The sequence below is a fragment of the Pleurodeles waltl genome, chromosome 9 (genome assembly GCF_031143425.1).
Source record: "Pleurodeles waltl isolate 20211129_DDA chromosome 9, aPleWal1.hap1.20221129, whole genome shotgun sequence".
NCBI classification, from domain to species: Eukaryota; Metazoa; Chordata; class Amphibia; order Caudata; family Salamandridae; genus Pleurodeles; species Pleurodeles waltl.
The window spans coordinates 361542642-361686820 of record NC_090448.1 but is presented as its reverse complement, the minus strand read 5'-3'; positions in this window follow the sequence as shown (position 1 = coordinate 361686820).

Sequence of the window (144179 nt, the reverse complement as noted above, 5' to 3'; positions counted from 1 at the left end):
TTGGCAGGTTGTAATGTGGTGGGCGGTACATCGACTTCCGCCTGTCTGGAGGCGGTTACCGCCGCAGTGTTTGTTGCTACCGCCGTGGCGGTCAGGGTGTTAAAGTGGCTGTCTGTGTTGGGGGTTTCCGCCGTGGTCGTGATTCAGATTTTTTTACCGCCAGCCTGTTGGCAGTATCACTGCCGCTTTAACACCAACCGCCAGGGTTGTAATGAGGGACATAGTGTCTTTCTGTAGATTAATAATAGTTATACCTTCCATGCCTACTCGTCACTGTTTAATTGTATTAATTGACACCTCCTGAAGTAGCACCAGGTGAACCTACAAATGTAAACGGATGATATCCAATTCCACTTTCAGCTAGAAAAAGGCTGGTGAATCACATTTACTTCTACACATACATGGACCATATATGTTCCTGAAGATAGGGAGTTTATTTTGTTTGAAGCACCAAGATAGAAATATTGATAGTGTGAGGACCAAAACCCCTTTCAATGCATTGAAATATAAAACTTGAACGCTTAGTAACATTGGAATCATATTTGAATGACCCCCTTCATTTCCCAAATCACTTCAAAGACATACAACTACAGCTGCCCCTACTCCAGAGAATACTTCTACTCCTCTAAACTAGGCACCAGATAGAGTTGCCATAAGAGTGGAACACCACAAACTACTCATGTTTGCTCTGCTAGGCCCCACATGGTGTACAATAACATACGAGTCACATAAATCAGTTGATTTCTAGAAAATCACTGAATGTATTAATATCGTATGATAAATGTTTATGCCTGAGGAGATCTATGCAAAAAGTGGCTAGTGTGTATAATTTATCTTGTGAAGCTCAACATTTTCCTGGATATTAGGAGTGTACACTGACTCCATGAAGCATGTTTCTGGTTAGAAATATTACACGCTAACACCATACCAACAGCTGTACTTTGTCTACAGATGACATTGTGTAAGCAAAGGCAAAACACCAAATACCTGTCATGTTTCCTTGGTCTTTGTGTTGGTGCTGAGTTTCCTTGAGTTACTGGAAGGGTTCATTTGTATTTTCATTGAAACTTTTTATCATGTGGCCTGCTCCTTCTTGCACCTGCGACCAATTGTGGTAATTGTATCATGCTTTAGGATCCCCTGAAGGTACTGCACCTATAGAGATAATTTAATCAATACTGCTTCCGAAAATACAACACATTACCACACTTCTCTGAATCAAGATAAAAGGGCATTATATGGAGAATTATAAATGGGTAACTGATGACATCAGGCTAGACAACAAGAGCAAAGCTCAAGTTGTCTGTGATGTCACTCAGACCCAAGGTGAAAATTCACTTCTTACCCATCTACAATGTTAGGTTATGAATGGCTCCCAAAATCATCTTGCCTTGCTTTTATGTGCTACACAGGGGCAGAGGAGTATTCGATGAGCTGTACATAGCATGGCCTATCTTCGGTTTTCTAAATGTACCCTCTCCACCCAGAAGCTGTGCTCCGTGGTTTCTAGCACTGCTCTAAGAAGGCTCTTAGATAGCTCAGTCAGGGCAGCCTGGAATTCTTTCATGATGTAGCAACAGTGGGTAACAGCTTTTGTTTAAAACTGTTGCTACGTCATAGCAACGAGTTACTGGATCTGATTCCAGTTTTGTGATGATAGTTACTCTCTACTAGAGCCATACATAACAAAGATTTCAGTAGCAATATATTATAACCCAATGAGAGGAAAGTGCAAAATCCTCCGTTGAAGAATTATCTTGTTGAGAGTCTGCGACCAGAATTAACTCAAGATAAATATGGTAAAGTTAAGTATGATGCAGAACTTCGAAATGCAGGATTTACAGCTTACTCCACAGATCAAAGGATTCCTCCTTACCATGCAACTCCACATTTTCCAAATACGTTACTCTCCTATAAATAGGTTTTACTAACTGCTTACAAAACAGAACAGAACTTCTCTCTTGTACAATGGTAACTCATGTCAAAAGCTCTCCTATATTGAAGAAATGTGGATTCTGTTTGCACAAAGTATATTACATTTATAGCCTTGTGTATATTGATAGATTTTTAAAGGCTTGTACGTGCAACATGACATACCACTGCAATTGAATTAACTGGAATAATGTTTTTTCACACATATATTCAAGCAATATAAATTTCTGTGCCACTGAAAGCAATTCAATATAGTTTGAAGATCTAAAAGTAAGCGTAAAATAAGTTTGACTTAGGCTTATTTTTAAGTGTAATCAACTCAACTGATTTTGAAGTAATCTAGTCTGAAAACTATTCCGCTACATGGATTAATGCGAAGGAAAATAAGTTTGGTATCATTTCACATTTGCTACAGCACAAATTACAGTAAAGGTTCTGACTTTTTTTTTAGACTTTAGAATTTCAAACAATGGGATAGCACAAGTTATGAAAAAATGTTGACCAAGGCCCCTACCACAAGCGGAGTCTTGCTCTCTGACCAAAACAATGGCCACATTTTAGGGGAAACAATTTATCCAGAAGTATTCATATTCTCCTAACACAAGAGTGGTGTCTCACTGAGACTACACAGCTCACTTTTTTCTATATGCATCTGTGGGCCTCTGCACAATTTGTGACACTGCAAATTAATTCATGATGATGGTCTACACAACTATTGTCATTTTTTAGTCCCATAGACCACATGCTTCAAAGTCACTCATATGTCCTGCCTATTCGGAGATCAAATGCATACAACGGGGCCTTTCAACTAGTTGTGTGCCTTCAAATTCATACAAGCACGACATGTTTTTGTTTTTGCAATGTTTTTCTGAAACCAACCTAAAGTGTATAAAACACTAAGGGGTGCTTAAGTAGGAAGAGACGAGAATAGTATTTATTTATATTAATTTAAAAATGTGGTTTTCCCTCGATGATTTTTCAACATTTTGTCACAGTAAGGCATGAATTATTCCTTACCCCAGATCGTCTTTTTTGAATGTTCAAAGTCTCTGAATTTTAACTTGTTGAAATACCAAATTGTTTAAGTGATTTATTTTACATTTTAGAGAATAACCCAGTACTAATTCCTAGCACAAGTGCCACATTAGGTATTTTAGCTTTTGTAATCCACAAAAAGTTAATCCTAAATCATTGACTTTCAGAAATCCAAGAATTCAAATTTCTGTGCCAGTGGATGCACTTTTGGAAACCCATTCGAAGACAGGTTTAAAATAAAGTCAAATTTGATCAACTAAACCAAAATAGGGAGTCTTGTACTTTAACCCATTTATATGGTGTAAGCATAAAATAGTAGTGTGTTTTTTCAAGTATGTAGCATGAATATGTAAACCCAGGTTTTTAACCTGTCTGTTGTTTAGGATTTCAAACTGAGGGCTGAGATAGCCAGTACAGGCTACTCAACATACATGTCTAACATGAGAGGTGGAAGTGTCATCATTATCCAAATGAAACAATGGTCACACACCCAGGTATAGAAACAACCTTTTTAGGTTTATAGTTGATTTACAGTGGCTTCATTTCATTGGATTTGCAAATTTAAATATTGCTTGATTTCCTGATGATGCTCTGCTTAATATTATCTTATCTCAACTCAATAGATATTCTGACCACATTGTAAAATAATTCTAAACTTCATAATATTTAAGTCTACCATTTGAAAAATATTGAAAATGTTTAGCTGATGCTCCCTTCTATAAAACCAAAACAAAAGAAATAAGCTCTTTATAGAGCCAGATACTTCAAATGATCATCAATTTACATTTTTTGGTGGAGCGTAAGCTTACGGCCTCTTGTATATTCTTTAGTATATACTTGTATACTTCTTTGTGGGCTCTCCGCTTTTTCATTGGTTTGTTTCAGTGTCCTTAAAAAATCCTTGCTTGCTAGTGGTCAATCCTTCCTGTTTGTCCCACCTTTTCCTCAGTTGCACACTTCCGTGGAGCCTGGCCCCAGTATGTATAGCCTTCCACTTGTGTCATTGTAGCATCTGGTTATGTACTACTTTTTTCTCAGGCAAAGAGCATCAGTTTCTCTAAAAAGGGGTGTAAATTATTTTTTTCTCTGATTACATGTGCTGTGGATCATGTGCTGTGGTTTCAAAGATCGAGGTAAAATGTTAGAGGCTGTTTTCTGGGGTGCCTGGTTCCACCACCTGGTGCAGTGTTTCCTTTATTCTTTGTTGTGTGTCTCTGCATCTGGTGTGTTCATGGGAGTGTTTGTTTTCTTCTCTCACAAGATCAGTGAGACTGAGAGAGTTTTGCCAAGCGTCTGCTGCCCGCACATGTGTAAAAGCAGGCGAGCTGCACTCAAAAAGTCCCCAGTATAAACCATCAGAGCAAATAACAACAAACGGGAAGAAGCCGGGAGTTTATCTGAAACATTGGGGCCAGCTGGGTCTCTCCCTCTTTCTCTCCTACTCCCTCCCCAGTTTCTTCCACTGATCTTCTCTGCTTGTTAACTATGTTTTTTCTTCTAGCTGATAGAACAATACTCTTTTTTAGAATTTACACGTCACTTAGAAGTTTAGAAGTGTTTTCGATCCCATGTATTGTTACATTCTGTACTTTTTACTGCGGTTTATGCTGTGGTGCCCCTGGTGTGAGAGATGTACATTGTCTATACCAGATCTTCGCCCTCTTGGCTTTCTTAGTATGCACTGTCATAAAAATGTCACTGTACACTCGACCAATATAATCTCAGTCACAGGTAAGGATCGGGACCCTGTAAATCAAAATGATCACATTGTGGTGATGGTGGGCGAGGGAGGAGGGGTGCTGCTAGACTGGCTGCCACTGAGAAGTGCCCACACAGTCAGGCAATCGGAAGCACTGAACAAATGCCCGGTGGTATATAATCAACATGGTTGTGGCTTGAGCTAGGGTGGACCTCATTTTTTCCAAAGGTCAGCATATGTAAGTAAGAAAGCCTCCTGGTTTACTTGTGAAGAATTAGGCATAGACATAAAGGAAACGATCACCTTATGTTAAAGGCGACTCAGTTCCAGTCCTTGAAGAGTTGGGTTTAGCAGCCCTGTACACTGGAAAACATTTTCTACCATTATACATTTGTGTTGCCGTGTCCCTCAAACACCCGTCATGGTTTAGGAATAATTTAGCCACTTGAAGCATTTCCCACCATGCTAGACCCTAGACCCACTACTAAACAAAAAACAACAAAAAACAGTGATATTACTTCAACAACAGACTGTGTGGGGACTAATAGTTCAACTGTACTGGCACTACCAACGAGGCGGCTGTAAAAACATGGGGATTAAAAACATATAACAAAGCAGAAACAGCTGTCCGTTCTGTGGTTGTAGCATGAATTCCGCTTGCCTAAGTAAATGTTTTAATGGTGTTCTGCTAGTGAAATGTATTTGCTAGCAGGATAGTCCAGTGATTTTAACTTTCGCAGCTGAAATGTGCAAGTCACGAGTGTGAATCCAAGCAAGGCAGACTCCGCCTTCCGTCTTTCCAAGGTCGGTTATTTGAGTGCCTAAATCGTTAACAATTACATCTGCCATTTTTAGAAATGGCAGAAGTGTGATATGAAGCACTATAAAAAGAAACATTATTATCTTTATAGTTGTTTTCTCATGCTGAATTAGTGAAGGGGTCATTTTGAGAGATTTTGTTACAAATTAATAATATGTCCTCCCAACTCATTAACCTAATTATTAATGGTATTTTAAATCAACGATTCCAGCTATCTGTAGAACTCACAGTATGCCTAGACCCCCACCCTACTGTGCGCCCATCCTTCCTTAGGCTGAAATCAGACCTGCCTCACACAGAGCACCACATTTCATGTTTCCAGTCCCTGCAACTATTTGTACATGCATTAGTGGGCTAATTGCACTTTAAACACTAATGCATCTGTCTGAGAGTCACGTTCTTGACTGCAGGCCTTCCTTGAATGAATGTCTGAGCATTGCAGAACAGATTGGAAGTGGGCCTTCCTCGCCTGCCAAATGTAAACTCAAATCACCCTCCTTTGTTTTAATCTGTTTTACCTTAAATATTGACTTTTAACAGGAATCCCTCAAAGCTCTATTGCAGGGACTAATGAGGAGGTGTTTTAAATTCTCATGGGGTTTGTTATGTAATATTATCAGTATTTTTATAATGCCTTCTACGATTAGAACAGAGCAGGCTAGCTGTTTAAGCCTCCCCATCTTGTTACCCGTGCCATCGGGAATGATGACGTTGGCAGAGATACTGCGAATGTTTTATGTTTTCTATGGAAATTTGCTAAAAGCAGCCCAGATTTCCACTGAAAACTGAAGGGTAGAATGAGAGACTTAAGGAGCTCCTTGTAAAGTTTTCAAAAATCATATGAGGCCATTACTTGGCCATGACTCCTCCACTCCTCAGTACCTATAACTTTTAAGCATAGACGTTGTGCTCTTTTGATAACATGTCAGCAAGTCTCAAGGTTGAGGCTTTGTAAGTTATCTGTTATTCCTACAATGTCTTTTTTAAGTTGAGCGTGCAAGCGCCTTGACTTGTTGTAAGTATTGTGGGCTTTTCATAACACCTTTCTCATGCCCATCACTTTCATTCATTCCTGGGCTTGTCTTTCAAAAATCACTTGATGTCATTGGAAAATGCTTTAGGTTTGTGCTGCCTTGAGGATGATCTTGTCATGTCTTGTAGACAGCCCCTGTCACATGGATTATTGCACGGTTGCAGATATATTTCAGCATGGGCTAAATATTTTTTTCTTTTGTCTCTCCCTTTCGTGCTGCATGGTGGCCATGGCACTCACAGTGTGAACAGACATAAGAGCATGATCTCGATCAGCGGTATTGGAGCGCTGGTCACATTGTTCACATTTACCTAGTCAGAGTCATTTCTTGTGGCTTTCCCCTTAAAACACTTGAAATTGGTAAATGTTTTTTGTAAAACAGAAATCCTCAAAGCAAAAGCGGCTCTCCTGGCAAAGCAGAAGAGAAAATACTACAATATTCACTGCACTCGGAAAACTCGCCTCATAATGCTTTGCAGGACATTGCTTTTACAAAACATGTTTGCTCATAACTCAGCCTGTGGTGGTCCTAGGACGATGGGACCACCACCAAAACATGCAGCACGATACACGCTTTCTGTCTAGGTCATCTCTGGGGCCTCACACTAGGTTAGTGAGTATCTCAAAATAATAATCCCTCCCACCAGTCAGTGACTTTTAAAGCTCTTATGGCTGGAACATTTGTTTTATACTTGTGAAAGCTTGTGTTTAAAGGGCTTTGTTTGTACTATCATAGCTATAATCCTGCTACTCTTGAAAATGCGTAATATACTACTACTCCTTTGAGGGGCTAAATATATGGTTATAGTACATTACTTTCTGCCTTTTTCTTTTTGTGTGGTTATGCTCTGTAGGGGTAGAATATATAGGGGGTCATTACAACATTGGCGGTAAAAGCCGCTTACCGCCGTGCAGAAGACCGCCAACACACCGCCGCGGCCGCGGTAAACCGCCACGGTCATTATGACCCACAACTCGGAAACCGCCAAAATACAGACACCCACAGAAGTCCGCCACACCAAAGGCCAGCGATAAACTGGCGATAACCAAACCGACACCGTCAAGCCAACAGAAAATCACCCACACTATCACGACACATGAATCCACGCGGCGGTCTTTCAACCGCAGTATCCCATTGGCGGTACACACCGCCGCGCTCAAAATACACACACTCCTACAAAACACAGCCACATTAGACAAATCCAAATACACACACCTGATACACATACAAACACCACTCCCACACACCCAATACAATATAAAAGACACACCCACATCACCCACAAACCCCCACCACAAAAAAATCGGGACGACGCACAGAGAGAGAGACCATATAGAAGAATCGAGCACCCAGACGCACATATTACCATTACCCACACAAATACCACGCACTTCACACAACACACCAATACACATCACCACACTTATTACCACACATTCCACCCCACACATCACCAACACCACCCCATGGCACCGCAAAGACACCCCAGGTTTTCGGAGGAGGAACTCAGGGTCATGGTGGAGGAAATCATCCGAGTAGAGCCACAGCTATTCGGAGCACAGGTGCAACAGACGTTCATTGCAAAGAAGATGGAGCTATGGAGCAGAATAGTCGACAGGGTCAACGCAGTGGGACTGCACCCAAGAAATCGGTGCGTTCCGTGGTATCCGGAAACCGGATTGCAGTGCAGAAGACTAGCGGCGGACCCCCACCTCCTCCCCCAGAATTTACGACATGGGAGGAGCAGGTCTTGGCGATCCTGCATTCTGAGGGCCTCGGCGGAGTATCTGGAGGAATGGACTCTGGTAAGTCACATCTTCACTACTTCATCCCCCCCACCCCACCTGCATGCCAACACATACCCCAACCCTCAGCCTCACCCCCATCACTCCTACTCCTTGCAAATGTCCCACCATCACAACCCACCCATCCCAAAACCAAGCCCTGCATGCGACCACAAAGCATGGACACCCATCACCAAAGCATGCCCACTGCACATACCCATACCCCCCCCAAATCACCGACACAAAAGCCCCCACACAGGAATGCAAGCACTGGGGGACACGGGCACCCACCCATTGCACACCATTCCACACACAGATGCAATAATCATGCTTTTATACCCCTGCAGGACCCCTACGCAACGTCACCGCACAGCAGGGTCCACAAATGTCCACCCCCCCCCAGAAGAGGCCCACAGTGATGACTGCAGCTCTGTCGACCTGGATCTAGACGACCAGCCCGGCCCATCGGGGACCTCAAGACAGTTGGTTCCCCTCACACAGGCACAGGCCACTGCAGACCTACCCCCCTCTGGAAACACCAGCACAGCACCCACCCAGCGGGCCCACACCTCTGTCTCCAGGACACGTAAAGCAGCAGTGTGTTCACCACTACAGGGCACCCAGGTTAACCCACCACCCCAACAACAACAGGGACCTGGGGGCAGTGGCAGTGGGCACACGGTCCAGGGGACAGAGGCCCAGGGAAACAGGGGAACTGGGAGGGCTGCTGTGCGACAGGGTGGGGACAGGCCCAGGGAACCCACTCTCCACGAGGCCCTCTCCTCCATCATGGGAGCATACCACCACTCCCAGGAGACGATGGCTACGGTACTGGTCAAGTTTCAGGAGACCCAGCGCATGCAGGAGGAACAGTATTTGGGCTTCAGGGAGGAACTCAGAACCATCAGGTCCGCCCTGGGCACCATCGTAGGGGTGCTGAATCTGGTAGTGACAACCTTGAGGGACACTGTGGCACCACAAAGGGCCCCTGACACTAGCATGGACCAAGAACTGCACACCACCTCCGCCGGCGCTAGTGGACAGGAGGCACCGACACAGGACCAACAGGCCACCAGCACCCCTCCCCCTGCAGAAGGAGAACCCCCCGCAAGCGGTCCCAGAGATCCAGACCGCCGCCAAGAAAGGATACCACCCTGATAGTCATCCCACTGTCCCACTTTTTCACCCTGACCATCCTTAAACTGCCCCAGCTCCACTTCCCAGACCCATTTGGACAATGCACCTGTGAGACTAATAGACTGGACTCTGCCATGGACATTCCTCCACCATCACCCCTCACCAATTTACAACCCCCCTCCAATAATTTGCACCTTAATAAACACCGTTATTGCACAAAACAATCAGGAGTCTGTCTGTGAATGTGAATATAGTTATCTGTAATTACAGTGCCAAAATGCTTATTTACATTGTGATGCCAACATACCAATGTCACACAGCTGTAGTCCATGGGGAAACAAAGCAGATGTCACACTGTGGGACCCAGATCTCTGAAATCGTAAGGAAAAGTGACAACTCAGTTACCATACACTGGGTGAAAAGGACAGACAGTACAGAGGTAGTAGTGTTTAAGTACATGTAGTAGGCCGGTTTGTATTCTTACCTCTGTTCATTGGAAATATTGCACTATCACTGTGTTCCTGTTCTCTATGTCGTCTTCTTCGTCTTCCTCCTCTTCACTCTCCACAGGCTCCACAGCTGCTACAACACCACCATCTGGACCATCCTCATGCAGAAAAGGCACCTGGCGACGCAAAGCCAGGTTATGAAGCATAAAGCAGGCCACGATGATCTGGCACACTTTCTTTGGTGAGTAAAATAGGGATCCACCTGTCATATGGAGGCACCTGAACCTGGCCTTCAGGAGGCCGAAGGTCCGCTCAATCACCCTCCTAGTTCGCCCATGGGCCTCATTGTAGCGTTCCTCTGTCCTAGTCCTGGGATTCCTCACTGGGGTCAGTAGCCATGACAGGTTGGGGTAACCAGAGTCACCAATTAGCCACACACGGTGCCTCTGGAGCTGACCCATCACATAAGGGATGCTGCTATTCCGCAGGAGGTAGGCGTCATGCACTGAGCCAGGGAACATGGCATTCACATGGCAGATGTACTGGTCTGCCAAACATACCATCTGGACATTCATGGAATGATAATTCTTCCGGTTTCTGTACACCTGTTCACTCCTGTGGGGGGACCAGAGCCACATGGGTCCCATCAATGGCACCTATGATGTTGGGGATATGTCCAAGGGCATAGAAGTCACCTTTCACTGTAGCCAAATCCTCCACCTCAGGGAAAACGATGTAGCGCCGCATGTGTTTCAGCAGGGCAGACAACACTCTGGACAACACGTTGGAAAACATAGGCTGGGACATCCCTGATGCTATGGCCACTGTTGTTTGAAATGACCCACTTGTTAGGAAATGGAGTACTGACCGCACCTGCACTTGAGGGGGGATTCCTGTGGGATGGCGGATAGGTGACATCATGTCTGGCTCCAGCTGGGCACACAGTTCCAGAATAGTGGCACGGTCAAGCCTGTATGTCAGGATGAGATGTCTCTCCTCCATTGTCGACAGGTCCACCAGCGGTCTGTACACCGGAGGATGCCGCCATCTCCTCACATGTCCCAGCGGACGGTACCTATGAAGGACAACAGCGAGCACAGAGTCAAACATCCCAGAGGTACGTAACCCCAGCTTTAAAAAACACGGATCTTAACCCATCGAATGGCTTGTATGAGTGTGGATGCAAGGCCTAGGTATGTGTGACGCAGTACAAAAATTAAGGCATGTGGGCCCCTGAAATGGCTGCTGCCTGACCTGTAAAGTGTGACATTGGGATGTGAGGTAACTGCGCTGGCATTGCACACCGTGGCGGTAGGCGGTCGAAGACCGCAGCGCAATGCTGCATTGGTTAACATTGGACCCTATGGGTCTCAGGAGCCAATGACGATGTGCGCCGGCGGTCGCGGTACGCACTGCCGCGGACGTGACTGCCATTTTCTCTCTGTTAATTCACTCGATACCTGATCTTCGACAGGAAAGGACCTACACTGCAAGTGCTGCTGTGACCTCGGTCTGGAAGGGACAATGGCTCATGCGACTGGGGAAAGGGCCCCTGCCTTCACATCGGAGGAGTTGGAGAAGCTTGTGGATGGGGTACTCCCCCAGTACGCACTACTCTACGGTCCTCCAGACAAATAGGTAAATACATTGGGAGCATGCTGTATGGGCTATGCCTGTGTTGAGTGGGGTGGATGAAAGATGGGGGGGGGGAGAGATTGAGGCATGCTTGAAACGACGGTGAGTGCATGTGCCACATGGCAAGGGTAGGGATGGGGGGCCACTCACATTGATGGTGCAGAAGGTAATTACTTTTCTTCTCCCCCTGTACATTTCATATAGGTCAGCGCCCACCAGAAGATGGATATATGGCGTGCCATCGCCAAGGACGTCCGGACCCTGGGGGTCCACCACAGACGGGGCACCCACTGCCGGAAGAGATGGGAGGACATTCGCCGCTGGAGCAGGAAGACGGCGGAGGCTCAGCTGGGGATGGCCTCCCAACGTGGGAGGGGTGCCCGTCGGACTTTGACCCCCCTGATGTTCCGGATCCTGGCGATGGCCTACCCCGAGTTGGATCGGCGCGTGAGGGCATCACAGCAGACACAAGGGGGTGAGTACACTCAAATTCTGCTAACTTTGCGCGCTGTGGAGGTGTCTGGGTGGGGGAGGAGGGCTGTGGGTATCCCTAGGCCAGGGCGAGTTCCATAGGCTAGGCCCCTCCGTAAGGCACGGCCCTGTGCCCCCGCTCCCCACCTCTGTAGGGTGCCAAGTACAGCTATTTATGGCCCTGTGTCATCTATGTGTGCAGATGTCGTCCATAGCCTTGTAGGCCATGTCCCAGGGATTGCAAAGTTGACCCCAAGTGCGCGGCGTAGTGCAGGGGGCTTCTGTGTCTGTGCTGTCCGCCAACGGTAGCGGGAATGCATGCACTCAACATGTCTTTCTTCTGTTCCCCCCCCCCCTTTTTGTGGTATTCCTGTTCATGTGTGCATTAGCATCATCAGGCGGAGGAGCAGTGGCACCGGAGCATGAGGGAGCTGCATCCCACATGGCCATGAAGGGCCACACTACCGACTCTGAATTCGCCAGTGGGACGGAGGGCGAGGGGAGCTCCACGGCGGGGACACGAGCGGACGTTAGTCCTCTGATGGGAGCTCCCTTGTGGTGGCGGCAACATCTCTGCCCCCGCAACAACAGGTACAGCTGCCACCCCCGCACCAGTACCGCCCTCCCAGCAGCCCCTCTGTGTTTGCCCCGTGCCCGCTCACCCGGGAAGGTGGGCATCTCCTTTGCCCCAGGCACCTCAGGCCCTGCCCCAGTCACCCCTGCTGCCCTCAGTGAGGAGGTCATTGACCTCCTCAGGTCGCTCACAGTTGGGCAGTCTACCATTTTAAATGCCATCCAGGGTGTAGAAAGGGAAATGCACCAAAGTAATGCATACCTGGAGGGCATTCATTCTGGTCAGGCTGCCCTTCATCGAACCCTGCAATCTCTGGCGTCAGCACTGATGGCAGCCATTGTCCCTGTGTCTAGCCTCCCCCCTCCAACTTCCTCCACCCAGACCCAATCCCCTGTACCTCTGCCTATCCCAAGCACACCATCAGACCAGCCTGCACACACCTCAACACCCAAGGGCAGCTCACACAGACATAAGCACCACACATCCCACAGGCAGTCACACAAGCAACATCCACATACAGACATACCAACATCCACTGCCTCCACTGTGTCCCCCTCCTCCACGTCTCCCTCCTCCCTGCCAGTCATGTCTCCACTCACACCTGCATGCACAGCATCTTCAGCCACTAGGTCCCTCGGCAGCACACACACCAGAACACCCCGCACACGTGCACTCACCACCCCCACTGCCATTTACACATCCCCTGTGTCCTCTCCCAGTGTGTCTGTGCCGCCCCCTCCCAAGATACACAAACGCAGGCAGCCACCCACCCAACAGCCATCCACCTCACGACAGCCTACAGCCCAGGCACCTGCACCCAAAGCCACCCCACTTATACCTCCTACAACCACAACCTCTTCCTCCACTCCCATACCCACTACACCTACCCATCCCACTGCTCCCCAAAAATGTTTCCTCTCCAAACCTAACCTCTTTCCCTCAACTCCCCCACCCCGCCCATGTCAAAGGCCCAGAGCTACCACCTCAGCCACTACATCACCGGGCCCGGTGGTGCGTGTCGTACATGGTCACTGGAGTGCACCGCCCACCAGGGCAGCCAGTCTGGTACGGAGCCACAGCACAGCCAGCCCCCCAACCTCCTCAGAAACATCCAAAAACTGACAGTGCACGGCGGCAGAGGGTCAAGACACCAGGGACAAAAACCCCTACCAGAGCTCCCGGCGGGAGTGTTGAGGCAGCTGGGACACCGGCCAAGGTGGGGAAGGGCCACAGGAGAGCAGGAAAGGCTGGGAAGGGCAGCACGCCCGACAACACCGCCATCAGCCCAGCTGGCCAGGAGGGCCCCGCAAGCCCCATCCCAGCTGGCCAGGAGGCCACCAAGAGCCCCAGCACAGCTGCCCAGGAGGGCCCCGGCACCCACAGGACAGGTGGGCAGGAGGGCCCCGCCAGGCCCAGGCCAGATGGCGCTTGAGCACCACGGCATGGGCAGCAATGCTGAACAGGGGACCGCCATCTGAAGCACCGCTGAACAGGGCACGGCTATCTCAAGCACCGCTGAACAGGGGACCGCCATCTGAAGCACCGCTGAACAGGGCACGGCTATCCCAAGCACCGCTGAACAGGGGACCGCCATCTGAAGCACCGCTGAACAGGGCACGGCAATCCCAAGCACCGCTGAACAGGGGACCGCCATCTGAAGCACCGCTGAACAGGGCACGGCTATCTCAAGCACCGCTGAACAGGGGACCGCCATCTGAAGCACCGCTGAACAGGGCACGGCTATCTCAAGCACCGCTGAACAGGGGACCGCCATCTGAAGCACCGCTGAACAGGGCACGGCTATCCCAAGCACCGCTGAACAGGGGACCGCCATCTGAAGCACCGCTGAACAGGGCACGGCTATCTCAAGCACCGCTGAACAGGGGACCGCCATCTCACGCAGCGCTGGCCCATGAGCGGCAGGGGCAGTGCCGCATCTGTGTCGGACAGGGCTGCACGATGCACTATGGGCACCAGGCCCCCTTCAGAACCAGTGGAGACATGCATCCACTACCTCATTCCTGCACAGGAAGAAGCACTCTGGCCAACAGGCACCCTCCAGAACCAGTGGAGACTGTTATCCACTTGAGAGACTGTGGCTTTGCACTCCCCAGGATGGAACAGTGGGAAACCCACCCACTGTAGAGACTTATGAGACTGTGGCTTTGCACTCCCCAGGATGGAACAGTGGGAAACCCACCCACTGTAGAGACTTGTGAGACTGTGGCTTTGCACTCCCCAGGATGGAACAGTGGGAAACCCACCCACTGTAGAGACTTGAGAGACTGTGGCTTTGCACTCCCCAGGATGGAACAGTGGGCATGGAGCCCCCTCGTGGATCTGGCGTTGTGCACTCATCCGGCTGAGGTGCCCCCCTTCCCTTCCCCCTGAGGTGCCTGTAGTTTTGCTATCTGATGCCCCTGCAGTGTTCTCTCCGTTTTGGTCAGGTATCCGGTGTGGGCTTTGCCCATGTTTTTTGGGCCCAGTGGTCCACGGACAATGCCTGGTACAATGCCTGGACTTGTAAATTTGGTGTATATAATAGTTTTTAGTGTGTATATATTTTTGATTGCTGTATTTCAATATATTTCAATGGTTACAGTCCTTTCCTTTTGTCTTTGCATTCTTCCAGGTGGCTGGGGGGTTTAACTGTGATGTATAGATATGTATTAGTGTGTGTGTTGTAGTGGGTGAGGGTGGGGGTGGGGGTGTTGCGTGTGTGTGTCACTGTTTTTTCCCTCCCCCTTCCTTGTGTCGTAGGTGCAGTACTCACTGTTGTCTTCTGCGCCGGCGTACGTGCTCCTGGTAGAGGAGCAGGAAGACTATGGCTGGGAGGATTTGGAGTTCCGGGTCCATGGTGTCCTCGTTCCTCGTGGGGTGTGTAGAGGTGAGCGTTTTCCCTTCTAAATGCCTTTTTCCGCTGTGTTTTTATCAGCGGTGAATCCGCCCTGGAAAAGGTGGCGGATTGGACTGTTGTGATACTGTGGGCGGTACTTTGACTCCCGCCTGTCTGTTGGCGGTGACCGCTGCGCTGTTTGTTTGTACCGCCGTGGCGGTCGGAGTGTTAAAGTGGCTGTCTTTGTTGGCGGTTTCCGCCACGGTCGTGATTCCATTTTTTTTCCCGCCAGCCTGTTGGCGGTATTACCGCCGCTTTAGCACCGACCGCCAGGGTTGTAATGACCACCATAGTTACTTGTCCATGTTTCTTACAAATGTGATTTTTGTTGTGGTGTACTCTAGGGGCAGATCTAAGCATTGCAGTCATATCAACATACTAAAATATTCATGGCACAGAAACTTGCCCCATAATGCTTTGCATAGCATTACTTTTACAAAACATTTTTGCTCATAACTAAGCCTATGGTGGTCTTAGGACAATGGGACCACCTTCACTACATTGACCACAATGTGCTCTTTCTGTCTCCATCATCTTTGGGTTCCCACACAATGTTAGTGGGACTCAAAAATAATAACCTCTACCACTATTCATTATCTTTTCAAGCTTTTTTTGTGGCTGGAGCTTTTGTTTTATAGCTGGGAGAAGTTATATGTTATCGGTCTTGTATGTAATATCATTATAATAGATCTGCTAGTCTTGAAAACGGTTGATGCACTATGCTCTCTAAAAGCTATGTATACTGTTATACTGCATTACTTTCTCAAATTCTTTGGTCATCTGGTTTTGCTCTCTAAGGGCTGACTGTATGCTTCCATGACCATGTTTCTTCCAAATGCTGTTTTTATTATGGTGCTCTCTAGAGACTGTTCTGAGCATTGCAGTCAAAAATGCTGTAATATTTGAAGCACGAAAACTCACCCCATAATGCTTTGCAGGATAATGCTTTTACAAAACATTTTTGCTCATAACTCAGCCTGTGGTGGTCCTAGGACAATGGGACCACCTTCAAAATGCTATTTCTGTCTACATCGTCTCTGGTTCCCCACACTAGGTTAGTGGGGACACCAAAATAATAACCCCTGTCACCTTTCGGTGCTTTTTTTTTTTTTTTCTTTTTTCTTGTCTTTTCTATTCTATTCTATTTAAAGCTTTTCATGACCAGAATGTTTGTTTTACAGCTGGGAGAAGTTTTGTTTTAAAGGCCTTGTTTGTAATTTCTTTGCAGTAGGCCCACTATCTTTCAATATACCCTCTATCGGGCTAAGTATATGGTTATACTGCATTACTTTCACCTGCTTTTTCCATGGGGTTATGCCCTCTAGGTGACTAACAATATGGTTACCAGACCATGTTTCTTACAAATGATATTTGGGTTATGGTGCCCTCTAGGGGCTGTTTTGAGCATTACAATCTAGTGCCAAAAGTTTATTTTTGATTAAGGTTTATGTGATAAATGTATATGTTTTAATATTCTCTCATTGTTACAGTTATGACCATGAGTCAGGCCAACTTAACGTCCTTATTACACTTTGACTGTTTAGACACTCTTGATATGTTTGGGTGACCCTTGTAGTTTATTTTTCCTCTCTGGCTGTCTTGTGTCTTTTTTTGTGGAATTGTGTTAGCCAGCCAGCAACTCTGACTGTGTGGTGGTGAAAGTGGTATTCTATTGGAATTAGCATGGCAGATTTAAACTAGGATGCTAAATGACAACATTTTCGTTTTTCGCTGGAGATAGAGGAAGAAGGTAAATTGGAAGTGCTTTAGTTATATGTAGGGTCACTAGAATTTTATGGCAGGAAAAGACAAAATTATGAGGCAGGGTTGACCAATTTATGGGGCAAGAAGAGTCCTGTTATGGAGTTACAAACCCAATAGCTCTAACTCAAGCAAATGTGAGACCTATTGCATTGCAAATGCTTGTTTTGTTTGTAGTTATGGGGATTTCTGAAAAGTTATTTGGCTGGTCATCAACGTTTGACTGTTCAACCAGAACTAGCTATGGACACAGATTCTCAGTCATGATGCTCCAGGTCAGTACTGAACTGTTCTACTATTTGTTCTCTGAAGAACATATGATTTGCATGGTATGGTAATATTTCTGGAAAGTCCTGGCCTTGTTTATAACTCATGACTAAATGCTGTGTCTGTGGAAGTCTATGTAAAAGGTGGTTCATGTGCAAGTTTTATTTTGTTAAGTCCCCCATTGCCCAGGGCATTAAGATCATACCCTGAGCATATGGAGCACAATTCCTGCAAAATGTGTAATATTTTCACTCCATGCTGACAATTGACCCCAAATCTTTAAGAACGTCTGGTGCCTTGTGAAATAATTACTATGCCTAGCACTGAAAATATGTGAACAAAGTAAAACACAGCATATGCCCATCATACTTTCTAAGCTTTCTTTTTGCACCAAGCCTTTATGGTTTCACTGGCAGGATGCAGATTCTTTTTCTTTAGATCAAGTGGCCTGCAGCTTCTCACGCCATGGACCACTTTGGTAATTGTAACACGCTTTGGGATCCTTCAAGGAGACAGCACTTGTGGTGGTAGCTCAATGACTACTGTTTTTAAAAGGACTATACCTTACAAGCCTTATCTATATCAGAATGTAAGGGCCTTGTTGAAATTAAATATCCTCTGATTTGAGGTAAGTGCTAAATGCTCTATTTGAGAAGTCCCTGGTGTAGGGTGTGGCACAGGAATTACCTAAAGGGAAAATATGGCAGATTCTCCCGGAGTGAAAACACCAGAAAGTTGAAGGACTTTAACTACCACCCAACTATAAATGATTTCCAGTACACTGATTTCCTATATGTATCCGTTAGCAAAACTTTTACAAAAACAGAAAATAATAAACTCATTCTTTTACTATGGGGTCTCATATCAAAATCCCATCATCATTGAAGAACTATAGGCTGCACCTGCATAAAGTATTCCATATTCATTAAGAACTCTTTATATCCATGTATGGATATTTAAAGTTGTCTATAGTGAAGTTGATTGCTATTTTGTTCAGTGCCATACTTTGCAACGGAGTTAAGTAAAATTATTACTCTTCAGAAATAGACTGATTCATAGAAATCAGCTTGACTGTTACTTCACTACATGGTCCAGTCTGAAGAAAAAATAATTTTGCAAGTTTGAAAGATAGGCAAAAGACATGTGCAAGGAAACATATTTGATATTTTTCATTCTATAGGATTCCAAATATTTGGATGGTAAAAGGTACAAAATACTGCTGACAGAAACCCTTTGTGTAGTTAGCGGAAGATGTATATTGCATGCACCTTCCCACAGTCCCATTATCTGTGATTAATGTTTTATTGACCACTGACATGTATATTTTACTAATCCAGTTAACAACTGTGAATCACTACAACCAAAACAGTGAACTTTCCAGAGGCACAACTGCATACGCCGAGCCTTAGGAAATGAGAACCATAATGCAATCCAAGTTAATTTAGAAAAGTTTGGAACTAGAAGAGAACATGAACACTAGTCTCTTTCTTGTAGCTGCAAGATTTGCAGCCACCCTGCTGAATAATTCCATTGGCGGTACATACCGCAGCGCTCAGAATGGACACCCATATACAAAACAACACTACATTGGCCAATACCAAATACACACACCTGACACCAATACATCCACCACACCCACAAACCCACACCACTATAAAACACACACCCACAATACCCACAACCCCTTACGAACATCAATTGCCACCAGGAGACTGAGAAGAAGAACACAGAGACAACTACACACACACACACCATTTACACCCATTCAGCTCTCACGCACTCCACATCACACACCCCACCACATTACCCAACACACCTTCACCAACACACATCACACAACACCCATAGCACCACAAAGACACCCCTGTTTCACTGAGGAGGAATTAAGGGCCATGGTTGAGGAAATTGTCAGAGTAGAGCCACGGCTCTTTGGAGTACAGGTACAGCAGATTTCCATTGCAAGGAAGCTGGAGCTATGGTGGAGAATCGTGGACAGGGTCAATGCCTTGGGACAGCACCCAAGAACAAGGGACGACATCAGGAAGAGGTGGAACAACCTACGGGGGAAGGTATGTTCCATTGCAGTAAGACACCAGCTCGCCATAAAGAGAACTGGTGGTGGACCCCCACCTCCTCCCCCACAACTCACAGCATCGGAGGAGCAGGTACTGGCAATACTGCATCCTGAAGGACTCGCTGGAGAAGCCGGAGAACTGGAACCTGATAAGTCAACATTTAACACTCATCACCCCCAATACCTGCATGCAATCTCACACCCTCACCCTCACTCCCATCACTCCACTCTATTCCACACACTGCACCCACACATCTCACTAATCCCAATGCCAAGCCCCGCATGCCATACCAATGCATAGACACCCCTCCCAGCCCTGAATGGACACCCATCATTAAAGCATGCACAGGATAGGGAAACTAACAATCTCACAATACATCACCATACACAAGCAAAAGCTGGCAGGGCTATACCAACCATAGAGGGGAAGCTATGGAAGTACAAATGTCAGACACAAGAAGCATAATACATCATTTAAATCCCCACAGATACCCCAGACAATGTCAGTGGAGAGGAGGTGCCACCACTGTCTAGTCGCCCAACAGAAGAGGCCCACAGTGATGACAGTAACCTGGACTTCAGGATCTGGAGGACCTACCTGGCCCATCTGGGACCACTGGACAGTGGGTCACCCAAGGCCACTCACAGACCACCACAGAGCCTCCCCCATCAGGAACCAACACCACAGCACCCACCCAGTGTACCCATACCTCTGTCCCCAGGACACGTCAATCAGCAGTGTGCCCACCTGTACAGGGACCCCAGGCCACATCTCACAGCCAAGACAATCAGGGACCTGGGGTCAGTGGCAGTGGGCACATGGTTCAGGGGACAGAGGCACAGGCCAACAGGGACACTAGGGGGACTGCTGTGCACCAGGGGGAGGACATGACCAGGGAACCGACTCTCCAGGAGGCACTCTCTGAGATCCTGGGAGCCTACCAACATTCCCAGGACACGATGGGCCAGATCCTTGACAACGTGCAGGAGAACAGGTGGCTGCAGGAGGGACTGTATCAGGGGATCAGGGAGGACTTGCAGGCCATCAACACCATCCTGATCTCCATAGCAGTGGTGCTGGCAGACATGGCCAACACCATGAGGGAGGCAACAGCACACCAGCGGGACCCTACCACTAGCCTGTCCATCGACCAGCCCTCCACTTCCTCTGCCGCTAGTGGCCAGGAGGCCCCGCCACAGGACCCACAGACCACCAGCATACCTACCCCTGCAGAAGGTGAACCACCCAGCAAATGTTCCCTGCGAACTAGACAGAAGCCAGAGACAATTGCCAAGACCAATGCCAGGAAATGAGACTCTCCTGATTGCCCCCCATGTGTCCCACCCTGTCACTTTGTCTACCTTGAACTGCCATTGCTGCCCTTCCTATGTCCCACTTGAACACTGCACCTGTGCTACAAACAGACCGGTAAAATACCCTGGACTTTCTTCCATCATCACCCCATTCCATTGCACTTTCCCCTCTATTTTTTAACACTACAATAAACACCCCTGGATAAAACTCGACTAATAGTATTTCATGTATTGCAAATTTGTTTTAATTGAAAATGCTACAACCATTGCAAATGAAATGTACATAGTGAGAGTATAGAATGAATGACCTGTTGCTGGCTGTTGTGATCACATCAGGACATTGTTGTCATATCACAAACATCTGTAAAATGACAATCCATAGGTAACAGTAAGTAGGGGAAACAAGTGAGTAATGCCAGCATGCTAATGCCACACAGAATACAATAATAGTCATAGAAATGTGAAGTTGCACTGTCTCACCTGTGTGTCATTGGAAGTACTGACAGATCACTAACGTTCTGTTGTCCACATCCTCTTCCTCTGCCTCCTCTTCCTCACTGTCCTCAAGGTCCACTGCTGCCACAGGGGCATCTCTAGTCTCCTCCTCCTGCAGAAAAGGTACATGGCATCTGAGGGCCAGGTTGTGCAACATGCAGCATGCCACTACTATCTGGCAGACCTTCTTGGGTGAGTAGCACAGGAATCCACCTTTTAGATGGAGGCACCTGAACCTGGCCTTCAGGAGGCTGAAGGTTCTCTCAACTATCCTTCGGGTTTGTCCATGTGCCTTGTTATAATGTTATTCTGTCCTTGTCCTGACATTCCTCACAGGAGTCAGCAGCCACGATAGGTTTGGGTCACCAGAGTCACCTGCAAATATTGATGGACAACATTTAGCCACACACTATTCTATTTGGCCAACATACGCTGGGTGGGGACCAAAGCTCACCTATAAGCCACACCCTGTGCCTCTGTAGTTGGCCCATCACATTTGGGATGCTGCTATTCCTCAGGACAAAGGTATCATGCACCGACCCAGGATACTTAGCATTGACGAGGGAGATGTACTGGTCCACCAGGCACACCATATGCACATTCATGTAGTGGAAACTCTTACGATTCCTGTGCACCTGTTCACTTTGCCGGGGGTGGGGACCAATGCAATATGTGTTCCGTCAATCACCCCAATTATTTTGTGGATATGTCCCATTGCATAAAACCCAGCCTTCACAGTGGCCAAATCTTCCACCTGGAGGAAAGCAATGTAGCTGCACATTTGTTTCATCAGGGCAGACGAGACTGTTGCCAGCACTCTTGAGAACATTGGCTGTGACATTCCTGCTGCCAAGCCCACTGTCACTTGGAAAGAACCAGTTGCCAGGAAATGGAGCACTGATAGAACTTGCACAAGAGGGGTGATCCCAGTCGGATGACGGATAGATGAGATCAGGTCAGGCTCCAAATGGGCACACAGCTCTGTGATTGTGGCCCTGTCCAGTCTATAGGTGAGTATTATGTGCCTGTCCTCCAGTGTAGCTAAGTCCACCAGGGGTCTGTACACAGGGGTATGTCTCCATCTCCAATTCATCCACAGCTGTAGGTATCTAAGGGACACAAGAGTGAGTAGGCTGTCACAACTGGAACAACTATACGAAAACAGCAGTCCCCATTGTGTAATCATGTTTTGGGACAGTGGATTTTAAAAGTATGTGCTTTTTATCCTGTGACGCAGCAATTATCAATAGGCCTGTTCACCCCCCCCTGAAATGACAACCGCCTGGCCTATGTGGAGGGACAGGTGAAAGTGAGGTGATTCCGCCGACATTGTGCGCCGTGGTGGTAGGAGATCTTGAACCGCTGTGCAATTCCTCTTTGGATAATATTGGGCCGTATGGGGTACAATGGCCAATGAGGATGTATGCCGGCGGTGACGTTATACACCACCACAGACGTGAGCGCCATTTTATTTCACATTCCTCACTTGTTTCCTGAGCTTCCACAGGAGAGGACCTACACTGCATGTGCTGCTGTGACCTTTGTCTGGAACCTACCATGGCCCAATGTGACCGAGGAAGAGCCCCAGCCTTCACTTTGGAGGAGTTGGAGTGACTGGTATATGGGGTCCTACCCCAGTACGGACAGCTGTATGGGCCTCCAGACCAACAGGTGAGTACACTGTGGGCACGATGCATGTGGCATGAATGCATGGAGTTGTGTGTGAAGGCACTGTGTAAGGGTGGGTGGGGGATGGGTGGATTTCCTCTTGGCGGTGTACATGTTGTGAGCTGGCCTATGTGTTTTGCAATGTGGATGTGATCAGATATGGTGGGCCATGTGTGTGACAGGCTGGACTGTTCATTTAATGAAGTTCTCCTCTATGTATTACCTCTGCAGGACAGCGCCCATCAAAAGAAGGGATTGTGGCATGCCATCGCCAAGGATCCTGGGGTCTATGGCAGGTGGAGCACACACTGTCGCAAATGTGGGAGGACCTAAGACACTGGGCACGAAAGACCGTGGAGGCCCTGTTGGGGATGGCCTCCAAACGAGGAAGGGGTGCCTGTCAAACCCTGACCCCCCTGATGGCCCGCATACTGGCGGTGGCCTACCCTGAGCTGGATGGGCACTTGAGGGCATCACAGCAGCAACAAGGGGGTGAGTACAGTGGGTATCATCACAACTTATGGCTGGTGGGGTGGTATCCAGGTGGTGGTTGTTTGTTAGTGGGTGTCCCTAACGCCAGGCCAGACATTGCAGCGTAGGACCTCTGAAGTATAAGGGTTGCATGGCAAATGTAGGTATCCTAGCTTGTTAGTATTCTCTTCTAGGCAGGGCTGCGTGGGTCCCAGGTGTGCTGCAGTTAGCGGTGTGTGCTCTTCCTCATGCCTTGGTGACTAGTCATATCATTGGTAGAGCAATGCATAGAGTGTAGGACAGTTCCCTGTGTGTGAGGGTGCTGTGTACGCCAATGGTGGTGTTGGTGCAGTCATTGACCCAGTGTATCCTTTGTCTCCCCCCCTTTCTTGTTTTGTCATCCTGTCCTTATGTGCTTTAGCATCATCTGGCGGAGGAGCAGAGGCACCAGTGACAGAGGGAGCTGCATCCCACAGGACCCTGGAGGCAGAGTCCACCAACGCCAAGAGAACCAGTGGGATGGAGAGCGAGGGGAGCACCACAGCAGAGACTGGAGGGGACAACACAGACTCTGATACCTCCTCCAAAGAGAGCTCCCTGGTGGTGGCGGACACCTCTGTGTCCACCCCAGCTGCAGGTACAGCCGCCACCCCCATACCAGCACCGCCCTCCCAGTAGCCCCTCAGCGAGTTGCCCGTGCCCGTTCACCCATGAGGGTGGGCATCTCCTTCTCCCCAGGCACCTCAGGCCCTGCCCCAGTGAGCTCTGCTCCCCTGAGATCCATCTCTGTAGGGCAATCAACCATTGTGAATGCCATCCAGGGGCTGGCATCACAGATGCAGCAATGCAATGCATTCCTGGAGGGCATTCACGGTGTATTGGCGGCCCAACAGAGATCGATTCAGGCTCTGGCCTCCCCTCTGATGGCAGCCATTGTTTTTACTCTCTCCCCTCCAACTTCCACTTCCCAGTCCCATTCTCCTCAACCCTAACCCATCCCAAGCACACAAACAGACAAGCATGCACACAAGACAACACCCAAGAGTGTCACAGGCAAACACAAGCACCACACTTCATCCCATAGGCACTCACACAAACACCATACCGTTGCAGACACAACAACATCCACTGCCTCCGTTGTCTCCCCCTCCTCCTACTCCACCTCCTTCCGAGTTACGTCCACACTCACACCTGCATGCACTACATCAATATCCACTACCAGCATCACCACACCAAGCAGAACACACACCTCACTGGCAGACATCTCTACAACATCCATTCACGCGTCCCCTGTGTCCTCTCCCACTGTGTCTGTCCCCTCCTTAAAGGACAGAAATGCAAGCGCTCAGACACCCAACAGCCATCCACCTCACAACAGCACATACCCATGCACCTGCACCCAAATCCAGCAGACATACACCTCCAAAAACCACTCCCTCATCCTCCATTCTCATTACTCCATCCCTAAAAAGCTTTTCCTTTCCCAAATTGAACTCTTCCCTACCCCTCCCCCCAATCCAGCACGAATGGGCAGGGTACCAAGGACACAGCCCAGCACCTCAGTCAAACAGTCCACGGGGACAGTGGTAGCACCACCTACTCATGTTGGTAAGGCTACAAGACCTACAACACTGAAGGGAAAGGAGCCAGCACCACCTGGGATAAAAGGGAAGAGTCCTGCACCAGCTGTGAGGAAGGGGAAGGAGCCTGCACCAGCTGTAAAGAAGGGGAAGGAGCCTGCACCAGCTGTGAAGAAGGGGAAGGAGCCTGCACCAGCTGTGAGGAAGCGGACGGAGCATGCACCAGCTGTGATGAATGGGAAGGAGCCTGCACCACCAGGTAGAGAGAGGAAGAACCCATCCACCCCTGCCAGGAAGGGTAAAGGATCCCCGACCTATGAACAGGAGGACAAGAGGCACTTTATGCCAGCGGAAGCTGTCAGGCTAACACCACCACCACCACCAGCTGTCACGGGCCCCCACCACCAGCCGTGGATGTGCAGACATCAGTGAGTGCAGGGGCTGCCCAGGAGCCTCCCCCAACCACCACCATGCAGCCGTCTGTGAGAGCAGGGGCTGCCCAGGAGCCTCCGACAAGGACCACGACCATGCAGCCATCAGTGAGTGCAGGGGCTGCCCAGGAGCCTCCCCCAACCAACACCAACATGAAGCCATGACCGCCGGTAGAGGTTATTTAGTCCACCCTCCAGGGGCTACTGTGCAGTTTGCCCCCTCCAGAACCAGTGGGCAAGACACCCACTCGAGAGACTGTGGCTTTGCACTCCCCAGGACAAAGCAATGGGCATGTTGCCCCCTCCAGAACCAGTGGGCAAGACACCCACATGAGAGACTGTGGCCTTGCACTCCCTAGGACAAATCAATGGGCATGTTGCCCCCTCTAGAACCAGTGGGCAAAACACCCACTTTAGAGGCTGTGGCCTTTTACTCCCCAGTACAAAGCAATGGGCATGTTGCCCCCTCCAAAACCAGTGGGCTTGTTTCCGCATCCGGCTGAGGTGCCACTACCCCTCCCCCTGAGGTGCCTGCCTATTTTCATACTGATGCCCCTGCAGTGTTCTATCCGGAAGTGCTCAGGATTCGAGTTGTGCCTTCGACTGTGCCCTCTGGCCATGTGGGACCTTTGAACTTTGGACTGGGCAGTGTCCCATTTCTTGTACATGTGTACATGTCTGTTTCATTGCCAAATCAACTTATTAATTTTGATGTTGATCTGATTACAATCACTTTCATTAATTCCTTTTGTCCTTGCATTATTCTGCTGATTTTCGGGGACAAATTGTTTTTGTAGTGCAGCTGGTTGTGTGTATAGTGTGTGTGTGTCTGGTGTATGTCGTGCGTGTCTGTGTCACTCTCTTTTTCCTCCCACCCTCCCTTATGTGCTAGGCGACTGTACTCACCGTGGTCATCTTCATCAGCGTTGGTGTTCTAGGTGGAGCATAACGTAGATGATCATTGGGAAAACTTGCAGTTCGGGTTCTATGGCGGCGTGGTTCTTCCCTGTGTATCCAATGGTGAGTCTTTTCACTTCTGAGCTCTGTTTCTGCCAGGCTTTTGTTGGCGTTGGTATCGCCCCAGAAAAGGTGGCGGTTTCCTGTGTCAAAATATGGTGGGTGGAACTTTGTCTTCTGCCTGTCTGTTGGCGTCTTTCGCCGTGGTGACTGTTATTTCCGCCCTGGCGGTTGGTGTGGTACATTGGCTGTCTATGTGAGATATCACCGCCTTGGTCATAACTTGGCGGTAATTACCGCCAGCCTTTTGTCGGTATTACTGCCACTTTATCACCCACCGCCAGGGTCATAATGAGGGCCTATGTCACTATATCAGCATTAACATTGGTGATGATAATTCCACCTTGCGGGAGAAGCAAGGTGGAATTTACATAATAGTGTTATTCTTTAATAGAGATGTCTCCCAACACACAGGAGGCAGAGATGTTTGATTCAATAGTTTGTTAAATTGACAATCCGACTGATGAAATCTAAATGAGGCCCTCACTGTATCTTCTGTATCATTCAGCAAGGTAAGATGCACTATGAAAATTATGAAACATAATATTTAATTTGTACGATCATTTTTATTTTGTTTTATCATGAGAATTTTGTTTTGTACTAAAATGTCAAATGCAATATGCATGATGCACTATATGCTTACATTTGCTGGTGCTGATGTTGCTGAATATGATCCCTCTGTTGCTACCACTAGTGATAAGTATAATGTGATGCCCTTTGACAACATCTGTCATAACCCATGATGAATTGATTGATCAGTATGACTTAGGGTAGAAGATGCAATGTTCCACAACATGTGGAAAATAGATATGAGCTCAAGAGTGCAGCAGGACACGTCTATAACTGAGCTCTTTGCTCTGTTTCTTTTAGCAAACACTGGATCCTCAGAGAACTCTGTCAGCCGTCCCTCAAATTGTGGCCATACACCCTGGACTTTCCTTGGTAGCAAATTCATTCTTCAGGGATATCTGAAAAATGTAATCCACTTTCATTCAGATTTTGTCTGTGCCTCCAGAAATAGCCATGGATTCATGCCCAGGAAGCTTCAGGTTAGTATGATGAGGTTCTTGCGATCTAGCATTATTGGAAGGATGTGGTTCTCTTTACATTTACTTGAGTCGTCTAATGTCAATGGAGATCCGTGAAATATGAAGTTAGCATGCAGTATTTAACTTGTGATGTACCCAATTATGCGGACTACGGTGAGAGTACATGGAGTACATCTCTTGTGAAATTTATCATACTTTTAACCCACAGTATTACCAATCTTTAGTCTTTAAATAATTCAGGTGTCTTGTGGCATAAACTCAAACTATCCCCAGGAGTGGACTGTGTAAATAAAGTAGAAACACAGAATATGCTGATCACACTTTTCTGACAACTTGTTGGTAATGATTCTACTTTCTGTCCGATTGCAGATATTTTTTGTCTTAGGCTCCTTGGATCAAGTGGGCAGCAGAGTTTCACTTCTGTGACCAACACTAGCGATTTCCGATCTAGAAAACACTGATGGAATTACAATTCTATGTCAGGACCGGAGGCTCCGATTATGCTTTCTCCTTCTTTACTGACTTAAACAGCAGCCAATCAAATACAAGTAACAGAAAAAACTACACTTCCCAGGATGCCTGACATCCTGTCACATGGTCCAATCACCATCCATGTCCTCTGCCATGAGTCCTTTGGCCTATGAAGTCACTTCCTCTTTCTTTGCTGCTTCGCAGAAGATAAGTACACGATTTTAATTGCTCTCATATTTCACTGTATTTAATTCATGTTACTAGCTGTAATTTTGTGAATTTAAGCGCCACGATTCAGCGCGCTTTTATTGTATTGTTGTAAGCGCTCTCACGCTTTGACTTCTTGGCTTTTTGCCAATTTGAGCCGTTTTTTATTGTGGAGTGGGAGTGGGAGCGGAGCTGCTCTCAGCAGTCTCCTTTCTATTTCTAACATCACGTGCGCGTCTTATCGAGCCGATCCTTTTCCAATTTTGGAAACGATCGGCTCGAGTGCTGCATGTTCGCTGGTGTGCCCCCATTGTGTGCCCCCTTCATTTGTAGCACTTGCTCCCTGATGCCCAGCAGATACAACTGACTGGGTTGTAAAATTCAATTAGGCTATTGCCGAGAGTGCCATTTCAGGCAGCTCCCTCCACACTTTATTTAAAGGCTCCTTTTTTCCTGTGCCTGAATAGGGGTTTTTGCACTCCCCCTGTTTGATCCCTCATTTAATACTTGACATTACAATACTCCTCAAGACTTTTGTAACTTTATACATTGTTCATGGCTCAGTGGGATGAACAGGAAACTGAATACTATACAGAGGAGCTGGGCAATCAACTGGAAGTTGATCTGGTGGAAGCCCTTGATACCAGGGTTCAACAATCAGTAAATGATGCCCTGGTGAGAGCTCTGGGTCCCTTTTCAGGGCAGCTATTTGACTTTGCTCGATCACAGGGTTGGTCACAGGGACAACAACCTCAACACAAATCTAAAAAAGTAAAGGACAAATCAAAAAATTTGGAATCTGGAGCAGAGGTTAGTGGCCTTCACGCAGACGCATTAGAAAAACAGCGTAAGAAACGCAGTGGCAAGCATAATTACAGCTCCAAAAAGGAAGCTTCTTTTTCTACCTCGTCAACTGATAAAAGTTCCTCCTCGGATGACTCGGAGGATTCCGACGCTCCCTTGCCTAGTATAAAAATGTTTAAAAAGCGCCCACTCCCTGTCAGGTTCTGGACTTCGATCCCACAGAAATCATCCACCCCAAGGCCTCCAATTGGGTTCCCCCTCCCGAAGTGGCTCAATATGTCCAATCCAATTTGCATAAAAGCTTCGATAAGGAAGTCAGGTCACGCCTAAAAGCGGAGTGCCCCAGACCTGACCTAGAAGGCAAGGTTGCTGATACCCCGGATATAGACCCCACCATGGTCACCTTTATGAGGAAATTTGCTAAGGACCCCAAAAAAGTTTAGATCGATCCTGGCGTAAGTGCCAAGACAAATTGTTGGATCTTTCAGGACCTTTGACCAAGATCCTTGAGATGGCATATATGGCCAAGGAATCAGGGTCTCCGGTGGACACCGATGGTCTTATCGGTTGGGCGCAAAGATCTATTTGCCTGTTAGGAAACTCAAATTGCGCTATTTCTGCAGAACGCAGAAAATCTGTGCTAATGCGCATTGATCCTAAATTATCGGATCTTGCGACCTTGGAAGCGGGCCCTTCGGCTGAAGGACTTCTCTTTGGATCATCTTTCATCAAAGACTTGACTAAGTTCTGTTCCACCTTTTCTTCCCTTGACAAGGCCCAAATGTCCCTCAAGAAGGTTTTTAAACGAGGGCTTTTTCTCAGGGCCGGTCGTTACGGGGGACGTATGTCCGGCTGAGGATCATATAACAGTCCCCAAAACTACTACCCGAGAGGTAGAGGTGGCTGGTACGGGGAACAAGACTCCACCTTCTACCCCACACGCCCAAGGGGAGGACGTCCCCGTTTCAACAGGGGCCATCGCAGAGGGCAACAAGGAGCCATACAAGACTCAAGTTTCACAGGTGAGCATTATTCTCAGGTCAGACTTGGGGGCAGAGTAGCATCCTGCTTGACAAATTGGAAACGGATATCCGGAGACCCATGGGTTCTCCAAACGGTCGAGGGATTTCGTCTGGAGTTGATCAGTACTCCCAAGCAACTCTCCCCTCCGTTACAAATGTGTTTTTCCCTAGCAAATCAAAATTTTATAGACAAAGAAGTGCAAGCTCTCTTAGACAAAGGGGCCGTGCAATTTGCTTCTCCTCATCCTTACGGTTTCCTCAGTCCTATTTTCGTAGTAGACAAGAAAGAAGGAGGACACCGTTTAGTCTTGAACCTAAAGGATTTCAATCATTGGATACTATACAAACACTTCAATATGGAGGGCATCCACATGCTAATGGATATCCTTTTGGAAGGAGATTGGATGGTTCAGCTGGATCTAAAAGATGCCTACCTGTTGATTCCAATCTTTCCTCCCCACAGGAGATTTCTACAATTCCAGTGGAAGGGACAGTGTTTGGAGTTTCTTGCCCTTCCATTCGGTCTGTCGTCCGCATCTTGGTGCTTCACGAAGCTTTTGAGACCGGTGATGGAATGGCTCAGGGCCAAGGGAGTCAGATTGATTATATATCTGGACGACATTCTACTGATGGCCCAATCTCCGCAAGTCCTACTCTCACACTTGGATTGGACCATCAGTCTTCTGCAGGACATTGGTTTCCTTATCAATGTGCAGAAGTCATTGTTGAAACCTTCTCAGGTGATAGAGTTCCTGGGGTTCCAGATAAATTCCACCTTATGTCAACTCCTTCTTCCCACTAGGAAGATCCGCAACATCAAGAGGGAATTGAGATCGGTTCTTTCCAGCCAGACCGTCTCATTGAGGAATATAGCCAGATTAGTGGGTCTACTAGCCTCATCTATTCAGGCAATCTTCCCTGCACCCCTACATTACCGAGCACTTCAAAGACTCAAGATCAGGCATCTACAACAGGGCCTGAGTTATTCAGAGCAAATCCCATTGACTGCCGAAGTAAGATCAGAGGTTCAGTGGTGGCTTCATCACATGGAAGCCTGGAATGGCAGGGCGATTTTCGGCTCTCACCCGGAGGTAGTGATAGAATCCGATGCCAGCAGATGGGGTTGGGGAGCTCGTTGCAACTCCCTAGTGACGGGGGGCAGATGGTCAGAATGGGAACAATCCCTTCATATCAATTGCCTGGAACTTCTGCCGGGTTCCTTTGCCATAAAGAGTCTTTCCCCGCAGAAAACGGATTGCTGCATACTCTTACGGATGGACAATGTCTCAGCAGTGAGATATGTCAACAAACTAGGAGGCACGAGATCCAGAATCCTAGCGGAGATTGCCAAGGACTTCTGGCACTACTGCCTATCTCAACGTCTAGTGGTCATAGCGGAATACCTTCCTGGGGACCAGAATATCATAGCAGACTTGAATTCCAGATACCTTTTGGATTCCAGCAACTGGACATTGGATCTTCTGATTTGAACCAGAAGAATGTTTTATGGTGGATACATCAGAGGTGTACTATTAACAGCCACTTCTAAATCAGAGGCAATGTTTTCTTTTCTTATTGTATACTGCACCCAATATATATATATATATATATATATATATATATATATATATATATATATATGTATATATATGTATATATGTATATATATGTATATATATATATATGTATATATATATATATATATATATATATATATATATATATATATATATATATATATATATATATATATATATATATATATATATATATATATATATGTTCTAATCTATTTTCATGAAACAGGATTTAAAACAATGGGGTGACACAACCAACTAGGGAATGCTAACTACAATGCCTAACATGAGTGGAGGAAATGTCTTTGCTGTCCAGCCAAGACAGCGGCGGAACTTTGAGATACACACACTACCCTTTGTTGGATATAGGGATATATTATTATAACTTACAATAGGGTTCATCAGCAATAAAATGTGGTATCCATTGTATTTTATTAATTGAATGGTAATTTATTAGACCATATAGTCCAAATAAACAATTGCATAAAAAATAACAAACATTTTATATTACATTACTATTGAATGACTAACACAATTTCCATGACTTTAATCTTATGTCGGTAAAAACAAAAACATTAACTGCTTCTCTTTTATTCCTGCAAACTTTTTGGCAAGTCTGTTACTTTATCAGTTATCTTTTTCCACTATGCAGTTATTGCCATAGACAGCCCAAAGACTGTCATATTTGTCCACTGTACCATGTAGCATGTTTGACCGCATATTCCTGGCCCTGACACCCCAGGTTAGAATGGGAAATTCTATTGTTTGGTTTTTCAAAAAGATGTATATATATATATTTATATATATATTTATAATTATGTGTGCAATAGTTATTTTAGGACTTGCTCCGTTTCTCTCGAATTAGGATTATTCTCTGAGTACATGAAACAGATTTTCAGGTAATATTATAACTCATGCTTTATGCTCTCATCCATTCTTATTGTGTTAGGTATTTTCAATATTTAGAGATTAACTTGAAACCTAATACGAACAATTACATTTTGAAAGCAAAGGACACAATGCACACCTACAATATTACACTATCCAACCTTACATTTGTAAACTACATGACTCTATTCTTCCACGCACCTAGGTAAGACTGGCAACATAGCGTGATATTTCCTTTTTGATAATGTTAGTACCGAGCATTTTTGGAATCACTATCAAGGTGCAGGTATTTTGTCTTTGGTTCTTTAGATCAAGTGGTCAGCAGCTTCTCACATCTTGTGATTCATCTCATAGGACTTATGGCTCAGCATCCCCATGAATCTCCTCCTTTTTAATGGTCATTCACCGTTCAGGGTCTTATTTTGAGATAAGTGAAATTGTGTTTGGTTTTGCTGCACCCTATAAGTAACAATACCACGAGTTTGGGAAAAGCCACTTGTTCCAGCACTTGCTCTGAAAAGGAGGCACAACAATTGCGTGCAGTATTTACTGTGCCAAGTTCTGCCAGCGTTTTTGAAGAATTTTCCCTTCACAGAAGTCTCGAAGTTTTTCCTGGCGAACGTTTATGAGAATAATTCCATGTGTGCAATAATTATTGACAATGATTTATTGAGAAAGATTTTTGACTACCTTTTTTTCCCGTGATGATATTTTCTAGCATCATATGGCAAAACAGACCAATTGAGCTTCACTGTTGGTCGTGAGAGGCATGTGCCGAGGCCTAGGTTGGGTTTTAGAACAGAGTCACTATTAGTGAATCAGATTCATTCAGACAATATACCTATTACTTTTTACTTTCCCTCAGTGTGATGCCCTGAGTGTGATGGGTATGCCCAGACTTGCATGCTAACTGTGCTACAGGACTGAAGCTGCATCCTACCAAGAGGCCCAAATAGGTAGAAACCAGGCTTGGGTTGCTTGTATCCCCACTCAGAGGAGTGGTTTGGGCTGGACTGTTGGAGCAGGATGAAGTCGGTTTCACTACAGCTGGTTCCTGTCTGAGATGGCATGGTGGGCAAAGGAAAAAAAAACATTGGTCTGGTCGCAGAGAATCATTTGGTTTCATCAGTTTATAAAATCTATCAGGAGTTTCTGGATGATAAGTCTAAGGCAAAGATTGATGTTTAAGAAGTTGCATGTCACTCAAGATATCTCTATGGCCTCATCACAACTTTGGCGGTCTTTAGCCGCCGGAGCCGAAATACCGCCAGTGCTGGCGGTCTTAAGACCGCCCTAATACGACTGATCTCCGAATTCCGCCCAAAATCGTGCTGGTGGTCGACGGTGCAGAGGCTGTACCCCCACCGGTACTGCAACGCCAAAAAGAGACCGCACACCGTATTACAACTCGTAATACAGTGTGGTGGTGTCCAGAAGACGATGCCTGCATTGGAAGCACCAGGATCCGTCCCCTCCCAGACGACCTCCTCGACTGACAAGGTAAGTGGATTGTCTGACAAGGGAGGGGGGGGGGTGCATGTGTGAATGTCGTGAATGCGGGGGGACGTGGGGTGTTTGTGGGTTTTGTGTCTGTGTGTGTGTTTGTGGACAGGGTGAGGGGGTGAGTGAGTGTGCGTGGGTGTGAGCGATTGAGTGTGTGAGTGCAATCAAGATCGAAGTGGTGAGTGCATGTATGCATGTGCATGTGAGTGAACGGGGAGAGGGGTTGCATGTTTGTGTCAGTGGACGGGTAGAGCGGGTGAGTGTGTGTATGCAGTGCAGGGGTGTGTGTGGGCGAATGTATGTATGCACATGGGGGAGTTTATGCGTGTGTGTATGTGGTACAGGGAATGTGTGTGTGAATGTATGTATGCGCGATGGGGGTGTGCATGGGGAGAGATGGGAGTGAATGTGTGCATGTATGCACTGCAGGGGGGATGTGTTTGTATGTATGTGCATAGGGAGGAGGGGGAGTGAATGAGTGCGTGTATGCAGTGGTTGTGTTTGTTTGTCAGTGTGAATGGGTGTGTATGTCGCGTTTGCTTGGGTGAGTGGTGGTGTGTTTGTGTGTAGAAGTGTGTGAGTGTATGTGTGCGGGTATGTGGACCTGTCTGCGAGTGTATCCTGGCGACAGGAATGCTTATACCTGTCGCCAGGGTGCAAAACCGCCAGCTTTTTCTGGCTGTGCGACCAGCAGTAAAATGCTGGTGATCACCCACCTCGTGATACCACTAGAGGTATCATGCCATCCCCCATGCTGGAGGTGCTCACCTCCAGGCCGGCAGAATGCGTTAACGTGGTGGGGCGGGTGGAGGCTCAACGGTTTGGCTTCGCCCAAACCGCCAAACTCATAGTTTGGTGGTATTCACAGCCAGCCTGTCAGTGGTGACACTGCCACAGCCGCCCTGATGGTCTTCACATAGCCAGGGTCATGATGAGGGCCTATATCTGTACACCAAAGTAGTGTATAAGTCTGCTTATGAATAGATCCTCTAGAAAACAATTTGGGAGAGGGCTCATCCTTGGGAACCACCAGTTTCCACAGTGAAAGGTTGTCCTAAGGGTAGAATTACTATCACCTATTTCGAAAAAAATACTTTATTAATATAAGACAAGATGACACTACCAGCCTCATTTAGACTGTCTGGGAAACCAACAACCAACATGATAAGAGTGTTGAAGGCCACAAATAGCTGCAACAAAAGCATGGCCATGACAGTTACTTTCAACTGAATTAGCTCATTGAGTGGAATCCAAACTGGACAGGATTAAGTATATCGTCATCTCTATAAATCTCTTGGGCTGCTGAACGAGCACCCTATTCAAATCTATGGAGGGATATAAGTTTGGTATAACATAGAATGGCCTGGAAGGAGACAAAGTGCTCAACAGTAGTCCTTCAGATCTTTTTGAACGGCACAGATGTGTACCCAAAGGACATGTCTGGCTAGAATGTGCCAATCTAATAAATTCCCCAGATTCTTCTACTTACCACCCAGGTCCGTACGCACTGATAAATGGGTGCATTTGTCTAAGGATCAGGCCTCTGGCTCTGCATAGTTATATACAGGAAAACCATAAGGCTATGTAGTTCAGGATGGTTAAGTGACAGACAACTGTTCTGTTAACTTAGCAGTATTTTTATTAATTTACGTATAAGTAATTAAGTATTTTTCTTCACTGGAAGGTAGTCTGTAATTTAGCAAAGATGTAGCATAAACATTATTAGAAGTGTACAGATGCACAATTTGGCTGATAAATGAAAAGCTTTTGGGAGGACCTAACTGTATATGTGAACATCCACGCACAGTTTGTGAAATTCTAAAACTTTCTACGGAGATGTGTGATGAAACCTTTATAAGAAGAAACATTTTTGAAGTAAATTCACATTGTTCAAACACAGGATTTCCGTAGAACTGTACTTTGATACATTCCAAAATATCTTTATTGAAAATCCTCCACTATTCAGGAAACTATAGAAATGGGCTGTTAACATGTCAGTAGTAAATATATGTTCTATATCTATGAACAATATTTTACTTTTTGTATGTTCAGTTATCTAATGATGGGAAACATGATGTCTGTCTCTCTGGCGAAACCAGACTCCCAAACACTTGCATCAGACTGCTCTCACCACTGATTGACCATTCAGATGCCAGATCCATGTATTTAGACCTTTATGCCAAGAACCTGAAGATTAAACAAACAATCCTAACTATAATCATATACCTTAGGCCAACCCATCAACTTTATGAAAATGGAAATGAGAGAGCAGGCACTGCTTCCAGACACGTATAGGTGAGTAGCATATGTTGTGAAAATGTCAAGGTTATAGGGACATAACCATTACTGTTTGTGGTGAGATAAAGAAGTTTTGGCCAATTCTTCATCCCATTTAGAGTAAAAAGACACAAACCAACTAAGGCCTCACATGTATTAGGCAATGCATAATTAGGGAAAAAAGTGCAGTGCCGAAAGATTTATTGAGTAGCTCACAGCTGACACTACTAATTGCCAGGAGTGCCAAATACCAAGGCTACCTAGTCTTGATTTGACTTAGGCCTATGTCTTCCACTCCAGTACATTCCCTGGCTCTTTACGGGTGCTTTTTCATCACTGCTTATTTCCTGTGACATTGTTTCTTATCTTTCTCCGTCTTCCTCTCCATTCTGTCTTTCTCTGTCTTGCTCTGGGTAAAGGTCTGAAGATAAAACAGTTGAAATGTCTTACCAACGTGAAAGAAATGCTGGCTCTGCAGTCTTCTTTCTGTTCTTCTGTATTGATGCATGGGACCTCTCAGAACTTCTATCGAATTACAACTACTGGTTAAATGGAGGGACTATTAGTTCTGATTTGAAAGCTACAGTAAGAACCAAAAGCACAACCTTTTTTTCAGTCAAGGCACTGTGGATCTTTCCAGGCTCTGAGATTCCAGCAACCAGAAACTGTCTTTCAGGAAAGCACACAAGCATTTCCCCATTCCAGCAGATAGCTACACAATACTTGCAGCAGAACTGCTTGGACAGTATCAAAAATCTTAACACCTCTGCATAGAAGTATAAAGACAATTAAAAAAGACTTCTTCTGGGTTAAGTGATAGTAGATGGCGTCTTGTCAAAATGCGTTGGCCATTGTGCTGGTGTAAAACTTTTTGTTATTGTGAGCCTAATTGAATAAATATGCTCCAAATCTCCTTCTGAAGCTTCAAGAATAAATTTCTTTGGGTGCCTGGAATTGATGTTGCCGTAAATACTGATGGAGATAAAACTAATGTAGAATTCTGTGGATTTCAAAGTGGTGTATGTAAAGGCTGGCAATACTCAGCGCAAAAGTAATGGCGATGCTAATCCCATGCTTTTGTAGAAGGAGGGACCCCATACATTTGAAAAACATTTTGTGTCAGGGCCCATTTGAAGCACCCAAGACTATATTTTTGGGTGTTTGGTAATCCGAGTCCACTTAGAAAAGTACCTCCTCCTCAAATCTCGACTCCCTAGTTTTATACCATTCCCAAGATTCATAAAAACTTTGGTGAACCCTCTGGGACACCCTACAGTTTTAGGGATAGGTTCAATTCTCTCAAGATTTGAGAATGCATCTCTGAGACCCACAGTGCAAAGCACTAGTACCTTTCTCAAAGACACAAAGGATGTACTACGCCTCCTACATGGCATGGACTTCAACCCAGAGTCCCACCCACTTTTGGGACACTGAAAGCCTATATAAAAGCCTCCTCCAACTGGAGACTGGAGATATTGTAAATGAGGTACTTTTCTATGGAGCAAAATTCTTGCTTTTTATATCCATGTAAACAGTCCATTGATGTGTGTAAGGTCTTCCATGCATGTATTGTTATGAGTAAATGTGTTTGTAGTGACGGAATGCCCGATCACAGGGATCACCACTACTCTAAATAGATGTGCTCGCTTAAAACACTTACCCCCTGGTGAGTGTCTGGGGCCTGGCCTGGGCAAGGCAGGATTTCATATTCAAGAGATACTTTGCTTTGAAGTAGGCCTACTTCAAAGGATAAATTGGGTATAAAAAGAGCACCCAAAACCACAGACTTTAGATCACATCTGGAAACCAAGAGGAACCCCTGTCTGGAGAAGAGCTGAAGAGCTCAGGAAGAAGAGCTGCCCTGACTGTGACTGTGCTTTTTGGAGCTATCCTGCAGTTGCTGCTTCTGCCAGAGTAAGAGGACAAAGACTGGACTTTGTGTTGCCTTCCTTCTTGTGAAGATCTCCAAAGGCTTGATTTAGAGCTTGCCTCCTGTTGTTTGAAGTCTCAGGGACAGCAAAGACTTCTCTCAGCCAGCACCTGGAGTCTCTAGAGAGACTCCTACTCTGCCCTGTGGTGCCCATCCAGTTCCTAGGACCCTAAGAGGAAAAGTTGGCAGCCTAAGAGGAAGAAATCCACGCACAGAACGCTGTGCGGGGAAAAGATTGACACGACTGAAAATCAACGCTCGCCTGTAACGCGACCGAAGAATCGACGCACGGAGCTGGAGAAATGACACGCAGCATCGCTGACGGAGGCTGGTAAGATCACAACTCGCACTGCGTGATTTTCAGATCATCGTGCGGCTGGATTTCCCACGCAAGCACCGCTGGGCATGTAAAAACAATGCAAGGCCTGCCCAGACCCGAGAGTGCTGACCGGATTGACGCATCGCTCTCCTGTGGAGAGAAGGAACGATGCACCCTGACCCAACAAAAGGAGAAACAGCACAAGGTCTCGCTCGTGAGTGAAATTGACGCATCGCAAGCCCTTTTCGATGCACACTCACCCGTGCAGGTTTTTTTTTGACACACCCATGGTACCTTTTCACGCTAACAGTGTTAGTGTGTGTTTAAAACTACATGAAGACTCTTTTTGCTTTTTAATTGATAACTTCACTTGTGTTTTGTGGATTTTTGTCATTTTTGGTCTTGTTTTGTTTAGACATATATTCTCTATTTTTTAAACCTGTGTTGTGTCATTTTATAGTGTTTTCATTAAGTTACTGTGTGTGTTGGTACAAATACTTTACACCTAGCACTCTGAAGTTAAGCCTACTGCTCGTGCCAAGCTACCAAGGGGGTAAGCAGGGGTTAGCTGAGGGTGATTCACCTCTACCCTGACTAGAGTGAGGGTCCTTGCTTGGACAGGGGGTAACCTGACTGCCAACCAAAGACCTCATTTCTAACATTGATGATCAGCGGATGGGATTAGACTTGTATTTGTACTTGACATACAGTATTTAAGTGTACACTTCTGTTTTGAGTGCAGACCGCTACGTGACCACATACTTCTTGTCTTGTGATCTTTGATTTTTCTCTTTTGCTTGGATTTTTCCCTACATCTATTTTTGTGGTAATCTTTGATTGACTTCTGAACTTCATTTGGGAACTTGTTTTCTGCCTTTGGAACTTTGCAATTTTGTTGACTTTTCATCATGTCCCAATCTGGAGATTCATCAGTTGGATTTGGTTTTGACCTGGAGAAATTGGAAAGCTATACCAAGGCTCAGTTAAAGCAGTTCTGGAAAAGCTGTGACTGTTCCATCAAGAGCTCATCCAGGAAAGAGGAGCTCCAAAAGGCACTGAGGGCCTGGTGACAGCCAAGAGCACTGAAGGGAACACAGAGGAGGAGGATGATGAGGAGGAAGCAGGGCATTCCATACACTATGGTATTGGGGGGGGGGCTGTTATGTCCAGGGAGAGGATATCCAGGGCAGGTAGCAGTGTCTCATCTAAGGGTCAGACCCCTGAAGAATTGCAGGACAGACAGGCAGAGAGGGAGCACCAGAGGGAGTTTGAGAAAATGTGGATGGCCATTGATGTGAACATTTTGTTGTTGGCTTATGAGCTCAGTTTGGAGCAAGATCAGAGAAGCCAGACTAGTAGGGATGGTGGCAGCCACATCACAGTGCAGCCTGAAAGGAGGGTGCACATTCCTAAAGATCTTGTGAAGGATTATAAAAGGGAGGACAACATATACTTGTGGTTTAAGGGGTATGAGTCTGCTCTCCATATGACTCTGGTCCCTAAAGCTCATTGGGGGGCGGGTCTGTGGAAGCACTTTGAGGTAGAAGGGATGCTTAGAATCTTACCTACTCTAGCATGAAGGATGCCTTACTCACAAGGTATGGTCTAACCCCTGAGCAGTACAAGGATAAGTTTAGGCCCTACAAGAAAAAGGAATCCCAAACATGGTTGGAATATGTGGATTCTTATTGCAGGCCACTAGATGTTTGGGTGAAGGGCAGTAAGGTAACTACGTATGAGGAGCTTTACAATCTGATTGCTTGGGAGCACCTGTACGGTTTAAGTTTTCTAGAGCTGCGCCAGCACCTTATTGACAGCAAGCTGACTGACCCCAGGAAGCTTGCGCAGGAAGCGGACCGCTGAGAAAGCACCAGGGGCCAGAAGAGGTATGGGGGAGACCACGTCAAGGGTGGGCAGGGTCCCTCTCAGAAGAAAGGGGGGAATAAGGGTAAACAGGGGGACTTCTCTAAAGGGCCCAAACTGATTCCCAGGGAAAGGATTCCCAACCCCCCCAGTGAGAAGAAGCCATGGTTCTCCAAAGGGAAGCCAGTGGCAGGTGGTCCCCCACGTAAATGCTATGCATGTCACCAGGTGGGTCATGTGAGGGGGGACCACAAATGCCCACAAAGTACACCGGAACCCACTGGTGCGCCGTCTCAGGGTTTGGCCAGTGTAGCGCTTGGAGTGGAGTTGGTTCCAGGTGGGTGGGAGCCAGCTGAGGTGACCCTTGTTTAACTAGGGGACAGTGAGATGGTCTAAAGAACCCTTTTGCCTGGGAACACTAAGAAGTCAGGCAGTGGGTGACCATCAATGGACAGAGGGTGGAGGCTCTGAGAGACACAGGAGCCAGTGTGACTAGAGTGAGGAGTCAGCTGGTGTCTGAAGAGCAGATTGATCCCCGGGTACTTCACCAAGTAGTGCAGTGGACAACTCAGAGCACCTGTGCAGAGTGGCGCAGGTTCCCTTTGAATGGGGGGGAGTCTCAGGTTCCCTGAAGGTATCTGTGAGTCCAACCATGCCTGTTGATTGTTTGCTAGGCAATGACCTGGAGGATTCCCCTTGGAAGGAGGTGGAACACAGGTCTCACTTGGAGATGTTGGGTCTGCCTGGGTGGGTATGCGTATCCACCCGGTCAGTGGCAGCCCGTCAGGGTAATCAAGAGCCCCTGGAGCCTGCAACAGTGGCCCAGGGGACCGCCGAGAAGAGGAAGGGCAGGGGGCGCGGGAAACCGGCCCCAGAAGTTCTCACGGTCTGGGAGGAGGCGGAGCCTGAGGGTGACGCCCCGGAGCCTACAGGGGAACAGGTGGCTGAACTGGGGGAGGTCCCTGAGCTGTCGCAGTGGCAGCAGGAAGGGGGGCCCACCAGGGAAGCATTCTGTGCAGCACAGAAGACATGCCCTACTTTGAAACGTTTGCGGCAGCAGGCTGCAGACCAGGCGGCTGGCAAGGAGCCAGGATCACACCTGATTTATTGGGGGGATGACCTTCTGCATAGCGAGCCTAACGTTCCTGAGCCTGGGTCAGCCCGTGTGCTGGTGGTACCCCAGTGCTTCAGGGCCTTCCTACTGGGGTTGGCTCATGACGTGCCTTTAGCTGGACATGTGGGGCAGGGCAAGACCTTTGAGAGGCTTGTCACCCACTTTTACTGCCCCCTAATGCGCAGGCACTCAGATGCACATTGCAGGTCTTGTCGGACTTGCCAGGCAAGTGGCAAGAGTGGGAGGAAATGTAAGGCTCCCCTCCAACCTTTGCCTGTTGTCAGTACTCCCTTTGAGAGGGTAGGCATTGACATTGTGGGGCCTCTGGATCCCAAGACAGCCATGGGCAACAGGTTTATCCTGGTCTTGGTGGACCACGCCACCCGGTACCCAGAAGCCATTCCTTTGCGATCAATCACTTCCCCTGTGGTGGGTCGTGCTTTGATGGGGATTTTTACCCGCATGGGGTTCCCCAAGGAAGTGGTATCTGATAGGGGTACCAACTTCATATCCACGTATATGAAGTCTCTGTGGAAGGAGTGTGGGGTAACCTACAAGTTCACCACCCCTTACCACCCCCAAAGTAATGGTCTGGTTGAGAGATTCAACTGCACCTTAAAAGGCATGATCATGGGCCTGTCAGAGCCCTTGAGGCGGAAGTGGGACGTCCTCTTACCATGCCTTCTGTTCGCCTACAGGGAAGTGCCTCAAAAGGGACTTGGGTTTAGCCCCTTTGAGCTGATTTATGGCCACCCTGTGAGGGGACCTTTGAGTCTGGTTAAGGAAGCTTTGGAGAAAGCTCCTAGTAACCCCCCCCAGGATGTATTCAGTTACATGCTGGCTTTGAGAAACCAGACTGCCCGCTTCAGGAGTCTCGCTCAGGAGAACCTTGAAGCAAGCCAGGAGGATATGAAACGGTGGTATGACCAGAATGCCACTCTGGTCGAGTTTCAACCTGGTCAGAAAGTGTGGGTGATGGCGCCAGTGGAGCCTAGGACACTCCAGGATAAGTGGACTGGGCCATTTGAGGTGGTGGAGCACAAGAGCGAAGTCACCTACCTGGTGGACTTGCAGTCTCCAAGGAACCCTTTAAGGGTCCTGCATGTCAACCGCCTCAAACCTCACTTTGAGCGGACTGAACTGTCCATGCTCCTCGCGACAGATGATGGGGTAGAGGAGGAGAGTGAGCCTCTTCCTGACCTCCTGTCTGCAGGAGAGAAAGATGGGTCAGTGGACGGAGTGATCCTCTCCCCCTCCCTGACTGAAGAGCAGCAAGGTGACTGTCGCCACGTGTTGGGACAGTTTTCCTCACTGTTTTCCCTGATCCCAGGAGTCACACACTTGTGCACACATGATGTGGACACTGGGGACAGTACACCTATTAAACAGAAGGTTTACAGGGTGACTGACAGGGTCAGGGCATGCATTAAGGATGAGTTATCCAAAATGCTTACCCTAGGGGTTATTGAGCACTCCAGCAGTCCTTGGGCCAGCCCAATGGTATTGGTCCCAAAGGTTGCTGCACCGGGTGCCACACCAGAACTCAGGTTCTGTGTGGACTACCGGGGACTCAATGCGGTCAGCAAGACTGACGCTCAGCCCATCCCCCGAGCTGATGAGCTCATTGACCGGTTCGGAGCTGCCAAGTACCTGAGTATGATTGATTTAACATCTGGGTACTGGCAGATTGCCTTAACTGAGGGGGCCAAGGAGAGGTCAGCATTCTCTACCGCAGATGGACACTTTCAATTTAAAGTGATGCCATTTAGGATGAAGAATGCCCCTGCCACCTTTCAGAGGTTGGTCAACCAGGTGTTGGCAGGACTGGATGAGTTCAGTGCCGCCTACCTGGATGACATTGCTGTGTTTAGTTCCACATGGGAGGAACACGTGCAACACCTCTGGCGAGTGTTAGAGGCCCTGCAGAAGGCAGGCCTCACTATCAAGGCGAGCAAGTGCCAAATATGGCAGGATTCTGTGGGGTACTTAGGACACCAGGTGGGGAGTGGCCAGGTGGCACCCCTACAGCCTAAGATTGATACGATTCTGGCTTGAGAGCCTCCCAAGACCCAGACTGAAGTGAGAGCCTTTTGAGGTCTCACAGGATATTACAGGAGGTTTGTTAAGGGATATGGTACCATTGTTACCCCCTTAACTGAGTTGACTTCCAAGAAGCAACCCAGGAAAGTGTTCTGGACAGAGGCTTGCCAGAACGCTTTTGATGCCCTGAAGGCTGCCATGTGCACAGCACCTGTGCTGAAGGCACCTGACTACTCCAAGGAGTTTGCTGTGCAAACAGACGCCTCAGAGCATGGTATTGGAGCAGTACTCTCACAGCTTAATGAAGAGGGCCTAGATCAACCCGTAGCCTTCATTAGCAGGAGGTTACTACCCAGGGAACGTAGGTGGAGTGCCATAGAACGTGAAGCATTTGTTGTGGTCTGGGCACTGAAGAAGCTAAGACCCTACTTGATTGGGACTCACTTTCGAGTTCAGACCGACCACAGGCCCCTCAGATGGTTCATGCAGATGAGGGGTGAGAATCCAAAACTGTTGAGGTGGTCCATTTCCCTACAGGGGATGGACTTTACGGTGGAACACTGTCCTAGTACAGAACACGCCAATGCTGATGGTCTGTCCAGGTTCTTCCGCCTTAGTGATGAGAACTCCCATGAGGTTGGGTAGTTGCTCCCCACTTTCAGCTGGGGGGGACACGTGTTAGACTTTTCATCCTTGGCGTGGTCTCCCTTAACTTTTTGTCTCTGTTCCCCAGGTTGTTGATGTGTGCTGGACTCTGATTTTGCTATTTGTTTTACTCTGGGCACTTTACAACTGCTAACCAGTGCTAAAGTGCAAGTGCTCCTTCACAAAATGTGTATGTGATTGGTTTTATCTATGATTGGCATATTTGATTTACTAGTAAGTCCCTAGTAAAGTGCACTAGAGGTGCCAGGGCCTGTAAATCAAATGCTACTCGTGGGCCTGCAGCACTGGTTGTGCCACCCACATAAGTAGCTCTGTAATCATGACTCAGACCTGCCACTGCAGTGTCTGTGTGTGCAGTTTTACCTGTAAATTCGACTTGGCAAGTGAACCCACTTGCCAGGCCTAAACCTTCCCTTTTCTTACATGTCAGACACCCCTAAGGTAGGCCCTAGGTAGTCCCAAGGGCAGGGTGCAGTGTATGGTTAAGGTAGGACATATAGGGGGTCATTCCGACCCCGGCGGGCGGCGGGCACCGCCCGCCGGGCGGAAACCTCCAAAAGACCGCACCGCGGTCAAATGACCGCGGGGGTCATTACAACTTTCCAGCTGGGCCGGCGGGCGATCTCCAAAAGATCGCCCGCCGGCCCAGCTGGAAAGCCCCTGCAAAGAGGAAGCCGGCTCCGAATGGAGCCGGCAGATTTGCAGGGGTGCGATGGGTGCAGTGGCACCCGTCGCGATTTTCAGTGTCTGCAAAGCAGACACTGAAAATCTTTGTGGGGCCCTGTTAGGGGGCCCCTGCACTGCCCATGCCAGTAGCATGGGCAGTGCAGGGGCCCCCAGGGGCCCCACGACACCCGTTCCCGCCAGCCTCTTCCTGGCGGTACAGGCTGGCGGGAAGGGGGTCGGAATCCCCATGGCGGCTTCCCTGGGCCAGGGGAAAACCGGCGGGAAACCGCTGGTTCCCCTTTTCTGACCGCGGCGGTAACAGAATGGCCCGGGAAGCACCGCCAGCCTGTTGGCGGTGCTTCCTCTGCCCTCCACCCTGGCGGTTTGAAACCGCCAGAGTCGGAATGAGGGCCATAGTAATGTGTTTTATATGTCCTGACAGTGAAATATTGCTAAATCCGTTTTTCACTGTTGCAAGGCGTGTCCATCTCATAGGTTAACTTGGGGCTACCTTTAAATCTGATTAAAGTGTAGATTCCCTCTGGGAGCGGATGGACATGGGGAGTTTGGGGTCTCTGAGCTCACAATTTAAAAATACATCTTTTATTAAAGTTGATTTTAAGATTGTGCGGTTGAAAATGCCACTTTTAGAAAGTGAGCATTTTCTTGCTTATACCATTTCGATGACTCTGCCTGTTTGTGGATTCCCTGTCTGGGTCAGTTTGACAGTTGGGCTGGTTGCACCACACACTAGACAGTGACACAAAAGGAGCTGGGGTGTAGCCCGCATCTCCTGATGAGCCATCTGTGCTAGGAGGGAGGAGAGGAGTGGTCACTCGCACCTGAAAGGGCTGTGCCTGTCCTCACACAATGCAGTTGCCAACCCCCTGGTGAGTGTCTGGGGCCTGGCCTGGGCAAGGCAGGATTTAACATGCAAGAGATACTTTTCTTTGAAGTAGGCCTACTTCAAAGGAGAAATTGGGTATAAGAAGGGCACCCAAAACCACAGACTTTAGAACACTTCTGGAAACCAAGAGGAACTTCTGCCTGGAGAAGAGCTGAAAAGCTCAGGAAGAAGAGCTGTCCTGCCTGTGACTGTGCTTTGTGGAGCTATCCTGCTGTTGCAGGTTCTGCCAGAGTAAGAGGACAAAGAGTGGACTTTGTGTTGCCTTCCTTCTTGTGCAGATATCCAAGTGCTGGATTTAGAGCTTGCCTCTTGTTGTTTGAAGTCTCAGGGATGGCAAAGACTTCTCTCTGCCAGCACCTGGAATCTCTGGAGAGACTCCTACTCTGCCATGTGGTGCCCATCCAGTTCCTGGAACCCTGGAAGGAGAAGCTGGCAGCCTAAATGGAAGAAATCCACGCACAGAACGCCGTGCGGGGAAAAGATCGATGCAACTCCAATCTGCGGCTGGGAAATCAATGCGCCGCCGGCTTCGTGGCTGAAAATCGATGCTCGCCTGTAACGCGACTGAAGAATCGACGCAGGGAGCTGGAGAAATGATGCGCAGCATCACTGACGGAGGCTGGTGAGATCGCAACCCGCGCTGCGTGGTTTTCGGATCATCGTGCGGCTGGATTAATGATGCAAGCAACACTGGCCGTGTAAAAACAATGCAAGGCCTGCCCGGACCCGAGAGTGCTGACGAGATCGACGCATCGCTTTCCTGCGGATAGAAGAAATGATGCGCCCCGACTCAACGAAAGGAGAAAGACGCAAGGTCTTGCTCGTGAGTGAAATCGACGTATCACAAGCCCTTTTGACACACACTCAGCTGTGCTGGGTTATTTTTGACACACCCAAGGTACATTTTCACGCTAACATTGTTAATGTGTGTTTAAAACTACATAAAGACTCTTTTTGCTTTTTAATTGATAACTCGGCTTGTGTATTGTAGATTTTTGTCATTTTAGTCTTGTTTTGTTTAGATAAATATTCTCTATTTTTCTAAATCTGTGTTTTGTCATTTTGTAGTGTTTTCATTAAGTTACTGTGTGTGTTGGTACAAATACTTTACACCTAGCATTCTGAAGTTAAGCCTACCACTCGTGCCAAGCTACCAAGGGGGTAAGTAGGGTTTAGCTGAGGGTGATTCTCTTTTACCCTGGCTAGAGTGAGAGTCCTTGTTTGGACAGGGGGTAACCTGACTGCCAACCAAAGACCCCATTTCCAACAGGGCTTTAATCACTTTGAGGTGTTTTTCAAAAGCAAATATGCCCAGTGGTTCATACCTATCTTACTGTATGAAGTGCTCTGTGTCCTGATATTGCGCCATGGTTCAGGGCAGGCTAACTTTCCTATTATATATTACAGTGATAGAATACAGCACCAAGTAGGTGTAATGTGTATTTGAGAATGCAGATTGTTTGAAGTTGATACACCCTGCTGTCACTGTATTACTTACACTAGGGATGGATTCAGGAAGTTAGATCCTTGGTCCTGAAGTCAGCCACGGGGAAGGGTGGCTTGAAACATGTTGTCCTGGGAGGAAGGAGGGTCATTAAAACCATGCATACCTTCTACTTTTCTTTCCTTTTTAATCTTACTGTCCGGAGGATGGAATAAACATAGCTCTCCTACCAGGCAGGTATTTTTAACTCACTTCAAAGTAAACACCTCCAACTCCAATCTACCCATCATTTGGTACTTACCATTCAATGCTCCCACGTCTTCCACTGGAGCAGAATAGGAAGAACGCTTTGATGAAGGATGCCTCCAATGGGTAACCCTGTGGGTGAGGGTTATACAAAAAAGCCTTGCGCTTTTTCTAACTGTAGGATGTTTAGCTCCAAGGACTGAGTAGGGCTCCCTTTTTTGAATATAAAGGTAACAAAGAATTTTGTCTTACCTTCCCCCTCTTCTTTTGATGCAGGGTAGGAATACCAGGACCAGGAGAGAGGACACAATAATTGTTTATAATGGGGAGGGGGGGACTTAGCCCTGCAACACATGATATCCAAGAGTGGACAGGAATGTCTGGGGGTTCATTTATCTTTTAGTTTTGGAGAGACTGTGTACATACTTTATTCGTCCAGTTCTTACCTGAAATTAAATTCCAGAATGTTCTTAAATACTATTAGAATTCATGCTTCTCTTGTTCATTCCTATGAACTGAGTGTTGAGTCTTAAAGATGCTCATCTGTACTTGTTTTCACACCTTGTTCTACTTGATAATGTTCACATTACCATTATACAACTCTGTGGCTAAAACTTAACGAATAAGTATCTGACTCTTCATTAACGTCTCTGGCTTTTTTAGGAATATCAGACTTTCTAAATTTCTTGGTGCTGTTTAATGATAAATTGTAAAGCACTTGTTCTCTGAGCACTTTGCCAAGTGCCGAGTTTCTTCAATATAATTAAATGGCAAGGATGTATTAAAATGTTACCAATTTTCTCAGCAATGTTCCTTTTTTTAAAACCCCGTTTCAAATGTGGGTCAAATTCGTTCTTTCTCATTAAATATCATGATAATAACAAGCATTTATTCGAGAGAGTCTTTCCATTGCATTTCCTCCAAAAAACTCATTTGCAAATCATGGAACGAATCACTTTACATTATAAGCAAAACAGGAATACAGCTTCTGGGGAAACACGTGCTAAGTATTGTCATTAGGCCAAGCTATACAGAGATGCGTGTAGAAAAGACACGCCTTACCAGAGCGCTAAACAGATCTTTCACTCGATGATGCTCAGGACAGGAATCCTCCACTGCAAGTGACCGTTTTGGGGTGCGGTTGGATTTGAAAGAGTGCGCGTTGCTGGGCAAAATTACGTCCATGATTTGCCAGCAAGCGTGCTTTCGCAGGATGTGCGCACTCATTTGTTAGAGGCTAAGGGCCAGATGTATCAAATGATTTTGCACTCGCAAACTGCGAAATCGGCCGTTTGCGAGTGCAAAATCGTGGTCTGCAATGCATCAAAGGCATTCGCAGACCACAAAATGAAAATCGCAAAAATTGCGATTTTCTGCGTTGCGACCTGGATTTTGCGAGTCGCAAGGCAATTCTGCAAAAAATCGCAAGTTGCGATTTTTCGCAGAATGGTATTTTGCACATGCAAAATACCATTGTCTGCAACCAGGTGGTAACCTAGTGCAAAATTTAAAAATGCAGTAAAACTGCATTTTAAAATTTAATATTTAAAGCACACATGCTCTTTTGGCATGTGTGTAATTTACATTGTAAAAAAAAAAAAATTGGGGTGCAGGAGAGGGGGCCTTAGGCCCCCAGCACCCTGCCCTTTTGCATTTCCCAAATTGCGATTTCTGGTTCAGAAATCGCAATTTAGGAAATGCAAAAAATTCGCAGCTATGGGCCAAGAGGCCCATAGCTGCGAATGGGGCCAGTATCGCAATTTGCGATTCGGTAATTGCATTTGCGATTTTTAAGAAATCGCAATTACCGAATCGCAAATCTGATACATGGCCCTTTGCGAGTCGGTAATTGCGATTTCTTAAAAATCGCAATTACCGAATCGCAATGGGCCAGAATCATACATCTGGCCCTAAGTGATAGAAATAGGACAGTTATACATTATGGCACTCACACAATGTTGATGTCTTGGTGGGTGAGGTGGGTTACTTGTGTTATGCATATTAATAGAAGAATGATTCCTACAGTTTCAATGTATTTCTAAAAGTATATAACATTCCAACATTGGTGCATTACAGTATTTGTGCTGATAACCCCCGTTCTCACCAATGTGGTCCATAAATTTGTGTTATAACAGAGACACACAGTTTCAATGATCTGCCCAGCCAGTTACTTGAGAGTCTTGGAGTTTATGGCATGACAGGCGAGGGCACGTCTTATAGTTACCTTACCTCACAAGTTATAGTTATTTGAAATAACTCTAAGTATAACTGCTGAATTTCTATGGTTTTGCATGTTTAAAGTGTGAGCGTAACTATAACATCCCTGTAACCTTTGTTTTTTGAAGTTCATTTTTATGTTTAAAAAAAAATTATATTTCCTAACTATAATGTTCCTGTAACCTTTTTTTGTGTGATTTTCTTTGTTTTTTAAAGAACAGTAATTGCAATTACTATACATTAATTTGACCACCTCTGCACATGGCCTTTGACCGTCCATGCGGCCATCCCCATATAACCACTCAACCCTGCCCATGGCCTTTGGCTGTGTGCAGTGGGGTTGGCTGCAGGGACTGGTCTATGGCCAAGCCTTACAGCAATCTCCCCATAAACACCCAATCCTCCTGCCATGCACGGCCTTTGGCACTGCACGGAGGGATTGGCGGCAGGCCCTGCTGCCAATCCCCTATAATTACCAAACTCTGAGTCATGCACAGCCTTTGGCCATGAGCAGTAGGGGCTGACTGCAGCCAACCTCCTATAATTACTGTTAGACCTGACAGCCTTAGGGTGGTCACCACTAACTTTTTGCCTCCCTCCACTTTTTAGACACTGTTTTTGCTGGTTTTTTGACTCCGCACACTTTACCACTGCTAACCAGCGCTGAAGTGCATATTCTCTCTCCCTTTAAACATGGTAACATTGGATAATACCCAACTGGACTATTTAATTTACTTATAAGTCCTTAGTAGAGTGTACTATATGTGCCCAGGGCCTGTAGATTAAATGCTACTAGTGGGCCCGAGCACTGATTGGCCCACCCACTTAAGTAGCCCCTTAACCTTGTCTCAGGCCTGCCATTGTGAGGCCTGTGTGTGCAGTTTTACTGCCAATTCGACTTGGCATTCAAAAGTACTTGCCAAGCCTAAAACTCCCCTTTTTCTACATATAAGACACCCCTAAGGTATGCCCTAGGTAACCCATAGGGCAGGGTGCTGTGTAGGCAAAAGGCAGGGCATGTACCTATGTAGTTTACATGTCCTGGTAGTGTAAAACTCCTAAATTCGTTTTTACACTGCTGCGAGGCCTGCTCCCTTGATAGGCTAACAGGGGGTGCCCTCACACATTGTTTGAGTGGTAGCTGCTGATCTGAAAGGAGTAGGAAGGTCATATTTAGTATGGCCAGAATGATGATACAAAATCCTGCTGACTGGTGGAGTTGGCTTTAATATTACTATTTTAGAATTCCACTTTTAGAAAGTAAGCATTTCTCTGCACTTAAATCTTTCTGTGCCTTACAATCCATGTCTGACTAGGTTTAGTTGACAGCTCCTTGTGCATTCACTCAGACACACCCCAAACACACGACACTCAGCCTCACTTGCATACATCTGCATTTTGAATGGGTCTTCCTGGGCTGGGAGGGTGGAGGGCCTGCTCTCACACAAAGGACTGCCACACCCCCTACTGGGACCCTGGCAGACAGGATTGAACTGAAAGGGGTCCTGGTGCACTTCTAAGCCACTCTTTGAAGTCTCCCCCACTTCAAAGGCACATTTGGGTATATAAACAGGGCCTCTGCCCCTTCCAACTCAGACACTTCCTGGAGAAGAAAACTGGAACCAGAACCTGCATCCTGCCAAGAAGAACTGCCTGGCTCCTCAAAGGACTCACCTGTCTGCTTTCTGTGAAGGACTGCTGCCTTGCCGTTGCCCTGCTGCCTTGCTGGTCTCTGGCTGTGGTGAAGAAGTGCTCTCCAAGGGCTTGGATAGAGCTTGCCTCCTGTTCCCTGAAGTCTCAGGACCAAAAAGACTTCACTCTTGCAACTGGACTCCTTGTGCGGCAAAAATTTGATGCACAGCTTGCTAAAAACGACGCACAGCCTGCCCCGCAGTGAGAAATTCACTGCACGCTGAACCGGAACGATGCAGCGTGACTTCGCAAGGAGAAGATCGACACAGCGCCTGCATTGTGACCGGAACTTCGATGCACGGCCCACCAGATCGATGCACAGCTGACCTAGGACGACGCTGCCCGACTTCCAGAGGGGAAATCGACGCAGCGCCTGCCATGTAAGAGAAAATTCCACACATCGCTCACTGGATCGACGCAGCGCTTGTGACCTCGCTCCGCAAGCCCAGGATTACACGCACAGACCCCAGGGCGTCTGAAAACCCCGCAAACCGAAGAGGATCCAAGACCGAGCACCGGAAATCGACGCACAGCCATCCCTGCATGGAAACTAAAAAACGCATTGCAGTGTGCGGCCCGAGAAATCGATGAACACCCCTTGTTTCCACGCATCTCCTCCTCTGCGGCCCTTTGCGGAGATTTTTCATGTGAACCAGGTACTTTGTGCTTGAAAGAGACTTTGTTTGCTTTAAAAAGACTTAAGACACTTTATATCACTTTTCAGTGATATCTCTACATTTACTTATTGCATCTTTGATCGTTGTTGACCTGCAAATATCCAGATAAATATTAGATATTTTTCTAAACAATGTGTGGTGTATTTTTTGTGGTGCTATATTGTGTTATTGTATGATTTACTGCACAAATACTTTACACATTGCCTTCTAAGTTAAGCCTGACTGGTCAGTGCCAAGCTACCAGACGGTGGGCACAGGATAATTTGGATTGTGTGTGACTTAGCCTGACTAGAGTGAGGGTCCTTGCTTGGGCAGGGGGTAACCTGACTGCCAACCAAAGACCTAATTTCTAACAATTACCCAGAGAGTTTTTCTAAACTTTGATATATGATAGACTTAGAATGAGATATTTTAGGACAAATAAAAAAAAAAATATTTCTCAAGTAAAAAGAGTGTGATCACATTTCGGTATATACCTTAAATATGAGAAGTAATTAAGAGAGGAATGCAACTACTGACACCTAGACTGGAACCCTTAGCTTTCAGGAAGAGGGCCTAAGACCTTAACTTCTAGGCCACCGGTGACTCTATGCTATGCAGTTTTCAGAGATACATATGATATTCAATCCAAAGAATTTGATGGCAAAATGATGTATGTTCCATCACTAGGAATGTTTGACAGCCAAAAGACTAGTAACTAAACGGCCATGAGATACCAGGATCTGAGCTTTCAACCTAGTGAGGGAGAATCCAAGAGCTTTACCGCTAGGCCAGACGTGAGTCTGTTCTGCTGTGGGTCAATACCTAACTATAACATTCAAACCAAACATCTTGCTTGTGTGCTGCTTTGAAGTCATTCTGTGGGAAGGCTCTTGTTATTGCAATTCTCCCTCCACAGAATGACTTCAAAGTGGCACACAAACAAGACACTTGGTGCCAGCAGAAGACCGCAGACGAAGCCTGAAGATCCCCGTGGTCCGAGCTGGCTCCCCGGTCCTGAGGGGAGCCGGTAGTGCTCCCTGCACACAAAAATGCATGTAGGGAAACAGATGAAAAAATTGCTCCCAGAAGTAGGGAGCTGCAATCCGATCTCTAATGAGATCAGGAGCATTTGCGAAGCCTTCGCGACTCCAGCTATACAAATTTAGTTTCTTGTAATATTTCAAAAACTACTCAATGAATTTACACGAAATAACAAAAAGGCTTCTTTCTAGACCTGAAGCTACCTTTCTGTCAAGTTTGGTGTAATTCCATAAAGCGGTTCCTTGTGGGAGTTAAAATGGAAAATGTACTTTTTTGACCCCTCCCCATTTTTCTCAGCTGCCGCTTGATGGATCACCCTAAAACTTCCCATGCACAACAAGATTCTCAGGCACACTTTTTTTAGAAAATGTAATGAAGAGTGGTCCAACAGACCTAAAGATACAGGCTAGGCAAAAAAAGATTTTTCAATGGAAACTAGGCCCTCACTATAAACTACCTACTGGAAACCGCTAGTTACATTTATTTGAGGGGAGGCCATGTGGCCCCTGTGCCTTGGGGACCCTCCCTGGGACAAAACTTCTTAAGTAAAAGCAGAGGGGCCCCATGGGGCCCCCCTCAGCCCCAGGGACCGCCACATCCCTAAGGCTCAAATAGAATAATGAAGCAGGTCTATTGGGAACCCCTGGCCTCGGGGACCATCACCTCGCCACGGCTAAAATAAACACTGAAGGGCAGCCATTTGGCCCCCCTCATGGAGCTGGGGACCGCTGCACCCCTGGGCTTGTTCCTGGTACCTCCTGAGGGGCATATCCTCAGGAGGTAGCTGTTTGCTTTTGCTTGGTGTAAGCTGACAGCTGCCACCAAGCAAAAACAAACATAAATGCTCTCTTCAAGCACGATCTGTCAAACAGCTCCCGTTTGCAGAAAGCAAAGTAGTCCTCTCTTTCCTGCATGCAAACATGTGTGCAAGGTAACAGATGAAAATATTGCTCCCCCAAGCAAGGGGCTGCTATTTAAAGCAGCTCCCTGCTTGCAGGAGCAATGCCAGCTCCTGCAGAGCCAGGGAGCTGCCTAGGACCGCAGGGGCCTTCAGGCTCCCCTCGTGGTCTTCTCCTGGAACCAAGCATCTTACCTGTGTGCCGCTTTGAAGTCATTTTATGGAGAGAGCATTACAATAACAATAGCCTCTCCATAGAATTACTTCAAAGTGGTACACAAGCAAAATGTTTGGTTTTAACGGTATAGTAAGGTATTGATGTACAGCAGACTAGACTCATGTCTGGCCGAGTGTTAAAGCTCTTGGACTCACTCAGTAGGTTGATGGTTCAAAACATGGTATCTCATGGCAGAATGTCTGTTTATTTACTAGTGTTGACTGTTAAACATTCCTAGTGATGAAAAATGTACATCTTTTAGCCATCAAAATCTTTGGGTTGATTATTATATGTATGTCTAAAAAGTGCATAGCAGAGAGTCACCTGTTGCCTAGAGGGTAAGATCTCAGGCTCTCATCCTGAAGGTTCCAATCTAGACAAGTTAGAGGTCACATTCCTCCCTTAATTACTTTTCATAATCAAATATTTAAGGTACATACCGAAAAGTGATCATACTCTGTTTACTTGACAAATACATTTTTCTTTTCAATTTGTCCTAAAATGTCTAATTCTAAAGATATCAAGTTTAGAAAGACTCTCTGGGTTGGCATAGGAGGTTGGCTGAAGTGTCTGGCTGCAGGCCAGGCCCTGCGCGCAAACCCTACTTCGCACAGCCGAAAGCTGTGCGTGGGGTGGTTATTGGGGGTGACTGAAGGCCTGGCTGCACGGCAGACCGTGCAGTCATCCCCCACCATGCACAGCCATAGGCCATGCATGCAGTGGTTGAATTATTGTACTGTAATTAAAATTAATTTACGTTAAAAAAATGAATAAAACAAAGGTTACAGAATTGTTTTAATTAGGAAATATAATTTTTAAAACATAAAAATTCACTTAAAAAACAAAGGTTACAGTGACGTTATAGTTAGGTTCACATTTTGAACATACAAAACCATTGAAATTCAGCAGTTATAGTTAGAGTTATTTCAACTAACTATAACTTGTGACTTACGGTAACTATAACTTGTGTCCTCGCCATGCACTGCTAATTACCCCACATATTGCAACACTCATGACATCTTTGATTGACATCATTGTTCATATCACTGTAATAGTTGCAAGTAACATTTTTGAGGAAAAAACTGTGCCTGGTGGGGGCGTGAGTTATAGTTACCTTAGTGGACGAGTTATAGTTAATTGAAACAACTATAACTATAACTGCTGAATTTCTATGGTTTTGTATGTCTAAAATGTGAGCCTAACTATAACTTCCCTGTAACCTTTGGTGGATATATATATATATATATTATATATATATATATATATATATATATATATATATATATATATACACAGATATACACGTGACCAAGGCTGCTAGTCAGCCGAAACGCGTTGTGTTTAATAAACTTACTTCTTTTTTGACCTCCTGAGAGTGCTGCTATTATATAATAATTTTGTGGTTGAGATATATGTATATATATATATATCTATATATAGCTGTGTACATAAATATATATATATATATATATACATATATATATATATATATATAGATATATTCTTCTTCAGGGCTCAAAAAATCTACTTGACCACTCCATATGGAGAGTTTTATTTTATGAGGTCAAGCTATTTTTAGATTCCACTCAAGAACAGGTGTTCTGTTCAGTCAGAGTCAGAAACTGAATTAGCAATTAAGATGCCTTTAAATCTTATTCTTGTCACATTTGCTCTGTGTTCAGAGATAGAGGTCAAAAGTCAGTTTGTCTTCTTGCAATGCAAATACTTTTCCTTGTGACTGCAGAGTTCCAGGATTTTGCAAGGGGAACTGTCTGACCTATGTTAACGCTGATTTTATTAATTAATATTCATGTATTTTGAGTGTTGGATTTGGATAGAAAATGTAATAATGTAGGGAAAAATAATGCACGCATTTGAAAGTGTGCCCAGGTGAGTGTCCACCAGTATTCACAAAGTATACTTATTAATGGCCTATTAATATGAAATGTTGAGCTCATATTTGATTAATGTAGTAATATGTCATATTAAGGGTTATGTATTATGTATTAGCTTCATTAATTGTAGGCCTTAACTTAGCGGAGGTCTTGGCCTAGTTGCACGACCTCATGTCAAGCTGCATTTCTTAGGTGTTTAATAAAATGTCTGCTTGGAGAATTAAATTGTGATTTTCCAATGTACTGTCAATTTACTCGTAGCTAAAAGTCTTTCTCATGAGAACTGCTTGCTAGAAGATGATGTACTTGCTAATTCAAGATTGTTAATGTAATGTGTCTAAGACTGACTTTCCCAGGAGAGAACAATGACCATACTGACTGGAGTGTACGCTGCAACAATATTGATACCTGACGAGCCAAATGACGAGAGCGGGACAAGAGGAGCCAATCATTGACATGTGAACCATGTACTAGTAGAATTATAGATTTGAAGTTTTAGTTTTATTGGACAAAGTGGGAACATGCGATCCCCCACCAATAGGGACTTGGGAAGTAGTTTAAGGAAATCTAACTTAGCCAGACTGCACTGAGGGAAGACAGCGCATTTGCCCTCTTCCTATCTTACTTTAAGGCCATTACTTTCTTGACCGTCTTGAGAAGAGACGTGTTTAACTTTATTGCTTTAAGAGACTTTGACATTTGTGTGCTTTGACGCTGTATCCTGATGCCTAGCTGGCCGAACTGATCTCCTGAGGACAAAGACTATCACAGCTTGCTGATCCAATCTGAGGATAGGTATATTGACTATGATGTTGTTTGCCATGCCTATTTGCTTTTGTTTCTAGGTACCAATCACGCTATTTTGATGGGGCCATAGATAGATGTTTTTCCAAATTTGTGTAACTAAATTGTTTTGCATGAAGCACAAACATGCTAATTCTAATCTGATGTTAGTTAGGGTTCTCACTGATGAAGTTCTCTACATGTATGTCTTTCTTTGCTGAATCTAAATGTATGTAATATCATTTGCTCAGTTATTCTTGTTATTAATTTGTACTGTAACTTTGGAATGTGTAGTAGCTCGAGCTTTGATTAGATTGCGATTCTTGCGCCACTTTGGACAGCCAGTGTTGTTTCTGTATGCGTACCAACTGATTTTGAGATTAACCTACGTGACATTAGCATTGTTAATATAGGGAAATAAATATTCTAACTTTTATGTAAAGGTGTGGTTATTCATGACTGCAAGGTCATAGGGTGTGACAATTACTGACCCTTATTGATTACTAATGGTATTGATTGTTTTATCAGTAAAGCTGCAAGTTAGTGGGAAGGTTTTTGGACATTTCTTGGAAATGTATTAAGTGACAGTGCGCTCCCACATCATGCTTTAGTAATGTATGTATTAAAAGTGAGTGTTTAAACAGACTGAGAAACAGTCCTGCCCTGATGGCAAAGCTATTAGTGAACTAAGGCAAGTCATGCATGGAGCATGTATACCCCATATGTGGGCTTGATTTATTATATATGGAGCAAATGTTTAGTGTATTTAATCAAACAAAAGAGTATTTTATTTTACAACAGAAATGCTGAACTCACATATTTGAAGATGCACTCATATGTGAGAATGAAGAAAAAGGTGACTGTAAAATACATTATTTGCCTAGGATCAGACAATTTCAGACCCATTTCTGGGTCAAGTACATTACAGTTAGGTTCAGTAGATTATTCAAGCTACTCGACCTGCAGGTCTAGTAAAAGTTTTATGATATTTGAGGCCTATATAGATATATATATATATATTTATATATATATACACACATACATGTACTCACACGTTATATCAAGGCTAAGAACTTAATGAAATGTTGCTTTCATAGATATCTTATACTTGAGGAATGGATTGTAGCTCAAACAAACGCAACATCAAATTATCTCTCATCTGTCTAGAGGGCAATGAGACTCATGGATTTGCTGTTCAAGTTCTGATAAGGTTATGGGGCAATTGCCCATTTGACAAACTGCATGTTGGCTGAAAACGATTTACAGACTGGAAGCTTTTATTAAAAATATCATTAAAGACATTCCTAAAAGCACCAACATACAATCTAAATGAGGATTACAAACACCTCTCTTGTTATCTGAATTGGTGTGCAATCATCTCTTTTTTGCTTTTGCCTACATGTAATACCTATAATTCTATTGGTTCATGTCTTAGATCTGTGACTTAATTTCCGATAGCGTTAAAAAGCTCTTTCATGTACCCAGTCTCCTTATTTCTACGCCAAGGTCCGGCATCACTGGAAAGATATCTCTGTCTGATGAGGTGATGATTCAACCAATCAAATCATTGCATACATTATCCTAACATGATTTAAAGAGGCAAAAGGTCACCTGAAAGCATCCAAATTGCACACAAAAAAAAAAAATCACATTTCATTTTGTGGCATGTTTCAAATTCGTTTTAGGCATGTAATTGAAACCTATTAACTGGGTTTTGTGGTGCTTTCCACATATTCCTGCTACATAATTAAACATATTGACAAATCCTGTATTTATGCATAAAAAAACAAACAGGTGTTTATTTTACTTGCTTTAAATTCTGCAAGTTTCCAAATTTGTCATTACTAAGGGCTGGTGAAATCTGATATGTGATCCAGTAATTAAATCAGAGGACAAAATACCATATCTAAATCAACATACATTCCATTTGAAAAAGAGTTGTTGTTATCAAGGACTCATTTGTACTATAGCACATTACTTTTTCACAAAATTAACGTTATGCATTTTATTTGAATGTGTCTTGGTATCAACTATTTCATAAGTCTAAAAAATATCCTTTTGAGGAGGTTTGTAAAGAAATCTAATAACATATGTATTGTCTCACTTTTATTCCTCTTCATGGACCTGATTCACAAAGGTAAACTTACACTTTTGTGTAAGTTAACAATTGTTTACTATTTACAGAGGTATTTTAGGAGTAGTATCTTCATAACTGAGGAGTTTCAGGACATAAAAAAGTGGATTGCATTGCTAATATGCAAATTTTCCTTACAATCAGCTTCAACCTGCCACAGATGAAAAACAGGAAAGCAGACAGTAATCTTGAAATGAACTGCAAACTATAGATATATAGGCCCTCATTCTGACCTTGGCGGGCGGCGGAGGCCGCCCGCCAAAGTCCCGCCGTCAGCTTACCGTTCCGCGGTCGAAAGACCGCGGCGGTAATTCTGACTTTCCCGCTGGGCTGGCGGGCGGTCGCCTTCAGGCCGCCCGCCAGCCCAGCGGGAAAGAGGCTTCCACGATGAAGCCGGCTCGGAATCGAGCCGGCGGAGTGGAAGCTGTGCGACGGGTGCAGTTGCACCCGTCGCGTATTTCACTGTCTGCGCAGCAGACAGTGAAATACATTTAGGGGCCCTCTTACGGGGGCCCCTGCAATGCCCATGCCAGTGGCATGGGCACTGCAGGGGCCCCCAGGGGCCCCGCGACCCCCCCTACCGCCATCCGGATCCCGGCGGTCGGACCGCCGGGATCTGGATGGCGGTAGGGGGGGGTCGGAATCCCCGTGGAGGATTCAATGGGGCGGCGGTACACTGGCGGGAGCCCGCCAGTGGTGCCGGTCCGACCGCGGCTTTACCGCCGCGGTCGGAATCCCCATTGGAGCACCGCCGGCCTGTCGGCGGTGCTCCCGCGGTCCTCCGCCCTGGCGGTCTTTGACCGCCAGGGTCAGAATGACCGCCATAGTGTTTTTTGTGGTTTTCCATGGGCCATGTTTTGCCATGGAGAACCACACAAAACTTTTTCCCTACATAAAATGCTCAAAATCTGCCTGCTTCTCTGGTTCACCTCCAAAGCAGATTTACCCTAATTAGGCTTTGCAAGTTGGTAGCTGAATACACAATTTTTCAATTTTTGACCACAAATAATCAACTCCTTTGACTAAATAAACTTTGCGACTTCTTATGTAAAATCCCCAGGGACTCCATTTCGATTTATTAGCCCCTTCGCTGCCAGGCCTTTTCCCCCTCCTGTGCAGAGCCTTTTTTTGGCTATTTGGGGCAGTTCGGGCTTAGGCCCTCATAACATTTTGTTCACATAAGCTACCCACGTCAAATTTGCATCCTTTTTTTCCAACATCTTTTGGATTCTAGAGGTACCCAGACTTTGGGTTCTCCCGAAGGAGACCAAGAAATTAGCCAAAATACAGTGAAAATTTAGTTTTTTACAAAAAAATGGGAAAAAGGGCTGCGGAAGGCAGCTCGTGGTTTTCCCCCTGAAAATGGCATCAACAAAGGGTTTGCAGTGGCAAGATCACCATCCTCCCAGCTTTCAGGAACAGGACCTGAATTGGAAAACCCAATTTTTCAATACAATTTTGACATTTTACTGGGACATACCCCATTTTTACTACTTTTTGTGCTTTCAGCCTCCTTCCAGTTAGTGACCGAAATGGGTAAGAAACCAATGCTGGATCCCAGAAAGCTAAACATTTCTGAAAAGTAGACAAAATTCTGAATTCAGCAAGGGGTCATTTGTGTAGATCCTACAAGTGTTTCCTACAGAAAATAACAGCAAAAATAAAAACATATTGAAATTGAGGTAAAAAAACAGCCATTTTTCCCCACGTTTTACTCTGTAACTTTTTCCTGCGATGTCAGATTTTTGAAAGCAATATACTGTTATGTCAGCTGGACTCTTCTGGTTGCGGGGATATATAGGGCTTGTAGGTACCCAGAGCCAATAAATGAGCTGCACCTTGCAATGGGTTTTTATTATTCTGTACCGGGTATGCAGCAATTCATTTGCTGAAATATAAAAAGTGAAAAATAGGTATCAAGAAAACCTTTGTATTTCCAAAATGGCCACAAGATAAGGTGTTGAGAAGCAGTGGTTATTTGCACATCTCTGAATTCCGGGGTGGCCATACTAGCATGTGAATTACAGGGCATTTCTTAAATAGACATCTTTTTTACACACTGCCTTAAATTTGGAAGGAAAAAATGTAGAGAAAGACAAGGGGCAATAACACTTGTTTTGCTATTCTGTGTTCCCCCAAGTCACCCAATAAAAATGGTACCTCACTTGTGTGGGTAGGCCTAGCGCCCACGAAAGGAAATGGCCCAAAACACAACGTGGACACATCACATTTTTTCACAGAAAACAGAGGTGTTTTTTACAAAGTGCCTACGTGTGGATTTTGGCTTCTAGCTCAGCCGGCACCTGGGGAAACCTAGCAAATCAGCGCATTTTTGAAAACTAGATATCTAGGGGAATCCAAGATGGGGTGACTTGTGGGGCTCTGACTAGGTTCTGTTACCCAGAATCCTTTGCAAACCTCAAAATTTGACCTAAAAAACACTTTTTCCTCTCATTTCGGTGACAGAAAGTTCTGGAATCTGAGAGGAGCCACAAATTTCCTTCCACCCAGCGTTCCCCCAAGTCTCCCGATAAAAATGGTACCTCACTTGTGTGGGTAGGCCTAGCGCCCGCGAAAGGAAATGCCCCAAAACCCTATCTGGCACATCAAAATTATCAAATACAAAACTACCTGTTTTTGCAGGGGGCACCTGCGTTTTTGGTCCTGGGCTCAGCAGCCTTCTAGGGAAACCTACAAGTGCTTGTGAAAGGGAAGAGCCAAAAACATGTCGATATTGAAGGGGAACAAAGGGGGTCCAAAAGGGCAGTTTGCAAAAAAACATTTTTAGACTGACAAGTGCAGCAGAATTTCTATCGGTATAGATGAGACAATGCTGGGTGGTAGGAATTTTGTGGATTCCTGCAGATTCCATCACAAAAACGTGGGAAAAATGTGTGATTTCCAGCAAAGTTGGAGGTTTGCAGGGGATTGTGGGTACAAAAATGGTGCAGGGTGCATGTGAAACACACCACCCTGGAATCACCCAGATGTTTAGTTTTCAGATGTGTCTAGGTCTTGTGGATTTTTCTACATGGCAGCGTCCCAAAGTCCATAAAGTGCAGCCCTCACCATTCCAAGTGGGACGATTTTGAGAGTAAGCCAAGTTCTCATGGCCCAAATGTAAAACTAAAACCCAAAATAATCAGGGGTACTTGCCCCATCTGCCCACTGGTGGGCAGAATAACTTTGGCCCCATTTATTTGGGGTGGGGGTATGGCCATACCCCCACCCTCTTATTTTTGAAAAAAAACCTTCCCTGGCCTTCCCTTCCCTTCCAAAAATAGGCCCATCTGCCCCCAATGGGGGGCAGATATGGCCAACAGTAATGTGCCCCCATGGGGAGCGACCCTTACCCAAGGGGCTGCCCCCCTAAAGAAAACACACGCATACACACACACCACTCCCTGGTTCCTAGGTGGTTTCAGCCCCCATGGGGGCAGATTGGCCTAACAAAAATGCAGAAATGGTCTGAATATAATTAGTCCCCCAGGGGAGCGACCCTTGCCTAATGGGTCGCTCCCCATCTCTAAAAAAACGAACAAACAAAAATACACAAAAATGTTGCCCTGGTGCCTAGAGGTTTCTCCCACCCCCGGGGCAGATCGGCCTAATAACAATAGGCCTATCTACCCCCAGGGGGGGCAGAAATGGCCTAATATAAATTTGGCCCCCCCACCACCCCGGGGAGCGACCCTTGCCTACGGTGTTGCTCCCCTTGCGTGACATTGGCGCCAAAAATAAGATCCCCAGTGCCTAGTGGTTTCTGCCCCCCCTTGGGGGCAGATTGACCTAAAATCGGCTGATCTGCCCCCAACGGGGGCAGAAATGGTCTAAATACAATTTGCCCCCCAGGGGAGCGACCCTTGCCTAAGGGGTCGCTCCCCATCTGTAAAACAACAACAACAACAAAAAAATCCCCTGTGCCTCGTGGTTTATGCCCCCCTTGGGGGCAGAAACCCCCTAATTAAAATAGGCTGATGGCAGAAATGGCCTAAAATAAATTTGCCCACCAGGGGAACGACCCTTGCCTAAGGGGTCGCTCCCCTTGCGTGAAATTCATGGGAAAAAAAAAAAACTCCCTGGTGTCTAATGGTTTCTGTCCCCCTTGGGGGCAGATTGGCCTAAATATAATTTGCTCCCTAGGGGAGCGACCCTTGCCTAAGGGATCGCTCCCCACCTCTAAAAACAAAAACAAAATAAAAACAAAAAAAATGATCCCTGGTGCCTAGAGGTTTTTGCCCCGGGGGGGGGCTGAAAAGGCCTTTTAAAAAAATGCCCCCCTTGGGAGCGACCCTTGCCCAAGGGGTCGGTCCCTCATGCCAATTTCCTAAAAATAAATAAATCCCTGGTGTCTAGTGAGCGTTTTAGCAGCCGGATTGCAAGCAATCCGGCTGCTAAAACGCTCAGAGAGACTTCAAAGGGAAGGAAATTCCTTTTCTTCCCTTTGAAGCCTCTCCGGCCTCCTCCACGTGATCGGAAGAGATATGCTTTGCATTTCTCTTCCGATCCAGTGGGAGGAGGCCTCTGTGATAGTGCGCGATCGTGTGCTGACGTCACCCGGGTGGTGTGGGTGGGTGGGTCATGGGTGGAAGGGGGCTTCCCCTTCCATCCCTGCCTTGGGGGGGTGGGGGGGAAACCCCACAGAGGGAGCGCTAGCGCTCCCTCTGGGCTCTGTGCCCAGGACGTAATGGTTACGTCCTGGGCACACGAGTACTGTGCCTCAGGACATAACTGTTACGTCCTGGGCACAGAAGGGGTTAGTAAAACAGCATGGGCATTTTGGATTACAGGCAAACATTTAAAAGCATACAACATGCATCCTTCAAAATTAATCAAAATATTTGTATCTATTCCACTTTTTCAATGCTTAAGATTACATTAAACACACTAATCACCTACAACTCTGGTCCTGAGAGATCTGGGTTGTATGAATTTTACCACTAGCTCAATATCATCAGCAATTCATGTGGAACTGAATGGTAAAAATTACGTACAATGTTTTCTGGTTCTCTCTCTTGGGAGTAATGACATTGTATGATTATACCACTACGTTAGTGGGTATGTACAATGAATTTTAATATTCAGGTTTATGACTTCAATGAACATTCATAGGATGTACAAGAAGGGTTAAAACTACTTCATCCAGTTACTAGTCTTCTCCCCCATTGTCTATTACCTTGTCTAGATGTCTGGGAAAAGGCTAAAAGTAATACTGTATAACAGAAGAAAGGTTACCTCTCTGTATTATTGCTACATATGTTCTTTTGCAGAACTCCATGTGAAATTACCTGCAGTAAGAAGGTTACTGCAGCTCTTACTATTTGCTTTTTGTGTTTTGTTTCCACCAGCCATTTGTCGGCTGTAGGAAATTAGGTTACTGGTTGAGGGGGTGTAGCCGGACTCAAGCAGGAACCACAATCCTTGTGAGGATGAAACACAAGCAAACCCAAATTAACCTGTGCTTAACCCTCTGGAAGCTTGGCACAAAATCAATCAGGCTTAATTCACAGGCAATGTGTAAAGATTTGTGTAGACTTCTAACAGTAATAAAGTGAAAACACAACACAAGAAAAATTCCACACCTCCCTAGAAAAATAGAGACAATGTAATAAACTATTTGAAACCTAAAGGACACAAATCCAATTGGTAGAGCTGGAGATATGCAATTTCAAACTTTTAAGTAATGATAGTGCGAAGAAGCACAAAGCACTAAATGAAGTTATCTAGTCGCACCAGACTGGAACAATGTCACACAAAGGAGCCCAGGCTGGATACAGTGACCAAGTTAGGCCAGTTAAACAAAGGGTCATATGTAATACATTAGGAATACCGATTCCCTAATTGCAATTCTCTCTCTGAATCACAATTACAAAACCGGTATTCCTAATGCATTAAACTCTTTTGAGTTTCATTAGTGATTTCTAGTGGGTCACAAATAGACCTACCTCATGCATATTAATGAGGTAGGTCACAATTTGCCACCCATTAGGAATCACAGCTATCACGGGGATGGTGGCCTACAAGGGTCAGCAGACCACCATGTCTGTGATTGCTTTTTAATTAGGCAATCTTTTTTTTTTAAACAGAGATTTTCCTAAAGGAAAATGGAATGTGTTTAAAAAGTAAAAATTAAGTGTAGGAGGTGTTCCAAGGAGAACCCTTCTCATCTGCGAATTGGTTACCACCACCTTTGAGTTGGTGGTCATGTGCCAATGTTTTGCAACCATACTTCGGTTGCAAAACATTCATACGTCCCATTCTGATTTGGTATTTGGAAGGGACCCCTTAAACACACCCCTTCCTAATACCAAATTGGTATGTAATCACAATTCCAAACTGCGATTTAGTAACACATTACTGAATCGCAATTTGGGATCAATACATACCAAAATGCATTTTTCCATTTGCAAATGGGCCTATTTTTTGAGTGGGGTCGTTTACAAACAGAAAAATGCTTGATACATCTGGCCCAAAGTACTTTAAACCCTGGCTGCGATGCATTGCAAGATCCAATGTTGAGGACGCATTGCACAGCAGAAGTTCCAAGGAGCTGCAAGGCTGCTATGCGAAGTCCTGCATCGTTGCAGATAATGCCGTTGATGAGGGGCTTGTGATGCAAAGTTCTGCCTCGAAAATGTATCAGGCACGGGTTTTTCAGGAGAAACTGCGGGGCTGCGATGAGGTGTCCTGCATCATCACAGAGGATGCAGTCGATAAAGGCTTGTCATGTGATGTCCTGTGCTGGAGGTGTGTCATGCAGTGGTGGTTCTGAGAAGCCGTGGGCTGCAAGCCGAAGCCCTGCGTCGGGATGTGTCTCACGGTGGCAGTTCCGATGTGGAGATGCAATGAAACTTGTTGCACTGCATTGGTTCTGCCCAGCAGATCACACTGGGATGGCAGCTCACCTTCAGGCCAACGTTTAGGGTCTAGGACTGGGGTTGCACCAGTTGGGGAAAACACTTACAGCAGGCAGTGTCCTGGTGCCCGGTTTAAGGTGGCTGGAGTCTGTTCTGTCCCTGAGGCTCTGATATGAAAGCCACCTAGCCTTTGAAGTCACTCTGGTGGTACTGGGTTCAAGATGCAGGTCCAGTCCTTCTCGCTGCAGCAGCAGTGCAGCAGATTAGCAGTACTTCTTGTGGATCAGTACAGCAGTCATCTTGAGTCTTCCACAGGTCCAGAGGTGTACTGAAGACTTGGGTCTGAGGGTCCAGTTGTTATACCTGTTGCTAGCTTTGAAGTAGTAGGAGGTTCAGGAAGATTCCACCTTGAGAGGTGTTTGGAATTGCATGTCTCCCTACCCAGGCCACAGCTTGTCTGGTGGCACAAAAGATTAATGGCAAACACTTTGTGAGTGCAGTTCAGGCAGAGGCTTTGTGGTATGCAAGTCCTACTTCTCTGAAATCAGAGATGACCCATCCTGCCAACACCTTTTTCCTCTTTGTTTCACTGTCTGGGAGCAATACACAAAGATCAACTGCCAGATATACCTACTCATGTGACTCAGGATACTGGCTGCAAGCACTAAATGGTTAGAACAAGAAAGTGCCTACTTTATGAAAGTGGCATTTACAGGATTGTGACTTAAAATCTGACTTAACTATTAAAGAGGGTTTTAAATTACAATTCTTTAGACACCAGGCTTGAAATTCCTATCTGCTCCCAATTGAAAGTTACTACATATTAAATGTAATAATGTAACCCAAAGTTACCCTATGGAGAGGTAGGCCTTTCTGTAGTGAAAAACTAATTTAAGAGTTTTTCACTACCAGGACATGTAAAAGTTAAAAGTATGTGTCTAACGTTTTAAATTCACTGCAATCTGCCTTTTGAGCTTCGTAGGGCCTACCCTAGGGGTAACATATGGATTACAAATGAAAGTGTAGACTGTTGTAGAACTGACCTTGAGTGTAATCAGAGTCTCGCTGATTCAACCTGAGCACTAGCCAGTCAACCACAGGCAAGGTGTCTGTTAAAATGCGTCATAAGTTTATTGCATTGAACAAGGCGGTGTAACGCACTCAGCGGAGGTCCGAGTGCGTGTCACACAGAGTGCTTAGTTGAGCACATATTCGTACACTATTTGCAGGTTATATATGGTGGGCAGGAATGTTCAAGAAGACAGTTCAGGTCATAAATCATACATATCTTAGGAACAAGAGCAACAGAGAGATGAGCTCTGGCATTTTCCTGTCACCCTTAGGAGACCCAAGGCTAGCTATTCGTCTAATCTGACTCAAACCACCTTCCAACCAATCCTACACCTGCAGAACCCTTTGGTCTTTCAGGGCCCAAGGCAGACAGAGAGGAGCAGGAGGAGGTATGTGCACATATGGACGTAGTCAAAGGTTCAATAGGTCACAGTACCAAAAGGCCAGTCAAACATTCAATTGTTTCACTGTAACATGGTCCAATAGTTCATTACATAAGAAGTTTGATATTTCATTTGATTTCTCTCTCAGGACATGGCAAACGATTTAGCTTGCAAGGGTGAAATGGCAGTTTAAAAGTGCACACACAGGCTATCATAGCAGGCCTGAAACAAGTTTGATAGGCTACTTAAGTGGGTTGCACAATAAGTGCTGCAGGCTCACTAGCAGCATTTAATTAATGGCCTTGAGTACATGTAGCACCACTTTACTAGAGTCTTATAAGTAAACTAAATGTGGCAATAGGGTGTAAACCAATGTTACCATGTTTCAGGGAGTGTGCACATACACTTCAGCACTGTTTAGCAGTGATATGGTGCACAGAGTCCTAAGACCAACAAAAAATTATATCAGCAAAACAAAATGGAGGAGTAAGGCAAAATGTTTGGGCGAAGGTCATACTAAGTCTGACAGGTCTAAGACTCATCTCTAATTTCCTTTTTCATGCAATTTCTGACACATCTAGTGAACTGTAATAAGAGAAAAAGAAATGACATAATGGCTCAACTGTAATATGTCACTATAGTTGTGTTCTAACAACACAATGCCTGTTCCCAGAGCCAGCAGTCATTGTGAAAGGCAGGTCAAGCAGCTTTGTTTGAAGCAAAGAAAAGGGAACTGTTTTTTTTCTTTTTCTGATGTTTTTTACTAAAAGGACAACGTGGTCAGTAGAAAGAAGATAATTATGCAACATGATCATTACTTCCATTCTATGGGTGATTATAGGAAAGACTGGATTTCTGCATGTTTCTGAACAATTTGAACCATAACATTTTATCTGACTTACATTAAACTGATTGTGATATCTTATTATAAATATTATTGACTGCTCTTTTTGGTATTTTTAATTTTGCAGTAGAGATTCTGATTTTATTTGTATTGTTTGCAGTGAACATAAAGGAGTAAGACTAAAGATGTAAGCGGTTTCTAAAAAGGAGATGGTGTGATCATGTACTATAAAGAATAAAATATCCTGTGCTTAGCATCAAAAGCATATTGCAAGTCATCTCAGAGATCCATGACCTTATAAAGAAGCTCAGCATCTGGCCTTGTTCCTCTATATTGTTCTGGAACTCAACAGAGTCAGTTCGGGCATGCATTTTAATACATTACTAATTTAACCCTAGAAAAGGGCCCCCTACAACAATTTCATTTGTTCAATATTGATATCACTCCATGGGAAATACCTTGTTACTCTTTCCCTTTATGCACATTGCTGACAGCACCCCAGGGCAGAGACGTTTTAAGGCCTGGGCAAAGTGGGCTCTAGCCCAGGCCCCCAGCTTTTATGGGGCCTTTTGACAGAGCCAGCTTGGTTCTTCAGAGAGGCTTGCACTGATGACCTTTACTAAGTTTCACACAGACGGCTGTAAATACCATTTTCCTTCAATGCATGTTAGAGTGGGTAATGTATCAGTCTATTACATTTTGCAGAGAAATGTTGTGTTTATATTTCATGCAACAGCCATTAAAAAAAGGTTTCTTTTTATATCAAAACAGGATCTCACATATGAGAAATGGGGGGGGGGGGGGGGGTCACACAGATTATTTGCAGCAATACTAGTGAATGGTTGCTATGTTACTATATTGAAACAGACATGACTATCCCTAAATATGAGATGTAAACACATTTACAATTTAGAGCGTGTGCATGTGCACTGTCAGTGACCTGGTCAAAGGGGGCATGAAAGAGCTGAAAATGGGGCATGAATTCAGAGCTGTTCAAAAAGAAGCCCCAAAATACGTTTAGCCCCGGGCCCCAAAAAACTGAAGGTGGCCCTGCTCCAGGGGCAGATTCCTTACATTATCTCAATTTCTGCAATGCTGATATTGCTCCAGGCGACGGGCCTCTTGCGGATTCTCTAACTGTAGGTTACTTTCATGAACCCAGAGATAGATGTCCTTACAACACCTCCACGTGTACATTACTGATACCACCATATGTACAGGCCCCCTACTCAACCGCCTTGCTATACTGCAATAGCTTACTATAGCTTACTGATATAGGAAGGTCCCTTACCACATCTCCATGTGTGCATCACTGATATCAGCCCCAGGGCCGGCCCCTTACTCCATCTCCTTGTATACAACATTGACATTGTACCATGGGCACGGCCCTCCTCCGTGTGTACGACTGTGCGTCACTGATATCGCCCGCCAAGAACAGTTCCACTTACAGCATCTCTATGTGAACATTATTTACATCGCTCCAGGGCCAGGAGCCCTATACGCCTTATCTATGAGTGCATTACTGATATCACCCCAGAGGCCGGCTCCTTACAGCCTGTCCATGTGTACATCACTCGCTTCACCCAAGGGAGGCCACTTGCGGCTCCTCTCTCTGTGCATTACTGATAGCACTCCTGGGGCAGGCCCTTGGCTTCTCTATCTCTACATTATTAATATTACCCCAGGGCCTCTTATAGGATTTCTCGTCACATATTACCGATATCTCTGCATATTGCTTCGCTCCTCAATAGGGAGAGGATGTGTCCTAACGGCCAGAGCTACCGATTTAGGAACCAGTTCGAGTCTCGACGTCCACTCAGCATCCTGTGATTCCCAGTGACAAAAAACTAATTGTGTCTTTGTGTAATGTAACTAGTACTATTGCTAAACTCTCGGTACCTTCAGGTGGAGTTCGCTCTGCAAAAAAATAATGCATTACTTATACTGCCCCAGTGACCATTGTGTTTCAAACTGCCCCTCAATATCACAATTGTCCTCAGGCTCTCCAAGGCTTTCTAAGCAGCAGTGGGCTTGGTTCCCAGAAAACTCGCATGCTCGGCCTCAGGTATGGACAGCGTTAGGCGTGGGGCGGGCGGGGTTGGGGAAGTGCAAGTGGAGAGAGGGGAAGCAGTAGCGGCAGCAGCGTCTTTGGAGGCGCTACATTTTGGCGTTTCTCGTTATATTCCCCGTCAGGGTGTAGGCACACAAGCAAGCAGTAGAAACAGCTGCGCCTGACAGCGAAGGGAAGAACTGCAACCCGAGCTGATAAATTGCGCAGAATCGTCAGAGAAAGTTACGCTCTGCCTTTATCCGTCCTACTCAGCAGGCCAGGCCATGCCCCCTCTGTTTGGACAGACTAGGATTTCTTTCCTTTTTACCATCTTGGTTTGCACACTCCAGTGACCTTCTCTGCTGTCTCCGTGGGTTCGCTACAGTCCCTGGCCTCCATTTATTTTCGTTTATTCCTTTCCCTGAATGTAGACAATGTTGGTGTCCCATTATGTGGTAGTTCTAAGGTAGTTCTCACTTCTAAATATGAGACATTTTCTCTGCAATGTTCCACCTCATGCATTACATTTAATACATGCATTAGGCTGGTTTGGAAACGCACCAAATTTCGGAAGTAAACGCAAGCAAGGCACAGAAACTGATGTGCACAAAATCACAAACTATCGTCAAGCGAGGAAGCCGAGATAAGAATTCAAGTCGTCTAGTACAACAATCGCCTGAAAAGCAGTACTGGTAAGCTCCCTTGTTCATGCGTACTGTGCTTTTTCTGTCCAGGTATTTTTCTTTGAATTCTGGAACCTGTAGTCTTGTTTATTCCATTTTAAAACAGGGCTGCAAGTCCCAGAACTCAAAGAAAAACAACTGGCCTGGCAAAGCACATCACGCATGGACCTGGAAAATTTGGCAGCTATGAGAAAGCCATAAGGTTAAGGTGACCGAATTTTTACAGTTAAAAAAGAATATGTGACATGTTGTAGAATTAGATGTAGGATTGCAATTCGGCACATTTCACAGCAGTCATCAATGTAAAAAATATTAAGACAAACCACACTTTTGTTGCTTTAAGTGGTAAGGGTATGCCTAGAGGTGGGTCCTGTGCTCACTGCTCCACTGGATTCAAGCTGGCTTGGCTGATGAGGGGTGATACCCCCAAATCGATCCCAGGATGCTAGTTTCAGGTCCAGGGAGGACCTGGTCTGGCAGTACAGGCTGAACTGTTCCCAGGGAAACAGGGTCAAGGCTGATTTGCATATGGTTGGGTCCAAACTGGGGTGGCATGGGGAGTAAACAAACAATGGATTAAACCCAGATCTATATGACTGGGGGTGAATGTTTGCATTGTCCAGCATTCCGTCCATCATGTGTTCTTTTTCCTTTTGTCACCCTAAGTAGCAAGAGTATGCCCAGACGTGGTTCCCATGCTCATTGCACCACTGAATTCAAGCTAGCCTGGCTGAGGAGGAGTAATATCCTGAAACTGGTCCTAGGATGCTTGTTTTTAGTTCAGGTAGGTCCTTGCCTAGCAGTTCAGGCTGGACTGTTCCCATGAGGAATAGGGTCAAGACTGATTTGCATGTGGGTGGGTCCAAACTTGAGTGGCGTAGTGGACAAACAACAATGGATTAAACCCAGATCTCTGTGTGACTGGGGGTGAATGTGTGCATTGTTCAGCGTTCCATCCATCATCTGTTCTTTTTCTTTTGAATCACAACACAGGACATGTTAACTTCCTAACCAGGAACATCTCAGGAATTATGAACCAGCGCATCAAATGTGATTCTAAGACATCCTGGATCTTTGTGAGGGAGTAGTGTCAATGGAAAACCTTGTTTATAGTATGCTCCCTCTGATCTTCCTGAAAAAACCCTTAACATGTATTTTATTAAGAAAAACGTCTGTACGCCTCGACAGATGCTGAAATAAAGGGTCCCGCCAGGCACATTTAGAGTTTATAGTCACACAACACTAAGCTTTTGGCACCTCCAGGGTTCCTTCACATAGTGACATGCCCCATGCTGCAGGAGGCAGAAAGCAGGATACGACGCCTTTGATTCATCCTTTCTTGTGAATGATCTTCCTTGTAGGACATGTCCCTCTTGTAAGGAAATGTCTCCAAACGATGCAGCTGACCTGGTCCTAAATGCTAAACTTCCCAATTCACTTAGGTAAGGTAAATTCCCAATGGAGGTGGCGCGTAAAGGATTTCATGGTAGGTATCTCATTCTTGAAGGACCCTCACGACACAAAACCACCACTTTACAATCATGATAGACATTAAAGGCCCTAGTTGCAAGTGCCAAAATCAGGATTTTGAGTTGTGTACAATTAGCACGTTTTTGCAAATTTCCTCTGACATATTTTTGTCAGTGCAAAAAACCGGGAGTAATTCGTATGGCGAAAAGTGGTCACAAAATGGCATAAGATAATCATCAGATTTGTGAACACCGATAGCGCACAGTGTTCTGGTCACGTTCAGGCCACATCATGTAAGAGTAATGCATATATAGCACCCCCGTCAATAAACACCCTGAGGAATTTGAATCTATCTGATACATTACTTGCCAACCGAACAAAGGGCAACGCGTTGTGAAACTCAAGATGACATTCAAATTTGCCCACACCACATTCAGCGCCCACGTTATCATTAGTGACAGAAACCTTTGGGGAACTACGATTTAAGTATATCCTACTTGATAATGTCTTGTTCGCGACTTTCCCTTTCAAATACCCAAACTATCACTGTTTCAGCATTTCTTTGTATTCTCTAAGCATAGCACTTTTTTACTAGATTGTTTCTTTTAAATTAAACTCAAAAGTAAAATCATTTTGCACATGTCTTCGTTGCCTGGCTTCCACGTTTGGGTTTTCGAATTTCAGTAACATGAGTACTGTGAGAATGAAAGTCCTTATGCCAGCTGCTATATCCTGCTGTTTTTTGTTAACTCATTTACATTGTCACTGCGAGGCAATGTTAGGAGCACAGGTTAGCTTTTACCCTCCAAAGCGCAGAAAAGTCCAGTAGGGGGGGGGGAGGGGGGTGAGGAGGGTGGGCGTGTTCACCATTTCCGTGAATGTCTTGTGAGCCCATGCCCAAATTTAGAACATGACTGTGTCTGATCAAAGGGCGGATGTGTACAGTGCTTAATTTGTAAGCATAAGTGCTGGGGCCCAGAAGTTTTGCTCTCAAGTCGGCGACCTCTACTAAATGTCGGGATGCCAAATGTCAAGGTTGCTTAGTTTTGATTCCAATACATTCTTTCCGAACCCACCATTAGATCCTCCCTCCCACATTATCTCACTTTTGCAAGTTCATTTTTTATCCCCACTTTTCCCTTTGCCGTGGTAATTCAGTCTTTCTCTTCCTCCTTCTTCCCTCTTGTGTGTTTTTTTCTCTGCTACTCTGGATTAAAGTCTGCTGAGGTAAAATAAGTTTTGGTCCCAAGAAACGAGTGGCAATAGGCCCAACCTGCAATAAGCATTGGATGTGTATCTGCCAGAACAATGATGTGGGCAGAATTTATCTTTGCATCTTTCTTCCTCTTCACTGTTTCTAGAGTATCCCTAAACATTTTCTCACAGAAATAGTATTTCTGGAAAGTACCCCATGAAATCTGACCACTGTAGGAAGGTAGCCTCTTTCTAGCCTTGTTACCCCCACTTTTGGCCTGTTTGTGAGTATATGTCAGAGGGTTTTTATTGTCTCACTGGGATCTTGCTAGCCAGGGCCCAGTGCTCATAGTGAAAATCCTACGTTGTCAGTGTGTTTGATATGTGTCACTCGGATCCTGCTAGCCAGGACCCAAGTGCTCATAAGTTTGTGGCCTATATGTGTTCCCTGTGTGGTGCCTAACTGTATCACTGAGGCTCTGCTAACCAGAACCTCAGTGTTTATGCTCTCTCTTTGCTTTAAAATTGTCACTGCAGGCTAGTGACTAATTCTACCAATTCTCATTGGCACACTGGAACACCCTTATAATTCCCTTGTATATGGTACCTACGTACCCAGGGTATTGGGGTTCCTGGAGATCCCTATGGGCTGCAGCATTTCTTTTGCCACCCATAGGGAGCTCAGACAATTCTTACACAGGACTGCCACTGAAGCCTGAGTGAAATAACATCCACGTTATTTCACAGCCATTTTCACTGCACATAAGTAAATTATAAGTCACCTATGTGTCCAACCCTCACTTGGTGAAATTTAGATGTCAAGTTACTTAGTGTGTGGGCACCCTGGCACTAGCCAAGTTGCCCCCACATTGTTCAGGGTAAATTCCCCGGACTTTGTGAGTGTGGGGACACCATTACACATGTGCACTACATATAGGTCAATACCTATATGTAGCGTCACAATGGTAACTCCGAACATAGCCATGTAACATGTCTAGGATCATGGAATTGTCACCCCAACACCATGCTGGTATTGGGGGGACAATTCCATGCATCCCCGGGTCTCTAGCACAGAACCCGGGTACTGCCAAACTGCCTTTCCTGAAGATAATCATCAGATTTGTGAACACCGATAGCGCACAGTGTTCTGGTCACGTTCAGGCCACATCATGTAAGAGTAATGCATATATAGCACCCCCGTCAATAAACACCCTGAGGAATTTGAATCTATCTGATACATTACTTGCCAACCGAACAAAGGGCAACGCGTTGTGAAACTCAAGATGACATTCAAATTTGCCCACACCACATTCAGCGCCCACGTTATCATTAGTGACAGAAACCTTTGGGGAACTACGATTTAAGTATATCCTACTTGATAATGTTTTGTTCGCGACTTTCCCTTTCAAATACCCAAACTATCACTGTTTCAGCATTTCTTTGTATTCTCTAAGCATAGCACTTTTTTACTAGATTGTTTCTTTTAAATTAAACTCAAAAGTAAAATCATTTTGCACATGTCTTCGTTGCCTGGCTTCCACGTTTGGGTTTTCGAATTTCAGTAACATGAGTACTGTGAGAATGAAAGTCCTTATGCCAGCTGCTATATCCTGTTGTTTTTTGTTAACTCATTTACATTGTCACTGCGAGGCAATGTTAGGAGCACAGGTTAGCTTTTACCCTCCAAAGCGCAGAAAAGTCCAGTAAGGGGGGGGTGAGGAGGGTGGGCGTGTTCACCATTTCCGTGAATGTCTTGTGAGCCCATGCCCAAATTTAGAACATGACTTTGTCTGATCAAATGGCGGATGTGTACAGTGCTTAATTTGTAAGCATAAGTGCTGGGGCCGAGAAGTTTTGCTCTCAAGTCGGCGACCTCTACTAAATGTCGGGATGCCAAATGTCAAGGTTGCTTAGTTTTGATTCCAATACATTCTTTCCGAACCCACCATTAGATCCTCCCTCCCACATTATCTCACTTTTGCAAGTTCATTTTTTATCCCCACTTTTCACTTTGCCGTGGTAATTCAGTCTTTCTCTTCCTCCTTCTTCCCTCTTGTGTGTTTTTTTCTCTGCTACTCTGGGTTAAAGTCTGCTGAGGTAAAATAAGTTTTGGTCCCAAGAAACGAGTGGCAATAGGCCCAACCTGCAATAAGCATTGGATGTGTATCTGCCAGAACAATGATGTGGGCAGAATTTATCTTTGCATCTTTCTTCCTCTTCACTGTTTCTAGAGTATCCCTAAACATTTTCTCACAGAAATAGTATTTCTGGAAAGTACCCCATGAAATCTGACCACTGTAGGAAAGTAGCCTCTTTCTAGCCTTGTTACCCCCACTTTTGGCCTGTTTGTGAGTATATGTCAGAGGGTTTTTATTGTCTCACTGGGATCTTGCTAGCCAGGGCCCAGTGCTCATAGTGAAAATCCTACGTTGTCAGTGTGTTTGATATGTGTCACTCAGATCCTGCTAGCCAGGACCCAAGTGCTCATAAGTTTGTGGCCTATATGTGTTCCCTGTGTGGTGCCTAACTGTATCACTGAGGCTCTGCTAACCAGAACCTCAGTGTTTATGCTCTCTCTTTGCTTTAAAATTGTCACTGCAGGCTAGTGACTAATTCTACCAATTCTCATTGGCACACTGGAACACCCTTATAATTCCCTTGTATATGGTACCTAGGTACCCAGGGTATTGGGGTTCCTGGAGATCCCTATGGGCTGCAGCATTTCTTTTGCCACCCATAGGGAGCTCAGACAATTCTTACACAGGACTGCCACTGAAGCCTGAGTGAAATAACATCCACGTTATTTCACAGCCATTTTCACTGCACATAAGTAAATTATAAGTCACCTATGTGTCCAACCCTCACTTGGCGAAATTTAGATGTCAAGTTACTTAGTGTGTGGGCACCCTGGCACTAGCCAAGTTGCCCCCACATTGTTCAGGGTAAATTCCCCGGACTTTGTGAGTGTGGGGACACCATTACACATGTGCACTACATATAGGTCAATACCTATATGTAGCGTCACAATGGTAACTCCGAACATAGCCATGTAACATGTCTAGGATCATGGAATTGTCACCCCAACACCATGCTGGTATTGGGGGGACAATTCCATGCATCCCCGGGTCTCTAGCACAGAACCCGGGTACTGCCAAACTGCCTTTCCTGAAGATAATCATCAGATTTGTGAACACCGATAGCGCACAGTGTTCTGGTCACGTTCAGGCCACATCATGTAAGAGTAATGCATATATAGCACCCCGTCAATAAACACCCTGAGGAATTTGAATCTATCTGATACATTACTTGCCAACCGAACAAAGGGCAACGCGTTGTGAAACTCAAGATGACATTCAAATTTGCCCACACCACATTCAGCGCCCACGTTATCATTAGTGACAGAAACCTTTGGGGAACTACGATTTAAGTATATCCTACTTGATAATGTTTTGTTCGCGACTTTCCCTTTCAAATACCCAAACTATCACTGTTTCAGCATTTCTTTGTATTCTCTAAGCATAGCACTTTTTTACTAGATTGTTTCTTTTAAATTAAACTCAAAAGTAAAATCATTTTGCACATGTCTTCGTTGCCTGGCTTCCACGTTTGGGTTTTCGAATTTCAGTAACATGAGTACTGTGAGAATGAAAGTCCTTATGCCAGCTGCTATATCCTGCTGTTTTTTGTTAACTCATTTACATTGTCACTGCGAGGCAATGTTAGGAGCACAGGTTAGCTTTTACCCTCCAAAGCGCAGAAAAGTCCAGTAAGGGGGGGGTGAGGAGGGTGGGTGTGTTCACCATTTCCGTGAATGTCTTGTGAGCCCATGCCCAAATTTAGAACATGACTTTGTCTGATCAAATGGCGGATGTGTACAGTGCTTAATTTGTAAGCATAAGTGCTGGGGCCGAGAAGTTTTGCTCTCAAGTCGGCGACCTCTACTAAATGTCGGGATGCCAAATGTCAAGGTTGCTTAGTTTTGATTCCAATACATTCTTTCCGAACCCACCATTAGATCCTCCCTCCCACATTATCTCACTTTTGCAAGTTCATTTTTTATCCCCACTTTTCCCTTTGCCGTGGTAATTCAGTCTTTCTCTTCCTCCTTCTTCCCTCTTGTGTGTTTTTTTCTCTGCTACTCTGGGTTAAAGTCTGCTGAGGTAAAATAAGTTTTGGTCCCAAGAAACGAGTGGCAATAGGCCCAACCTGCAATAAGCATTGGATGTGTATCTGCCAGAACAATGATGTGGGCAGAATTTATCTTTGCATCTTTCTTCCTCTTCACTGTTTCTAGAGTATCCCTAAACATTTTCTCACAGAAATAGTATTTCTGGAAAGTACCCCATGAAATCTGACCATTGTAGGAAGGTAGCCTCTTTCTAGCCTTGTTACCCCCACTTTTGGCCTGTTTGTGAGTATATGTCAGAGGGTTTTTATTGTCTCACTGGGATCTTGCTAGCCAGGGCCCAGTGCTCATAGTGAAAATCCTACGTTGTCAGTGTGTTTGATATGTGTCACTCGGATCCTGCTAGCCAGGACCCAAGTGCTCATAAGTTTGTGGCCTGTATGTGTTCCCTGTGTGGTGCCTAACTGTATCACTGAGGCTCTGCTAACCAGAACCTCAGTGTTTATGCTCTCTCTTTGCTTTAAAATTGTCACTGCAGGCTAGTGACTAATTCTACCAATTCTCATTGGCACACTGGAACACCCTTATAATTCCCTTGTATATGGTACCTAGGTACCCAGGGTATTGGGGTTCCTGGAGATCCCTATGGGCTGCAGCATTTCTTTTGCCACCCATAGGGAGCTCAGACAATTCTTACACAGGACTGCCACTGAAGCCTGAGTGAAATAACATCCACGTTATTTCACAGCCATTTTCACTGCACATAAGTAAATTATAAGTCACCTATGTGTCCAACCCTCACTTGGTGAAATTTAGATGTCAAGTTACTTAGTGTGTGGGCACCCTGGCACTAGCCAAGTTGCCCCCACATTGTTCAGGGTAAATTCCCCGGACTTTGTGAGTGTGGGGACACCATTACACATGTGCACTACATATAGGTCAATACCTATATGTAGCGTCACAATGGTAACTCCGAACATAGCCATGTAACATGTCTAGGATCATGGAATTGTCACCCCAACACCATGCTGGTATTGGGGGGACAATTCCATGCATCCCCGGGTCTCTAGCACAGAACCCAGGTACTGCCAAATTGCCTTTCCGGGGTCTCCACTGCAGCTGCTGCCAACCCCTCAGACAGGATTCTGCCCTCCTGGGGTCTTGCCAGGCCAGTCCCAGGAAGGCAGAACAAAGGATTTCCTCTGAGAGAGGGTGTTACACCCTCTCCCTTTGGAAATAGGTGTGAAGGGCTGGGGAGGAGTAGCCTCCCCCAGCCTATGGAAATGCTTTGATGGGCACAGATGGTGCCCATCTCTGCATAAGCCAGTCTACACCGGTTCAGGGATCCCCCAGCCCTGCTCTGGTGCGAAACTGGACAAAGGAAAGAGGAGTGACCACTCCCCTGACCTGCACCTCCCAGGGGAGGTGCCCAGAGCTCCTCCAGTGTGTCCCAGACCTCTGCCATCTTGGATTCAGAGGTGTTGGTGCACAATGGACAGCTCTGAGTGGCCAGTGCCAGCAGGTAACGTCAGAGACTCCTACTGATACGTACTTACCTCTTTCAGTAGCCAAGCCTCCTTTCTCAGTAGCCAAACCTCCTTTTCTGGCTATTGAGGGTCTCTCCTCTGGGTTATTCCTCAGATAACGAATGCAAGAGCTCACCAGAGTTCCTCTGCACTTCCCTCTTTGACTTCTGCCAAGGATCGACCGCTGACTGCTTCAGGACACCTGCAAAACTGCAACAAAGTAGCAAGACGACTACCAGCAACATTGTAGCGCCTCATCCTGCCAGATTTCTCAACTGTTTCCTGGTGGTGCATGCTCTGAGGGCTGTCTGCCTTCACCCTACACTGGAAGCCAAGAAGAAATCTCCTGTGGGTCTCTGGAACACAGGAGCTGGGTCCAAGTGTCTCCCACAGTCCAGTTGCCCTTCTGTCCAAAGTTGGTGGAGGTAAGTCCTTGCCTCCCCACGCCAGACAGCAAACCTGTGCACTGCGTGATTTGCAGCTGCTCTGGCTTCTGTGCGCTTCTCCAAGGTTTTCTTTGTGCACAGTCTAGCCTGGGTCCCCAGCACTCCGTCCTGCATTGCCCAACTCGCTGAGTTGGACTCCGACGTCGTGGGACCCTCCTTTGTGACTCTAGAGTAGACTGCTGTCCTCAGATCTTATAAGTGCCTGTTCCAGTACTTCTGCAGGTGCTGCCTGCTTCTGCGGGGACTCCCTGAGTTGCTGAGAGCCCCCTCTGTCTCCTCCTCCAAGGGGTGACATCCTGGTCCTTCCTGGTCCTAAGCAGCACCCAAAATACTCAACCACTACTCTTGCAGCTAGCAAGGCTTGTTTGAATTATTACTGCCTGGAAACACTTCTGCAACTCCAGCACACCGTGGGACATCTTCCATCCAAAGGAGAAGTTCCTAGCCCTTTTTGTTGTTACAGAATCTTTAGCTTTTTCCACCCAGGGGCAGCCCTTTTGCACCTTCATCAGGGGTTTAGTGGGCTCCTGCCCCCCCTGGAGACTTTCATGACTCTTGGACTTTGTCCCCTTCTTTTACAGGTCCTCAGGTCCAGGAATCCATCTTCAGTGTTTTGCTGGTGCTTGTGGTTCTTGCAGAATCTCCTATCACGTTTATTGTGTCTTTCTGGGGTAGTAGGGTAATTTTACTCCTACTTTTCAGGGTCTTGGGGTGGGGTATTTTGGACACCCTTACTGTTTTCCCACAGTCCCAGCTACCCTCTACAACCTCCCATAGGCCTAGGGTCCATTCGTGATTCGCATTCCACTTTTGGAGTATATGGTTTGTGTTGCCCTTAGGCCTATGTCTACCTATTGCATCCTATTGTGATTCTACATTGTTTGCACTACTTTTCTTACTGTTACTTACCTGTTTTGGGTTTGTGTACATATAATTTGTGTATATTACTTACCTCCTAAGTGAGGGTATCCTCTGAGATACTTTTGGCATATTGTCACTAAAATAAAGTACCTTTATTTTTAGTAACTCTGAGTATTGTGTTTTCTTATGATATTGTGCTATATGATATAAGCGGTTTAGTAGGAGCTTTGCATGTCTCCTAGTTCAGCCTAAGCTGCTTTGCCATAGCTACCTCTAACAGCCTAAGCTGCTAGAAACACCTCTGTTCTACTAATAAGGGATAACTGGACCTGGCACAAGGTGTAAGTACCATAAGGTACCCACTATAAGCCAGGCCAGCCTCCTACAACCACCAATAGCACCTGAGCAGCACCAAAGATGGCTGGGTGCACAGAAACCCTACTTTATCCAGCCCACAATATACCCGAGTTCATATGCCTGGCTTATGAAGGTGCACTCCACATTCAGTCCTCCTATGGCAGTCATAAGTATGTAAAGATGCAGCCAGCTTGTGACTGACCTGAACGGGATTAACCTGTTTCCAATCTACCATGAGCTATCAATATTAGCCGAAGTTCTGCTCTAGTAATTAAAAAAGACACACGTGAATACGAACTATGAGTGCCTGTTAGTGCTTCATAGAACCGCAAACTGCTTATCTTTTCAAGGCTTAGAATATATCAGTTTTTTTCAACAGCCCCATACAGCCCCATACAGTCCACCTGTAAGCTAGCTGGAAATGCCACCAGGACGTAGACTTTTAAGGCCAGTCCAAGAAGATCAGAAGAGCTGCTTAGAACACTTTCAAGTCCTCCAGAAATACCTCGACAAAGTTAATGAAGTGCAGCAACAACAATAACAAAGTGAAGTTGAGCTATACTGCACCTGGCATGCTGATTCTGTCTGGAACGCACGCTTGCCTGTAGCTTGTCCTCCATGCAGCACGATTTATGGGAGTTGAGTGCCACAATGCAACAATATGGATTTCCCTCAAACGCAGCTGGGCTGAGCATAAGTTCTGGATTCAAGTAAAAACCTGTAGATGTGGGCGAAATGTACTTTTTCAGCGCATAAAATTTAAAAAGTACGAGAGAATAATGAAGACACCTGCTTGAACATTGCCCTTTGATACAAAAGCCATGCCACGTCCCAACTCAATGTATTGCCCATGCAGTTTCTGAAGTTATGCACGTGCCACAACAAACGTCCACTTTCATAGTTCCCGTAAGCAGTGGTTGAAGGGAAAATATAAAAGTGCATGTACTCAACATTTCAGAATACCTGTTTCCACGGAGAGGTGCCATATTCTCTCACTAAAAGTATTGCACCCTTTCTTAGAAATGCTGGTACAGTAATTACAAACTACGTGTAACTCAATATTCAGGTATTTTGTGCAATTTTACTTGCCTAATAACCCTTTTGCAAATCTTTACCTCTGTGCCTCTGACACAAGGTTGTGAAGTAGCCAGAAAGTCCATTGATAAGCACTGAACATCTGCCGGGATTACAACATTGTTATGTGGGGTGGAAGACAGCCTAACTCTTCCATTTAGACCAGTGATACTCACAGTAGGCCGGGGGCCTCATGCGGCCTTCCTGGCCTTTAGCAGCACTGGGCTGCTCTTAACTAGACTCAGCACTAACATTTAAAAAATGTAAATAAAGAGGCAACCATTTATTTAAGATGAGTTGAAGGTAAATAAAAGAGATAAAAGAGGGAGCTGTACAATGTAACTTCAGAAACACCTTCATTTTTAGATGCATTTGCAGCAAAAATGTAAAAGCATGATCAAGTCTGCTCAAAATTCAAAAAGTGTATTTTATTAACACGTAAAAACTTCACCTTAGTACACCAGATCATATCAATGCATTGAAGAAATATACTTTTTCAAAGTGATAATTTTTTTAATCAGAATTTGGAAACATTCACTCACCATCCCCCACCCTGACAATAATGCCTTTGGTGAGCTAAGAGGCAAGTCAGCTCTGTGCACCCTTTGGGTGGCCTGGGTTTCAACTATACAAAAACATTATAGTTTATTAAATCAAACACAACAAGGTTTTGTGCAGCACACATCCTGAAGTCATGCGATGTCCTCATTTGTGATAATGAACAAAAAGCCGGGAAAGTGAAAGAAAACATTTGCTTAGGATCACACAGTTTGATTAAGTGAAGAAGCCGTGATTATTCCCAAGTTTATGGTTTCACGTTGTGCTATTCAGACACTAGAAGCATATGCTTTGCTTCCACTACACCCACTTTACTGCCAACCCTGACTGCTACCCTGCTGCCATCAGTGCGGCCCTCGGTCACATCAAAGACCAAACTCTGTGGTTTGCGGGTACCCATGATTTAGACCATCCCTCAATCCAGGTACTTTGACTCTTTGTGAATAGCAGCAGTGGTTCTGAAGTTATCCCTTCCCAAGTCCAGGTAGTCTATAATGAGGAGCCATACAGGTTCCCATGCAGCATTACACTGTAAAAATATTGTGGTTGTGCTCTGTGGTTCCAAAGACATACCAGTTTAATGTTTTGGGCTCGGGTAGCAAAAGGATTGCACAGTGTTCCAGCAACTCAGGTCCCTTGTATGTTTTGACTGAGACCAAAAGATCCTATTATATTAGTCGTGGTAGCACACAGTGACACCTAACCTGAAAATTAAGACACCAGGCCCCATTAGTACCTGGGTGTGCAATACAATTATGGCAATATCCAGTTGGTATGGGGTTAACTGCTCTTTTACCACCATTGATTCATTTTGAATAAGCTTAATTCCAACGTTGGCCTATTTGACAATACTAACCAGTTAAGTCTTTTTTGTAGGGACTCTAGTAAATCCTCAGATGTAATATTGCTACTTGTGTCTTTTACCACCAGCATCCTTAGAGCAACCCCATAGACAGCATAGATTCTTTCAGCACTCTGGTCAGGTCTTGGTCTGTCATAGACCTGACAGCCTTAAGAAGTCATCTCCCAACTTTTTGCCTGCCTCCCTCCACTTTTCTAACCCTGTCTACTGGTTGTAGGACTCTGCACATTTTATCCCTGCTGACCAGTCATAAAGTGCATGCGCTCTCTCTCCTAAACATGGTAACATGGGCTCATACCCAATTGGCAAATTTAATTTACCTGTAAGTACCTAGAAAAGAGCACTAGAGGTGCCCAGGCCTGTAAATTAAATGTTACTAGTGGACCTGCAGCACTGTTTGTGCCACCCACATAAGTAGCCACTTAACCATCTCTCAGGCCTGCCAATGCACGGCCTGTATGTACAGTCTCACTGCCACATTGACTTGGCATTTAAAACTAATTGCCAAGCCTTAAATTCCTCTTTTTCTACATTTAAGTCACCCTTAAGGTAGGCCCTAGGTAACCCATAGGGCAGGGTGTTATGTAAGTAAAAGGCAGGATATGTACTTATGTGTTTTACATGTGCTGGTAGTGGGAAACTCCAAATTCCTTTTCCACTACTGTGAGGCCTGCCCCCCCATAGGCCAGCATTAAAAATGCCCTTATATATTTTTAAGTGGTAGATTCTGATCTGAAAGGAGTAGTCCTGTCATGTTTAGCATGGACAGAATGGTAATAGAAAATACTGCTTACTGGTGAAGTTGGATTTCATATTACTATTTTAGAAATGCAACTTTTAGAAAGTAAGCATTTCTCTGCACTTACTTTCATCTGAGCCTTACAGCCTGTCTGCAATCCACATCTGGGCTGGGCTGGTTGACAGCTTCCCTTGTGCATTCAACCCAGACAGCCACAACACAGGACACTCAGTCACATCTGCATTCATCTACATACTGAATGGGTCTCCCTGGGCAGGAAGGGTGGATGGCCATTTTCTTACACTTCAAAGGCCAGTGGCCTGCCCTCACATAAAAGACTGATAATCCCCCACAGGGATCCTGGCAGACAGGACTGGGCTGAAAGAGGAATGTGTGCACTTTACAACAACTCTTTGAAGTTTCCCCACTTCAAAGGCATTTTTGGGTATTTATGTACTGGGCATTACCAAATCAGACATTTCTGGATCTAAAACCAGACTCTGTCAGAGGGAGGACCTGACTGTCCAAATTATTCATCTGGACTGCTTTGCTGAAAAGGACTGTTGCCCTGCATGTTTCCCTGCTGCCTGCTGACTCCTGACTCTGCTGGAAGGACTCTGCCTTCCCCACAAGGGCTCTCCAAGGGCTTGGATTGCGATTGAAATCTTCATTTAAGGTCACACCTATAAGCAATTCCAAGACATTATTCACTCATATTGTGGATAATCCATATATAAAGTAATGTTCATTCATCAGATGGCACTCAAGCTTCAAATCCAAACTCCAAATGGCTAAATGGCTAGTTTCGATTTGGCCTGTCACAATTTAAAACTCCGGTTCTGCAGTGCAGTTCAGCCAGTTTTAATCAGTTTCAAATCAGCCTCAGATCAACCAACACATGTTTTGTCCTGGGAAATATTCCACTGACTTCTTTAGGGCTGAAAATATAGTTAAAACAATCTCCTTAGGAATATGATCAAACAAATCTATCACCAACCATCGTGAGCGTGAAAATCAAACACAATTCAGTTCTCCAAAAGTTCCATTACCTAAAACATATAAATACATGCAACCATGTGCACCATTTTAATCTGAAATCAATTAATACATATAAAAACTCATTGTGACCACCATTGTGGCTGGTGAGTAACATTGTGCTCTATCACATAATACCAACTGATAAAAGACTGTGATACAATATCAGACCAATCCTGGTAACTGATCCAAGTTAACCTAGAGAAATCACGCCCACTCATGCAAAATGTATGGAGCTCATAAGCCCACACTAAGGGCAATAAGCATGAGCATCAATTTAAAACAAAATTCCCCACCACACCACTGGGCAATACTTAGTGATCAATGAAAACTCTATTAGGTTTTCAAGCTCAATCTAGATTTCTTGTTTATGACAGTCTTTGATTGTTCAAATTTGGGGGTTGCGGGTGCGTTTTTTCTCCCTTTTAAGTGCACCGTCTTTTGGAGATTAGGATCAAGAGAGACTTCGAGGATTAGGTATTTGTGAGCGCCAATTCCCCTCAAAAACCACCACCCCTGTATCTTTCATTGGATTGAGCTTGTCTCCTGTTCTGAAGTCTCAGTGCCACAAAGACTTCACCAAAGAAAAGAAAATCCCTGTTCGTCGGAAAATTGACACAACGTCTGCAGAAATTGACGCAGTGCCTGCCTCGCAGCTGAAAAATCACCACATTGCCTACCGGATCGACGCAGTGCCTGCTCCTTCTTGCCAGCGTGTCAAGGATTTTCAACACATCCTCCTTGGGTGTCAAAATATCCCGAATTGCAGTGACGAACCAAGGCTGCACTCCTGGAAATCGGCGCATCCCCTTTCAGCTTGGAAAGAAACAATGCATTGTCTGTACCCACTGGAAAATCCGATGTAGTGCCTTATTTTTCAACACATCTCCTCAGAACCAAGGCTGCTCTCCTGTAAATCGACACATCACTTGTAGTGTTGAAAGAAACAACGCATCATCTGTGCTGCGCTGGAAAATCCAATGCAGCACCTCATTTTACAATGCATTTCCTCCTCTGCGATCCCATGCATCGTTATGTTTGGTGTCCAGGTATTGTGTGTTACAAGGATACAGTCACTGCTTCTTAGGGATTGAGACTCATTTAAACTTTTAAGAAGTGATATATTGACTTGTGCATACTGAATTTATGTCGTTTTGGTCTTATTTTATTCAGATATTTTCTATTTTCCTAAACTGGTGTGGGGTACGTTTTGTGGTATTTTCACTGTGTTACTGTATGAGTTATTGCATAAATTCTAAATACTTTACACATTGCCTTCTAAGTAAAGCTTACCTGCTCTGTGACAAGCTACCAGAGGGTGAGCACAGGATAATTTAGGTTGTGTAGTGACTTACCCTGACTAGGATTGCTGTCGCTACTAGGACGAGGGTGTATACCTCTGCGAACTAGAGACCCAATTTCTAACGTCCACTTATTTCCCCTAACCGTTATTCCACTGTGTTCAGTTGTAGAACAGTAAATCAAACCAGCCACAAAGGGCATAATATGGCTCTTTCCTTAATGCTCCTCCCAGATTCCAAGCTGGGGGCTACAGGGAAGACAAGATCTACTTGGTCCCACTGTGGTTGTTCAAGTGGTTTGTTACTGGCGTCTTGTGGGCCGTCCTATTATAGCAAACTGGGCCAAGTATATTAATTTCTACATTTAACTCTCAGGGTAGCAAAGATGAGCAGTCACAGGCCTCTCAGGGAGGTAGTGTGTGTGTGTGTGTCTGTGTTGGGGGGGAGGCAAGAGCTCAGAAGTCAATAATCAACTAACAGACACAATAAGGTACTGTCCAGCCCAGTGCTTGTCCTTATTGAAAAGAATATAGTTTTAATCCTCTGCAAGACCCAATGTTGTACAGTTCAAAAAATGCAACATGCAGGTTTGCATAATACTGAACTCTACATTGAAGAGCTGCTACCCTTTCCCTTCCAGGTAATTGTCCTCTTTCCCCACAAGGCCAAGAGTCACACCCTTCTGTAGGTTTGGCATGATTAGTCTCAGGTGTAGGTAGCTCAAATGTTCTCACTAGTTTAAAAAGGCAGCTCAATCCAACAGCTTGTCATTTGTTTTTCATAAAAAATAGGGGTTGCAGTGCTTCTGCACACACACCTTAGTGTTTTTCATCTCCTGGCAGGCTAAGCCCCATGGTTTACATGCAAGAATTCTTTCATTAGTCCGAGTGCCCAGTGGTTGTTGTGTCATTGTTCCTTCTTCACAGCTTGCATTCTTCAGTGCTGGACTGCAGAGGCAGCCTTTCTGGATGGCATCAGGAGAGAGACTCATGGAGGTGGGTCTTCACAGCAGGGCACAGCTCAACAGCATCTATTCTCATCTGTGGGTATAGCTGATGCCTTCAGGCTAAACCATGGTGGCCCCCTGAGCAGGGCATATCAACCTCAGTGGCAGCAGTACCAGCTGAAAGAACACGCAACCAGCTCCTGAGTGATAAACCTCTGGTATCAATTTGACACAGCACACTCAAGAAAGTGCACAGAGTGGTCAGGGAGACCCTTTCACAGCACTATACCTCTCTGGCATGCTAACTGTGCTTTGTCAGCTGTCTCTGTGGATCCCCCTGCCAGAAACACACACAATCCTCTCATCCAGGGCAGGCTTTCCTCCTGTAGGACTAAGCATCACTCCTTCCCCTTCTCAACAGGTAGACAGACTTCTTGGTTCTTCAGGCAGAAAGTGCTCTGAGATATTGGTTGTCAGGCAGACTCCAGCTCTGGATACACAGCAACTCTTTGAGTACTCTGTGGAACCTCTTCCTTGATCAAGATGAACATGAGACTGGAAGACAGTGAAATGATTGGGGTCTCACTTTTTAAACTCATTTTCAAACAAGGCATGTGCACTCATTGCCTCAAACTTCATAACCACCTTAAATTGGTTCTCTTTGATATGTCATTTAAAAAGGCTGCTCTCCAAGCATAGCCATTGTGTAAAGTGATCGTTCTCACAGCATGTAGCACTGGGGCTGGCTCCTGGTAGGAGCACAAACAACATGGACACAAAGAGGTGTGAGTTTCCTGCATCTGGGTGCCATCAGATGTACTGAAGCAGTAATCAAAGACAGATAAAGGGGTGAGCCTGAACTAGAAACTTTCTCACCTTGAACAACAGAAACTGCAGTACCACCCTTAATCCCTACTATCTACCCATAGGGAGTGTACAGTAAGAAATAATCATCAGCCCCTTGCTAACAAAGTCTTCATGGAATTTCTGAAGGTAGCCCTGTGTTCATCTCCCTTAATTCAGTGTTTGGAGCTCCATACCGAGGAATGCAGTCAGGACACTTCAACTGTCTGGTTATGCTACCCCTACCATCATAACACACACTCACACACACACTTTGATGCAAATTTCTGGAATTCACATAACAGCAGAACTTTACAGGAGCAGGACCAATAGGCCACATCATCTCACTGACACAGATTAGAAAGTCTGGTTAAACTTTACACAAACATAGCGCACATCTCTAGGTGACAGGACATCTCCTGGTCCTCCTATAGTCATGGAAAGGCCTTGGTCCTTGTGCTTGCACCGGAGTAGCAGGGTACCAGTGCCAAAATTAAAGTCAATTTACCAAGTTCACATATAGTTGGATACACGGCATAAGTATCTGCCCATAGAACAATGCTAGGAACATTCCCATTCCAACAGTTACTTTTTGCAATATACTTTAAACAGCTGGGACTAGGCAACTGAGACCACCATTCTTCTTCATGTTTTCTGTGCTATGTGTGCTGAAGTCATGTTTTAAGCAACAACCTAACCAAAAATTCATTTTTTGCTTTGGTTGTATAATTGTGTACTGTATCTGACACAGTCTACACTTACTCTGCGGTGAGCTAGGCCATGAGCTAGACTTTGACGGCTTGACCAAACTTCCCAGGAGAAACAAAGAGGCTTTGCATCTCAGACTGAGGGGCATATTTATACTCTGTTTGTGCTGAATTAGCATCAATTTTTTTTTACGCTAATTCAGCGCAAACTCAACTCCATAATTATATTTTGGTGCTAGACATGCCTAGCGCCAAAATATTGGAGTTAAAGTCATTTTGTGGATGCATGAACCTGCTTTTGTCAATGAGATGCAAGGTAGGCGTTCCCGCCCAAAAAATGACTTTAAGGCAATAGCACCTCATTTTTCCTCCCGTGCAAAAATGGTGCATGGGAGGGAGGCGGGCCTACATAATGGTGCTAAGTATGCTTAGCGACATTATTTAACGCCTGGGTCAGGGAAGGCATTTTGAGGACCTGTGGGCCCATTTCCATGGTGGAACACCATCGAATAAGTCCACAGGTGCCCTCTCTAGGCCCTAGGGGCACCCCCACCCACACCAGAGGGACAGCAGAGGATGGGGGACCCCTTCCCAGGTAAGTATAGGTAAGTAGAGGTAAGTATTTTGTGTTATTTCTTAAAGTGCCAATGGGGGCCCTGAACTGGTCCCCCTACATGGCACTGGGTGCAGTGGCCATGCCCAGGGGACACTTATCCCCTGTGCTGGCCATTGGGGTGGTGAGCATGACTCCTATCTTTTATAAGACAGGAGTCGTGGTACTGTAGGTTTTGCGTCAAGGAATCACACTTGGCAGGTTAGAGTAATATTTATTGACTCCAACCAGCCTAACGTCATTTTTTGGTGCAAAACCCCCTTTTCCCATACCGCACCCCACTCGGCTAACGTCAATTCTTTTGACGCTAGCCCCCCCTTTGCGCCGGATTGCGCCATTCTATTAATATGGCACCTGCCTGGTGTCCTGGAATGCCGCAAGCATGCGCTATACTTTTTTACCCCAAACTGCGTTAGCACAGTTTTGCGTCAAAAACTATATATCATGGCCTAAGTGCTCAGTATTCTGGTTACTGGGGAACACTTGCATTCTCATCTCTGGTATTGCCATTGCTGGATCTCTGAGGGAGTCTGTAATGGATACCCACATGTTTCATTTCACCAGAAAATAATACAGAACATACAACAAATGTCATTCAACCTGTTAATGACATCACATGCTATTAAATGCAGAAACGGATGAAGAAAAAATCTACAATATCTCACAAACAAAGGAAACAAAGAAGTTGGGAACAAGGCATCTGGGTGACAGGTGAAATGTCTAACGAACACTTAATGATGCTGCTACAATTGAATTTTGTGCTAATAAAGGACTTGCTATTGTTATTTGTGTGCTCCTGCTTGAAGCGGGGGAGCTGCAGGTGGTGCTATTTCAACCAGACTGTGATGGCCTGCATGCCCAGCTACAGAAGAATAGATCTAGATGGGCCTCGAGGAAGCTTGGATGGGCTACCAAAACGTATGGGTGAGCTAGTAAATATAAGAGGTTAATGAAGATCTGCTGTTTTAAGTACTGATGACCACGGTCCAACTTTGACTCATCTAAGAGGTTACTTATTTTAGTGATATTAGCTCTAATGATGAAGCCCATTAGCCATACCCAGTGTCTCGTTTGTACTACGAGCATGGCTGCAGAGCACAGGGCATGCATGCTTACTATGCTTTGTGCCCACTGCCCACTGAGTACAGCTGCAGGCCATGCTCAACGGGCACAGGGAGCAGAATACTGGCACAAGGCATGAGTTATGGCTATTCTCTCTAACTAGGGCCTGCTAAGCAGAGCCGCAGGCTGGGGTATTTTGGCTGAAGGGCATGACTGAAGTTCTTTGGCCAACGCCTAAACGTCAAAGCATGCCGAACAGCTGTAGAAGGCTGGACGTTGGCCACAGCTACAACAATAAAATTGGCCTCTCAGAAGATGGGGTGATTTTATGCTAGAATCTTCGCTAGCCTCAAAGTAGGCAGTCAGTACCTACGCAGGTGAACACAGTCTGAAACTTGGTCATAATGACTGATTCAATATGTACTCCACAGTTAAATAAACTGGACTCTACTTGGTCAGTCATCTTGGGAAAGTTTAGGACAATTCGACAATTCCTCTACATAGATGACAAACGTCTTGTTATTCAAGTGAATATCGCAGGGAGGTTAAATTATGAAAATGGCCCTTACCTGGGCTTGCCCAAATATTAGACTAAAAGGCCTCAATTAATCTCAAATCTGGCGGAATGGCAACTGTTGGACCAGAGAAAAATTAAATAAACATTTTCGTTATCTGGCAAAGCAGTACTGATTTACAATAGCTAGGGCCACTGGAATTATACGGCAGTGCCGGGCCAAATTATGTGACAGGGTAAATTATTCAACAAGAAAAGGCAACATATGCAGTGTCATGCGGTATATTTTGAGAAACTAGTGCTTCATTATTTAGTAATTTTTACACTTGTTTGCAATGTCGGAACATAGGATTCACCTCACTAGTACCAGTTTAAAACAAAAATATAGCAAAAAGCATCAGAAAGGTGACCAGTAAAACTTTGCAAGTGGCCTTCTACTACTCAACCACATGGGTTTCTGTGTTTTTAGTAACTTTTGAGCTAGAAACTAATTTATTTGTTAAACTCTGCAGATTCTGCAGCAGATGATGGATTATGTGGCACATGTGGCAAGTTAATAATTATGCAAAAAACTTCACGCTGCACAAATGATATCCTGCAGAGCCATATTTATGATTCACGTAGACGCCCATGCAACTAGCCTAAACCTCTTCAGAAAAATGCCTCTTCTTATCTACCCACTCCGTCTCTGAGTTCTGCTAATAGGTGTATCTGAGAGTTCTATGATTCAGGTAGTCCTGTTTAGGTGGCCGCACCTTATTTTAGACAGGGACAGTTTTTTATAATTCATTCATCTTATCTTTGTGCTTAAATAAAGATTTGTCATTGTTTTTGGAATAATTTAAAAATGTTGCTGTTAGATGGCGAGTCTCAGTGTTGCGACATCATTTATCAGTACACTAAGTAAACTTATATTCATTCATAAATTGCCTTGAAGCACAAAATTCTCAAGGCTGTTGTCATCGTATCATGCACATTTACCTTAATAAATGGTAAAAACGTCCTCTTCCATTTGACAAAAATACTTGCGTCCAAAGTTTGTATATAGTTTGGGTGTGCACAGGAAGAACTATATTCAGTGAGTATTTCAAAAATCTTATATGAACAGTAGTCTAGAGCCCTGTTAATAATGCAAGATCTGCAAGTTTGGTTAGTATGCAGTGAAATAGTCATTCTTTGAGAAAGCTGGTTCAAAATCCATTGCATTGCTATGTGAAACCAATTAACCTAAGACTTATACGATATACAATTGATGTAACGAATGTACTGTTGAACAAACAAGCGCTGATTCACTTGAAGAAATGTACATTTTAGGCAACAAAGTACATATGAACCTATGAATGTGCAATTGCAGAAAAGAATGTACATTTAAACCAATGAATCCACATTCACAAAAGCTAATGCATACTGATGCAATATCCTTACAGCACCTCACATATAGGACTCATCTTACGTTTTGTCAAGAGAACTGACAGTAAAAGAAGCATTATGGAGTTGGTAAAACAATATTACATAAACCGTGCACTCTACTAAACTGGACAAATCCTTACTGTGTGTTATGTAGCTTTCTTTAATCGCTATCATTCAATTAACACAAAGCTTTCAACAAGAGCTAAGCACACAATGGTTGAAGACTACAAGACTTGTAAAATATATCTTAAAAGCACTGCAATCCAACAGTTACGTTATTTTTCAAAAAATGATGGTGCCACACAAAATCCTTAACTAATTGTAAATGACCACCCTTATTCCAAGACATAACTCCATGCAGTACCCATGAATAGTTATGGTATTTATAAAACACTACGCTGTGATTTCATTTTTTAAATCTGTCACCTGTTACAGTACAATTGAGACTTGAGTCCTCATGTGTTGTAGCAAAGATTTGTTGAACATTTAATTTCTACTGAAGTTTTTGTTTTTTCATTACAAATATTTCATACGCATTGTTAGTGGGGCACTTGTTACAGCATAATTTGCAGGCGTGTAGCGATGTGAATGTCAAATGTTCTTATTATTTAATTCAGTGATACTCATTTCATCAGTCTCAAAAGAATGGATTGCTGAGATGGCCTTGCTGCTCTCCAAATACCCCTGCTGCAAGTTACAAGTAGATTCCTTCAGAAGGCACAATGCTATCAGATATACCCATCTACGCATTCTTAAAGAATATTTTGGTCAATTTCTGTTTAGACAAACTCAGCCATCCGTCCTTTCAAGGTGGGTAAATTGAGTACCATAAATTGGGAAAAAATAAATTCTGTTATTTTTACAGTGCTTAAAAGGCAGAAGTAGGGTATTTAGTACTACCTAAAAACAGACCTGATGGTTGGTGACAACGTGGAGACATCTTGCTCATGGATGTCATTTACAGGTCGCAGCTGTGACCACTGGCTTGCCCCTTTGCGTCCCCTGGCACTGCCTTTCGCAACCCCTGGCCTGGCCCTATGGGTTTCAGAGCTGCACCCAACTTGTTTTCTGTTTATTTTCTGTTATACTAATAATGAACAATAGTTTATTCACTATTAGTGCAAAAAAAGGAAGTAAGATAAGCTGAAACGAGACACAGGCAATTTATGTATGATAAGGAAATGCATTTAAATGTATAATGTGTTTGGATGATAATGCATTTGTGTAAGAGAGAGCATTTGTGTATGAACTTGTATTTGTATGAGTGAGCAGGAATGTACGGAAAGTGGTGTATTTTGTGGTGTGGTTGTGTGACTTTGTCGTGTAATGCACTAACAGTACAGTCAGGGTTGTTTGTATAAACCTTAGCTCAATCCTGGTAGCTATGGCTTTGATCAGTCAAGATTAAACAAAGGAACACGTGCAAAGTATTTACAAGTGCCAATACAACTGAATAAGAAAATGACATACCAAGAATAAATCAGCCCCCCCTTCTTTTGATGTCTAAAATTTGGTAGCCCACCCTTGAGGTGTGGCTCCCGGGGCTGTACACCCATAGGAAAACTGGTTGGGCAACTGTTTTTCCCTCTCTGTCCCTTTCATCATCCTGTCTACCAGAACAAAAGAACAGCCCTTCATCTGTGTGTCCACCATATGCCCTTTAAAGGAGGCTTCCCCTTTAAAGCTTGCCTTTTGAGCTGACACCCTGTATGGCTTCCTGGCAAGGAAAGGTGACATCTCTTCAATGGCATGCCTCTTTTGCTTCCTTTCTTGGGAGCTTTTCACATTGCTCTCCAGGAGGGCAGAAGTTTGATTCGTGGCCAGCATCTGTGAAAGTACACTGGAAATCTTGGGGAGTGGAAGGCCACAGTCTCTGGAGTGGGTGACTTCCCCACTGGTTCTGGAAGGGGCTTAATGACCATTACTCTGTGCTGTGGAGTGCAAGGTGACAATCTCTCAGGTGGGGAACATGCCCACTGCTCCTGGAGGTGGGCCCTTGTACAACAGTCCCTGGAGGGTGGCCTACATGGCTTCCGCTGGTGGTGATGGCTGCACTGTGTCATCTGGAGGTGAGGGCTGCACAGTGTCAGCAGGTGAAGGTGCCTCCTGGACAGCCTCTGCTGGAGTTGAGGGCTGAAATGTGGTGGCAGGTGGAGGTGCCTCCTGGGCAGCCTCTGCAGGAGGTGAGAGCTGAACAGTGGTGGCAGGTGAAGGTGCCTCCAGGGCAGAATCTGCTGATGGTGAGGGCTGAACTGTGGTGGCAGGTGGAGGTGCCTCCTGGGCAGCCTCTGCTGGATGGGAGGGATGGACTTCCTCAGCTGGCGGTGGGAGCTCGTGACCACTGGTGGTGGTGGAGGTGTCACCCTGACAGTCTCTGCTGGAGTCGAGGGCTTCTTCCCCTTCATGGCAGGAGGCATGGGATCCTTACCCTTCCTGGCAGAGATTGAGGGCTTCTTCCCCTTCAAGACAGAAGGTGCAGGCTCCTTCCCCTTCATGGCAGAAGGTGTGGGTTCCTTAACCTTCCTGGCTGCTGGAGTGGTATCCTTCACTGACTTGCCACCACGACTAGGTGGAGCCACCACTGTCTGTGAGGACTGTTTGGCTGAGGTGCTGGGCTGGGTCATTGGGACCCTGATTTTACGTGAAGGACGGGGGGAGGGAAGAAGTTAAGTTGGGCAAGGAAAAGCTTCTTAGGGACAGTGGGTGGAATGAGGGAGGAGGAATGGGAGTGAAGTTTGAGGTAGTGGTTATAGGAGGAGTATGTCTTCTGGATTTGGGTGCAGGTGCATGGGAAGTGTGCTGATGTGAGGTGGATGACTGTTGTGTGTGTGAGTGCTTGCGTTTGTGTCCTTTGGGGGCAACAGACAGGGTGGGAGAGGACACAGGGGACGCGTGCATGGATGTTGTGGATGTGTCTGCTAGTGAGGTGTGTGTGCTGTTTGGTGTGGTGATCCTGGATGTTGATGCAGTGCATGCAGGTGTGAGTGTGGATGAGATTGTGAGGGAGGTGGAGGAGGAAGGGGAAACAGTGGAGGCAGTGGATGTGGTAGTGTCTGCAACTGTCTGGTGTTTGCGTAAGGGCTTGTGGGATGAAGTGTGGTGCCTGTGTTTGACTATGCCACTCTTCGGTGTTGCCTTGTGTGCATGCTCGTCTGTATGTGTGCATGGAATGGGTTGGGGTTGAGTAGACTGGGACTGGGAAGTGGTAGTTGGAGGGGGGACGGTAGGAACAGGGACAATGGCTGCCATCAGGGAGGAGGCCAGAGCCTGAATCGATCTCTGTTGGGCTGCCAATCTACAGTTGATGCCCTCCAGGAATGCATTGCATTTCTGCATCTGGGATGCCAGCCCCAGGATGGCATTCACAATGGTTGACTGCCCTATAAAGATTTATCTCAGGAGGTCAATAGCCTCCTCACGCAGGGCAGCAGGGCTCACTGGGGCAGGGAATGAGGTGCCTGGGGCAAAGGAGATGCCCACCCTCCTGGGTGAGCCGGTACAGGCAACTCGCTGAGGGGCTACTGTGAGGGCGGTACTGGTACGGGGGTGACGGCTGTACCTGCAGCTGGGGTTGTCACAGAGCTGTCCACCACCACCAGGGAGCTTCCATCGGAGGAAGTATCTGAGTCTGTGGTGTCTCCTCCGGTCTCCCACGTGGTGCTCCTCCGTCCCACTGGTTCCCTCGGCATTGGTGGACTCTGACTCTTGGGTCCTGTGGGATGCAGTTCCCTCTGTTGTCGGTGCCCCTACTCCTCTGCCAGATGATGCTAATGCACACATGGACAGGATGCCTGAAGAAAAAAGGAGGGAAGAGAGAAAAAGGAAACACTGGGTCAATTACTGCACCAACTCCACAGATGGCACACGCAGCACCGTCACACACAGGTATCAGGCTTGAGAACTATGCATTTCACTGTCAGTGATTTGGCTGGATGCCACGGCAAGATGAGGGCCACACCCCACCAACTGCATCCTTCCTGCTACCCACAAAGCCCTGACTGACATGGAATGCTAACAAGCTAGGTTACCTGCATTTGTCATAAACCCATTACCCTTGAGCTGAATCACACTGCAATGTATGGCCTGGCCTTAGGGGCACCCACTGACTCGCATCCACCACCCGGATCCCATGCCCCCTGCCAATTATTGTAATAATGCTCACTGTACTCACCCCCTTTTGGCTGCTGTGATTTCCTCAAGCGCCCATCCAGCTCAGGGTAGGCCACACCAGTATGCGGACCATCAGAGTGGTCAGTTCTGACAGACACCCCTTCCTCGTTGGGAGGCCATCCCCATCTGGGCCTCCGCAGTCTTCCGTGCCCAGCGTCTCAGGTCCTCCCACCATTTCCGACAGTGGGTGCTCCGCCTGCCACAGACCCCCAAGGCCCGCATGTCCTTGGCAATGGCATGCCAGAATCCCTTCTTTTGATGGGTGCTGACCTCCAGAGGTAGTACAGACAGGAGGACAGCATTACACATTCAATCCAGCCTGTCACACATATGGCCCACCTATCCTGTTTCTGTCACCATTTGCACACCATGTACACCACCACACAACATTCCCCCCCGATGACACGATGCTTGCACACACATCTCCATGCATCCTTCCCACATGCATTGTGCCCAAAGTGTACTCACCTCTTGGTCAGGAGGCCCATATTACAGTCCGTACCTGGGTAGGACACCATCCACCAATCGCTCCAACTCCTCCAAAGTAAAGGCAGGGGCCCTTTCCCGGGTCACATGGGCCATGGTAGGTTCCAGACACAGGTCACAGCAGCACACGCAGTGTAGGTGTTCTCCTGTTGAAGGTCAGGAAACAAGTGAGGAATCAGATAGAAAATGGCAGTCATGTCTGCCGCGGTGTACACCGTCACCGTCGGTGCAGATCCACATTGGCCACTGTACTCCATACAGCCCCATATTTTTCAATGAGGAATTGCACGGCAGTGCAAGACTACCTTCCACCATGACCCCCAACGTCGGCGGAGTTACCTCACTTCCACCTGTCCCTACATACAGGACAGGCAGTCGCCATTTCATGGTAGCGGACAACGGTCACATCAACCTTAACTGCATCACAGCCTAGATTGGCACATACCTCGCCATTCCCACTGTCCCATCACATAAATGCACTATGTACACTGAGTATATGGTTCCATTCTTCGAAATGTGACAGCCTACTCACTCTTGTGTTCCTTTGATACCTATCGCTGCGGATAGATCAGAGGAGGAGACATACCGCCATGTAAAGACCCCTTGTGGACTTGGCTACACTGGCGGACAGGCACATTATACTCACCTGTAGACTGGACAGGGCTACAATAACTAAGCTGTGTGCCCAATTAGAGCCAGACCTGATATCTTCTATCCGTCATCCCACTGGGATCCTCCCTCTTGTACAAGAGCTATCAGTGCTGCATTTCCTGGCAACTGGTTCTTTCCAAGTGACAATGGGCCTGGCAGCAGGAATGTCACAGCCAATGTTCTCAATCGTTCTGGCAAGAGTTTTGTCTGCCCTGGTAAAACACAGGTGCAGCTACATAGCTTTCCCCCAGGTGGAAGATTTGCCCACAGTGAAGGCCGGATTCTATGCAATGGGACATATACCCAATATTATTGGGGCGACTGATGGAACAATATTGTGTTTGTCCCCCCCTGCCAGAATGAACAGGTGTTCAGGAATCATAAGAGTTTCCACTCACCAAATGTGCGAATGGTGTGCCTGGCGGACCAGTACATCTCCCACGTCATTGCTAAGTATCCTGGATCGGTGCACAATGCCTTTGTTCTGAGGAATAGCAGCATCCCAAATGTAATGGCCCAACTACAGAGGCACAGGGTGTGGCTAATAGGTGAGCCATGGTCCCTACCCACTGTATGTTAGCGTATGCCTTCAGGTATCATCCCCAAATCATTGTGTGAGGCTAAATGTTTTCCCTCAATACTTGCAGGTGATTCTGGCTACCCAAACCTATTGTGGCTGCTGACCCCTGTGAGGAATGCCAGGTCAGGGGCTGCGGAACATTATAATTAGGCACAAGTGTGAACCAGAAGGCTCATCAAGAGGATCTTTGGGCTCCTGAAGGCCAGGTGCAGGTGCCTCCGTCTGACAGGTGGTTCCCTGTACTACTCACCCGGGAATGTCTGCCAGATATAGTGGCATGCTGCATTTTGCACAACCTGGCCCTCAGAGAGCATGTGAGGAGGCTAAGGATGAGGATGAGGACAACAGAACATCAGTTAAGAGTCAATACTTCCAAGGACACACAGGTGAGACAATGCAACTGACCATTCCTCTGACTATTGATGTATTCTGTGTGGCTGTAGCATGGTTTGCATCTCAACTTACGGTCACCTATGGCTTGTATTTTACAGATGTTGGTGATATAACAAATGTGTACGTATGTGATGACTACAGACAGCTAAAGTTCCTTATTTCTATGCTCTGACAGTGTTCAGATCATTTGCACTAGATGTGACTGTTTCCATAAATACGCATTTTCAAAACAGAAAATACTAGTTGTGTTCAAGGGTGTTTATTGTAGTGCTATGAAATTGAGGGAAAAGTGCAATGGAATGGGGTGATGATGGAGGAAAGTCCAGGGTATTGTTCCAAGCTATTTGTAGCACAGGTCCAGTGTCCAAGGGGCCATAGGAAGGGGAGCAAAGGCAGTTCAAAGTGGACAAGATGACGGTGTGGGACACAAGGGGGGCAATCAGGAGAGTCTCATTTCCTGGCAGTGGTCTTGGCAAGTGTCTTTGGCTTCTGTCTGGCTCGCAGGGAACGTTTGTGGGGTGGTTCATCTTCTGCATGGGGAGGGGTGCTGGTGGCCTGTAGTTCCTGTGGCAGTGCTTCCTGCCCACTAGCTGCAGCTGAGGTGGAGAGCTGGTCAATGGACTGGCTAGTAATAGAGCCCACTGCTGTGCTGTTGCCTCCCTCATGATGTCGGCCATGTCTGCCAGCACCACTGCTATGGAGATCAAGGTGGTGTTAATGGCCTGCAAGCCCTTCTGATCCCTGATACTGTCCCTCCTGCAGCTGCCTGATCTCCTGCACTTTGTCAAAGATCTGGCCCATCGTGTCCTGGGAATGTTGGTAGGATCCCAGGATCTCGGTGAGTGCCTCCTGGAGAGTCAGTTCCCTGGGCCTGTCCTATCCCTGGCGCACAGCAGTCCTCTCAGTGTCCCTGTTGTCCTGTGCCTCTGTCCCCTGAACCGTGGGCCCACTGCCACTGACCCCAGGTCCCTGATAGTCTTGAGTATGAGGTGTGGCCTGGGGTCCCTGTACAGGTGGGCACACTGCTGATTGATATGTCCTGGGGACAGAGGTGTGGGTACTCTGGGTGGGTGCTGTGGTTTTGGATACTGATGGGGGAGGCTCTGTGGTGGAATGTGAGTGGGCTGGGGTGACGGACTGTCTACTGGTCTCTGATGGGCCAGGTTGTTGGTCCAAATTCTGAAGACCAGAGTTACTGTCATCACTAGGGGCATCTTCTGTTGGGGGACTGGATAGTCGTGGCACCTCCTCTCTGCTGACATTGGCTGGGGAACCTATTGTACTTCCCTGGCTTCTCCTCTATTGTTGCTGTTGCCCTGGCACCTTTGTTTGTGTATGGTGATGTATTGTGTGATTATTAATTTTCCTTTGCTATGCATACTTTGGTGATGGGTGTACATGCAGGGCTGGGAGGGCTGTCCATGCATTTGAATGGCATGCAGGATCTGGCAGTTGGGTTAGTCATATGCGTTGGTGCAGTGTGTGGGGTGGAGTGGAGTGATGTGACTGAAGGTAAGAGGGTCTGATGGCATGCAGGTATGGGGTGATAAATGGTAAATGTTGACTTACCAATGTCCAGTCCTCCGGCTACTCCTGCGAGTCCCTCAGGATGCAGTAGTGCCAAGACTTGCTCCTCCCTTGTGAGCTTTATGGTCAGTTCTCTGTATGGCGAGCTGGTGCCATGATGCCACAGAATGCACCCTCCCCTATAGGTTGTTCCACCTCTTCCTGATGTTGTCCCTTGTTCTTGGGTGCTGTCCCATGGCTTTCACCCTGTCCATGATTCTCCACCACAGCTCCATCTTCCTGGCAATAGATATCTGCGGTACCTGTGCTCCAAACAGCTGTGGCTCCACCCTGACAATTTCCTCCACCATGACCCTTAACTCCTCATCAGTGAGACGGGGTGCCTTTGTGGGGTCATGGGTGTTGTGTGGTGTGTGTTGGTGAGAGTGTGTGTCTAGTTGTCTCTGTGCTGTTTGTGTCAGTCTCTTGGCAGTAATTGTTGTTTGTAAGGGGTTGTGGGTAATGTGGGTATGAGTTTTATAGTGCTGTGTTTGGGTGTGTGTTGTGTGTGTATGTGTGTCATGTGTATGTTTTTAGTATTGGCCAATGTGGTGTTGTTTTGTATGTAGTTGTCCATTCTGAGCACGGCGGTATGTCCTGCCAATGGTTTACAGCCATTGAATATCTGCCATGGCGATTCGTGGGTCATAATGTGGTGGGAGTTGTTCTGTTGGAGTAATGGTATTGGTGTTGGTACCGCCACGTTAGCACTGACTTTTGGGCTGGCAGATTTGTGTATGTGGCAGTATTCTGTCAGATTGGTGCGTGTGTCATAATATGGCGAACGGATATTCGCCACAGTGACTGTATGTTGGCGGCCGACACTGCGGCGGTAAGTGGGATTTACCGCCAATGTCATAATGAGGGCCTTTATGTCCATTTTTACCCAAATGATTCAGCTAGGCAATAGTATATTGCCTACATTCTTTCTTCATTTTTGAAGCAACCAAAAGATCATCAATGTACTGAACCAATGCTGCTTGGCAAGGCATTTCTAATGATTCCAAATTCTTTTCCAACACCTGGTTAAATATTGACAGAGACTCAAAAAATTCTTGTGCGATCCTACACCAAAAATACGCATGATTACAAAATTTGAAAGAGAAAAGAAATTGGCTGTCCTCATGTAGAGGCACTGAGAAAGGTGCTTGTGACAAGTCCACCACCATGAACCATTCTGTGTCATATGGGATCTGAAACAAAATCACTAGTGGATTAGGCACTTCAGGACAACATTTGATTACTATGTCATCAATTTTTCTCAAATCTTGAACAGTTCTAAATTTTCCACTTTATTTTCGCAAACCCATAATAGGAGAATTACATGGGCCGCTCAGCATTTCTTCCAGAACTTCCTGTTTCACAAAATCGACAATTACAAAAGTAAATCCTTCAATTATATCTGGTGCCATATGATACTGCATAGTATGTGGAAAAACTGCATTAGGGTTGAGTATGACTTTAATTGGCTCAACTCCCTTAATCAGACCAATGTCCTTTCCAGAAAGATCCCAAACGTTTAGAGTAACTGTAGATTGTAAGTCAATATGGCAGATTGTGTACTGTAAATGCGGGATAGAAACTTATCAGTGGACATTCTTCATTAACTGAGTCACATTTAATTGCCATAGATGTATCATCATCACCATCACTATTCATCTGAATAGCAATTCCATCATTTGTACAGATAATCAAAAATTTTGTTTTGCACAACAGGACTCTTCCCAATAAAGAAACTGGACTTGAATCACAAACTACAAATTTGTTCAAACCTTCAAAATTGACTATTTTATCAGGAATCAGTTTAGTAATCAGGTTTGGCAGTAATTGATTTGCAACTCCTACAATCTGCACTATTTTCCCACAAAGTGGCACATTAGGAACTTCTGCAGTTCTCAATGTAGAGTGTGTACCTCCTGTTCAACTAGAAATGAAACCTGATGACCCATTACTTTTCTATTTACATGAGGATCCTTTTGATCCACTTCTAATGAAGCTCCTAACACATATTCTTCTTCATCCAAACTCTCACTCATCAATTCATTATTCGATTCACCTTCACCGAGTAGTGTAAAGTGTTGCACCATTTAATTATTTTGATTTAACTTTTGACCTGTGTTTTGCTGAGGAAGCATCACCTGCTGCTGTGCCCTTGGAGCTTGAGGTATCTGCATTTGTTGCTTTGGTATCATTTGCATTAGGAACTGCATTTGTTCTGACTGTGGCACCTAAAAATGTGGCACCTGTAACTGTTGCATCAGTTGGGGACTTTGCATTTGCTGAGGAATCTGCATTTGATTATTCGTATTTGGACATTTACATTAGGAACCCTTATTCTTGGTCCTCTCAAATTTGGAAAAAGATTGTTTTCATTCATCTGTGTAACAGCACCTTCCTGGCACTCCTGTTTCCAATTTGAGAGGCTCCCGCAAGCGTGACAAGGTAACATCCTTTTCATTTTCTTCATATTACCTGAATCAAATTGACACCATGGTTTCCATTTCCATATCCTGCACGCCTTCTACCTCTTGCCTGTCACTGATTTTGAAACACCTACATATTTCCCTGCTGTGGAAAAATTCCCTGCATACCTGATTATGTCGCTTTAATCTGCACCACCATTGCTTTTTCCTTCAATTTCTTCTGCTTCATTTCAATCTCGTCACTTCAGTATTTAGCAAACTGTAATACTTCATCAACTGGTTTTGCTTGCCATCAAATCAAATGATTCTTAAGCATCTGGCTAATTTCAGGTCTCAACCCTTCAACAAATCTGAAAACAAAATTAATCATGTCTTTGGGCTCAATTGTTTCTGTACCACAGTAATGTGTGAAAGCCTGTAACAACCTTTCATAATATGCATGTATAGACTCTTTTGCTTCCTGTGCTGTTCTATTGATTCTCTGCCAAATAATACTCTTAGGAGAAATTTTCATTTTCAAAAATTCAATCACTTTGTAATAGTATTTCATTACATCAGGATATGGTACACATCTAACTGGATCTCTTGGAGTCTCTTATGTTGGCCAGTCAACACTCCTTTTGCATTAACTCCACAAATCAGTTGAACTTCTATTTCTAGCAGGGTATTCAAATCCTCCCACAGGCATTTTGTGAATTTCACAAATCTATGTGTCTGCTGATACCATTCCACTGGTTTCTCTCTTTGTCTCGGATAATCATTTGTAAATTACAAAATATCACTCCTACTCCAAGGGACATGTACCTATTTCCCTACAGGAATTTTTCTCTTTGGTAATATCTGTACTGGATTATCAGTCTGCTGCACATCAGCATTTGAATTCACAGACTCCTTTTTCTTTTGATCTCTTTTCCTTATCCATCTGCCTTCCCATTTATCTAATGCTCCCCAGGTTTGAATATTTTGAACTAATTCCTTAATATGAATTTACATTTCTGGTATTCTCATGTTCTTAATATCTTTGGCATCAAATTCTAACCCACAGCGTCTTTTTAGTGGTTTTGATTTTTTTATTTCTATTTCATATTTTTCTGCAAGTTCTGATAATTTTTGATGTGCCAATCCTGCTCTGTTTACAACATTTTTACACATGAGGCGTAACTCATCTTCATTGTATGAGTCAATTCTATTTAATTCAAGTGTTCCCTTCATCATTTCATTTAATTTGAATTTAAGTCTTGCCAGGGTTCAATGATTTTCCTCCATCAGCATTTGTTTTTGTTCACTCATTTTTTTCCAACCAATCAGTTAACTGCTTAGCTGTCAAACCTTGTAATGAGAAATTATTATTTACATTGTACACACCCTATGTAGTAATAAATGGAGACTCAGGTGTCATCGGAAATTCATTTGAATTCAAATCTGATTTTCCCACATTCTGTGAAGTCCTAGGATAGTTTAAGTCAATCAATGGACCTGTCTTGTCAAAAGTTTGGAGACATGACTCTTGCAGTAATATTCAGGCCCTCATTACGAGTTTGGTGGTCTGAGAACTGCTGTGGTGGAGGTCGCACCGCCGCCGGCCTGGCGGAGTAGACTGCCTATTATGACCTTGGTGGTATTGTGACCGGAACAGAGCCAAGTCACTGCCAGTCCCGCCAGTGCAGACGGGCTGCCACGGCCGGCGGTAGGCATCTCCAGGCCGGTGGGGAGCATGTTTCTGCCGACTATATTATGAGGTTCCACACCGCCAGGATTTCCACCGCAGTTGCCCCGTCACAAAAAGCCTGGCAGAAACTAACAACATAAAAGGGGACACTCATCTTCAAGAAACACAGGCATGTCCGCATCTGCCATGGAACCAGAACTGGAAGTATTCCCAATGCTCCTGCTTGCCATACAACTCCAGAACCAGCAACGGCGATGAAGACACCAACCGTAAGTACACCCGCCTAGCACACACTGGAGGGAAGGCCATTAGTACACACCCCCACACAACACACACACCTGGCATGGCTAGCGATGGCCACAAACACACACACACAACAAATCACACATATGCAACACATACATTTGGAAGTAAAGCCAGGACAAGTTTGTTACCCTTGACACCAACAGGTCTCTGGTGCAGATATATTAAATAGAAATGTGAATATCATAAGTAACTATATACAACATAGGCCTACTGGCTAATACAACTGTATTGTGTGCCCCAGGCACACAGGGCAATGTCCATGGCACCAACTTGACTCCTGCCTGCAAAGTGGCCTCCACATGGCAGGGGCATCAATGAGGCATGCAGGCACCTCAGGGGTGAGGGGGAGGAGGTTTGGAATTTGATTTTGGGGGAGGGGGCTTGGGTTTGGGTTTGGAAGAAGTAACCTTGGGCTTTGTGGGGGTAGAAGACTTAGGTGGGGAAGGGTCATGACTTGTACCAGGGGGACAATTAGAGGACTGGTAGGTGGAAGACAGTGGTCCCGGGAGGGTAACAGGGCACTTGGGGGGAACAGGGACCAAGACAGCGGGAGGGAACAGGTAAAATTCTTTCGTGAAACATTTTTTAGGGGCACAGGGTTGGTCCTGGTATAACATTTGGGAGTGGAGGAAGAGGTAGTGGCTGGGAGTTGTGTACAGTGAGGTACCTTAGGTGCAGGTGCGAGCATGGATACCATGTGTGTGCTGTGTGACTGTTGGGTGGGTGAGTGTGGGTGTTTAGGTGGAGTGGGTAGAGGGGGGAGGAGATGCAGTGTGATGGCAGGGTGGATATGGGAATGTATGTTGTGGTGGTGTTTGCAGGTAGAGTGGATGTGTGATTCATCTGGGGGTGTTGACAGTTGTTCTGAGTGCACATGTGATGTAAAGGGTGCATGTATGGGGGTCTGCTATTGTGATAACGGTGGGAATGAGGGCACTTGTTGCAGGATCTGGGAGTGAGGATGTGGTGACTGCAGTTATGAGTGGTGTAGTATCTGTGAGGGGGAGGTGGTTGTGGAGTCCATGTAGGAAGTGGATATTGTTGTGCCTGCATGTCTGTTGTGTGTGTGCATGGTGGTGGTGTATTTTGTGGTGCTTGTGCTTGTCCTTGCAAATTGTGTCTGTTGATGTGGATGCACGTTAGTATGAAAGTGCTGCCATCAATGAGGAGACCAGAGCCTGAAAGGATCTCTGCAGGGCAGCCAGGGCACTGTGAATGCCTTCCAGATAGGCATTGGGCTGCTGCATCTTTGATGCCAGTCCCTGGATGGCATTCACAATGGTTGACTGTGCCACAGAGATGGACCTCAAGAGGTCAATAGCCTCCTCATTGAGGGCAGCAGGACTGACTGGGGCAGAGGTGCCTGCGGCGAAGGAGAAGCCCATCTTCCTGGGTGATGGGGCACAGGTAACTTAGTAGAGAGCTACAGGGAGGGTGGTGTTGATAGGGGGGTGGCGGACAAGGATGGTGCTGGGATGGTCCCAGATGGATCCGCCATTGCCAGGGAACATCCATCGGATCAGTAATCCAAAGATGTTGTCATCGATCCTGTCTCCCCAGTGGCACTCCCCTCGCCATCCGCCCCACTGGTCCCCTCGGCTTTGCTGGTATCAGCCTCCTGGGTCCCGTGGGCTGCAGCTTCCCCACTCACTGATGCCCCTTCTCCTACCCCTGATGATGCTGACAAAGACAGAGGGGGAGAGAGAGGGAGGGTGGCAGAGAAAGACAGGGTGCAATGGGTCAATACCAACCCAACATTCACACAGAGTAACAACATCATTATCTGCTGCTATGCCATGGCAGACCATTCCATCACCTATACATGCTACAACAGTAGGACACCATGAGGAAAACTACAGCAATGCTGATGTAAAATGCTGATGGTGGAACAATAGCACTCATGTACTTGATGAGGATCTTACTAATCACATTTGCCCAGTGTGTGGCACATTCTCATGATTGTTTATGGAGAGATATCCTGTACTCCTTACTTAACAGAATTCTGCATGGATAGGCAGCATGCCCACTAATCCATTTACAAATAGCACAGTGACATCTGGGCCCACTGGGCCTATCTACACATGCAGTACATGGCAGCTGATGGAGGACTCACTAATTACCTCTGTCACTGTGGGAGGCTGATACTGATGGCAATGTCCTGACACCTCAGGTGTACTGATGCTGATGGAAGGAGATGGGCTCTTTAACGTTGTTGAGGGTGACCACACAAATCCCAAACTGGAGGTAAATGCCCTCAGAAGTCACTGTCTGCATGGTATGGGCACACATCTTTGAAACCAATCCTGCCAGGGTGGCAGATACCCATAGTCGATGTGCATCTACCAATGACCTACACTACATATTCCTACCCAAAGCCATACATGCAATATGTTATTGAGATGTGAGTGTGTACTTACCCCCTTGTGGCTGCTGTGCTGCCCTCAAGGGCCCATCCACCTCAAGGTAGGCCACCCCCAAAATGCAGGCCATTAGGGGGGTCAGGGTCCGATGGGCATCCCTCCCTCATTGGGAGGACGTCCCTAGCTGGGCCTCTGCGATCTTACGTGCCCAGCATCTCAGGTCCTCCCAAAGCTTTCTGCACTGGGTGCTCTGCTGGCTATGGACCCCGAAGGTCAGCAGTGGACATCACACATCAGACACATCTCATGACCACATTCAGGTCATCATGCCACTAACACTCAGACTCCTCACCCATCTCCATGCATTCACTCCGTCTGCCTCATCCCAATGCCTTTCATCCTCACACATATCACTATCAGACAGGACATTGGCATAGGACTCACCTGCTGCTCTGGTGCCCCATACAACTGTCCATACAGGGGTAAGACCTCTTCCACAAGCTTCTACAGCTCCCCCTGGGTGAAGGCTGGGGCCCTATTTCCTGCAGGACGTGGCATATTGGCTTCTAGAGTCAGAACACAGCAGCACACGCAGTGGAGGTCTTGCTTGCACGAGTGTGAGGAGTCAAGTGATATATGCCACAGTAAATGGCGGTCAGGCCCACCACGTACATGACAGTCATGGCCGGCAGTGATCACCATTAGTCCCAGTCTCCCATAGGCAGCAATGTTATCCAACGAGGAGTTCCATGGCGGTTGTGACCGTCTACCCATATGACGACTTACACCAGCTGAAGGAGGTCACTTCCATCTGTACTGTGCATGCAGGACAGGCAGTTGCCATTTTACATATAATTAGTGATTAGTAGTTGAATTTTAGGTGCATCATGGATGAAATATAGTGACTACTGCATAGATTGACTATGTCCACACATTGGATACATAAACTATTGACTTCTCCGCTCTCCTATTCCCAGATACGGTGTGTTAGACCTGACAGCCTTTGGGTGGTCACCCCCTAACGTTTTGCCTGCCTCCTTCCACTTTTTAGATACAGTTTTTGCTGGTTTTAAGACTCTGCACACTTTACCACTGCTAACCAGTGCTAAAGTGCATGTGTTCTCTCCCTTTAAACATGGTAACATTAGACCCTACCCAATTGGACTATTTAATTTACTTATAAGTCCCTAGTAGAGTGCACTATGTGTGCCCAGGGCCTGTAGATTAAATGCTACTAGTGGGCCTGCAGCACTAATTGTGCCACCCACTTAAGTAGCCCCTTAACATTGTCTCAGGCCCGCCATTGCAAGGCCTGTGTGTGCAGTTTCACTTTCAATTCGACTTGGCATTTAAAAGTACTTGCCAAGCCTAACACTCCCCTTTGTCTACTTATTAGACACCCCTAAGGTATGCCCTAGTTAACCCACAGGGCAGGGTGCTGTGAAGGCAAAAGGCAGGACATGTACCTATGTAGTTTACATGTCCTGGTAGTGTAAAACTCCTATATTCGTTTTACACTGCTGTGAGGCTTGCTTCCTTCACAGGCTAACATTGGGGCTGCCCTCATACATTATTTGAGTGGTAGCTGCTGATCTGAAAGGAGTAGGAAGGGCATATTTAGTATGGCCAGAATGGTGACATTAACTCCTGCTGACTGGTGAAGTTTGATTTAATATTACTATTTTAGAAGTGCTACTTTTAGAAAGGGAACATTTCTCTGCACTTAAATCTTTCTGTGCCTTACAATCCACGTCTGGCTGGGTTTAGTTGACAGCTCCTTGTGCATTCACTCAGACACACCCCAAACACAGGATACTCAGCCTCACTTGCATACATTTTGAATGGGTCTTCCTGGTCTGGGAGCGTGGTAGACCTGCTCTCACACAAAGGATTGCCACACCCCCTACTGGGACCCTGGCAGACAGGACTGAACTAAAAGGGGACCTGGTGCACTTCTAAGCCACTCTTTGAAGTCTTTCTCTCTTCAAAGGCACATTTGAGTATATAAACAGGGCCTCTTCCCCAACCAACTCAGACACTTCCTGGAGAAGAAACTTGTAACCAGAACCTGCACCCTGCCTGGCTGCCCAAAGGACTCTCCTGACTGTTTTCTGTGAATGACTGCTGCCTTGCTGTTGCCCTGCTGCCTTGCTGCTCTCTGGCTGTGGTGAAGAAGTGCTCTCCAAGGGCTTGGATAGAGCTTGCCTCCTGTTCCCTGAAGTCTCAGCACCAAAAAGACTTCATCTCTTCAAGAAGGACTCCTTGGGTGGGGAAATTTGACACACAGCCTGCCATAAATGATTCACAGCCTGCACCCTTGTGAAAATGTCACTGCACGCCGAACCGGAAAGACGCAGCCTGACTTTGCAACAAGAAGATCAATGCAGCACCAGCGTAGCTCCTGGAAATTCGACGCACGGCCCACTGGATTGACACATAGCTGAGCTAGAATGACACAGCCCAACTTCCACAGAGGAATTGACGCACCGCCTGCCATGCAGTAGAAAATTCGATGCAATGCCTACCGGATGGATGCAGCTCCTGTGACTCTGTCCTGCCAGCGCAGAAAATTCACGCATCATCCCCGGGGTGTCTAAAAACCCCGCAACCTGAAGAGGATCCATGACAGAGCGCCAGAAATCGACGTAGAGCCGTCCCTGCGTGGAAACTAAAACAACGCATCGCCATGTGTGGCCTGATAAATTGACGCACATCCCTTTATTTCCACGCTTCTCCTCCTCTGCGGCCCTTTGAGGAGATTTTTCATGTGAACCAGGTACTTTGTGCTTGAAAGAGACTTTGTTTGCTTTTAAAAGACTTAAGACACTTTATATCACTTTTCAGTGATATCTCTACATTTACATATTGCATCTTTGATCCTTTTGACCTGCATTTTAACCAGATAAATATTATATATTTTTCTAAATACTGTGTGGTGTATTTTTGTGGTACTATATGGTGGTATTGTACGATTTATTGCACAAATACTTTACACATTGCCTTCTAAGTTAAACCTGACTGCTCATTGCCAAGCTACCAGAGGGTGGGCAAAGCATAATTTGGATTGTGTGTGACTTACCCTGACTAGAGTGAGGGTCCTGGCTTGGACAGGGGGCAACCTGACTGCCAACCAAAGACTCCATTTCTAACATGGAGCAATGGTGATAATGAGACATGCCCCTATGTACCGGCCCCTAGTTGACTTTGTTACCCTGAAAGAGAAGCACGTCGTACAAATGTATTGTCTGAACCATCAGACCATCATGGAGCTGTGTACCCAGCTTGAGCCTGATCTGTTGCCTTCCATGCGTCATCCCTATGCCATCCCTCCCCCAAGTACAAGTGTTGTCAGTACCACACTTTATCGCCTCAGGGTTGTTTCAGATTACAGTGGGCTTGACAGCAGGGATGTTACAGCCAATGTTCAGTAATGTATTGAAGGATGTACTGTTTGCTTTGCTCAAAACATTTGCCCTGCTACATCAGGTTCCCCCAACGTGTGGATATGGCCACTGTTAAAGCTGCCTTCTACGATTTGGCACATGTCCCTTAGGTGATAGGTAACATACATGGCACCCACATTGCCTTGGTTCCACCCAGGATTAATGAACAAGTGTACAGGAACTGGAAAAAATGTATTCCATTAATGTCCTGGTGCTGTGTTGCGCTGACCAATATATCTCCCAGGTTACGGCCAAGTTCCCTGGTTCTGTGCATGACTCATTCATTCTGCGGAACAGCAACATCCCACACTTGATGGCACAACTACAGAGGGACCGGACCTGGCTCATTGGTATGTATCCAATAGTATGTGTGCCCATGTAATCTCACCTCTCTTCACAATCTGCCCTGTGTCTCCTCCGGTATTGAGATGGGTCCAACCTTTGTGCACACAGGTGACTCTGGCCATCCTAACCTTCCCTGGATGCTGACACCTCTGAGATATCTGACTATAGATGCTGAAAACCGTCTTAATGAGGTCCATGGCAGGATAAGACGTGACATTGAGAGGACCTTTGAGCTTCTGTAGGCTAGATTCCGGTGACTACACATCTCCAGAAGTGCCCTACCTTACCAACCACTTAAAGTCTTCCAGATTGTTGTGCCTGCTACATGCTACACAATCTGGCCCTGAGATGTCACATCCCATAGCTGGATGTAGAGGAAGGGCAGCTGGACCAGTGGCTGATGAAGGGTACATAGTGAGTTTTGAGGAGGAAGATGATGAGGATGCAGCTGACTCTATAGCTGAGTTAACTCAATAATACTTCCTACGAGAAACAGGCATGCGTCCATTGTTTTGTGACCATTACTCCTTTCTGCCTTGTAACATAGCTCCTCCTGATGTCTGTCATCAGTGGAGGTGTTGAGTGCAGCTCTCCCTCTGTGTGGGTTTGGAGGAGAACATATTGCCCATCAGAAGGGGTGTTACTGTTCAAATTACAGTGCTATTTTAACTCAGCTGTTATGTTGCATCACTTATGCAATTTATTGTCCTTGTTCTATGTTCCCTGTACTGCTATGTCAACTGCAATTGTACTGCCAAACATAGTGGTGTCATCAGTATTTCTACTCATCCTTACAGTCCACAAAGGGAAAATATGTAACCTAACTGTTACTGACTGTGGAACATGCCTTTAGTTGAGATTTTTCAGCTGTGAGGGAAGGACCATTTGGGATGGATGTCTAGGAAATGTGGCTCTGACATGAGCATATGATTTGAGATTCCACCTGCCAAATCACACTAGAGATTTCAACATTGTACTCATGTGTGTTGAGTGGCCAACATTGACTCCTATTGTGATAGTTGTCCCTGTCTTTGTCTATTTGTAGGGCATTCGTATGGTGCAACTTTGGTTCCTGCCTTGCCCGGTGGCTCTCTTGACATATGTATCCAGAACATGTCTGCTCTACTATCATCCTTGCTGCATATTTCTCCCTCTTCTGTCTATCTCACAGACGTGGTGGTGTTCGGGTCCTCTGGCAGGATATCCATTCCACTAGCTGCCACAGAAGTGGAGGGCTCTGTTGGAATGTGGCTAGTGGAAGTGGCCTGCTGGTGGGTGGAGGATGGACACAGGATGGCGGTCAGTTTCTGCACCCTTTTGTTCTCTGCACGGTTGAGAGGATCTGGCCCATAGTGTCCTGGGAATGGGGGTATTCTCCTAGGACTTGGGACATGACCTCCTGGCCAGTTGTTTGGTGTGGGTGCCCCATTTCTTGGACCACAGGTGCCCTCCCACTGCCCACGGCCTCCTGTGCCTGTGGCCCTAGTGCAGTGTGCCCACTCCCAGTTGCACCAGGACCGTCATCGTCTTGTGTGTGTGGCCTTGACTCTGGTCCATGTACTGTGGGGCACACTGCTGATTGACCTGTCTTGGGACACAGGTTTGGGGATAAAGGGTTGGCTGTGCTGTAGTAGCCACATGGATGTGGGACCCCGATGTGCCCAGGGTGGGGCTGGTGCTGGTGGAATCACCAGTTGTCTCAGATGGGCCAGGCAACTGATCAATATGCAGACATCCACTGGACCTTCATCCTGAGGAGGGCTGTCTGTCTCTGGCATTCGCTGCCAGATGGCAGTGGCAGCTGGACCTGTAGATGGAAAGGGAGAGAATTACTTTGTGGAGAGGTATTTGTTCATATCATTGTCCGATGCATGGAGTAGCTTGATTTGCTTCCCTGTGATGGCAATGACAGATGCAGCACGGCAGACATTGCTTGCGGGTGACAGATTGTGCCATTGTTTCCATTTTCCATTGAGGGTTGAGGATAGTGGATAGCATTACTGTCATTGCCATGTGTTAAACGCAGTTGAAGCATCCAGTTGGTGTGGCATGTGCTATGGTTTTCTGTGCAGATGTTCTACTGTGAAGTGAGACTGTGATCTTTTGATGTGTGGGGAGTGATGGATTGTGGGAGTTGTAGTGCTTGGCATTGTGATTGGTATCCGTGCATTAGGGAGGGATTGTGTGGGGATAGTGGCAGTGGGTTGGTGTGGCATGCAGGGGAGGTGCATGGGGTGATTGTGGGGGGTGCAGAAGTGTGAGATTGGAGTGATGGATGGTGGGGTCGCATGCAGGACAGGAGTGGTTGGTGCCTGGGGTGTGTTGTTCTCTTTCCAGAGTCGAGTCCTCTGATAATTCCAGTCAGGCCCTCAGGAAGCATGATGTCCAAGACCATCTCCTACCATGATGCAAACTCAGGGGGGAGGAGGTGGGGGGCCCAATGCCAGTCTTGTTGATGGAAATCTGGTAATGTGACGCCATGAAAAGCACCTTTCCCCGTTGTCCTCCTTTGTGGATTGATGGGTCAACGATCCTCCACTTTAACTCAATTTTCCTGGCTATGAAGGAATGCTGGACCTGAGCTCCAAACAGTTGTGGCTCTACCCTGAAAATTTCATTTAGCATGACCCACAACTCATCATCTGTGAAACGTTGATGCTTCTGACGGGACATGGAGGTTGTGTTGTGGGTGGGTGTGTTTGTTGTTTTTGTAGGGAGCAGTGTAGGGTGCTTGGTGGGGTGAGGGTGTTTGGTTGTGTGTGCTGGTGGTATCTGGTGTTTGTGTGTAGTGGCGATATGTGTATTGTGTTGCTGATGCAGTTGTGTGGTGTGGGAAGTGTGTTGGTGCCTATGGTATCGGCGTGCAGTGTCCTCCATTGGCGTGCTCCTCGATGTCTCTGTTAGTAGTTGTGGTTGCAAAGGATTGTGGGGGGGTTTGAGGGTGTGTTATATAGTGCAGTGAGCAGGTGTGTGGTGTGTGTATGTGTGTCAGGTGTGAGGTATTCAGACTGTCCAATGGGGTGTCGGGTTCTGGTGGAGGTGATTTTTAGACTACCTCAATTTGCACCACCAATGGTTTTCTGCTGTGCAATGATCACTGTACTGATTTGTGGGTTGTAATATGAGGGGAGGGATGTTATTGACATGGCGGTGCTGGTGGTGGGACCGCGGTCAGCCTGGCGGTTTAGGATTTGTGGCTATATTTGGGTGGTCTTCAGTTTATGACTCATAATACGGCAGTCACTGTACCTCCCTCACTGGTGGTCTTTTGGGGGCTGCCAGCTCGGTGGTCTTGCCAAAAGACCGCCAAACTAGTAATGAGGGCCTGAGTCTCTCCATTTCTTCATTTGAATTAAAAAGATTCTGTACAATACTCTCATTATTTCCCTGGGCAAACAATGGTACAACAGGACAAATATTAAGAGGTACTAATAATGCTTCTGGACTTGAAGTATCGTTCGGATTTCTCGAGTAAATTACTCCAGACATCTGACCTGAAAGCATTGAAGAATTTGATTGTGATATTGTTACAGGTGTATACCTCAGCATTGTCTGAACTTGCACTGGAGTCATTGAACTAGGTGTAGTCTCCACCTGAACCTTCATTGTTTTTTGGTAAATCAGGGGTATCTGTGATGATTGCACCACTGGTACTGTCTTACACAGTACAAAATGTACTACAGAAATTGTAGGATAGACTACAGGTAGCTCAACCTGAGTCATAGGAGTTTGAGTTTCTGTAATAGTAGGAATGTTAGTTGCAACTTGCACTTGACTTTGTGTTACTACAACTGATACTGGTGCACTTGGACCAGTACAAGTACCTGAACTTATCTCTTGTGCTGCATATGGAGGAGGACGACTTCTCAGTAACTGCATTATAAATTCATCATCATCTGAGTCATCGTCATAAGTCAATGATTTCCTAACCTCATGTGACTTAAACTCATCTTCTTCAGAAGACTCCTTGTTCCTTTTCTTTGTCCTTTGTTTGACACTGCTCTCATTGTCCTGTGTAGTTGTAATAACATTTTAATACCCTGTAAAGTTTCAGTTCTCCAACATTTCTGCTCATTGTCCTACCTTGACTCTCATAATGTCTTCTCCACTCATTCGCCTCTCAAATTTGAATTTCTCTTGTTGTCTGGTCACTAATTCCTAATTGGCTAAAGTTTAAAATTGTGCTGGTCTCGGACAAGGTTTTAATTCATGCAGTACTCTTCAGAAACTCTCTAAAATTTGCATGTTAAAAGTTCCATAGGCAGGAAATGGTAAACTCCCTTCGTTCTCTGTAATTTTGCACCACTGGTTCAAACCAAATACATGCTGCAGTACCTTCCTCTTCAAATACAATATATGCAGACCTAACTTCTGGCAGGACAATTTCTCCTACTCTTACTGATAGAAAAGCATCTACCCTAAGCGCACTCTTTAACGCTTTGAAAAATGTCATTTTTACTATAATCAGACTTAAAACTACAATTTATATTCAAAACAGGAACTAATTCAATCCTATGATCCTTCTCTCTTACCTCTCTCAACCAATAATGCTTCAGAACTATTCTCCAATCACTTCTCGGCTTCTTCGCACCAACCGACCAATCCCAGAGCTGATGTAGTGACGTCACACTCCCACGACCAGCGCCTGTCAAAGTCTTGCAGATTCGTCTTTCAAAACTGATCGATACAAAACTAAATGCAAAATATTGCGAGCACTAAAGAAAAATCAACACACCATCCGCAGGCGGGGATCACAATCACTTCAGAAGCTTCACAAATATTTGGATTGCAGCTTTTAGCTCTGACAACTACTCATTCTATCTTTGCTTTCTCTGATTCGCAAGTAAAATTCAACCAACAAATTTCACCGTTGACCAATACTAGATCTGCATCGTGCATAAGGAATCACCAATATCTGTCAAACTAACCCTCCTTTTAAAACACACTATAGGAATACTATTTGTCAACCACACCAGGTTGACCACTAAACAGACAAGTTGCAACAACAACCAAGTGTCTCCTACACTTGTACAATACTCGGGAGTCTTAGACCACACAGGATCCGTATACCACATAACCAAATGAGCAATTTTTTAGCACAAAGCGCCACACCCAATTGAAGTACGACGACTTCCCTACATACACCCTTTGGAGTACGCACATTCCCTAACAACCCACATTAGAGTACGCAAACTCCCTAATTTCACATACACCACAATTCACCTGTGATTTTGCTAAAGCACTGCAAGCGCAAACCTTATCCCAAACACAGATCACACTAGGAACACTGGGAAAATCTCCAAACAAGCCATGGCAAAACCAAATTTCAACAAGGACTGGTAAAACCAAATCCCCCATTTCTTTCTAAATGACATATACCTAATAGAAACAGGATGTTTCCTTCCTATTGAGACAAAACTATCATCTGCTACTAATTTCTGTGGGCGTGTCAAACCTTATATTTCTTTTGATATTTTATTTATCAGGTGACACGCATAGGGTGTGCATCTATTACCCTTAGAGGTTGACTTGAACCTTTTGACTCAGATAGGAGTGTGATAAGGTCCTAACAACTCGCATTGACAATATCAATTCAATAAACATCAATTTCAATTTTGGAGTCAGTAATTTATACACACCATGACCTATGTGGTCATGAATCACCACACCGATTTAGTGAAATTCAAACATTATTTGCTCTTTGGATTAACAAAGCTAAGATCACGTAAATCATGAGCAAGACCAAGTGATAGAAGTGCAAGAACAACAGAGACTGACCAAATAGTCGGAAGAATCTCAATCTAGACAGAATGTTTATCATTAAACATTCAAGCACCACAATGCAGAATAACAATAATAACAGAGGAATGATGGAAACAAAAATACATTTAATTATTGTAGATTAATTGTTTGCAATCAAATTATATATAAAAGTCGAATTTAGATTTTGGCATCCCTAACTATTACTCCGAGTCGATAAGCATGCTTGTGCTCATGCAAAAAAAAAGCAGAAAAGGAAGACAATATTTATTTGGAAAACACCTGTCTATGGCGCTAACCAAAAAAAATGTTTGTATTTTCAAAAAAGAGAAAACATAAAATCTGCAGTAAAAACAAATTCACATTTGGTTATACCTTTCCTAAATGGATCAGCAAGCAGCGACGTCTTCATCAGTTGAACATCTGGCCTTCATTGTATAGCATCAGTATTATGATTGGGGCAACAATTCAGTAACGTTTGGCCTTAATGCATCTGAACTGACAGAATCATAGGCAAAGAGCGAAGAAAGAGAAACACATTATCTCTCTACATAACCTAAACTTTGCTATATTAAAATCATAGAAAGCAACTATCTAAATTTCTATTGGTCAGACTATGAGGTGTTTTTACTGTTCAACCAATGAACTCTGATCCATGTTTCAGGAGTATCTTTCTTCATTTTCTGCACCTGCGGTTTTGCTCTTCATCTTTTGCTCCTGATGACCAGTTTCCCTCAAAAATGACAGTTAATCAATGCAGAAAAACATAACATGAACTTCCTGCCAAGAAACCAAACTCATGCAAGTACAAATATTGCAACCTAAAACACAACATTGAACACTGAAATCTATTGTTTAGTTTATACATTATTATCACATCTCAGGAAACAAATGCTACAAGCAAGGAACATAACTTTTCCACAGTGAGTAACTCACACAGAATGCTTGTAGAAACATTATTTTGCAAAGTTAACACTCAAAGTATTGTGCCTGTGGAAATGAGAAAACCTGGGGCCTTTAAACTAGTGCTAAGCATGAAGAATAAAACATTTCATAATATTTAAACTATTAATCCTTTTAGTACATGTACATATAATTTCATTATGTTTTAATGACACAATTTCTATTATTAATGTTTACACTCTAACATGGGTCAAGTGGACTAACAGTATCAATCCCCGCAATCCCAATGGCAGTTGAAACCAAAGGTTATGCTATTAAAGGAACAATGCTTGCTTCCCTGTCTGGCCACTGGCCTGACAGGTGATCTGGAGTGTCAGAACTCCTTCACTTTCTCAGAGATCTGGGGCAATAAAAGTGAGTTTCCAGACATGGCTAAGCATGTAAGATGGCAGACGCGCTTCAGCCAAGCTGCACCTAGCCCCATGTAATCTATCTATAATCTGGCTGACCTGCTAACCCTCAACAGCCCTTGGAGTGTCCTGGAATCCTGCAGATAGCCCCTGTGACTCTGGCACAGCACGATCTAACCCATCGCACTGCCGGGCAACTGTGAGTGGCAGGGCAACCTCGGCCCTAAACACTGTATGGTGTTGAGCAGCCTGCGGTGAAGTGCTGAAAGCACCACTGCCTTGGGGAAGACCCAGGTGGGAGGGAGATGGTAGATGAACATGGTCCCTGCAGCTTCATCCTCACTGGAGTTTTCTGGCACACCACTGCTGGAACTCTGGCTGGTGGCACAGTCTCATCACTTGCATCCTGGGTCTCTGAGAAGCTCACGGTGAGGACCAGCTCATGCTGCTGCCTCGGGTGAGCCTTAGGTGAAGAAGGGCTAATGATAAGCTGGAGCATTACCCTGCAGTATGGACGGTGTCTTTGTGAATGGTGCCGGGCTGAGAAGGCCCCCCCATTGGCCCTGTTTGGATTCTACCTATGGTCATAGTGGAGTTGAGAGGGGGCTGCGTCCCAAGACCCTGGGAGCCTTTTATGCCACACAACTCCTTTTGTGGTTCCGGGGGTGGCCATTAGAGATTCTGGTAGCATGGGGCCCAGTCAGTGGTACAGTGGCAATCACAACCTGGTCTATCTTGGTGTTAGTCTAGGACGAAGGCTCTGTCAATGGGGAGAAAGGTTGGAGACTCTGCATGATGACTGCCTCACTAGGTCAATCCTGCTGCACACCTCCAATGCTGGACTTTGTGATTTTCCCTGACTGTTGGTGTATTTCCTCCTTGCTATACAGAGCTGCACTGAGCCCTGGCAGGTTTGTGGCCCATGGGCCCCCTGCTAATACCCCGCCTTTGTCAACCTGTACTTCCATGAGATCTCTGATGCAACCAAGGGGAGGACATGCCTCTTTCCCCAGATAAACACTTCATGGAGCCCCAGAGACTAAACTGGCCAAGTGCTTCTCCCCCGACTCAGACACCGCTGCCCTAGTACTCCTATACCACGCAGAACCTTTAGCAGTCAGAATGAGGCAAGTTAAGGCAGCTGGAACACATCACCAGCAGCAGAAAACTATGGACAAATTCACCAATACTGCTCCTGCTGCACTGCAAGCTAACCCACAAATAACACCTTATGACGAAGCCTCCACTTCATAAATACTGCTGGCCATCAATGAGTCCCGGAAACCATCTGCGACACAAACTGTTCATGTGGGGACCAAGGTCAGGCTCTTACTTCACAAATTCAGGAAGTTAGCAGACAGAGTTAACAAGGCTGAGACCCAAATATCCACTGCAGAGAACAGTATCCAAATGCTAACCGCAGAACCAACCTGACTGAAGGGGAAGGTGAGTCAACTAGAGTACAGGGCGGAGGGCGGAGGACGCGAGAGAGACAGACACAGAGGAACAACCTCGGATTTGTTGGCTTCCCTGAGGGCATGGAGGGATCGCATCACAATTTCCTAGCCAAATAGTTTTCGTCTTCAATCCCGACTGAAATATTATGAACCTGTTTTTAAGTGAAAGGGTTTACCGTGCACTTGCATGGACACATCCTCCCAGAGCTAAGCTGTTAACCCTGATTGCCTACTTCCTCAACAATGCAGAGAGAGTCAAAATCTTCCACTGCTCTTGGTCCCAGCAGGACCTTAAATCCTAGAGGGTTCAAATCAACATCTACCCAGACTATACACTGCATGTAGAACATTTTTTACAAATGTATTTTGGAGTAGTCAAGTAGAAACTGAGAGAGATGGAGCTCCAAAACATGCTACTCTTCCTGCAAAGTTGAAAGTCCTACATGACAATACATAACATTTCTTTGAGGCACCCTAGGAGGTTTGGGACTTGCTGGAGACCGGGACTCCGGTTAACAGAGATAGAGCTGATGGTTATCCTCCAGCCCCAAAATGAACAGTATGGCGATAACCGGACCTCCCGACTGGGTCCATGCAGAGTATCCTGATGGCGGATGATGCAGGGGGCCGAGGCAAGGGGCCCTAGAATGGATGGAACTCCCCACTGGGATGGGCTAGACGGTGCAGACGGGAGCAATGACTTGTTAAGGAAAGCTGCGGTCCGATCAAACAGCGGTCAGGACTCCCCCATCCTCCCAGGAACCTTCTACTGCATTATGCTCTATTAGCAGTTTATTCAGAGGGGGACTGGTCACTAGATTGATGAGCCTACAGCTTACGTGATCCCATTCTGGGAACTCCGATATGTATCACCAAAATGCAACAAATGGGCCTGCACCCACTATCTTACACACACAGGGTCGGCACCCTCTTAGGACCACTCTCCCTCCTGTAATACAAGGTTAATGTTAGGTCGAGGCGACAGATACTTTAGTTCAGTAGGTGTTGGATGGTGGGGGGGGGTCTGTAAATTGTACTACTCCAGCTACTTCTGTTCAGTTTAGATTTTCTTTGTTTAATGTTTCGCAGCATCCCAAAGCCATAACTTCAATGGCGCAACAAAGTACAGGTAAATTCCATGGCCACTACTGAGAAGTTAAACCTCTTGTCCTGAAACACCAATATTCTCAACAATAAAATCAACCAGGGTGCCATCTTCTAATACATCCAATGGCACACACACTTTTGGTGATATTTCTGCAAGAAACACACATACTGGGCATTAGATGCCCCCTACTGGCCAATGGTCAGTACTCTGGGGGTATACCATTGCAGTTACACATTCAACTTTGAAGGCACAGCTGTGCTACTTCATTAACAATTCCCAATGCACATGTCCAAGATTACCCACGATAGCATGGGCAAATTCACAATATTGTAGGGTAAGACAGGCAACACAAGGTGGATGTTAATATCTGTATATGCACCTCCAACCATAGTAGGGGACACCCTGGAACTTGACACACATAATGAACTCCCCAATGGGACTCCTAATCATCGGGAGTGACTTCATTTCAGTCATGGACATTCACAGTGACATCAGCAAATGGTCACCAACCCACAGATCCCCTTCATTATCCTGTTGGGCAAGCTCCCTGGCCCTTTGGACACATGGTTAGAGAATCACCTAACAAACACCAATTTCACTCGCTATTCACACATGCATAATTCATCTGCATCACTGGGTTACATTTTTAGCCCCTCCTCTGATATGGGCTGCCTGTTGGTAGTCCAGATACTGCCATGTGCCCTGACTGATCACGCTCTCATGTTTATCAGATTGCAACGTCCAGGAGCACAAAGGGATGGAACCTGGAGTTTGAGATTGTGGTGGTTCCAGGATGAGGACTCTGGAGACACCACCAGGTACCGCATCACATTGAGGAGTATTTTACACTTAACGTTGATTTTGTCTCCTCCCCCTCATACTGTGGATGGCATTTAGAGCACTTACCATAGGGCTGGTGATCTCCTATCAAACAGCCACTGAAAAACAAACTAATGGTCGGACACCAGCACAAGCTCTCCAGCTTCCTGGTGCTGCTTACATGCTAAAAATAGCATGTAGGCAGCGTCAGGATAGATATGAGCAGCTAGGAGTGCCGCTCAGACACAAGCCTGGGTTCTGTGCTGTTTCTCCAGCCTGGCTGTCTTTATAGCCGGGCTGGAGAAACATAAGTGTGCATGTGTGTTTGGCCAGCCTCAGACATCAGGCCAAACACACATGCGCACTTAGTGCAGTCTCCTCTCTTCTCCCCTCCCACCTCCCACAGCCCAGCCCCGTCCCACCCTGAACACACTGCTGGCTGAGCCAGCAGATGAAAGATAAAACAATAATTAAATATTGTTTTATCTTTCATCTCCTGCCTTACCCGGGGGATGGGGGGGAACGCTCCTTCACCATTGCAAAGGATTAACTTCAGCACCAGTTTCCGGTGCCATATGGCACAATTATACACATATCCCTGGGCGCACGTCACGATGAAAGGTGCACTGTCTGCCCTCTTTCCAATTAGAAGAGGCACTAGACAATCATGCTGCCTGTCCCCACTCTTCTTCAATGTGACAGTCAGTCCCCTGGGGGAATGGATTGGATCAGATGCACAATTTTGCAACTTCTTCTGGCTATCGACGAGAGAAGACAGAGGTGGTCATTACAACCCTGGCAGACGGTGTTAAAGCGGCGGTAAGACTGGCAACAGGGCGGCGGTAAAAAAATTGGAATTATGACCGTGGCGGAAACCGCCAACAAAGACAGCCACTTTAACACGGCGGTACAATCAAACAGCTTGACAGTCACCGCCAACAGACAGGCGGAGGACAAAGTGCTGGCAGTTGCCTCCTGGGCAGCGGGGATGATGGCGGTAGCCTCCTGGGCAGCAGGGATGATGGCGGTCTTCTCCGCCGTGCTGCTCTTCCCAGACCTGCTGACTTTCTTGTGGCCCTTCCCCACCTTGGAAGGTGTTGCAGCTGACTCCACACTCCCACCTGTACCCCTGGGAGCGGCTTTGGTGGCTGGAGTCTTCCCCCTCTCCCACCGGGCACTGGCCAACTTTCGATGCTTCACAGGTGGGGGACTGTCCATGCTGTGGCTCTGTGCCACACTGGCTGCCCTGGTGGCTGGTGCACTCTAGATTCCGGTGACTACAGGCTCCACTGGTACCGGAGATGTTGTGGCTGAGGTGCTAGGTTGGGACCTGGAGAGTCGGGCCCTAGGAGATGGACGGGGTGGGGGAGGTGTGGGAAAGAGGTCAAGGTTGGACAGGATAAGGTTTTTGGAAACACTGGGACGTGTGGCTGGAGGGGGTTTGGGAGTGGAGGAAGAGGTTGTGGTTGTAGGAGGTGTCCGTTTGGTGACTTTGGGTGAAGGTGCATGTCGTGAGGTGGATGGCTGTTGGGTGGGTGTGTGCCTGCGTTTTGTGTATCTTGGGAGGGGGCGTCACAGACACACTGGGAGAGGACACAGGGGACGTGTGAATGGCAGTGGGGGTGGTGACTGCAAGTGAGCGGGGTGTGGTGGTGGGTGTGCTGGTGATGGCAGTAGTGGCTGTAGATGTAGTGCATGCAGGTGTGAGTGTAGCCAACACTGGGAGGGAGGAGGCAGACGAGGAGGATGGGAACACAGTGGAGGCAGTGGATGTTGGTGTGTCTGCATGTGTGTGATGCTTGCGTGAGTGCCTGTGGGATGTGTGGTGCTTAAGTTTGCCTGAGCTTCCCTTGTGTGTTGACGTGTGTGCATGCTGGTCGGAAGGTGTGCTTGGGATAGGCTGAGGTGGAGGGGATTGGGTCTGGGTGGAGGAAGTTGGAGGGGGGAGGCTAGACACAGGGACAATGGCTGCCATCAGTGCTGAGGCCAGAGTCTGAAAAGCTCGCTGAAGGGCCGCCTGACAAGAATGAATGCCCTCCAGGAATGCATTTGTTTGTTGCAACTGCCTTTCTACACCCTGGATGGCATTCAAAATGGTAGACTGCCCAACAGTGAGGGACCTGAGGAGGTCAATGGCTTCCTCACTGAGGGCAGCAGGGGTGACTTGGGCAGGGGTTGAGGTGCCTGGGGCGAAGGTAATGCCCACCCTACTGGGTGAGCGGGCACGGGGCAAAGGCTGAGGGGCTGCTGGGAGGGCGGTGCTGGTGGGGGGGTGGTGGCTGTACCTGTAGATGCGGGGGACACAGATGTTGCTGCCACCACAAGGGAGCTCCCATCAGAGGACGAGTCCGTGTCACTGGTGTCAGCTCCTGTTCCCGCCGTGGAGCTCCCCTCACCCTCTGTCCCACTGGTGAACTCGGAGTCCATTGTCTCACCCCTCCAGGGCCATGTGGGATGCAGCTCCCTCCTGCTCCGGTGCCACTGCTCCTCCGCCTGATGATGCTAATGCACACAAGAACAGGGAGACCACAAAAAGGGGGCGGACGACGGAAGAAAGACATGTTGAGTGCATGCATTACCGCTACTGTTGGTGGACACGACAGACACAGAAGCCCCCTGCACTATGCAGTGCACCTGGGCTCCACTGTTCAATCCCTGGGACATGGCCTACAAGGCTATGGACGACATCTGCACACATGGATGACACAGGAGCCTGACTAGGTGTACTTGGCACTGTACACAGGGCGGGTAGGGTGCCACTGGGTCTGCCAGAACATGGGGACCCTGCCTACTAAACTCGCCCTGGCCTAGGGAAATCCACAGCCCACCTCCCCCACCCAGACACCTCCACTGCGCGCAAAATCAGCAGAATGAGAGTGTACTCACCCCCTTGTGGCTGCTGTGTGCAAGCACCCATCCAACTCCGGGTATGCCACCGCCAGGATCCTGAACATCAGGGGGGTCATGGTGCGATGGGCACCCCTCCCACGTTGGGAGGCCATCCCCTGCTGTGCCTCCGCTGTCTTCTTTCTTCAGCGGCAAATGTCCTCCCATCTCTTACGGCAGTGGGTGCTCTATCTGTGGTAGACCCCCAGGGTCCGGACGTCCTTGGCGATGGCACGCCAAATATCTTTTTTCTGGTGGGCGCTGACCTACATGATTTGTGCAGGGGGAAAAGAAAAGTTATTACCAAATGCACCGTCGCAGTCATTGGCCCCCTTCCCTACCCTTGCCATGATGCACACGCACTCACCGTTGTTTCATGCACGCCTCAATCCCCCCCCCATCTTTCATCCACTCCACACAGGCATAGCCCATACGGCATGCTCCCAGTGTATTTACCTGTTTGTCTGGAGGACCGTAGAGTAGCGTGTACTGCGGGAGGACCCCATCCACGAGTTTCCCCAACTCCTCCGATGTGAAGGCAGGGGCCCTTTCCCCAGACACACGAGCCATTGTCTCTTCCAGACTGAGGTCACAGCAGCACTTGCAGTGTAGGTACTCTCCTGTCGAAGATCAGGTATCGAGTGATTGAACAGACAGAAAATTGCGGTCACTGCTGGCGTACATCGTCATTGGCTCCTGGGTCCCATAGGGTCCAATGTTAACCAATGCAGCATTGCGCCACGGTCTTCGACCGCCTACTGCGACGGTGTACAACGCCAGCTCAGTTACCTCACATCCCATTGTCCCACTTTACAGGTCAGGCAGCCGCCATTTCAGGGGCCCACATGGCTTAATTTTTAACTGCGTCACACATACCTAGGCCTAGCCTCAACACACATACAGGCCAAATATCGGATTATGATTCGTGTTCTGTGTAAGCTGTGGGTACGTACCTCTGAGTTGTTTGACTCTGTGCTCGATGTTGTCCTTCATAGGCACCGTCCGCTGGGACATGTGAGGAGATGGTGGCATCCTCCGGTGTACAGACCGCTGGTGGACCTGTCGACAATGGAGGAAAGACATGTGATCATCACCTACAGGCTTGACCGTGCCACAATCCAGGAACTGTGTGCCCAGCTGGAGCCAGACCTGATGTCAGCTATTCGCCATCCCACAGGAATCCCCCCTCAAGTGCAGGTGCTGTCAGTACTTCATTTCCTTGCAAGTGGGTCATTTCAAATAACAGTGGACAAAGCATCAGGGATGTCCCAGCCTATGTTTTCCAACGTGTTGTCCAGTGTGTTGTCTGCCCTGCTGAAACACATGCGGAGCTACATCATTTTCCCTCAGGTGGAGGATTTTCCTACAGTGAAAGGAGACTTCTATGCCCTGGGAAATATCCCCAACATCATAGGTGCCATTGAAGGGACCCATGTGGCTTTGGTACCCCCCCCCCGCAGGAGTGAACAGGTGTACAGAAATCCATGAATGTGCAGATGGTGTGTTTGGCAGACCAGTACATCTCCCATGTTAATGCCAAGTTCCCTGGCTCAGTACATGACACCTACATCCTGCGGAATAGCAGCATCCCTTATGTGATGGGTCAACTCCAGAGGCACCGTGTGTGGCTAATAGGTGAGCACCTGGAAGCAAGTCAGTGGGAATGGTTGTCTGGGTCTGGGGATCTCCCTACAGGTTAGTGTGTGTCTAACAGTTGTCCCTCGCCATTTGCAGGTGACTCTGGTTACCCCAACCTGTCATGGCTACTGACCCCAGTGAGGAATCCGAGGAAAAGGGCAGAGGAACGCTACAATGAGGCCCATGGGTGAACTCGGCGGATAGTAGAGTGGACCTTCGCCATCCTGAAGGCCAGGTTCAGGTGCCTCCATATGAAAGGTGGATCCCTATTCTACTCACCAAAGAAGGTGTGCCAGATCATCGTGGCCTGCTGTATGCTTCACAACTTAGCTTTGCGACTACAGGTGCCTTTTCTGCAGGAGGATGGTCCAGATGGCGGTGTTGTTGCAGCTGTGGAGCCTGTGGACAGTGAAGACGAGGAAGCAGAAGAAGAGGACATGAACAACAGGAACTCGGTGATCCTGCAATAGTTCAATTGAGACACAGGTAAGAATACAAACCTGCCTACTACATGTACTTTCACACTACTACCTCTCTACTGTCTGTCGTTTTCACCCAGTGTATGATCACTGAGTTGTCACTTTCCCTTACGATTTCACAGATGTGTGCCCCACAGAGTGACATCTGCTTTGTATCCTCATGGACTAGAGCTGTGTGACATAGGTATGTTGACATTACAATTAAAAGAGCATTTTGCCACTGTAATTGCTAATACACTATTTCGAAATCACAAACTGACTCCAGATTGTTTTGTGCTTCAAGGGTGTTTATTTAAGTGCTCAATATTGGAGGGGGTTGTAAAATGGTGAGGGGTGATGGTGGAGAAATGTCCATGGCAGAGTCCAGTCTATTAGTCTAACAGGTGAATTGCTCAAATGGGCATAGGAAGTGGAGCTGGGGCAGTTTGAGGATGGACAGGGTGACAAAGTGGGACAGAAGGATGACATTCAGGGTGGCCTCATTTCTTGGCGGGGTTCTTGGCATCGTTCTCTGTCTTTGTCCTGGATCTCAGGGATCTCTCTCTGCAGGGGGTGGGGTGCTGTTGTGGTGGTCCTGTGGTGGTGCCTCCTGTCCACTAGCGCCGGCGGAGGTGGTGGGCAGTTCATCGTCCATGCTAGTGTCAGGGGTCCCTTGTTGTGCCACAGTGTCCCTCCTGGTGTTGAGTACTTCCTTCAGCACCCCTACGATGGTGCCCAGGGCGGAATTGATAGCTCTGAGTTCCTCCCCGAAGCTCAAATACTGTTCCTCCTGCAGGTGCTGGGTCTCCTGAAACTTGGCCAGTACCATTGCCATCGTCTCCTGGGAGTGGTGGTAGGCTACCATGATGTTGGAGAGGGCCTCTTGGAGAGTGGGTTCCCTTGGCCTGTCCTCCCCCTGTCGCACAGCAGCCCTCCCAGTTCCCCTGTGTTCCTGGGCCTCCGTCCCCTGGACCGTGTGCCCACTACCACTGCCCCCAGGTCCCTGTTGTTGTTGGGGTGGTGGGTTATCATGGGTTCCCTGTAGTGGTGGACACACTGCTGATTAACGTGTCCTGGGGACAGAGGTATGGGCCCGCTGAGTGGGTGCTGTGCTGGTGTTTCCAGAGGGGGAAGGTCTGCAGTGGTCTGTGACTGTGTGAGGGGAACCGACTGTCCCGAGGTCCCCGATGGTCCGGGCTGGTCCTCTAGATCCAGTTGGACAGAGCTGCTGTCATCACTGTGGGCCTCTTCTGTTGGTGGTGTGGACATGTGTGGACCCTCCTGTCCGGTGACGTTGGGTAGGGGTCCTGCAGGGGTATAAAAGGATGTTTATTACATCTTACTTGTGCCATGGTGTGCAATAGGTGCGTGTCCGTGTACCCCAGTGCTTGCATTACTGTGTGGGATCTTGTGTGATGGTGGTTTAGGGGAGTGTATGGGTATGTGCAGTGGCCATGCATTGGTGATGGGCGTCCATGCTTTGTTGTTGCATGCAGGACCTGGTGTTGGGATGTGTGGGTTGTGATAGTGGGACATTTGTGAGGAGTAGGAGTGATGGGGGTGAGGGTGAGGGTGGGGGTTTGTGATGGCATGCAGGTAGGGCGTGGGATGTAATAGTAAAGCTTTGACTTACCAGAGTCCATTCCTCCATCTATTCCTGTGAGGCCCTCAGGATGCAGAATTGCCAAAACCTGCTCATCCCATATTGTTAGTTTTGGGGGGGGGGAGGTGGGGGTCCGCCGCCAGTCCGCTGTACCGCAAGGTGGTGTCTTGAGACCATGAAACGCACCTTCCCCCATAGGTCGTTCCACCTTTTCCTGATGTCATCCCGATTTCTTGGGTGCTGTCCCACTGCGTTAACCCTTTCCACTATTCTGCGCCATAGCTCCATCTTCCTAGCTATGGAGGTGTGCTGCACCTGTGATCCGAATAGCTGTGGCTCTACCCAGACTATTTCCTCCACCATGACCCTGAGATCCTCCTCAGAGAACCTTTATTATATTTAGCGGTGTGTTGTGTGAGGTGCGTGGAAGTTCTGTGGGTGATGGTATTGTGTGCCTGTGAATGCTTGGTAGTTGTTTGTGGTGTCTCTCTCTGGCCTTCTCTCTGTAATTGTTGTTGTAGGGGTTTGTGGGTGATGTGGGTGTGTGTTTTATATTGTAATGGGTGTGTGGGAGTGGTGTGTGTATGTGTATCAGGTGTGTGTATTTTGAATTGTCCAATGTGGTAGTGCTTTGTAAATGTGTGTGTATTTTGAGCGCGGCGGTGTGTACCGCCAATAGAATACCGTGGTTAAAAGACCGCTGCGTGGATTCATGTGTCATGATAGTGTAGGCGTATTTCTGTTGGCGTGCCGGTGGAGGTTTTGTTTTCGCCAGTTTATCACTGACCTTTGGTGTGGCGGACTTGTGTGGGTGTCTGAATTATGGCGGATTCTGTGCTGTGGGTAATAATATCTGTGGCGGATTCCGCGGCCGCTGCGGTGTGTTGGCAGTCTTCTGCACGGCGGTAAGCGGCTTTTATCACCAATGTTGTAATGAGGGCCAGAGTCTCCTTATATGTGGATGACCTGTTGGTGTACATTGGTGAGAGGGATCCAATTTTATTAATATATTAGTGGCATAGAAGTTAGCATATGGTGACTAATTAATCTTCATGAAAAAGGTTTAACAAAAAGAAAATAACGGCTGAAAGATGATGGACAATGTGGCCTCCATTCGCATTTGATATCACTTTTTAACATGAAAGATGTTGTGTTTATATTCAAGTGAGTTATAGACATGAATTAACATTAAAGTATTTTTAGTGGATGAATGTTAGAATTTGAAGTATTAAATGAACACAAATGTATTGTATTTATACTGATTTAAATGGAAGTCATTAATATGAAGTTACATGTATGCAGATAAATAAATGCACATTTAAATTGTTCTAATATGTTGCAAATAATACTTACAGTAAAATAATTTGCTTTACATATTTGATTTAAATTGTAAGATGTGCAATAGGTTTATTATGTATAAAATAGAATTAAAATGTATGAAGGCTTTCTTAGCTTGATTAGGCCTGAAGTTTCATTTTTGCACCAGTAGAGGGAAATTACTTGTTTATTCTGTTTCCCTCTGACCTGAATTATTTCCTAGGTTGCTTACGTGAAATTGAATGTCCTGTTGTATTAAAGACTGAGAACATGTTTTGACGTTTATAAAGTAGCAATAGTTGTTCTAACTGCTGTGCAAGACAAGAAACTTTAATAAATCTCATATGAGAATTGTTTAGCTCATCTTGTGTACCATGAGAGAGGACTGTGATGTTGCAATCAACTAGAAAATGTAATATTTTGGCAGAACTCTATGAATTCATTGGATGATCATCTTTCCCTGAGAAAATCCAAAATAGTTGCAAACTTGATAGTGTTAGTGGCTACCATTGGATACTGAACATTGTGAGTATGATGAGCCCAGGTGGAGGACAAATCACTAGCCTGTGGTCATTTTCAATTAGTGAGAGACTTTGAAACTTTTTGTCAGTCTGTCAGTCTGCTATAGTCTGCACCTCTGTTGCTGTCATCTCCACCTCCACCTCCTGTCCCTCTCTAAGCCTTCGGTCATATGTGTTCTTCATATTATGAGTTCCTTAGTTCTAATTGCCCCACTTGTTCAGTGCTAATATGGCAAAATTAGCTCTAACAGCTGGCCTGTCCTATGAGCAGGCACTGTTCTGCACTGTCCTAATGTTGTCTTACTGATGATGTGCAAAGGTGAACATTCTGCTCGAGGAAACTTTCCTGTTTGCTGTCCTATGAGGAGTGGTATAAAAGCAAAGTTTTTGGATATAGTAACCCTAGTTAGATGACTTTTCCAAATTATTTTTGCCTCTTCTTTTGTTTTGCCTGCATGTGTTGGCCCGTTCTCACACATGCAAGTCCAAATTTGTGTGAGAGTTAAGTATGGCTCAGCTCTGAAATTGAATGCTATTAACTGAATTTTGATAATTTACTGATGTCACCCTCATCTGCATTCAAATTAATATACATATTGTAGTTTTACTAAATTATGTTTTGGAGTGCTTAATGGTATAGATGTTTAGTAGACTTAGGGACAGATTTAAGGAAAGTGGTGCTGCCCTGGGTGCAGCACCACTTTCCTTACACCCCTTAGCGCTCCCCTACCGCCACCATGTTTGCATTTTATCTAAGATACAGTACACCATGTTGCAGGGTAGGGGGCAATAGCATCAAACTTTCTGACACTGTTGATGTACTGTTCATGGTTAGCGCAGGGGCCCATTATAAATAACGTGTGACACCTTTTAACGCCTGCTTTGAGCAGGCATTAAAAGTGCTGAAAACGATTTCGCAAAGACATCTATTAGATTTCTTTAGGAAATGTTTTTGGTCCTCCTACTTGAGGAACACCCCCTTTGCATACATTATGCCTGGCGCAGGTATAATGTAGTGGAAAGGGTTACAAAGTGTCACAATGCATACATTGTTCCACTTTGTAAATCTGGCGTGGGGAAAAGGCCACCTTAGCGCCACCTTAACATAAAAAAAAATAATTCTAAGGCGGGGCTGAAGTGGCACTCTCAAATCAGGGCCTTAATCTCTTTAGACATATTCGTCACCCTATAGTTTTTGTGAATGTTTATAACTTGGTTTTGCACACCATATACCTTACATTGATTTTGGGATTGTAATAAAGCTTTGAAACTTAATCCAGTTTGAAGTTTTGTTTATGGTTAAGTTGGTCATGGTGTTTTAATTGTTTATACATTTCATGTTGTTGGTGTAAATTGAATGAATCCAGTTACCACACTCCTCGCTAGGTTTCAGGGTCCATTCGACTTCTAATGGTTGGATAAGGTGTAGTGTTTCACCAGAGCGCTTGCGGTGTCTGAACCCGAGGCGGGAAGAAAACCACTGCATTGCTTGTCAGCATCGGTGACCTGCAAAACAATACCTTGATAAATGGAAATACTGCATATCAAGGGTGAGGACTCTAGCTGTCAATGCATTCGTCGATAACTACATATTTCGCTCTCAGTATCCCCTGAGCTAGGCCCCTGAGTATTTCAAGTATCTGGGCATGCAAGTTGCACTGTACAATTATCGGGCATGGTCCTGAATATTGTACCGCTACTCTCCCAAATGAAGCAGGACACTGAGAGATTGGGATTCCCTGCCACTCAACATAGCAGGCAGAGTGGTCCTTTTTAACATGCCCTCTCTCCCCAGGTACTTTCCACTGTGCAAAATGTTCCCCACTAACTGTCACAATACTTCTTCCAAACCACACACACTAAATTGCCACGGTTTCTGCGATCAGGTAAGCAATCATGCATAGTATGTAGAAATGTGCCCTGGCACCATAGGAGGGAGTATTGGAAGTAGCAGACATCCAATTGTACTCCTGGGCAAGTCATATTCTTCCCTTAAATAACCGGCTCTTCTCTGACTGCGACAACATGGTAGTAGCAGAAGAACTAGAATTATTGAACAGCTAGGCATGCTACGCCTGCTATATGGGCCCCATCCACAATCCACCCGATTACAGCAACAGCCCTGGCATGCTGACACTGAGCCCTTTAGTGGATCCAATGGCATCAAATCCCAACGGTGGAAACAGCACTTTGAAAGAGCTCCTGGCTGGAACACACTGTCAAGTTCAAAGGATTCGAGGCATGGGACCCAACTGGCATATCCAGACTGAAAGATATATGGGAAGGGAGTCATATTCGCTCTTTCTCATACTGGTGGAGACATTCTTTCATTATCTCCAATTAAGACAAAATCTAGAAGCACACAAAGGAAATCTGCTCAAGTTCCCTGCATATAACGTCTCTGAGGCAAAGGCCACACTCTTGGAATGAAGGTATCTTTAGATTATATTGATCACTAGTAAATAACACCCCAATCCCATGATTGCATTGAAGAATAGATGGGCTCAAGACATTGGTCCTTTGAATGAGGCCGACTGGACAGAAGAATAGAAGAACCAGAGTTTGCTGGCAAGCTCTAGTATGCTTTGCCTCATCCAAATAAAGAATTTACACAAGTTATACTACAGCCCAACAAGGCTTAGTAAAATGAAACAGGGGCTAGACCCCAATTGCCTTAGACATAAAACTGACCGGGGAAACTTCTTCCACACAGTAAGGACATGTCCCCTAACACAAAAATATTGGTCACAAATACAAGCAACCCTCTTGGCAGGACCATTGTTGCTGATCCCATGATGGCCCATTTTGGGCTGATGGATGAGTTCGGGGACATGGGCTGCCATATCTTTGGTGGCACTTAGACTCTTACTGGGCAAAAGGGATATAGCGCAACATTGGTGCTCCGCCAGGGCACTCCCATGTGACAGTAAATTAATGGGATGGACTTATGTGTCAGGGCAGAGGAATATGTTTATAAATCCAGGTGCTGCCCTTGAAAACACACACAAATATGGGGTAATTAGCTAGAGAATTCCAAGAGGGCAGATATACAATCGATCTTTCTTACTTGCAAGTGTCATGTATTATTTGCTTTGAACAATGCTTACTGGAGTTGTGATCCCTGTCATTGTGGTTTTCTTACGGCTAGTAAATTAAAATGCAATTGTTACCTCTTCCAGGTTTTGGTCTGCCCCTGATGATCATGGATCAGGGGATGTCATGAGCCACGTTAAGTCTCTCACCTGCTTGGGGGCCACCACTCTCCAGAGTGCCCCTGGTTTGGGGTCCCTTCTTTGACTGTAAAGGATTCCCTCCTCCTAGCATAGCATATGGGTAGCACTGACATCCCCTCGATCTTGCCTGACAGCTGGCTGTCTCAGGACCTCAAGAGTGGGACAAATTCTCAGTCCTTGGCTCGAGTCCTTTCTGGAGGGACTTCCTGCTTCCTGATCTATGCCTGCTCTGATAAGTTTTCCAAGGAAGTATTCTCCCCATCTGGCACCAGGCCCTTCTCCTCAGGGTTAGACTTCTTTTGTGGACTGTGGGCTTTAGGAAGTTGACTAACTGGACATCCTGCCTTTTCTCTTGTTACTTGGGTTCTGGCCTTTCTTCCAGGCTCAAGGCTCCCATGTCTTTCCCTCAAGACTTTTTGTTCACTAGTGTAGATACACAACCACCTAGGGAGACCCAGCATTCCTGCATGAGTTCCTTTCTCCACCTCCGCCAAGGCAAGAATTTCAAGGTCATTTTACACCAGACATTACAATGGGACAACAAGGGACTCAGCTACCTTCTTTGGGCCTGTAACCGCTCCCCACTATAGCCATGGGATGGGACTTTGTACAATTGTTAGAGTTGACAATCTGGTGCACCTCATCTTGGATTATTTGCTCTGCGGAAACCAACTTAGCCATGATCATGGCTATTTTGGCTCCTGGGTCCCTCAGAGCCTTCAATTCAACCTCTTTGATTCTCAGCCATTGCCTAATCTCCATGCTTGGAGGCCAGTGAGGCAAGCGTTCAATTTCCTCCCCACCCAGGAAAACTAAGGTGGCCTCTGTGTACCCTCTAGAATTCCCAGGGACAACTTCCACCCTGATCCCTACACTGACAAGGCCTTTGGAATGGTCACCAGTGAGTGACATGTTGTTGCACACATTATCTCCCCTCTTGTGCCTGGCATGATGTCAGTCAAATCACACCCCAGCCCTTGAATGGTCCAAATTATTTCCGAGGGACACCCTCTTCTTGGAATGGGATGAGGCTCTGGCCCCCACTTTGGCATTCTGTTTGGGCCCTTTAGTGGTCTTTTCTTTTTATTCTTCTACACATCTTTCCCCTGAAGGGGGACTGCTCCCTTTTCTTAAGATCACCTCCATGGAACATCTTGGACACCCCACAGCGTACCCATTCAGCAGCTATCTTACCCATCTCTCTAGGACTAGATAGCTTTGAATCTACCAGATGTTGTTCTATCTTCTCTGAGGACGTTAGTGAGAATAAGCTCTTTTACATTTAAATTGTAAAGCCCTTCAGAAGTGTTCAGTCTTTTATCCTTGATTTAGCCTCCCAGTCACTTCATTGAGGCATCCACATAGTCTACCTATGTCTGTGTTGGCCCCTTCCTGTATTCTTTAGGGGTGAGACCAAAGAGCTCAGTCAGTGCCTCTTCATGTGTGACAAGGATTCTTCCACATTATCCTCAAGTGTTAAGAGCCTGGCCCTCTCCACTACTGGAACTAGTTCCCACAAAAGGGACCCCCAGTGTTGGGCACCTACCGTTCCCATCCTAAGAGCCCATTCATAGGATGCCAGCCATTTGTCAATGCCATCACCCTCAAAATATTAAGGTACAATATCCTTGGAACATCTGAAATCATAGGTGCTATTATCTCTGTGCATTTGTTACTGTCAACATGTCCTTGGGTCTCCAAACCCACCTTGACCCTTTAATCCTCAAGTGCCATTCTTCTTTTCTCCAAGGCCAGTCTCCTCTCCTCCAACACAATGAGGCTAACTTGGGCCTTGATGTTCATTGACCCCTTCTCTATGCTAATTCTTTTACTCACAGATGTGGAGAGATGCCATGAACAGACAGTGGGGGCCAGGCTGTGGTTGTCCCCTCAGTCCCCTTCTTTGATGACTCCCCTGTCATCCTCCTCTTGCCCACTGTCAGTGGTAATTTCACTTTCAGGTGGTGCTCTGGCTCTCCGTGCTTCTTACCATGAACTGTGAGCTTTTTCAAGAACCTCCTTATTTGTTGAGATGTCCAAGCAAACTTTTCTGCCCTTGCAGAGTACCCTCAGCTCCCTCTTCTTCAATTAGGACAGGGTGGCCAAGTCAGCCTCCATGTTTACCACACTTTTTGTGAATTATCCAAACTTTTATCCAACTTTTTTCAAACTTTCAAAAACCTTTGTAAACTTCTCTAAAAGTTGGTAAACTCTAAGTTAATGGTGCCTTAGAGAACCAGAACTTAGAAAACTCTTAAAAAATGTTTTCTTATCTGTCAATATTTATGGATTTTCAGTGGTTTCCAACTTATTAGTTGTCTGATACAGAAAATTCCACTGCTCGGCACTAATATGAGGAACACAGTGGATTATATGGTGTGGTTGTGCGACCTCACCTTGTAATTTACTCATAATACTGTTTTGGGCCCAGTCAGTTTGTTTGCACAAACCTTAGTTCATCCCTGGGTAGGTGCGACTTTGAACAGTCAGCCTTAACCCCTTGCTCGCCATGGACGTAATGGTACGTCCATGGCTGTGCCTGTGAGGCGCCATGGACTTAACCATTATGTCCATTTACCAGCCCTCGGGGGAAGCGCTAGCGCTCCCCCAAGGGCCACTCCTCTACCCCCCCAGGTCAGGGCTGGAAGGACAATCGCTTCCCCTTCCAACCCCCCTCCCCCCCTTTGACGTCAGCACGCGATCAGGCGCTGATATCATGAAAGGGTGCAAAGACGAGTTGGAAGCCATTTTCTTTCAGCGCGTCTTCAGGGAAGGAGGATCCCTCTGAAAGAGGCATCGAGGGAAAGGAAAGGGTTTTCCTTTACCTCAATGTCTCTTTGAGCATTCCTGCTGCCCGATCGCGATGCAATCGGGCAGCAGGAATGCCCACTAGACACCAGGGAATTAGTGTGTGTGTGTGCGTGTGAGAATGTTTACTGTGTGGGAGAGAAACCCCTTGGGCAAGGGTCGCTCTCGTTTGGGGGGCAATATATTTTTCGCCATTTCTGCTCCTCTGGGGGGCAGATTGGCCTTATTTTTAGGCCGATCTGCCCCCAAGGGGGACAGAAAGCCACTAGACACCAGGGATTGTTTGTTGTTGTTAATTTTTTTTATGTTGGGTGTGGCCCCTTGGGCAAGGGTCGCCCAGACGGGCCCAAAAGCACTATTTTTTTTAGGCCTTTCTGCCCTCAAGGGGGGCAGAATCCATTTAGCTCCAGGGATCGTGTGTGTGTGCTTTGTGTGGGCGGCTGTCCCCTTGGGCAAGGGTCACCCCCCAAAGGGGACAATGTAATCCAGGCCATTTCTGCCCCGCCTAGTTTTTGTAGGCCCTTCTGCCCCTGGGGGGCAGAAACCATGAAGACGCAAGGTTTTTTTTTTTCTTTATTTTGTTTTGTTTGTGTTGGGGGCGCCCCCTTGGGCAAGGGTCGCCCCCAAGGGGCAAAAAGCACTACTGGGCAGTTCTGCCCCCATTGGGAGCAAATCGGCCTGTTTTTTTTAGGCCCATCTGCCCCTAAGGGTGGCAGAATCCACTTAATGCCAGGGGTCATGTGTGTGTGTGTGCTTTACGTGGAGGGGTGGCCCCTTGGCAATGGCAGCCCCCCAAAGGGGGCAATATAAAGGGGGGCAGATGGCCACTTTTTTTAGGAACTTCTGTGCCAGGGGGGACAGAAACCATGAAGACGTCAGGGATTTTTTCTTTTTTCTTTCTTTTTTTTTTTTTTATGTTGGGGGGCACCCCCTTGGGCAAGGGCCACCTCCAAGGGGTAAAAAGCACTATTGAGCAGTTCTGCCCCCCTTAGGAGATCAGATCAGATCAGCTTATTTTTATTTATTCCCTTTTATTAAGGGGGGCAGAATCCACTTTGCGCCAGGGACTATGGGGGTCATTCCGACCCCGGCGGTCAAGGACCGCCGGGGCCGGGGATGCGGGAGCACCGCCAACAGGCTGGCGGTGCCCCGCAGGGCATTCTGACCGCGGCGGTTCGGCCGCGGTCAGACCAGGAAAACCGGCGGTCTCCCGCCGGTTTTCCGCTGCCCTGGGAATCCCCCATGGCGGCGCAGCTTGCTGCGCCACCATGGGGGATTCCGACCCCCTCACCGCCATCCTGTTCCTGGCGGTTCCGACCGCCAGGAACAGGATGGCGGTGAGGGGTGTCGTGGGGCCCCTGGGGGCCCCTGCAGTGCCCATGCCAATGGCATGGGCACTGCAAGGGCCCCCGTAAGAGGGCCCCACTTTGAATTCCAGTGTCTGCTTTGCAGACACTGGAATTCGCGACGGGTGCCACTGCACCCGTCGCACATCCTCCACTCCGCCGGCTCCATTCGGAGCCGGCTTCCTCGTGGGGAGGGGTTTCCCGCTGGGCTGGCGGGCGGCCTTCTGGCGGTCGCCCGCCAGCCCAGCGGGAAAGCCAGAATGGCCTCCGCGGTCTTTCGACCGCGGAGCGGCCATATGGCGGCTCCCTCCAGGCGGGCGGCTCCCGCCGCCCGCCGGGGTCAGAATGACCCCCTATGTGTGTGTTTTGTGTGTGGGGTGGCTTCTTGGGCAAGGTTCACCCCCCCAAAGGGGGCAATATATCCTATGGCATTTCTGCCCCAATTGGGGGCAGATTGGCCTATTTTGTTTTATGCCCATCTGCCCCCAAGCAGAGCACACTAGACACAAGGGAAAATTTAAAAATGGTTGGTGGTGGGGTGTTTGTCAACTGGCGAAGTATTTGCATTTATGATAATAACAGTTTATTTCTTCTTTTTGTTCTAGTTCAAAGCTTTTGCTTCCTTTGCTGTGGCCTGTTGCAGTTTTGGCAATGGTTGTCCTGTGGTATCTGTACTTGCATGTTTTAGGTAAGTAAATAAATTTACTCCAAAGGAGTATTGTTGCCAAGCATGAATGACATGTTTGTAGGTGGTGAATTGAATGCAGGATTGTGTGTGAAATTGTCCTTAGATTTATGCACAATGATTATTGTGTTGTCTTCTGTCCAATTTGCTTTTTTTTCTCTTTTTAGTGGTATATCGTTGGTGATTGCTGTGGCTGTGCAGAGTAGCTGCTGGTGAGTCAAGCTTTTTCAGGCAAGTGAGCGGTATAGTTTTTGAGTTTATAACTGTTAGTGATAAAGCTACTCTTTGTCTGTTACTTATCTTACACAGTGCTGGTTGTTGGTGGTGCATTTGTCCAGTTAATGTTTGTAGGGAGGATCATGGCTAGCCGTAGGATGACCGCTCAGCAGGTTGTTGGCGTGCTTTTTGAGTTGTCTTCCGACCATGATAATGAGACTGACTCTGCATCTGATGCAGAGGAGGAAGTGCGGGACAACGCTGCCAGACTTAGGCCACACTCTAGAGCTAGCCAGTGGATTCCCACAAATCTGGAAGAGTTGAAAAAGTTCTTGGGTTTAACTTTTTTGATGGGGCTGATAAGGAAGCCATCCCTGTCTTCATATTGGTCTACTATTCCCTTGATGGCAACTGCTATATTTCCTGCCATCATGAGTCGTAACCGGTATGAGCTTCTTCTTCAGATGTTGCATTTTGTAGATAATGCTTTAGCCTTGCAACAAGATCACCCTGCTTCTGACAGTCTTTTTAATATTAGACCTGTCCTTGATCATTTGGTAGATCGATTTTCAGAGATCAATATTCCAGGCAAAGAAATATATGTAGATGAGTCTTTGGTCCTGTTCAAGGGTCGTTTGGTTTTTAGTCAGTACATTTCTAGCAAGAGGACATGGTATGGAATTAAGATGTATATGCTGTCTGAAATAGTAAAGGTTATGTTTACAATTTCCGGGTCTACACTGGTAGGGATTCCAATATTGACCTCCCTGGTTGTCCACCCAGTTTTGGAGTTAGAGAGAAAATTGTGCGGGAACTTGGTAGACGACTGTTTAACAAAGGTCACATTTATATGTAGATAACTTCTACACTGGGGTTCAGTTGTTCAAGGAGTTGTTCAAAGTTAACACTGTTAGTTGTGGCACAATCTGCTCTAATCTGAAAGGCTATCCAAGAGAGCTTGTCTGTAAAAAACTTGAAAAGGGACAGTGCAGTGCCTTGCATAATGATGAGCTGCTAGCTCTGAAATTTGTAGACAGGAGGGATGTGTACATGCTAACTACCATCCATGATGAAAGTACTTCACCTGTGGTGTTTTGGGTCAAGTTGCTGAAGTGTGCAAACCTGTGTGCATTTTAGACTATAATAAGCACATGGGTGGTATTGAGAGAGTAGATCAGAGGTCGGAACCTTACACTGCTGCTCGTAAGTCTTATGTTTGGTATAAGAAATTAGCGGTTCACCTGTTCCACTTGGCAACTTTTAATGCTTTTGTTGTGTTCAAGGATAGTTCACCATAGTCAAGGATGACATTTGTGAAATTTCAGGGTCTATCATAGCGAGCCTTGTTGTGCTAGGACAGGCAAGAGTTCCTAGAGAAGCAGTGGTGGAGGATGTGGCTAAATTGAAAGATTGTCACTTTGCTGAGCACATTCCTCCCACGGTCAAAAAATCTTTCCTGCTAAGAGATGTAGAGTCTGTGCTCAAAGAGGTATCAGGAAGGAGACTGAGGTGTACTGCCCTGATTGTCCTTTAAAGCCTGGGCTGTGTGTGGGTGGCTGTTTCAGGAGCTACAACATACAGAAGAATTATTGGGAAATTCCGTGAGCGTAAACTGCTGTTTTACATTTTTATATGTTCAGTTTCAAAGTTGGCATTACTGTCATGTATTCAGTTAGAGCTTTTGTGTTTGCGGTGTGAGTCGGGTGGTGCTTGCTGGTGGTGTGAGTGGGATGGTGCTTGGCTGGAGTTGTGCGTGGGTTGGCGCTTGGCCCACATGTGTGTGGTGTGGTGCTTGGTTGGCGTGTGAGTGGGGTGGCACTTGGCTGGCGGTGTGCATGGGGTGGCGCTTGGCTGGAGTTGCCAGCCAAAAGTCAGTCCACACACTCACCATCTGGTATGATTGCTGTATCAGGCATGTGGGCGTATGAAAGTGATGGGCCCTTGAGTGGCGCTGTCTGTCGATGCGAGTGTTGTAATGTGCTGGACCCGTGGCTGACGGAGTGAATGGTCTTGTGCATGTTCTGTACGGAAGGTGTGTGAACGGACTGTAAAGCGGTTGGTGCCTTGTCGTGGCTTAACAGCTCACGAATTGTGAGTCATTGGTTCAGTTTTTTGGCCTTTCAGTTATTAACAGTGCGTTTCATTTTTGTGAAATCTCTTGTTAATAAAATGTGATCCACTGAACCATCACTCACCCTTGTGCCAAATCCAACCAGTATGTGTAGTAAAAATGACAAAACCTGCTCCGCTGTAATCAGGTTAGGTGTCTTGGGTGGGACTCCGATGATGAAGCATGCCACCATCTTGGTTGGTGGGTGAGGGGTCTTTTTCACATAACCAAAGTGCGTTTCTTTTCACAATTTTAGTGTTTGGAATATCACATATGTAGGTGGACACATCAAAATGATCTATAGGAAAACTATCTGTGTTTGGGGAGGAGGGCACCTATGTTTTTGGTCCCGGGTGTGGCCTTCATCTAGGGAAAACTACCAAACCCAGACATAATATAAAAATAGACACCCAAAGGAGTCCAAGGAGATGTGGCTTGCCTGGATCCCACAACATTTTCTTACCCAGACTCCTCTGCAAACCTCAAAATTTGCTTAAAAAGCATATTTTCTTCACTTTTCTTTGTAGGATCACCACCGTGGCACAAATTTCATTCCCCTCAGTCTCCCAAGTAAAATGATACCTCACTTGTGTGGGTCCCCAAAGCAGAGTCAGCTTAAAAGATGTATAAAAGAAAAAGATGTGCTTATCAAGTCGCTGTGCTATCCCCTCCATCTTTACAGGTTTTTGGCATTTTTCTGTTGCAGGCATCTGGACCACCCACACACGTGAGGTATCATTTTTTATCAGGAGCCTTTGGGGAATGCTGGGTGGAAGGAAATTTGTGGCTCCTCTCAGATTCCAGAACTTTCTGTCACCAAAATGTGAAGAAAAAGTTGTTTTTTTGGCCACATTTTGAGGTTTGCAACGGATTTTGGGTAACAGAACCTGGTCAGAGCCCCACAAGTCACCCCATCTCGGATTTCCCTCGGTGTCTAGTTTTAAAAAATGCACAGGTTTCCTAGGTTTCCCCAGGCGCCGCCTGAGCTAGAGGCCAAAATCCACAGCTAGGCACTTTGTAAAAAACTGCTCTGTTTTCTTTGTGAAAATGTGATGTGTCCACATTGTGTTTTGGGGCATTTCCTTTTGCGGGCGGTAGGCCTACCCACACAAGTGAGGTACCATTTTTATTGGGAGACTTCAGGGAATGCTGGTTGGAAGGCAATTTGTGGTTCCCCTTGGATTTCAGAACTTTTTGTCACCAAAATGAGAGGAAAAAGTGCATTTTTGGCCAAATTGTGAGGTTTGCGAAGGTTTCTAGGTAACAGAATCTGGTCAGAGCCCCACAAGTCACCCCGCCTTGGATTCCCCTAGGTGTCTAGTTTTCATAAATGTGCAGGTTTGCTAGGTTTCCCCAGGTGCCGGCTGAGCTAGAGGCCAACATCCACAGCTAGGCACTTTGTAAAAAAACAGCTCTGTTCTCTGTGTGAAAATGTGATGTGTCCACGTTGTGTTTTGGGGCATTTCCTTTCGCGGGCGCTAGGCCTACCCACACAAGTGAGGTACCATTTTAATCGGGACACTAGGGAGAACGCAGGGTGGAAGGAAATTTGTGGCTCCTCTCAGATTCCAGAACTTTCTGTCACCGAAATGTGAAGAAAAAGTGTTTTTTGGCCACATTTTGAGGTTTGTAAAGGATTCTGGGTAACATAACCTGGTCAGAGCCCCACAAGTCACCCCAACTTGGATTCCCCTAGGTGTCTAGTTTTCAAAAATGTGCAGGTGTACTAGGTTTCCCCAGGTGCCGACAGAGCTAGAGGCCATAATCCACAGCTAAGCACTTTGTAAAAAACATCTCAGTTTTCTTTGTGAAAATGTGATGTGTCCACGTTTTGTTTTGGGGCATTTCCTTTTGCGGGCGCTAGGCCTACCCACACAAGTGAGGTACCATTTTAATCGGGAGACTTGGGGGAACGCTGGGTGGAAATTTGTGGCTCCTCTCGTATTCCAGAACTTTCTGTCACCGAAATGAGAGGAAAAAGTGTTTTTTGGGCCAAATTTTGAGGTTTGCAAAGGATTCTGGGTAACAGAACATGATCAAAGCCCCAGAAGTCACCCCATCTTAGATTTTTCTAGGTGTCTAGTTTTCAAAAAAGTGCAGTTTTGCTAGGTTTCCCCAGGTGCCAACTGAACTAGAGGCCAAAATCCACAGCTAAGCACTTTGTAAAAAACAGCTGTTTTCTTTGTGAAAATGTGTTGTGTCCACGTTGTGTTTTGGGGCATTTCCTTTCGCGGTGCTAGGCCTACCCACACAGGTGAGGTACCATTTTAATTGGGATACTTGAACGCTGGGTGGAAGAAAATTTGTGGCTCCTCTCAGATTCCATAACTTTCTGTCCCTGAAATGAGAGGAAAAAGTGTTTTTTTGGCCAAATTTTGAGGTTTGCAAAGGATTCTGGGTAACAGAACCTGGTCAGAGCCCCACAAGTCACCCATATTGGATTCCCCTAAGTGTCTAGTTTTAAAAAATGTGCAGGTTTGCTAGGTTTCCCCAGGTGACGGCTAAGCTAGAAGCCACAATCCACAGCTAAGCACTTTGCATAAAAACAGCTCTGTTTTCTTTATGAAAATCTGATGTGTCCACGTTGGGTTTTGGGGCATTTCCTTTTGCGGGCGCTAGGCCTAACCACACAGGTGAGGTACCATTTTTATCGGGAGATTTGGAGAAACGCTGGGTGGAAGAAAATTTGAGGCTCCTCTCAGATTCCAGAACTTTCTGTCACCGAAATGAGAGGAAAAGGTGTTTTTTGACCACTTTTTGAGGTTTACAAAGGATTCTGGGTAACAGAACCTGGTCAGAGCCCCACAAGTCACCCCATATTGGATTCCTCGAGTTGTCAAGTTTTCAAAAATGTGCAGGTTTCCTAGGTTCCCCCAGGTGGCGGCTGAGCTAGAGGTCAAAATCCACAGGTAGGCACTTTGTATAAAACAGCTCTGTTTTCTTTGTGAAAATGTGTTGTGTCCACGTTGTGAATTCAGAGATGTGCAAATAATCACTCCTTCTCAACACCTCATCTTTTGCCCATTTTGGAAATACAAAAGTTTTCTTGATACCTATTTTTCACTTTTTATATTTCAGCAAATTATTTGCTGTATACCCGGTATAGAATGAAAACCCATTGCAAGGTGCAGTTCATTTATTGGCTCTGGGTACCTAGGGTTCTTGGTGAACCTATAAGCCTTATATATCCCCACAGCCATAAGAGTCCATCACACAAAACGGTATAATGCTTTCAAAAATCTAACATCGCAGGAAAAAGTTACAGAGTAAAACGTGGAGAAAAATGGCTGTATTTTTCACCTCAATTTCTATATCCTTTTAGTTCAGCTGTTATTTTCTGTAGGAAACACTTGTAGGATCTACACGAATGACCCCTTGATGAATTCAAAATTTTGTCTAATTTTTAGAAATGTTTTGCTTTCTGGCACCCAGCATTGGTTTCCCACCCATTTCTGTCACTAATTGGAAGGAGGCTGAAAGTACAAACAATTGTAAAAATGGTGTATGTCCCAGTAAAATGTTAAAATTGTATTGAAAAATTGCGTTTTCTAGTTCAACTCTGCCTGTTCCTGGAAGGAATCTGGGAAGATGGTGATTTTACCACCGCAAACCCTTTGTTGATGCCATTTTCAGGGGAAAAAACACAAGCCTTCTTCTGCAGCCCTTTTTTCCCATTTTTTTTTTTTAAAACTCAAATTTCGCTGTATTTTGACTAATTTCTTGGTCTCCTTCAGGGCAACCCACAAAGTCTGGGTACCTCTAAAATCCCTAGGATGTTGGAAAAAAAGGACGCAAATTTGGTATGGGTAGCTTATTTGGAGAAAAAGTTATGAGGGCCTAAGCGCGAACTATCCCAAATAGCCAAAAAAAGGCTTGCCACCTGAGGGGGAAAAGGCCTGGCTGC